Source organism: Erinaceus europaeus, chromosome 4 (assembly GCF_950295315.1).
Source record: "Erinaceus europaeus chromosome 4, mEriEur2.1, whole genome shotgun sequence".
Lineage (NCBI taxonomy): Eukaryota > Metazoa > Chordata > Mammalia > Eulipotyphla > Erinaceidae > Erinaceus > Erinaceus europaeus.
Genome location: NC_080165.1, coordinates 14,770,544 through 14,882,837, shown reverse-complemented (window position 1 = coordinate 14,882,837; position 112,294 = coordinate 14,770,544). Strand labels below are relative to the sequence as shown.

The 112,294-nt window shown below is 54.1% G+C and overlaps 1 protein-coding gene across 2 annotated transcripts; it reads left to right on the top strand.

The window, feature by feature from the left end:
- Positions 1-42,180: 42,180 nt before the first annotated feature.
- WNT7B (Wnt family member 7B) lies at positions 42,181-91,264 on the top strand. Of its 2 annotated transcripts, none has more exons than XM_007531901.3 (4): positions 42,181-42,726; positions 68,991-69,217; positions 82,911-83,182; positions 88,660-91,264. In XM_007531901.3, exons 1-4 carry the CDS (start codon positions 42,656-42,658, stop codon positions 89,137-89,139), a joined length of 1,050 nt encoding a protein of 349 aa, XP_007531963.1. In that variant the 5' UTR covers positions 42,181-42,655; the 3' UTR covers positions 89,140-91,264. The 2 variants fall into 2 exon arrangements, with proteins under 2 accessions (XP_007531963.1, XP_007531962.1); XM_007531900.3 differs by lacking the exon at positions 42,181-42,726 and adding an exon at positions 46,643-47,017.
- Positions 91,265-112,294: the final 21,030 nt, after the last annotated feature.

Here is a 112,294-nt window from a genome sequence, read left to right as displayed (position 1 = left end):
ACCAGGGACTAACTGGGGCTGCCTGGCTCTAGGGCCCTGGCTGGAAACCGATAGAAATGTACCCCAGAGCAGCATGTCCCTCAAACTCAAGAAACTCCACAGGCTGTAGTCAGAGAGTGGTGACTTTTGCCTGGTGGTACCATGGGGAGAGGGACAGGGATGTGCATGCGGGGGTCCTCAGTGAGCCTGTGGGTTTCATATAGGTGCCCTGAAGGCAGCTCACAGCTTAATGCAGGACACCTTCCAAGTCTTCCCAGAGGGACAGAGGTGTGACTTTCCTCAGGGCCAACAGAGCCCTAGGTTTAAGAGAGGCTGCCCCCTCCCCTCTTCCCCAGGAAGGCCTGAAGCCTCTTGCTATGCAATGAAGACCTCAGGCTAGGGGCCCATTGGTGGTGCATCTGATTCTGCGCACACATTACAGTGCCCAAGGACCTGGTTTCAAGCAACGGCCTCCACTTGCAGGGGGAGAGCTTCACAAATGGTGAAGCAGGTCTGCAGGTGTCTCTCTCCCACATTTCCCTCTTCCCTTTAAATCTCTCTCTGCCCTATCAAATAAAATAAATGAATTTTTAAAAATGAATTATTAAAAATGAAAGGCTTCAGTCTACTGGCAGAGCTAGGGGTGGAGTAGGGAGTGGGGTGGCAGGCACTGGGTGGGGGCAGAAAAGGGGCTGGCAGGAGCCTTGGGGGCCTCTTGGCAGCCAGGGAGGCTGGGGGACTCCAGGCAGGGAAGGTGGGGAGCCCAGGCCGCCCTCCCGCCCAGCCGCCTGCCAGGTTGATTAGCATGGGCGAGGGGCGCTGGCGCAGGGGGCGCCGCCGACCAAGCTGGCACGTCTCTCGCGGGCCCAGCTGGCCAGGCCGAGACACAAAGCGCCTCAGACGGCGGACATTCACGCGCAGGGGCGGCCCGGGAGCTGGCGGCGAGGAATTCCCGCCACCCCGCGAAGAATAGCGCCTGGGCCGGGCGGGGCCGGGCCGCCTGGCGCTCTGACCTTGACCCTTTGTGACTGGAGCGCATGCAAATCGCGGCGCGGCCGCGCCAAGCCCCGAGGGCGCTGCGCCGCCCGGGGTGTCCCCGCGAACAATGCGCCACTGTCCCCGCGGTGCGGCGGGCTGGGAACTGCACGGCCACGCACCTCTAGCGCACCTCCCTCGCGGCGGGAATGCCAATGCGGGCTCACCCGAGGGAGGAGGGCCCCGCCTCGCGGTGCACGGCCGGGGGGCACCCGAGACGCACAGCCCCCTCGCGCCCGCACCCGCGCCCGCGCTCCCCGCCCCACCGCCTGGCCTTTATGTCCCACCGCTCTAGGGTTCTTTCTGGTGCCTGTCTGACCCTCTGTTACAACCTTTTTTTTTTTTTTTCCCCAAGGGTCACCTGACCTTTTATTTTTCTCTTTATTGATTTAATAATGATTGACATGACTGTAGGATAAGAAGGGTAGAATTTCACATAATTCCCACCATCAGAGTTCCATATCCCACCCTCTCCATTGGAAGTTTTCCTATTCTTCATCCCTTTGGGAGCATGGACCAAGGATCTTTATGGGATGCAGAAGGTGGAAGGTCTGGCTTCTGTAATTGCTTCTCCACTGGACATGGGCGTTGTTACAACCTTTTAAAATTGTATTTAATTTTTACTTTTAGAAATATTTTATTCATTCATTCATTTATTGGATGAAAGAGAGAAAGTGAGATGGAAGGAGAGATAGAGAAAGGGGAGAAAGAAAGAGAGACATCTGCAGAATTGCTTCATCACACATGTAGTTTCTCCCGTTGCAAGTGGGGACAGAGATCTGGAATCCCGGGCCTGGAAGGCAGATCCTTGAGCATGGTAATATGTGCACACAACCAAGTGCACCATCACCTGGTCCTCACTTGCCAACCTTTTAATTCTTTAGCTCCTCTAAAGGTCACCCACAAGTCCCTTCATCCAGCCAGAGCTTGAACTAAGAGACTCCCATGCCCTCCTTCCCTCCCTGCCCACCATGGTTATCGCTGGGGCTAGATGCCTGCACTATGAATCCTCTGCTCCCAATGGCCTTTTTCCTTTCTATTTTTATTTGACAGGACAGAGAGAAATTGAGAGGGGAGGGGAGACAGAGAGGGAGAGAGGAGAAAGATAGACACCTGCAGACCTGCTTCACCACTAATGGAGAATTCCCCCTGCAGGTGGGAAGCAGGGGCTCGAACTCAGGTCCTTGAGCATGGTGCTATGTGTGCTTAACCCGGTGTGTCCCACAGCCCAGTCCCCAGGCCTCCCCTCTCCTAAGAGGGTGAACTTTCACAGCTCAGCATCTTCCTTTGTCACTGGGGTATAAGCATTTTCTATTATCATTGGCGTCCATCACCTATGTCACTTTTATTACTATTATTTTTATTTATTTATAAAATGGAAGTATTGGCAAGACCATAGGATAAGAGGAGTGCAATTCCACACAATTCCCACCACCAGAACTCCGTATCCCTCCCCCCCCCAAGCTCCTCTGTTCTTTATCCCTCCGGGAGTATGGACCCAAGGTAATTATGGGGTGCAGAAGGTAGAAGGTCTGACTTCTGTAATTGCTTCCCTGCTGAACATGGGCATTGGTAGGTCGATCCATACTCCCAGCCTGTCTCTCTCTTTCCCTAGTGGGGCAGGGCTCTGGGGAGTGGGGGCTCTAGGATGTCTTGGTGGGGTTGTCTGCCCAGGGAAGTCAGGTTGGCATCATGGTAGCTTCTGAAACCTGGTGGAGTGCTCCACGGCTCAGGGTGTGCCGTCCTTTCTGCAGCCCATTCCAGCCTACATGCAATCCATTCCCCTCCTTCCCGGCCTTGTCCTGAGCTCCTCTGTGTGCTCTCTGTCACTGGCCTGTAAATCCTGTTCTCACTCTATAATTCTAGCATCCAAGGCACTGCTTTGCAGAGAGAAAATCAGGAGCTGTAGTCACGTCTCTGTCTTGGCTCCTCCCCCCATTATTTTCTTTGTTTGTTTTGCTCCAGGGCTGTGATGGGACTCCTGCAGCCACTGTTCTTGGTGACCATTTTTTCAAGTTTTTTTTTTCTTTATTTGGTAGAATAGAGAAATTGGGAGGGGAGGAGAGGTAGAGAGGGAGAGAGACAGAGAGACACTTGCAGCACTGCTTTACCACTGCTGAAGTTTCCCCTGCAGGTGAGGAGCAGGGGATTGAACCTGGGTCCTTGTACTTGGTAATGTGCATGCACACAATGACTGAGTCCTAGTACTCTTCCATCCTCACCATAAGGGTGCCTGTCTCTTAAGTAACCACACTAGAGGGAAGCACAGGGAGGGGCATCTCATGAGTGAATAAATTATAAGCTGCTGTTGAGCCCAGAAGGGTGGTGCCCGTCAAAATGTAGGCTCTGCAACCCCTGCCCTTGCAGATTGGGATGTTGCCTTTATCACATGTGTCGTCAACCAGAAGCAGCACCTCAGAAAGTGCCTATGCCACTTAGGAGGCTTAAACTGGTGTAGACACATGTGAGTGGCCAGGGGTATAGCACCTGCTACTTACCTGAAGCTGACACAGTGGAGGCAGAAGACAGAGACCCTGCCCAGAGTCAGACCAATGATTTCCCCCAATGCTCGGTAGTGACCAGCCCCTTGTACTCCTGGGGACCCTGTCTCCTCATCTAGAAAGGGGGAACCGAACCTGGTAACTGCTTGTCTATCCTATGGGATAGTGAGTGTGGGGATTGCTCCTGGGCTGAATCTGTCTGGGGGATGAGGGGGAGTGGGTACAGGAGCTCATTCCAGCCTGAGGAGAGCTCAGCTCTAAGAGGGTCCAGGGCATAGCAAGAGGCTCAGAGGAGCTGTTCTTGGGCAAGACATTTCCTCTCTGGAACACAGTTTCCCTGAGTGTCTGATGAGGGGTCTGTAGAGAAAGTCTCAACACATCTCTTTAGCCTCTTTAAGTATAAATGAATAGTTAAGGCCATTTTTTTTTCAAAAAACAGAGGCAGAGGCAAGGGGCGGAGGGAGGATCCTGAGACCACATCACTGGAGTTTCCTTCAGTGCCATGGGGGCTGAGCTTGGACCTGGGTCATGAGTTATCTCATTGTCCTCGAACAGTTTTGTAAAGGATGGGAATAGAAAAAGAGAGCTTCATCCTCCATGGCCAGGGCTCCTGACCCTGCAGACATGGCTAGTGTCTAGCTGACCATCACCCACCAAGCTCTCCTTTGCGCTGGACACTGGACAGATCTCCCTAAGGGATTGGAATCTTATACTCCTCTGTGAGCTGAGAGCCAGATAGGAGGGAGGGAGAGAGGGAGAGTGGGGAGGGGAAACATAAGCAGATGCTGGGGGGCATAGTATAGATAGCTTATCTGGTCAAGGGCACACTTTACCCTGTTTGCAGACCTAGGTCTGAACCTCCAAACTACCATATGGAAACATCTGTATGGAGGAAGCTTCCTGGGTGGTGGGGAAATCTTTGGACTCTCTCCTTTTTTTTTTTTAAATCTCTTTAAAGATACTTTAATCTTAACTTTTCTTCTTTTCTTTCTTTTATTTTATTTTATTGGACAGAGAGGAATTGAGAGGGAAAGGTGAGGTAGGGAGAGAGAAAGAGAGACACTTGTAGCCCTGTTTCACTATTTGTGAAACTCCTTGCCTCTCTCCATAGGTGGAGACTGGGGGCTTGAACTGGTATCAACTTCTGTCTTAAGTAAATAAATAAATAATTAATTAAAAAAAGAGGAAGCAGATGTTGACTGTGATGAAGGAGGGAGTCTGGGGTAGAGGTCCCTTGTAGTGGAGGTACAGAGGAGTAAGTGGAATGAGGAAAGGACTGGAAGGCTCTGGATATAGCGCTGCCTGAGCTGAGTCTCATCAGGAGAAGAGAGGGCAGAGGGCACCCCAGGGAGCACTGTTCATTTGGGAGCAAACACATATGAGTCCTGAAAGCACATTAGGCCTTCGCCTCAAGTCCAGGGCATCAGGGGCCAGCCCTGTGACTCTGAGATTGGATGTGACTAGGGGTTAGGGGTGGCAGGAGGTCTCCACTTCCCTGGACACATGCTGGGAGGTTCAGTTCATGCTACCAGAGGGTGTCTGGCAAGATACCTGGGCAGAGAGTCAAGAAAGGCTTCCAGGAGGAAGTAAAAGTCAAGGCTTGGTATGATTTGGGCAGGGAAGAGGTGTAGTGGCAGTTTAGCAGTGACAATATATTTCCAAAAGGGCAGTGATAAAGAAAAGGCACAAGGATCCCTGGGGTGGAAGCCATGCCCTCCAGAGACTCCAGTTGGCTGAAGCTCAGGCTGCTCCAGGGACAGGGGCAGGCGGAGTCAGCTTTGCTTTCTCAAGTCCTCGGTGCTCCTAATGGCAAAACACAGTCTCAGCAACAGAGTTGGTGGATTGCAGTTGGTAGTCTTCACGCCAGAGACAAACCAAGTCCAGGAAGGCTGTGACCCTCAGGTGACTGCCCACTGTCCACCGCTGACCATTAGGGCACTTGGGGACTTAGAGCTGGATGGGAGCCCTGGGCGATGTGGTCCCTGGTTCCTGCCTCAGAGAAAGACAGAGGTGCTGGAAGTGCTTGTCTTAACGCCAAGGTGGCCGGGGAAAGAGAAACAGGTCTCCTCCTTCCAGTTCTTTCCACTACTTCACCAGATTCTTCAGAAATTAGCGATGGAAATGTGATCCCATGCTGGGAGGGGGACAGAGTCACATTTTCCAGCCTGCCTCCTCTCTCGAGCACCTGGGATACGCCTGGGGTCCCCTGAAGGCTCTGCAGATTAGCTGGGCTATGTCACGGATGGGGGCACCATCAACGAGGATGCTTGGGTGGCACTGACAGCATGGGTGGGGCTCCCATGTGACATCCACCGGCTGGGTATCCTGCTGACACAGCACCCCCACCCTCTAGGGCTGCCACCCCTTTGAAACTGGATCACAGCACAGAGGGTTGGGGTTGGACCCCAAGGTGCTGGCAAGATCTCTGAGCATCAGGGCCCAGGAGAGGAGGAAGGAGGACAGCAGTATCTCCTGTCAACCAGCACCTTCTGCTATTCTTCTGGGTGGGCAACACTGCAGCAGCCCCTGGCCTTGACCCTGGTTGATACCCACTGGTCCTGAGCTTTTGTGAAAGCTGCCTGGACTCAGTTTCCCCCTCTGTGAAATCAGACAATGACTATAACATGGTGCCTGGAATCTACTAAGTGGTCAGAGAGATATGCTTATATTTCTTTCTTTTTAAAAAAGTATAATTAATTAATTAAATTTTGATAGAACAGAGAGAAATCAAGGGGTCAAGAGAAGACAGAGAGGAAGAGAATAAGATAGACACCCACCTCTAGTGAAGCTTCATCCTCACTAGGGATTTGAACTCTGATCTTTGTACATTGTAACTTGTGTGCTCAACCAGCTGCTCCACCACCCAACCCCAACTTGTTTGTATTTCATTCTCATATCTCTCTCTCTCTCTCTCTCCTATCATTTGTCTCTGTGCTGCTCCCTGAAAGTAGTGAGTGAAACTGAGCAGACACTGCCTTACATACTTACAGATTTGTACAGATCACAGGAACTGCCCAGATAACCCAGGCCCAGAGAACTTTCTGGGATGGCTGTGATGCCCCCTAACTGAACTGTCCCATGCAGTGGCTACATGTGACTGCCAAGTGCTCCAGCTGTGATCCATGCTACGGGGGAGCTGAATTGTACATTTTATTTCATTTTAATTAGTCTGCATTGAAATGTAAATTGGCATATGTGACTCATGGCTACCATATTGAACAGAGGAGACTGGGAGTCACAACCCCAATCCCATGCCACCCTGTGTTACTTCTCCCTAGCACTTAGATTTATGCACAGTTGTGAGCTGATTTTTTATAATCTGTCTCTTCTCAATGGCATGTGCCTTAATCTGGTTTCCTTGAAAGCAGAGCCTGGGACAAAAGCTTGGCTCTAGGCAGCCCCATTGGAATGAGATTCCAGGGGAAACAAATAAAGGCTGCTTTATCAGGCTGATCTCTGGTGCCTGGTTCTGTGGGAACTTCTGGGGTACTTTGAAATACATCTCCGAACTGTCCACCCAGTGGACAAGAACAAGGGAGAATACTGATTAACCAGCTCCTGTTCACCTGGGAAGGGGGATAGCTCCATGGATGATGATGCTGGCTTGAGGGAGTGTGGTGTGACTTCCCCAAGTGTCCTGAGTCATAGCCCTGGGGGTGTGCAGGACAGGAAGTGAGAGATGGCCAGCATGAGCCCAAGGTAAGGCAGTATCAGGCTCCACCTGCCAAGGAGCAGAGGCTCCTGTGAACCTGAGGTAGGGACAGAAGCTGGAGGTTGGTAGGCTGAAAGGACCCTGCATGCTAGAATCCTTTGAATGGGAAATGACCCATGAGAAGTCAATGGTGGAAGCATATGGAAGCGTGGATTCTCAGTATTTGTTTGGCAAAACCTTTAGAACTTACTCTCTACCAGTACACCTGACTTCTACCAGCTTCTTCTATTGCCTACAACCAGTTACCAGTTAAGTAACTTATCTCACTCAATAAATCAATGGATTTTTTTTAAAAAAAAGGATGTGTTCTTGTTCCTTGCACTCTGTTCCTGCATTGTTTATATTTGCTTGTGACTCTGACAAGGTTTGATTTGCCACAGAGTTCCCTTGATAGCTAGTTGACAGCTAGTTACAAGCTCTCTAAGTATTTAGTATTATAATAATTTTTATTGCCACAAGGGGTATCACAGGGGCTGTATGTCTGCATGATAAATCCATTGCTCCAGGTGATCACCTTTTAAATCTCTCTCTCTCTCTCTCTCTCTCTCTCTCTCTCTCTCTCTCTCGGATTGAGTCAGAGAGAAATTGAGAGAAAAGTGGGAGATAGAGAGGGGGAGAGAAAAACTGACACTTGCAGCATTGCTTCACTACTCATGAAGCCAGCCCCCCCCCCACATGTGGGAAGCAGGAGCTTGAACCCCAGTTCCCTTCTCTAAGTATTTAAAAAAGAATTCTTAATGGGGCAAGTAACAGACTGCACTGTTCTGAGTCATAGCCTGGTCTGAGGCCATGGCTAATACTCATCATCTCCTTCCTGACCCACAGTCTAGATGAGCATCAACTAGTTTGGCTGTCTGGTTGGTGAGGGGCCCCAGAGCTTCACTGCTGAGGGACCCAAGTTGTTTGCGGTCTCCCTTGTTGGCCTGTGGCTACTGCCTGGCCTACTCACAGCTGTCACCATCTCCATGGCAACCAGAGGCAGCCAGTGAATTCTCTGCTTTTGAGAAACACTTCCACCTGCCCTCAAGTCTAATTTCTCTTGAAAATTAAGTTCAGTCACTCTGCCAGCAGGGTAACTAATTTTTCTTTTTTATCCTTTTTTTTTTTAATTAGTGATTTCACAGAGTTCTGCAAAATTATGAGATTCCAGGCATATAATTTTGCGACCATACTTGGGCAGTGTAAGTCACAGCCAAAGTTCTGTGTCCTTCCCCAACCCCCACAACCACCATAGTTCTCATAGTCAAGAGACAGTTTGGTTACCGTTGGCTTTGCAAGTCCATTTGTCTTAGTGGAACATACAAGTGGAAATTATTGGTTATCGTCCTTCTCTTTACTCATTTCACTTAGCACAATCATGTCCAGTTCTGTCCATTTTGTTCCACATGATACAGTCTCATCTTTTCTGATGGTTGAGTAGTGTTTCATTGAACATATATCTCATAACTCCTTTATCCAGTCAGCTGTTGCTGGGCATTTAGGTTGCTTCCATATTTTGGCTTTTGTGCTATGATTAATTTTTTACCTGTGGGTACACTGGCAGAGGGAGACCAAAATTACCAAGGTAAACTGAGGTGTCAAGAAAGACCAATGGAATCTTTAGTTTGTCTTCTGGCTTAAAAATGACCCTATGTGAGCGAGGGTCTTGCGTTTAATAAAGCCTAAGGCCATGAGGATAGCAGTTAAGCCAATCTTACTTCTCAAGCCTGTATATTTCTTTCTGGTTCCCAGGCCAATGTATTTTTAAGATAAGGGGCATAAAACCCTGTATCTGAGTTATTTATCTCTCCCCTCACCCCCACATGAAGGTTGATATTCACTGTTCACTGGATTTTTAAGAGCTGAGTAATGAACAGGATGTAAGTTTCACAAAAAGCTCAATTCATTTTTTCTTTTCTTTTTCATTTAATTTTTAAATTAATTTTATTAGCTTTTGAGATAACTTTGGCATTTATAGTGGAGAATAAAACCATAATCATACTGGAAAGCTATTTATATAACTGTGAGGTGGAGGAAAACAATGTTCCTAAGCAATGACATTTTACAGCATGTGCTGTAAATAAAATCCAGGGGTCAGATGGTGGCGCACCTGGTTAAGTGCACACATCACAGTGCACAAGGACCCAGGTTCGAGCCCCTGGTCCCCACCTGCAGGGGGAAAGCTTCATGAGTGGTGAAGTAGTGCTGCAGGTGTCTCTCTTTCTTGCTCCCTCTCTAGCCCCCCTCAATTTCGCTTTGTTCTATCCAATAAGTAAATAACATTTTGAAAAATAAAAGAACTTAAAGAGAGAGAGATAGAGAAAGAGAAGTTCAGGATAGGGCTGGCAAGAGCTCAGTGACTTGGTTAGTCCACTTGTTTTGTCATGTTCAGGACCCAGGTTCAAGCCTAGTCCTCATCCCTCCCCCACCTCATCACTGTATAAAGGGAGTTTCATTGCTGTGGTGACAAAAAAAAAAAAAAGGAAAAAAGAAAAAAAATTGATGAATTTTCTGTATAAAATGTCTTCTGTAGAATAAAGGAAACAGCCTAAGCAGAGTTGATAAGCAAAAGAAAACCAAACTGGGAAAAATATGTGCCAGGTCTAGCAGCTCTGAGTCAATATGCAGCCCCCCCCCTCCTGCAAAGCAGTAAGACAAGATCTTTGCAAAGTATACGGGGGAGACATTTACAGAAGAAAAAATTTCAAGTTGCTGATAGATTTATATGAAAGTTCAATTTTAAAGGATGCAAATTAATCTGAGATAGAAATTTGCAACTATCAGATTGGGGGGAAAAGTCTAAGAGATTTCTGAAAGTTCTTAAAAATACTATAAATATCAATGCATGTGCAGGAAGGTGAACACTTTGGAGTGGGGAACAAAGTAGAGTGTTTCTTGATTCCGACACATGTGTTGCTGGGGCATTGAACCCAGACCCTCTCTCTCTCTCTATCACACACACACACACACACACACACACACACACACACCACACACACACACACATACACACATACATACACACACACCACACACACACATACACACACCACACACACACATACACACACATATACACACCACACACACACATACACACCACACACACACATAGACACATATACACACACATACACAACACACACATACACACATACACAACACACCCACATACACATATACACACATACACATACACACACATACACACACACATATGCACACATACACACATACACACACCACACACACACACACACACACACACGTTCTATACTCTACCCACTAAGCCACCTCCCTAACTACAGAATGAAGACTGTGCCACGTTGCTGGCAAGATAGCAGATTGGGAAAGTGTCCTGGAGGCAAAGTGGGCAACATCCAAATATTTCTGGAGTTTTCTCTGTGTGCCAGGAACGTGGCATCAACATGCTGCTCACCCTTGCACTTGCACCCCTTCCTAGCTAGTGGAGGGGAGACGGATGGGGCAGGAAAGAAGAAAGAACATAAACACTCGGGTAATTACTGCGGTTGTAGGAAGTACTTGTTAATGTGTTTAACAAGGGGTCCTAACCTGGACAGAATGACTTGGGAGACTTCCCTCAGGGGGTGATCCTGGAGCCGAGTCAAAGCTCAGTGAGAAGGACCTAGGAAAACTAAGCTGGTTATGGCCAGAAGAGATGACAATGTGTGCAAATCCTGATGAACTCAGGGCTAAGTCCCCACCTCATCTCCCACTCCTGTGATTGTTGGCATGCTATGACCCCTACTGATCTGATTCCAGAATTGTTACAAAGACTCTTTCTATCCAAGTTCAAATCCCCGGCCCCTGTCTGTAGGGGGCAAGCTTCACATGGTGAAGCAGGGCTGTAGGTGTCTCTCTCTCCCTCCCTCCTCTTCTGTCTCCCCTTCCCTCTGGATTTCTCTCCGTCTCTATCCAATAAAGAAAATAATTTTTAGAAAAACTTAAAAAAAAACCTTTTTCCAATAACTGGCTTTCAACCCAAAAGTATGAGATTATCAAAGAAACAGGAAAGCATGCCACACAAAGGAAGCCAGTGGATATCAGCTCTGATAGGACCCAGATTTCAGCCTTTGCCGTCACATACTTCAAAGCAACTATACAATATGTGCATAGGATTGCATGTTTGGCGGGGGTAGATGGCATAATGATTATGCAAAGAGGTGCGCATACTCTAGGCTCCAAAGTCCCAGGTTCAACCCCACACTCCACTATAAGCCAGAGCTGAGTAATACTCGAGTTAAAAAAAAAAAAAAAAAGTATTGCATGTTCGGAGGAGCTCAGTGAGTAAACAGATCCAGAATACTCACAAAAAAATGGAAACTGGTCCTGGAGATTCTAGAGCTGCAAAGGGTAATGAGACATGTAAAATTCACCAGGTGACTCCAATGCTGTGGAGGGCACCGAGAAATCTGAAGAAAAACCAGCAGAAAATGTTATTGCCAAGGAAAAGAAAGATAAGATTGGAGGGGGGGAAGTATACTTAGAGACTTATGGAGTAATATTGAGTAGTTTGGACTCCTGTCATTAGAAGGAGAGCTGAGAAATATAAAAACAAAAATGCTATTAAATGAGTTAACAAGATAACTTACTTGTGTAATGTGCTGCTCTGTCTTGAGCAAGACCCAGGTTCGGGTCCAGTGCCCACCATGCTGAAAAAAGCTTCAGTGCTGTGGTATCTATCTACCTACCTATCTATCTATCTATCTATCTATCTATCTCTGAATCTCTGTATCTCATAGCCTTTCTATCTGAAAAGTCAGGCTAGAGTGATTAACCCCCGCCCAGTGGTGATTTTAAAAGATTAAGGAAATAATAGCTGAAAACATCTTAAAATTAGTGGAAAGCATTAATTTACAGATCCAAGAAACTCAGCAAACTCTAATCAGGGTAAACAGAAGTAAAATTCTTCTAGGAAAATTGTAGTCAAACTTCTGAAAGTCAAAGCTAGAGTGGAAATACTTTTAATTTAGATTTTTAGATTTAGTTATTTATGAGAGAGAGGAAGAAGAAAGAGAGCCAAAGCCTCACTCTGATGCATGTGATGCTGGGGGTAGAACTTTAGAGCTCTTGATTGAGAGTCTGAACCCTTATCCACTGTTCCATCTCCCAGCTTTCAAAAGGGGACAGACATCTTGAAAGGTTTAGGGGAAAAAGCTAATTGTTTCATAAAAGGGAGTTAGGCAATCAATAGCTGATTTCTCCTCAAGAAGCAAGGAGGCAGGTGACTTTGCCCTTTCTCCAATAAGAATTCTGAGTGTATGGAGTCAGGCAGTAGCACAGTGGGTTAAGCACAGGTAGCACAAAGCGCAGGGACCGGCATAAGGATCCTGGTTCGAGCCCCTGGCTCCCCACCTGCAGGGGAGTCTCTTCACAGGCGGTGAAGCAGGTCTGCAGGTGTCTGTCTTTCTCTCCCCCTCTCTGTCTTCCCCTCCTCTTTCTATTTCTCTCTGTCCTATCCAACAACGACGACATCAATAGCAACAACAATAACTACAAGAATAAAACAACAAAAGTGAAAATAAATAAAATATTTTTTAAAAATTCTGAGTGTGATATATGTGAGAAGGAAAAGGAGTTCGTTTTTAGTCATATACTAAGCAGGACTCCCCTAGAACCAAGGGAAGATACCCGGGCTTAGACTGGAGATGATCAGTGAGCAGGACAGAGGGGAAAAATTAGGCAACATTCCACAAATCACCAAAGTGGCATATATCACAGAAAATGCCTATAAAGTTAACAAACCAGTTTTGACAGAGTAGAATAAGAAAACTGATTATAGGGGACCAGACTGTAGCGCAGTGGGCTAAGTATACACATGGCGTGAAGCGCAGGGACTGGCATAAGGATCCTGGTTTAAGCCCCTGGCTCCCCACCTGCAGGGACTTTGCTTCACAGGCAGTGAAGCAGATCTGCAGGTGTCTGTCTATCTTTCTCTCCCCCTCTCTCTTCCCCTCCTCTATTTCTCTCTGTCCTATCTAACAACAATATCAACAGCAGTGGCAACAATAACAGTAACGACAACAAGGGCAACAAAATGGGAAAAAATGGCCTCCAGGAGCATCAGATTTGTAGTGCAGGCACTGAGCCCCAGAAATAACCCTAGAGGAAAAAAAAAAGAAAATTGATTATAAAACAAATGTTTCTTGTTCTTAGTAAATTAATTAACGCAAATTAATTCTATCCTATAGAGATACAATTGAATTTTGTATGGTAAAAATATCTCCAAAAAGCATACTTTTCTCTCCTATAGGATATTAATCAGTTTTTGGACAATTAGAAAAAGTACATTTCAGGGGCTCTGGGTGGTAGCACAGAGAGTTAAGCGCACATGGCACAAAGCGCAAGGACCAGCCTAATGATCACGGTTTGAGCCCCCGTCTCCCCACCTGCGGGGGGGGGGTCACTTTGCAAGCGGTGAAGCAGGTCTGCAGGTGTCTATCTTCCTCTCCCCCTTCTGTCTTCCTTTGTCTCTCAATTTCTCTCTGTAAAAAAAAAAATGCATCTCAGCATCCCTGATAGCTCCTCAGATTAGCTTTGAACTGGTTAAACCCAATTTTTAACATCTTACTGGTACTTTTATTACCTAATGAATGAAGTAATGTGTTTATTTTCTCTCTACATCAGAATCATGATTTATAGAAAAAATGATTTGCAGGAACTTGAATTCAGGTGTGCACAAAAAGGAGTAGCCACGCATTAAAAAGGAGACAGAAATCCAATTACCCAGGAGGAAAGCTTCTAAATAGAGAAGAAATCACTTCGTGAATCATCAGAGACAGTATAGTGATTTGTTTCCCTGCTTCCTACTGGAATGCTGGTCCCTGCTGAGAAAAGCGGCCTGGGCCTAGGGCCATGCTGGCCAGGGGCAGGCATGTGGAGGAGGTCTGAGGATCTTTAGAAGACTCTCTAGGCCCTGTGACATAGCTCACCTGGGATGGCCTCTGCTTTGCCATGTGCAAGGTCCAGGTTTGAGCCTCGAGCACACCACATAGGACACCACAGCACCAGGGGATGCTTGGGTGTTGTGGTGTCTCTCCCTCTCTGTCTCTTTCAGTCTGACAAAGTCGATTCACAGCAGGGAGGTCCAAGTGACAGAAAAGACCCTCTGAATGCTGGATGTGTAGAGAATGGGTGACAGGGAGCTGATGGCACCAAGATCTGGGTGGTGACAAGATAACAGCCAACAAACAAGTCCAGATGATGTGGGTTGAGGTCTGGGAGTGGCATCCTAGGGGGCAAACATATCCTTCTTCCTGGGACCTGAAGGGGACCTGAGTCAGAGGCCAGCGTCAAGTGTCAAGTGCTGCACCAGATGTGGCTGGTGTCCTGACCCAGCTCTCAGTTTGATCTGGCTTGGACATCTAGGGGCATCGTAGGTTCCAGCAGGGCACTTGGGCTTCCTATGTGCACGGGAAGTGTACGGGGCACAGGAAGAGGAAGGTTAGCACATGAGTGGACACATGGGAATGGGGCTGCCCACGTACATGCTGGGCCTGGAAGGACTTCATAGTCTAGGCACCAAAGCAGCTTACTCGCCCTTTTGAGCCCTCGGAGTCCTCATCCCTCCTTGTCTGCTGGCAGCTGGATGACACTGGAGGGGACTTGGGGTCCAGGGCTAGGCAGGGTTAATATGGACGTGGGAAACCCTGCCTTTGAAGTCTGAGAGTGGTTAAGCTCGCAGTTAGGAACAAAAGCATTGGTCAGGAGACTACCTTGGGTAGTACAGAATGCTCAGGACAAGAAACTTCCAGAAGGAACCAGGTTGGCCATCTCACATCTGCAGGGTGGAATCAGAGGTGCCCTCAGCCTCCTATAGTGGGGCTCCTAGTGACCATAAGGAGAGCCATTTCACAGAGGTTGGGGACACCAGCAGACTGGTCATTGTGGTCCCATCTTAAGAGATCTGGTGGTGGCAGAGAGGGAGGCGGCTGTGTCTGGAGGCGGTTGGGGTGTGGAGGGTGTTTCCCTGCTGAAGCTGCTGGTAGCCGGAGGGGAGGGAGCTGTGGAAGATGCAGAGATAGACAGGGGTTCCCAAGAGGGAGGTGTAGCAGGTTAGGACCTGGGGAGCAGGTGGGGGATGTGTGTGTGTTTGGGGGGGTTGCTCCTACACAGCTGAGTTTGGTGGCAGGAGGCAAGGGAATGCCACCAAGAAGAAGTTGGTGGGCCAGGCAGTGACTTGCCTCAGCTTCCATGACCCCCTCCTCCCACCCCTACCCCAGCACCTGGATGATGACTTATCTGTGTGACAATCTGATGGGTGGCGGCAGCACTGTGGGAAGGACGTCTGAGTTCAGAAGCAGACAAGTCACAACACAGAGCATGGCTGGTGGTGGCACAGACTGCGGGTGCCCAGGACTGCAGGTCTCGGCCAGTGCTGGGACGGGACGGGGCAGGAAGGAGCCCCGGGCAGGTGGCGGGCAATGCTGACTCAGACCCTGACTCAGCAGGGCCCAGGGGTGAGGGTGTAGTGGTGGGATAGCCCAGGTCTTGCATCATAGTGGCAGCCCATCTCTGGCCCTGAGGGTGCTGTACTGGAAAGTCCCAGACTGCCACTCAGTCACTTTGCAAGTGGAAGACGGCTTCTTTCCTGGTCCCTAAGTCCAAGGGCATTCTGGGTAGATCCCATGAGCTCTGAGCTCAGGGTTTACCTGGGACTCCCCATCTTCACTGCAAAGCAGCCCTCACAGCCACCTTGAAGTCACTCACTCATCCCCAGAAGAGCACACTGATCTGCTTGAGGATCTGGGCTGCAGGGGCCAAGGCCAGATAGGTGGGTGGTCCCACATCAAGTTTAGACTCTGTCATGGGGAGGCAGGGAACTAAGAGAGGCCCAGACAAGGGGACAGGTGACGCCTCCCATGCCTGAGAGCCGCCATGAGCAGACACCCTGTTCCCAGCCGGTCCTCCAGGTACAGCTCAGTGTCCCTGGGTTTCTGGTTCTTGGCCCCAGGGGCTCTCTGCAGTGAAGGCCCACCCCACCCTCAGGGTCACCCATCCTACCTCCTCCTCACTAAGCCTTTGAGCTCAGAGAGAGACCTCTCAGTGGGCACGCAGCTCACTCAGAGGATCTCATGAGGGGACCCAGGGGACATGAGGGGGACATGGTGAGTGTGGCAGGGAAGGGGCACAGCCAATACAGCAAGCACATCTGCAACCTCTGAGGGCAGCTGGTACACCCCCTGGACACCAGGGGTGCTGGGTTTCTGTGTAGAGCTGTTCAACTGGGGGGGCTGGAGTCCATCTGTGATGTCCACCTCCACCAGCCTTGTGCGGGAGCCGCTCCAGGGATCAGCACCTAGCCACCTGGGCTGGCCTGCCCACAAAGATGATACACACCCATCACATAGGGCCCAGGCTTGTTTCCCCATAGGGGGGTGCCCCTGAAAAGGCACCCTGAAATGGAGAGAGAAATCCTGCCCCTTAATCCAAGAGATAAGTCTGCAGTCTCTGGAGAGGCTGAGTGAGGGAAGCAGGCATCTGGAGGGCAGAGCGGGGGGCAGTGCCCACCCCAACATTTCCCCCAGGCCCTGGCAACGCAGCCTGACTGGCCCAGGCTAAACCGATGCTCCGCCAGGCAGGCCCAGTTGGCTGCCTCAGGCGCCCAAACAGCTCGGCCTTTGTCCCGGGCTGCCATGGCACACTCGTTCGGCGCCCAGCTTATTTTTCCCAGGCCGGCCGGGCAGGCAGAAGCCCTGCAGCCATGGCAACCACCGGCCACCTGTCCCGCCCGCTCTCCTCTCTGCCCAGTTGCTTTCTCTGTCTCTGCAGACCTCCTGGTGTGCTGGCCCGGCCCCAGCTGGGCCCCAGGCAGGAGGGCACTGCTGCCCTCGCCCCGCCCAGCCCGCCCAGGCCTCTGCAGAAAGAACCCAGGGGCTTCTGCTTCTTGGGGTCCTATCCTGGCACCCATCAGGTGCAGCCCTGCAGACACAAGGGGGCTTTGGGCACCTTCCTTTGCTAAGTCCCTCCTACCTTCCGCAGTCATTCCTGTGGGGTCAGGAAGAGAAAAGCTCAGGGCATGCTCTCTGGGCAGTTGCCTCACTATGAGCTAGGTTATGCTGAGAGGTGGTGAGCTCCCTGTCTATAAGGTATGCAAAAGTAGACTCCTGGGGCTGCATAAAGGAGTCCTTGGGGGCAGGGGGAGGCCGAGGGGAGGTGAACTGAATGCATGAGCACAGGCAGATCATTCCTTCCTGGACACAATGGTTTATCTAGCAAACATCTATGATTGTCATCCTTCAGGCAGCTAAGTGGTGAGAGGACACCGTGTACCTGGCCTTCCTAGGGGGCCAAGCTGCATAGAGAAGCAGATGTGGGGTTTGGGGGTGGGACTGGGGGGTGGAGACACACACACATGCAGCTGAATAACTGTCCCTAGTCAGGGGAATCAGGAACCAGAGGGAACACAGTGATTGTAAGTTCAGAGCCTGATTCTTTGGGTGAGGTGGTGCCCAAGACCTGGATGATGCCTCAGGGATTTGGGGTCCCTTGCTATGCTTGTTGGAAAGGTCTCTGGGAGTTTTTGGGAAAGGAGAGCCTCTTGTAAATTTGTGGAGCTCTTCAGGAAGAGTTCTGGGGGCAGGTAGGCCACCAAGTGATGTTACTAAGTAGGGCATGCACCTTACCATGCACGAAGCCCTGGGTTTTCACCCCAGCATCACCTGGGAGGACCACAGCTTTAATGGAAGCTCCATGGGTGGTGGAGCAGTACTATGGTCTCTCTCTCTCTCTCTCTTTCTTCCTTTCTTCTCTCTCTTTCAAATAAAAGAAATGTTGGGGGTCAGGTGATAGCGCAGTGGGTTAAGTGCATGTGACATGAAGTGCAAGGACTGGCGTAAGGATCCCAGTTAGAGCCTCCAGCTCCCCACCTGAGGGGGTCGCTTCACAAACCATGAAGCAGGTCTGCAGGTGTCTAACTTTCTCTCCCCTCTCTGTCTTCCCTTCCTCTCTCCATTTTTCTCTGTCCTATCCAACACAATGACATCAATAACAACAATAATAATAACCACAACAACAATAAAAAATGTTGATCTTGGAGCAGTGGTACCACACATGCATGAGACCCTGGCACTAAATAAAATAATGATAATGAGAATAATGGTGAGCAGGGGTAGACAGCATAATGGTTATGCAAAGAGACTCTTATGCCTGAGGCCCCAAAGTCCCAGGTTCAATCCCCTGCACCACTATAAGCCAGAGCTAAGCAGTGCTCTGGTAAAAAGATAATAATAATAATAATAATAGTAGTAGTAGTAGTAGTAGCACTGAGTGAGGCTGTGGTAAGGCTGGATATATTTCTCTGTTCAGTGAATATACTGGCATTTGGGAGAGTCTGTGCCTGGTTCAAGACACTTTTGCTCCACAGGACCACGTGACTGACTTTGAAAACCAAAAATTCCCAAGATCCGCACCTGTTTGAGTTAGTGTTGATTCATAAACCACTCCCAAGCAACAACCTGACTCCAGCCATTCTATTCTGAAGTGGAGATCACTCCTGCCTGCTTTGTGATGTCTGGAGCTCCCATACAATGACTGGAGGGGAGGGAAGGGCTAGAAAGGCTGCAATTGCTGGAGTTGTCTCTGAATTGGCTTTCTTATTCCCAGACCCAGGACCCTAGCTGGAGTGACTGCAAAGCTGGAACTGTCGACAGCTTCACTTTATCTTTCCTTCATCTTCCCAGGAAGCTGGGCTTCCTTCTAGCACTCTGGGGGTCTTGGGATAGTTGAACTTCCTTCTGACATGGCAGCTTGGAATTCCAGGGCTGAAACTATGTGACCTTTTTATGACTTAGCCTTGGAAGTTGCCCAGCAGAACTCAGCACACTGTGCTGGGTGAAGGAGTCACAAGTCTGCTCCAACTCAGGAAGGAGATGGTGATGGTGGTGGTGGAGATCCACCTTCCAGAGGAGAAGGACCAAGGAATGGTAGTCATATTTAAAGCTGCTGCATGAAGCCCAGGAGGAGGCATAGGGGATAGTGGTGAAATAATCATGAGGCCCTAAGTTCAACCCCTGGCATTCCATGTACCTGTGATGCTATAATTGCTCTCTCTCTCTCTCTCTCATTAACAAATAAATAAATCTTCAAAATCTTTTTTACCTGCTATACTTCCTGGAGAGTGGCAGAATGGATAAAACTTTGAATTTTCAGGCAGCTTGAAGACAACTCCTGGCTTACTGTTTGCAAAGAGGCTGTTTAAAACCTGGGAATTCCGGGTGAGGGCGGGACTTCCGGGCCAGTGGTAGAGGATGTATATGGGAGGGGTCAAAGTAGAACCAAGGTAGAGAATTACAAGTCATATACAAGGTGGCAATGGGCTGCTGGAAAAAGGACAATGGAGACAGAGCTGCTCCGCCAAGTTGCAGATGCTACCACGACGCCAGCCTGACTTCCCTGGGCAGACGACCTCACCAGCATGTCCTGAAATCCCACCTCTCCAGACCCCTGCCCCACTAGGGAAAGATAAAGACAGGCTAGGAGTATGGAATGACCTACTAATGCTCATGTCCAGTGGAGAAGCAATTACAGAAGTCAGACCTTCCACCCTCTGCACCCCATAATGCTCTCTGAGCCCATACTCCCAGAGGGATAAAGAATAGGAAAGCTTTCAAGGGAGGATGGAATACTGAGCTCTGATGGTAGGAACTGTGTGGAATTGTATCCCTCTTACCCTATGGTCTTGTCGATATTTTCATTTTTTAAATTAAAAAAAAACACTTTGGATTTCCAAGCAATAGGTCCTGAGTTTGATCCCTGGCATTGCATGTGCTAGAGTGGTGCTCTCCTCCTCTCTCTCTCCTTTCCTTTCTTCCTCCCTCTGTCATTAATGAGTAAAACGGCTACAGGACTATGTATTCCATACCTTCAGCTTCTTCCTCTTCTCTTTGAAAATTCTACCACCTGCCCCAAGGTGAGGTTTATGTCCTAACCAGGAAATCTCCCTGGTGATCCCTAGCTCCAGGGGTACTTCCCGTTCACTTGTGTGACCTCTTTATACTTAATATCAAGGACACCCATGCATATGATAGATCTCGCTGCAGTTCACATGCATGTCCCCTTTTGATGGTCAGAGCTAACCCAAAGGAGAGTACATCTCATTTGGGATTTTGTAAGATGAGTAGGAGTTCTCTAGATGGATAAGACTGGAGAAAAGATGTGAATTTGGTTATAGGCATAATTATGTGGGGCTGAAAGACAGTTTCACTTACCCTAGAATGAGGGGGGGATTGTTTGTCTGTTTTTTGTGACAAATGCACCAATCATCTGTGTCTCAGGAGGAACCCTTAGGTAGAAGCTGGATCCTGGAAGAAACACACACACACACAGACACACACAGACACACAGACACACAGATACACACACACACACACACAGACACACACACACAGACACACACACACACAGACACACACACACAGACACACACACACAGACACACACACACAGACACACACACATGCCTGTTTGCAGGAGCTTCTTTCTTTCTTTCTTTTTTTTTTTTTTTTTTTGCCTCCAGGGTTATTGCTGGGGCTCAATGCCTGCACTACAAATCCACTGCTCCTGGAGACCATCTTTTTTCCATTGTTACAGTTATTATTGTTGTTGTTGCTGATGTTGTTGGATAGGACAGAGAGAAACTGAGAGAGGAGGGGAAGACAGAAAGGGGAAGAGAAAGACAGACACCTGCAGACCCACTTCACCTCTCGTGAAGTGACCCCCTTGCAGGTGGGGAGCCGGGGGCCAAACCAGTATCCTTGCGCCAGTCTACTTCGAACTAGGAGCTTCTTTCCCTTTCTTTTTCTTTTTTTCTTCCTCCCTCCCTCCCTCCCTCCCTCCCTCCCTTCCTTCCTCCCTTCCTTTTTTTCTTTTATCTGATAGATACAGAGAGAAACAGAGAAAGGAGAAATGGAGAGAGACCTGCAGCACTGCTTCACCACTTGAGAAATCTCCCCCCCTGTAGGTTGGGACTGGGTTCTTGATCTCAGGTCCTTGTGCACTGTAACATGTGTGTTGTATCAGGTAGCCCACTGCCCCCCCAACTCCTCTTTTTCCAGAGCTTCCTACTTTCTTCCAAGTTGATTCCTTTGACCTGTTCTCTGAGGAGCTTGTGAGTGCTCTCTGGAATCCTGCCTGGGCAGGAGGGCTGGGACCAGGTCTGGGTGCACCCTTTGTCTGCCTCATGCCTGGGGTCCTCCTTGGGGGTGGGTGTCAGGAAGATCCTCCTTGCTACCCAGAACCCTGGCTGCCCCCAGAGCCTCCTGAATGCAGGGCCCAGAGAGGCTGGGCTGAGCCAGCTGCAAGGGTGATGTCAGCAGGCAGCAGGGAGCAGATCACATGCTCCCTCCAGTGCAGGCGTCCTTGCAGCCTCTGGAGAGGAGGGGTTCAGAAACAGGGGGTGTGTGTTGGGGTTGGGGGGAGACCTGGCCTCTCTGTGTGCTTGCTGCCTGCTTCCCTTCTGGGCCACTCCTTGAACGGAGCCCTCTGCCCACCCAGTGGCCCTGTCCTATGTCCTGCCTGTACCGGGCAGCCCAGTCACCCTGAAAACCTGACAGAAGGCAGCTGCCCGCCCAGCCAGCTCGGGGCAGGCAGACCACAGAGGCATGTGGCTGGCCTCATCTGGCAGGGAGTCTGCACCGGGGCCTTGGGAGGCGCCCCCACTCCCACTCCCAGGGGTTCTGCAGCTCCTTCCGGAATGGCTTCCCAATGAGGTCATGCTGGGGGGGGCTGTAGGGGGACGCTGGGAACTTGCTGGCCAGGCTGCTGCTGTGGCCTCCAGACCTGGCTGCCAGAGAGGGGGCTGGGGGGACCCAGACCGGGGGGGGGGGGGGGCGGGCTTGGCAGCTTCATTGAGGTGGGGAGCAGCTGATATGAACTCATCTCCTGACAGGGCCCTCAGGCCCTGGCCACTGCCTGCAGCCTCATGCTGACCCTTCGAGCCCCCTCCCCAGTGTTGCTGCCCCACCGGGACAACAGGCCAGGAGAGGGGTGTTGGCAGCATGATCTGGGAGGCCCTGTGCAAGCCTGTTGGGGAGCCTCACAGTGAGCTTGCTGGGGCCTGCCCGCCCAGAGAGGCCTGTTCCTGGAACAGGAGCCCTTTCCTGCTTTGCTGTGCCAGGGCCCAGTGGGGCAGAGCTGGCCAAGGACACTGTCTGTGTCTCCATGGCCTCCTGGACAGGCAGCAGGCAGCCCCCCTCCACTCCTCCTGGGTGGGATCTGTTCCCCACCCACAAGCAGGTGAAAGACAGGAACAGAGATGGGCAGTGTCTCCCAGCTCCCTTCCTGGGCAGGCACTGGGCAGCCATGGACCCAGCGTGACCCGGTTATTCCCTTGAACTGCCTAGGAAGGGACAGACGACTAGAGCTTTGCTGTGTTCCTCCCCCCACCCTGAGCTGGGTCTGAGGGGGGGGGGTGCTCAGTGACCATTATAGGCCCCCCTTCCCCAGGGCAGGCCCAGGAGACCTGGCTGGACCAGCTCCTGGCTCCTGGCCCCTGGCCCCTGGCTCCTGGCAGGGCCTCGGGTTCCCCATCTGCAGGCTGGAGGAGGCGGGAGAGAGTGGAGGGGAGCCAGGCCCCCAGGCCTGAAGGTCTAGGACTGTAGCAGTGCAGGGGCTGGGGGGAGGTGGTAGTCTCGCTGGACCTCACCTCCAGTTTCCATTTCCTCATTGGAAGAGGCCCAGCAACCACAGAACAACGCCTCCTGCAAAGAGGAGGGCCCGGCAGGCCTCGGCCGACAGAGGGGCAGTGGGAGAGCTGGGATCCGGGCCCAGACTCCTCTGCTGGCCTCGAGTGACCCTGCTGGGCCTCCCAGTTCCTGCTCTCCCTGCACAAAGCACAGGCTGGGGCGGGTCAGGCTCCGCGCCAGGGCGGAAGTGCTGCCCTCTGCTGCCCCCCTGTGGCTTCAGGGACACATGACAGAAAACCCAGAGCCCCAGCGCCCCCTCTGCCAATAAAACACGGGAGTCGGCAGGCCTAGCGCACCCACAGACGGAGGGTGCGCACAGATCAAGTAATACCCACAAATAAGGACACCAGCATCTGCAGAGATACCCACAGACCCTGGGACACAGACACTGAGACATGCTCCCACAGGGGCTGGACACCCCCAAAACAGACACCGTCCCCCCACACACACACACTGGAAGCATCACTTGCCTGGTTCTGATTACCCTTCAGAGATTCCCTGGCGGTGGGGTGATTACTGTCTCTTTATGGATGCGGAATGTTGGGGTGCAGACCAGCAGGCGGGTGGGCAGAGCCTGAGGGAAGTGAGCAGCCCAGGTGGTGGTGCTCAGAGAACTAGACACCCCTGGACAGGAAAGCAGAGGCATCCAAGTCAGCACCTGCTCAAGGTTCAAAGCTGGGGGTATGGGGGGTTATCATTCTGTGGAAATGGGGTGCTGACCCAGCAGAGGGAAAGAAGGGCCCAGTTCATGGACACTGGAAGTGTGTTTGGGACCCCTTCCAGGACCTGGGGGTGGGGGACAAAGGTGCCCCATGCACCTCTATAATCCCCGAGAATTAACCAATTATAACCAGCCCAACAGAGGGGAACTCTGGCCCTCACGCCGTCTTGGGTCCTTCAGAGTTCTCACCACCCTCTCTGCTTTGCAGTCTCTGGGCCTCACTGAGACCCTGTCCCTCTGCTGGGCCACCATAGTTCTGTACTTCACCCTGAGGGGCTTTGACAGGGAGGGGAGGGACTTGGAGAGGACTAGCCTGGCAGCCCCATGGGTAAACTGGATGTCAGCTTGCCTCACCTCCAGCCTGTCTCTCCGGGGACTGGGATCTCTAGTGGCATCCTCCAGTGTGGACAGGGAGGCTGCTGGTCAGTAGCTGAGAATGGGTCACGCCACAAGCATGGTCCAAGTTTGAACCCCAGCAGCACATGGGACGTACTATAGCATCGGAGGAAGCCCAGGGTCCTGTGTGGTCTCTTCTCTCTCTCTCTCTCTCTGCCTGAATGAAGGCATAGCACAGAGTGACTTAAGAACAAAAAGGACAGGGCCGGGTGGTGGCACACTTGTTTGAGTGCACATACTACAGTGCTCAAGGACCCAGGTTTGAACCCCGGGTCCCCCCCACACAGGAGGAAAGCTTTACAAGTAGGGAAGCAGTGCTGCAGGTGTCTCTCTGTCTCTCATCCTCTCTATCCAATCCCTTCCCTCTCGATTTCTGACTGTCTCTATCTGATAAATAAATAAAGATAATTAAAAATTTATATAAAAAAGAAAAGGACAGGCAAAGGCAAGAATTAGTGAAGTCATGGGCCCCTTGGAATAAACCTAAAGTAGACTTCCCAGCTTCTTCCAACATGAAGACCCAAAATCTCATCTGCTATATTCTTACCTTTTGGTTCCTGATTACTAAATAATTTGTTCTGTGTTGGTATGCATGAGACTCCTTCTGTTTCATTTGGTTTAAATCCCCCCTGCTTAACACTATTCTATTTACATAACCACTTCATTCTATTTATATAACCGCTGTTAACAAGTACCACCCTCCCTCCAGGGCATTGGTGGTTCAGTGATAGGATTCTCACCTGCTCCGCCCCCTCTCCTTGTCACACCCTGATCCCCTCCTTGTCACACTCTGATTTTCACCAGTCACTTTTCTCTCCACCCTCTCTATGTCACATCCTGTTTCCACCCTACTTGGCAAGTATATATAAAGACAGCATTGTGAGTTTTAGAGTACTGTACTGTACTTTGAGTTTAACTTAGCTCGTCTTAGATTGTGCTGCGTCCTGCATGAATAAAGAGATACTGCCTATAGCTCAACCATGAGTCCCTGGTCATCTGTTACCCGCCCGTGAAGCTAGCCCGGCGAAAACAACATAACCCGTCGAAAACAACAGTTCTGCTTTATATGTTAATGCTTTTTAGCCACCAAGTTGCAGAGGCTACCATGATGCCAGTCTGACTCCCCTGGGCAGACAACCTCACCAATGAGTCCTGGAACCCCACCTCTTCAGAGCCCTGCCCCAGAACAGGCTGGGCGTATGGATTGACCTGTCAACGTCCATGTCTAGCAGAGAAGCGATTACAGAAGCCAGACCTCCCAACTTCTGCACCCCAAAAAGATCTTTGGTCCTTACTCCCAGAGGGATAAAGAATAGAGAAGCTTCCAATGAAGGGGATGGGATACAGAACTCTGGTGGTGGGATTTGTGTGGAATTGTACCTCTCTTATCTCACAACCCTGTCGATCATTATTAAATTACTAATTAAAAAAATAATATAGGGAGAGTCAGGCAGTAGCGCAGCTGGTTAAGCACATGTGGTGCAAAGCACAAGGACCAGCATAAGGATCCTGGTTCCAGCCCCCGGCTCCCCACCTGCAGGGGAGTCGCTTCATAAGCAGTGAAGCAGGTCTGCAGGTGTCTATCTTTCTCTACCCCTCTCTGTCTTCCCCTCCTCTTTCCATTTCTCTCTGTCCTATCCAACAACAACGACATCAATAATAACAATAATAACTACAACAGTAAAATAACAAGGGAAACAAAAGAGAAAATAAATGTTAAAAATTAAAAAATAATAAAATAAAGGACTCTTCCCACTCCCTGAGGTTATCATGGCATGCCCTCATGCTTCTCTCTTGTGATGCAGGCTATGAATCACAGAGAAGAGGAATGTGGGTGCCCCCACCTCAGTTTTCTATGTGAGATCAAGGACAGCCCACTACACCCCGTGCACACAACCTCTGACCTGCAGCACCTGTCTCTCCATGTTATGAAGGCACTGGAGTCCATGCTACAGGGACACCTGGAGGCCCAGGTTGAGGGCACTTCCCCAGAGGCCCAGGGCAGAGAGGGAGAGCCAGAACCAGGGGGCTGAACTGAAGCCCCATCTGGAGCAGCCAGCCCCCCAATGCCCACTGCCCACAGGCTCTAGGAGTGAGAAGCTGGGGTGGGGGGTGACTGGTTCCACAGAGGCTACAGCTTCACCCTTGGCCTTGAGGCCTGGAGCAGGGTGAACCTATAGGCAGGGTTGGGGAGCAGGGTGCTGGAGCAGCAGGGCTGTTTGTTCAGCTGTCAAGCTGGCACCGGCTCCCCCGCCAGGGCCTGGTCCTCCTGGACTTAAAACACTCAGCCCGTCCCACACTGGGCAGTGGCCTCCCTGTGGGTGTCTCCAGGGGAACAACCTAGTGGGGGGGAGGGGTTTGTTCAGAGCTCCATGGAGACAGGGGTCTAGGGGTACAGGGTTTTCAAAAAGGCATGTCTTCCCCTGTCTGCTACCCCCATGTCAGGCAGAGGCAGGAAAGCACTCCCCTGGGTGGGGGTGGGGTCCTCTGGGGGACACATGTGTGGGCAGAGGAGGGGGGAGAGCTGAGGCTGGTGGCTGGAGGGGCTCAGGACCATGTCTGGGAGCGTGGCCTTGGGATGGGGGTGTGGCCAGGGACCTCATCACCCACGGAGGGAGCCTGTCCTCATGTCTCTAAGGCCCACCTCCAACCAGCAAGAAAGGGGTCCCAAGGAAGCCCAGATCACCCGTCAGGTAGGGATAGGAAGAGCAGGCAGAGGAACTTGGAGCTTCCCAGTCACACAGCACAAAGGGCCAGGGAGACAGAGCACCAGACTTTCATGCCTGGGGCCCAGAGGCCGCAAGTTCAACCCCCAGCACTGACACATGCCAGAGCTGAAGAGTGGTCTGGTCTCTGTCTCTGTCTCTGGAATAAAATAAACACGTCTTTAAGAAAGAAGAATAAAGTGAAAAGGTGGAGGAGGAGAAGGAGGAGATGGAGAGGAAGGAGAAGGAGAAGAGGAAGAAGATGAGAAGAAGAAGGAGGAGGAGGAGGGAAAGGAAGAAAGAGAAGAAGGGAAGGAGGAGGAGAAAAGGAGGAAGAAAAAGAGGAAAAGGAGAATAATAAAAAGAGAAGAAAGAATGGGAAGAGAGGAGGAGAGGAGAGGAGGCGCAGCAGCACAGAGGGAACACATCTGAAGCCAAACACAAGTGTGAAGCCTCTCAAGGTGGTGTTCTGAGCCTTCTGTTCTTACCCATTCTTTCTAGAACATTGTTCTGGGCAAGGGGCTGGGTCTAATTTGGCTCCAGGCTGACCTGGGTGGCCTTGAGTGCCTCAGAACATAGCCGGTGCTGAAACACACTGAGTCTCTTAGACTCCCCCCAAACCCCACCCTGTTGGGGAGACGGCTGGGTACAGGCTCAGCGACTCCCCCCACCACCATGTGTGGGAGGAGGAGGACGTATGAGTCCATGGGGCCTCCAGGCTGCCTGAGACCTTCTCTGCCTTCTCTCTGATGAGATGCCTTTTGGCTTGAATGGCTTAAACAGGTGCCACAGCCCCATTCTGGCAGCTCCATGGGGACCCCAGCATCCCAGGACTCCATATCATCAGTCTCCAGGTGTTTGGCCCATGTGGAGCCCTCACCTGCCCAAGGTGAATGGGTGGGGTCCCGGGGAGATAGGCTGGGGATGGTCAGGAGCAGACACAGAATAGGCCTTGGCTGCCCAGTTACTGGTGGCCATGGATTCCACCCCCCGCCCCCAGACAGACCTGGGGTGGTGGACAGAGCATAGCCACACAGAGAAACTCTCAGTCTTCAGGGAGTGAGCACTGGGCTGGGCAGAGGCCATAGGGCCAGGGGGTGAGGCACAGAACGTTGCTCCTGGGGTCCCCTGCCTGGGGGTGAAACCAGAGTCCCTGGTGAGGAAGAAGGTATTGGAGCTGCCTCAGTTTCCCCTGCTGAGCAGACAGAAGCAGTGTGCTGGAGCCCGAGGGCCAAGCTGTGTAAGTGAATGTAATCTGTGCCCTCCCCACTGTCTGCTGGAGAAGCCCCCTCTCTGTTAGAACATGTGGGGAGAGGTTGCTGGTGAGGGTGGGGTCAGAGGACCAGCCAACACAACTGGGTTCCCAGGTTTGACCTCTGTATCTCGGCCCCCACCCCCAGGTCTAGGGTCTCAGGTTAGGATTCTAGGGTCAGACCTCTGCAGTCCTACTGAGAGATGCAAACCTAAGAGGATTTGGGGTTTTCTTTTTTGGGGGGAGGGGGGAGGGGAGCTGTCCTAGAGTCCTTTCACATGGCTTTCCTCTCCCTGTCCCCACCTCCTCTGTCTTGAATGAGAAATGATCATCATTCACAGTTGGAGAAATGGTGGGTCAGGGACCCCAACCCCCCACTGAGCGACTGGGTGGTCCTGGGTGACTGGGTGGTCTGAGGAGGCTTGGGTGGGCCATAGGGCAGAGGTGGGGACCTTGCCTGGGTGGCCATGCTGGGGGAGGGTCTTGTCCAGCCCACCATGTCCAGTCTCCTTCCTCACTTGAGTTTCTGGGTGGTTTTCAGGGGCGGGGGTGTGTGTGTGTGAGGGGGTGTGGTAGTGGTGGTGAGCCCAGCAGGTTTCTCCCCACTGAGCAGGCCTGGGATTGGGGAGCCAGTACTGAGAAGTGGGGTACAGGCAGCCTCTGCTCAGACATGGAATCCTGCAGCCTTGCAGGGTTCAAGGCCCCGGAGGCCCCACCAGCCCTGGGCAGGAGCTGCTTCCGGCAGCTGGGCAGACAATGAACTTGGCGGGGGAGGGATGGCCCAGGGCCAGACCCCCTCCCCCAGCCCAGCCGCACAGGAAGAAGGGCCTCAGAAGACTGCTGTGTCCCCGGGTGAACCCACTGCCAGGCCCTGAGATTTAGAGCACTGTTTTCTCAGAGGAGTTTCCAGTTTGCTCAAAGTGATCTCTTTCAGCCTGCAAGTGATGAGGGGGGCAGAGCACAGGACAGGGTAGTGGGGAGAGTGGGGTGAGAAAATGCCTCTCCTCTGGGCCTCTCCACAGTTACTTGCCCTTGGTCTGTGCCAAGCTTCATGCTACCACTGGGCCTTTGCACGTGAAGGTGCTCTTGTTCCCATGGTGACTGCCCCTCTGAGCCACCCTGAGGGAACGGTTCCCACAGCACACACTGAACCTCATGTGCTTCCTGCTGGTTGGTGTCTGCTGACCTCGGCTTCCTTCCCCCACCACACATCACCCACTGAATAGTGAGAACACCCAGAACTGAGGACGGAGCACCCAGTGACCCACTGGGGTCTAGGCTCACACTGCTCCTTCCATTGTGACCTTAGAGCCGGTCTCTGCAGAAGGAGCGCTGGCCCAGCCACAAGGCCTGTGGAGCAGGAACCCCCGTGAGCAACGTGTGTGGGGGAGGCGGTGTCCAGAGGAGGAGACAGAGGGGAGTCCCTTCCCCAGGCAGGAAGGCTGAGCCCCTCCCCGCCCCCCACTACCCACACTCCTGCCCCCAGCCTGCTCTGAAAGCTCATCAGACTCACCCAGCTATCCCAGTTCCGGGTCCGAGCACAGAGAGCAGGGATTCTAGTCATACCTGACCCTCGCATTGCAGGCAGCACCATTCACAGCCCCGGGAGGTGGAAGCACCCCAGTCTCTCCCCCGACACACACACCCCAGCCCTCACAGCAGATGAAGACACGGGAGCTGTGGTCCATCCATGCAGCCCTCCCCTGGATGCCCCTTCAACATCTTCAACCTCGAGCTGGGGACCCTGGAGCCTACAAACCCTTATTTGTCCCTGGGGGGCCCTAGTAATTTGCCCTTGGGAACCACAAGCAGGGGTCCAGCAGTCTGCACTCCAGGCCTTTTTGGCGGGGGTGGGGGTGGGAGGAATCCTCTAGCTGCCACACGCATTCCTGGCTGCGGAGCGCCCTCTGGTGGACATATCGGGAGCCGCCGTTGGTGATGTGCAAGAGGAACTGGGCGCTGGGCCCACCCCTAGATTAAGGGCCAGACTCAAGTCTGCCACAGTGTGTTGGGGAGCAGGGACAGAAAGCACATCCGGTGGGGTGGCGCGGCAAGCGTGGGTGGATAAGGGGCTCTGATTTCTCCGGAGTGAGTGACGTGACCATCTTAATGATGTGAATGCCACCTCATGGCGGGGAGGTGGGGGGGGGGGGGTTCGTCACCGCAACTCTCACCCTCTTCCGCATCCTCAATTTACAGGGGACACACTTGCCCCTGCCCCCCAGTTTGGCCACGTCTTCCAGGTCTAGGGGAGATTCCAGGTCTTGTCAAGTCTGCATCCATTTCTCCAAGCTCATAAAGCTCATTCAGAACTGGCCCTTCTGGTCACAGAAAGATGCATCTGTTGGGGCAGGGTAAAGGGATCCTCTACGTCCCTTGGGGTCCGTGGGCCATGCCCAGGGGGTCACAACGTGTCCAACAGCAGCACGCTGTGCTGCGCAAGACTGAAGACCAGGCACAATTCATCCACACGCCCATCCCGCGCCCCCTGCTGGCCTTCTCTGATCCTGCATCCTCGACCCAGCCAGGAAACTGGATAGCCCCGCTTGATGGAGGCTCTGACCCTCACCCCCCTGTAATCTATCCCATGCTGTCTCCAGCATCTGGGGGAAGAATGTGAAGATCCCAGATCCCCCACAAAAAGAAGGAAGAAGGAGAGAAAGAAAGAGAGAGATGGAGGCAGAACCATGGTCAAACAGAAGTGAGTCCAAATTATTGCCAGTGACCACCAGGCAGGAGGAGAGGGACTGTGAAGGGCTTGGGGGCTCAAGGAGCAGGAGGTAAAATGCAGCAGGGAGTGGAGGAGCCGCTGTCCCCCGCAGTCACTGGCTACACCAGTGGGAACACTTGTCCAGACCCTTGGTCTGCATCTCCTCTGTCCCTCCACTGGGGTTTCAGCTGCAGGTACAACTGTTCCTGTTCTCACCCTGGGACACAGCTCAGGGGACCCAGCAGAGCAGTGTGCATGCTGAGATGCTGTGTCTTCAGTGACTGTCACTGATGGGCAGATGCTGCTCACCTATTGGGGGTGTGTGAGTCCCACCTAAGGCAGCCTGATCCCGACACTGAGCGGCCAGTGTGTCTCCTACGCGGAGACTGAGGCTGAGAGTCAGACCCTCAGGGGTCCACTGTCCTCTAAACCCTACTTTGCACTTGACTGCTATGACTCCAGGTGCTCACTGTAATGGGCCCCAGGCTCCCAACTTGGCTGTCACTCCAGGCACAGCTGGATGGTACCTGTGGGTCCCTTAAGCCTTGAAGTGACCTCCCAACTATATGGGAGTCCCTTGGGGCTAGGAGTCTTAGAGAGGAGCAGCTTCCCCAAATCTGCTAGGGTGTGTGTGGGGGGTGAGAGCAGGGGCCCCACATCCCCTGGGCACCCAGTTGTACCAAGGCTCTGTTGCCCTAGGCTAAGCTGGAGTGGGGGTGGGTGGGGAGGGTCCCCTATGATTCTGGGAGGCAACAGTGGTTTCACAGGTCTCTGTGGGTTCATCGCCTCTCTTATGCATTCACTTCACTCATTCATTCATTCACTCACTCGCTTATTCATCATAGGCTATCACCAAGGGGATGATACCAGGTGACAGAGTTACAGGCCACCAGGGCCAGTGCCCAATACTGGTGCCACCCTCCCAGTTGACAGATAAGCAAACTGGAGCCTGAACTCTGGAGATGCTGAGGAGTTTCTGTGCCACCTTCCTGTCTCCCCGTGGCCCATGTGCCTCTCAAACCAGGACAAGGAGCCCCTGGAGAGTAGGGGTCCCTACTTCCACCACTCTGGACCCCTGGGGATTAAGATGGACAAGGAAGCATGTGGCTGGACTGGGGGCCCCTCTCTGTGAGGTACAGAGGTGAATCTGCTTGCTATGGCTGTGGGGGGTGGCTTACAAGTCCCCCTCCAGGACCCCTGTTGACAGAGCTCAGAAGTTGGGGGGTTCTGGGGCAGTGTGCTGGGGTCTGCATTTTTGTTTGGTCACTGGGTGACCCTGATAGTCCCTCCCTGCCCACCCTTAAAGCAACAGGCTCCCACCAGCTACCAGGACATGAATCTCTGCTTCTGGGTTGAGTGCCTAAAAGTTCTGGGATGTTTGCTCTTTGCTTTGGGCTCCAGGGCTGCTGCCTGGCAATCTGTATTCTTGCCCTGCGCCTCCTCGTGCCGCCCCCCATAAGATTATGGTTCCAGGGGCAGGGCAGTGGCACAACCAGTTCAACGCACACATTACCATGCTGGGTTTGAAGGACCTGGGTTTGAACCCTGCTCCCCACCTGCAGTGGGGAATCTTCACGTGCTGCAGATGTCTATCTCTCTCCTTTTCCTTCTCCATCTCCTCTCTCAATTTCTCTGTCTTATCAAATAAAATAGGAAGAGGAAAGAAAGAAAAGAAAGGGGGAAAGGGAGAAAGGAAAGAACTAAAAAAACAGCCACTGGGAAAGGTGGATTCGTCCTGTAGATACCAAGGAACAGTGATAACCCTGGTGGCAATAAAAAAAAATATGAAATTAAATACAAATGCATTAGGGTTCCAGATGCTGTCATGGGTGCCTCTCCAGCTTAAGGTAAGAAATCAGGGTTCCAAAGTGAATGAGGGTGGGCCACCCTCCAGAGCATCTGGGTGACGCAGTGATTCACTGTTTTCTAAAGGACACACTTAGCTTGTGTGGGGGTAGGGGGTGGGGGAGGTTGTGCATGGAAGCTGCATGGAGCTTTTTTGACAGGTGCAGTGAAGATGAAGAATGACAGCTTGCCAGAAACGGGGACCCCCATGTCGCTCACACTTCTCCAGCCCCATGTCAGAGGCTCTGACCTGGGTCTTACTTGACTCTCTTGTTGGGAACAGGAAAGCCCAGGGCCAGTGCATTTGCAACTTGAGTCCTTAACGCAGACTTTCTGCATCTGGGTCTGAATTTATGAGAACAGATCCCTTTCTCAGCCATAGATTTTCTCCTGATGTGTGTTACTAGTGCTTTGGAGTATCCCATCTATGGTTGAATTGTTTTGTCTCTTAAATCAAATGTGCTATGAATCTTTGTTTTTGTCTTTCTTTTCTTTTCTTTTCTTCCTTCCTTCCTTCCTTCCTTCCTTCCTTCCTTTCTTTCTTTCTTTTTGTTCTGAGAAGTGACCAATGGTAGAGTATGTTTTTCTCAAATCAGGATGAGTCTTCCACTTTGCTCAGTGTCCTTTGAGATGACCCTCTGGTTTTTCTTTTTTCACTTAGCAGAGTCAGAGTACGCTCTACTTCTAGAGTGTGTGGCCACCCTCAGGTCTCTGGGCCAGGGTCTTCTCCTCTCTGTGCCGGTTTCCTTGTCTTTAACATGGAGGCAGTAACGTGCCCTTCACAGGGCCACGCTGAGGGGGAAACAAGTTAGTTGTTGTTTTTGCCAGGTTGGCTTCACGGGCGGGTAACAGACGACCAGGGACTCATGGTTGAGCTGTAGGCAGTATCTCTTTATTCATGCAGGACGCAGCACAATCTAAGACGAGCTAAGCTAAACTCAAGGTAAAGTAATACTCACAATGCTGTCTTTATATATACTTGCCAAGTAGGGTGGAAACAGGATGTGACATAGAGAGGGTGGAGAGAAAAGTGACTGGTGAAAATCAGAGTGTGACAAGGAGGGGGCGGAGCAGGTGAGAATCCTATCACTGAACCACCAATGCCCTGGAGTGCTTTATGTAAATATAAAAGTGATTTATGTAAATAGACCAAAGCTTTGAATGGGATTAAATCTATCCCTATATAGGCATATGGTTAAGCAGAAGCCAGGGGGAGCTGGCATACTATCCAACAGTCAGTGACTGAAGCCTGGTGCACAGAGCTCCAAAGTCTGCACTAAAGACAAAGTGTGAAATGCATCCTGGACATGGATTCTTTTCTTTTTTATATATATTTTTATTAGAGAGAGTAATGGTTTACAATCAATACAGTTGTTGATACGTGTGTAAAATTTCTCAATTTTCTGCCAAACACTCCCACCCCCAGTCTAGGTCCCCTTCCACCATCCTGCACCAGGACCTGAAAGTACTCTCCCCCCAGAGTCCTTTACTTTGGTGCAATATATCAAACCCAGTTCAAGTTCTGCTTTATGTTTCTCTTTCTGTTCTTCCTTCTCAACTTGTTTATGAGTGGGATCATCCCATACTTGTCTTTCTCTTTCTGGCTTATTTCACTCAACATAGTTCCTTCTAGTTCCATCCATGATGCATAGGAGAAAGTGGGTTCATTGTTGTTAATAGCTGAGTAGTATTCCATTGCATATATAGACCACAACTTGCTCAGCCACTCATCTGCTGTTGGGTATCTGGGTTGCTTCCAGGTTTGGGCTATTAAGAATTGTGCTGCTATGAACATAGGTGTACACAGATCTTTTGGGATGGGTGTACGGATCCTTTTCTTCCCTGGCTTTCACTCTGCTTCTCTTGGTAAGAGCACCCTAATTTGAGCACTTCAAATCAGCCTCATGGAGCATGGCTCCCCCCTTCCTTCATAGATTGCATCTGCATGGGAATGATCTCAATCTGGGCTCCAGGACTCTGGAGGGGGGCCAGGCCAGTGTTCCCCTCTGAGAGACTGTCTCAGAGAGGAACATGCAGCTCCAGCCTGACCAACCAAAGGTAACAGCTCTCTGTCCTAGAATTCTGTTGGAATCTGGCAGGAGGATGCTCTTTCTTTCCATGGTAATCAAGCTGCAAGACAGAAGCCTAGAGCTTCTGTCTACAGGGCCACTGCTCAGAGGAGAGAAAGTGTCAAAGAGTGAGGCTAATTCTAGGTGTGTAGGACTTGCAGAAGGAGAGACAGATCATCCGTAATTGTATTTGAGTACTGAATCCAGCAGTGCCTAAAGCTGAGCTACACTGAGACTCTTCAGTGGTGTGAACCAATAGTCCCTTCTTGTCATTGCTCCTAGCTTGTCGTCTGCCTTCTGCAACAGGAAAGACCCAGGAGAGTTCAGGGGTCAGCAAGCTACGGTCAGGGTTAAATCCCCCAAGTAAGAGCAGATTTTTACATGGCTGGAGAATTATTGCAGCCTGGGGAAGGGGGCTCAGCAGAGTACAAAACTCACTTGACTTGGGGTCCTGGGTTCAGTACCTGGCACTACATAAATGAGAGTAGTACTCTAATCTCCCTCTCATAAAATAGATAGATTTGAAAAAAATGTAGAATTGGGCGTTAGTATGCCAGTTAGAGTGCAGACATCGCTATGCATAAGGACCAGGGTTCAAGTCCCCAGTTCCCACCAAGGGGGTGAGGGCCTGTGAAGCTGTGCTGCATGTGTTTCTCTTTCTCTTTCTCTCTCCCTCCACCACTTCTCTCTGTTTCTACTAAAAAAGAAAGAGAGGGGGGCCAGGTGGTAGCACAGCGGGTTAAGTGCATGTGGCGCAAAGCGCAATGACCGGCATAAAGATCCTGGTTTGAGCCCTCGGCTCCCCACCTGCAGGGGAGTCGCTTCATAGGCGGTGAAGCAGGTCTGCAGGTGTCTGTCTTTCTCTCCTCCTCTCTGTCTTCCCCTCCTCTCTCCATTTCTCTCTGTCCTATCCAACAACAACGACAGAAATAACAACAACAACAATGATAAACAACAAGGGCAACAAAAGCAGAAAAATTAGCCTCCAGGAGCAGAAAGAAAGAAAGACAGAAAGAAAGAAAGAAAGAAAGAAAGAAAGAAAGAAAGAAAGAAAGAAAGAAAAGGAAGGAAGCAAGGAAGGAAGAAAGGGGGCGCCAGGAGCAATGGAGCCATTGTGCAGGCCTCAAACCCCAGTGATAACCTTGATTAACCTTGATTGGTGGGGGGGGGGTGTAAATAGAAAAAGTGATCTAATAGACCACAGGAAATATTTATTAGTCACTCTTTACAGAAGGAGTTGCCAAATTGTAGACTATTAAATTACATATTGAAATTCTTAATCTTTTAAAAATTTAAGCCTTTTTCTTTTTCACTGCCAAAGTTATCTTTAGGGCTCAATGCCTGCACAGTGAATCCACCACTTCTGGTGACCACTCTTTCTCCTTTTATTTCATAGGACAGAGAGAGATGAAAGGGAAAGGGTAGATAGAGAAGGAGAAAGAATTAGAGATGCCTGCAGTATTGCTTGTGAAGCTTTTACCCAGCAGGTAGGGATAGGGTCTTGAACATAGGTTCTTACATATGGTATTTCAACTGGGTGTGTCACCACCCATCCTGAAAATTCTTAATCTTAACCCTTGAGATTCACTGATTTTAATCTTTCCTTTCAGTGATTATAGCAATGTATTTGCCTCTAGATGCGGCTTTGGCTGCCTTCCGCAGTGTGGCATGCAATCTTTGGAGGAGGTTTTTCACATGGGCCTTTTCCTGCTCTGGGACTGAGATGGGGGCTGTTTTTGTTTACACTCACTGTCTATCACCATCCATCCACTCCCACACCATGCTCTGTTTGTCTGGGTGTCTGCAAAAAGGCAGGAGAGATGTTTTCAGAGGGGAATTCGGATGGGGAATGAAAGGCCCTCAGTGCCAGGCAGAGAACCTCCCACTGGGAAGTTCAGGAACAACACTCTGGCAGCTGTTCTCCTTCATGGCAATGAAAAGAAGCTGCTGTCACTGGGGCAACCAGCCTGCCCTGGTTTGCCTGTGACTTCTGGGTCTGAGAAAGCCTCTCACCCTGGCTCCCCACTCTGTCCTGCACAAACCAGGAAAATCAGTTACCCTAACTGCAGTGTCCCCACTTTGGCATGCTATGACATTCTCCCAAATAGAAACTGTCTTCAGATAGCTGTTGAAGACCTCTCCAAGGGCTGTCCCCATGGACCCAGTCCAACCCCCACTCCTTCTTCCTCTCTCTTCCCCTCTGTCCTCAAGCCCCTAAGATCACAGCTTATTTCCTCCTTCACCTCCCTCAGCCCAGGTGGACTTCATCCAGTAAGGGGAGTCTGTTCTCTCCCATCTCTTCTCTTTCCCCTCTGACTGTAACAGTCCTACTTCCCTTGCAGGCAAGGTGATGCCCCTGACCAATCAAAAGGAAATAGTCTGCATGGTCCACGGAAATCACCCCCCCCCCCCATGATGTGCATTTCATGGAGATGCCTTACTTTGAGCAATCCTTTGATTTTTTTGTTTCCAGAGGGTGTGGTAATGGCCAGCAACACATCAGAAAGTATCAGCAGCTAAGAAGTTTGAACATATGCTGCTGGTTAGGCCACATATCCCTCCATGAGCTTGGGCTGTGGCTCTCTGGGTTCAGGTCCTTTCTGGGAGGAATCAGCTGCCAGTCCAGACAAGGTGAGTTCTGAGTGAGTCATCAGCTGTAACAACTATCCCCTCATCTCATCTCAGTGTGTTGAGATGACAAAGGTCAATTCTCTTTCTCTGAAAGTGCAGTTGAATAGCGGCAGTGTGTGTGTGTGTGTGTGTGTGTGTGTGTGTGTGTGTGTGTGTGTGTGTGTGTTTTGGGGGAGGGGGTCTCCTATCTCCTGTTTCTTGATCTCAGAGCAGCTGTGAGTGGAGTTGATGACAACACCCTGAGTTTTGGAAACCAGAGCACATGGTAGTCCAATCACAAAGGTGACCACTGCTATTCTTCCCCGACACATTTTTTTTTTCATAGAGACAGAGAGAAATTGAGGGGAGGAAGGGGAGGTAGAAAGAAGAGCGGCTTGGGAGATGGTCCAGTAGATAAAGCCTTAGACTCTCAGGGGCCAGTAGGTGGGGCACTAGGTTAAGTGCACATAGTTCGAAGTACAAGGACCCATGCAAGGATTGTGGTTTGAGCCCCCAGCTCCCCACCTGCAGGGGGATCACTTCAAAGCAGTGAAACAGGTCAGCAGGTGTCTATCTTTCTCTCTCCCTATCTCCCCCCCCCTCTCAATTTCTCTCTGTTCTAGTCAATAAAGTGGAAAAAATGGCTGCTAGGAGCAGTGGATTCATAGTGCCAGCACTGAGCCCCAGCAATAGCCTTGAAGGCCAAAAAAAAAAAAAAAAAAAAGCCTTGGATTCTGAAGCATGAGGTCTTGAATTAAATCCCTGGTAGCACATGTATCAAAGTGATGTCTGATTCTTTCTTCTCTCCTCCTACCCCTCACATTAATAAATAAGATATTTTTTAAAAAGAAAGAGGGGGTGAAGACAGAGACCTACAGCCCTGCTTCACTGCTTGTGAAGCTTCCCCCTGCAGGTGGGGAGAGGGGGCTTGAACCCAGACCCTTGTGCATGGTACTGTGTATGTCCAACCAGCTGCATCACTGCCTGGCCACTCCCTGGCACTTTTGAGTCCCATCACGTTTCTCCTAGATGTATGACCCTCATGGAGGGAGGTCAGAGGTCAGAGGGCAATGTGCACATTCTAGTTTGGGTGATATTTTACACTTGATGAAGTGAAGTGAATTCTAGGATATTGCGGACTCCTGTCAAGCTCTGGAACTTGCCCTTTGGGGGGGGGGGGTATTCCTTCTCCCTGGGGACAACCAGAGTTTTCTCTGGCATTCCAAGGAGACCTCAGCAGCACGGAGGGGAGGCTTGGAAGAACTCCCTGGAACTGCTTTCAGGCTTATGCTGGAACCTGTCTGCCTCCCATGACCTGCTCCCCAACATGGGTTCCTCTGAGGTGCTGTGCCCTCCTCCATGTGCCCCCTACCTTGACAGGGGCCTCCAGAAAGCCTTGTACTGTACACAGAGAAACTCTGGGATGTCAACTTGGGCCTCTCGACCATTTATATATCTCAAAGGAGCTTGTTGCAAATGGCGTCTCACCAGATGTAGTGGGGTGTTTCCTGAACATGCCCATTCCCAGCCCCTTCCCTGAGACCCCATGGAAAACAAGGCCTGCAGTGATCCTAGGTGACTGGACAGGCAAGCTTGGGACACTCCCTTCAGGGCTTTCTCCCCCTCCAAAGCTGTGAATAACTGCCAAGTGCCCATAAAGTCAAGTCCAGTGTTCCTTGGCATTCAGGCCTCTTTTGGTCTGAGACCTGCCCCTTCCAGTGCCTTCTCTTATTCTGCTTTACTTTTCACACCCAAGACCCTAAAAACAGCCCTTGTTTACTGCCCCACTTTTTGGGTTCCTGCTTCCCTGTCTCTGTATGCTATACTCACAAAGTCCATTTTATATTGCTTCATTTATCACAACACAAACTTAGCTCAGAGCTCAGCACTTGGAGTGGGTGTTCTGCTCAGGGTCTCCATGATGGAAAGCCAGGTGGAGTCCGGGCTGGGTCTCACCTGCAGGCTCTAGGGAAAAGTTCTCTCCCAGGTGGAGCTCAGGTCCTGGTGACTGTAGGACTGAGGTCCCCTAACCCCTCACCGCTTTTAGTTGGGGTCTTCTCTCGATCCACAGATGTCACCTGAATTTTCCTCCACCTGCAAAACCCACAATGACACTTCAAATCTCTCTCTCACTCTCCCTCCCTCAGTCCCTCTCTCTCTCTCTCTCTCTCTCTGCTTCTTTCGCACAAGCCATAGAAACGTCTCTGCTTGTAAAGGTCTCCTGGGCACTCCATCTGCCCTTACACTCCCTATCGACAATCTGCCTATTCACCATCCACCCACCTCCCCATTCATTTCTGCAGCCACTCGTTCGCCCACCCATAGATTCATTCAGCCGTGTGTCCACGTAGCATCTGTCACTCACCCGCCCATCTGTCCACTCAAATCTTGCCCCCGATACATCCTTTCCCAGCTTTCCACTGAACCCAGAATTGAGTCAAATGTGACCCCCCAGCCTGGAGAATCCAGCTAGAGAAGTGTCCTGGTCAAGGGCCGTCCGAACTGGAAATCCGAGGCCTACTGCTTCCCTGCACGGGACCTGCCTGTGACTCCCATGGCCTTCAAGGGCAAATCCAGGATCCTCGTGTGGGAACTCCAGGTTCTGTCCTCACTCATCCTCCACTAAGTCACAGGTGTCTATTCCCATAGATCCATGCTCTCCCAGATCTCAACTTGGGGCAGGTCCTCGCCTCCAGGAAGGCCTCCGTGTTTGGAGAAGGAAAATCCCGATGGAGTCAGCTGTTGTAGAGGAGAAAGAGAAGGTCCTGAATCATTCTTGTCTAAGAAATCTAAGAAAGAGAAAAAGGCTCCAGGGAGTGGGCAGTAGGCCCAGTGTTGTCCTCCTGTGGTGTGGGGAAAGTATTACAGGTACCACCACTGAGTCTCTTCATGTAGGGACAGACAAAGCCTTCCAGACGTGGATGAGACAGCATGCCTGGTCCATGGGAACACAGGTGGTCCTCCTACCTGGCCCAGGCACGCTGGCTCCTCCAACCTTTTCCCTCTGCGCCACCTCCTGTAGCCGGCAGGGGGCAGCAGGGCACCTCACCGCAGTCCCAACCAGAGCAGTGTTGACCTTACATCCTTGCTCCCAAGGCGGGAAACTGAGGCACAGAGCAGCTGGATGAGCCAGTGGGAGAAACCAGACATCCCACCCGCACCCCCACCCCATGTCCAAATCCCTGGTAGAGGTAACCTTCCCCCTTGCCCGCCTCCCATTCCACCCAACGGATCCAAGCGCCACTCTGATCTAGGGCGCACGAAGGGACCTGGAGGGAGGGGTGCAGTGTGTGGGGTGGGGTGGGATGGGGTAGGGTAGGGTGGGAGGTGGAGCCCACCATTACTATAGTCACCTGAGTTTTAGCCCCGCGCCTGAAGACTCGCCCCTTACTGGACGTTAGAACGCGAGTAGGGCTGGTGGAGGTGGGGAGGCAGGGCGTCCACAGATTCTCTGTGTCATTGTCTGGGACACTGCTTGTTGCGCAGTCTTGAGCCCGGCAAGGCCCAGGTCCGGGTGCACCAGTCCTTGGCCTCATGCAATTTCCTGCTGTCACCGCAGGGTGGCAGTATTGGCCCGCTCTCCCCAGCTCCGGCCGCAACCCCATGGCCCATATCCCGGGCTGCGGCTGCCTGCTGACCCTCCAGTTCCCAGGGCTTGGCAGTCCGTTCTGCGAAACAGTGACACAGGAGACACTGTGCGTGGGTGGGTGGCCACCTCTATGTTTTCCGTCTCTTTTCTCCCTGCCCATGATGCTCTCCAGGGCTGTTCCTTTCACCTGGGCAGCCTCGGAATGACCTTCCTCAGCTCAGCACATACCTGCCTCTGATGTGGTCAGGGCTGCAGGGTCGTGGCAAAGGTCCCTGGGATTTTTGGAAACATTAAGGCAGGGGCAGGGTGTGTAGGGGTGGGGGTGGGGGAACCCCTGAGCTTGAGGGCCTTGATTAAATGGGACCAATGGTATTCAGGCCCCCCCACCCCACCCCCACCCCCATCCCAGCAAGTCCCAGCTCTCACCTGGCCCTCAGGAACAGAACTACTCCCCCAAGAGTGACAAGCTAGAAGGCATCCAGGCTGGGGACCCTGACCAGGGCAGCAGCCAGGCCACCGGTCACTCTCTGGCCACACAGGAGCTTCAGGACAAGGGGGTCTTAGAAGTGGGATTGTCCCTCCCCAGGGAACTGAATCAAGCACACAGAGTTGTGACCTGGCTCTGGACGTCACATGTGGATGCTGGACCAGATGCTGCAAAGTTGACCCTGCAGACTGCAGTGAACAAAGGAGAAAGGAAGGGAGTCAGGATGCCTTCTCCAGCCAGGGGAGCACTCCAATCTCCCCAACCTCCGGCTAGCTCTCCTCACCGTGCCCACCCCGCTGCTTCACTGCAGGTCATTGGTGTCACTCCCAGTGACTCTCTCCCTTCCCTGGACCCACCCTGAATGAGTGTGGCGGGCAGCCCGGTTGTCAGATGGTGTGAACTTGACTAGGAGAAGGGGTGCCGGCCAAGGTCTGGGGGAGCCAGAGATTCCTGGGTTAAGTTAAAAGTGTGAGCACGTCCCCTTGGACGACCTCTGGGAGAGGGGGAGAGTGCCCAGAGCGGTAGCGGGGGTGCTTAGTCCGCCCCCAAGCCTAGAGGCCCGCAGACTCGTACCTGTCCCCCCTGTCCCCCCCCCCTCTTCGCGGGCGCAGAGGAGAGGCCAAGCTTCCGCAGGTGTTTCCCGCGAGCTGCAACTTTCCCTCGCACCCCCTCCAGCACACAGCTCCCTTCCTCCCCCCGCCCCGTCCAGGGAGGGCAATGCGAAGGGAGCGGGCGAGGGGAGAGGGCCCAGGTACTGGATGCGTTTGTATGTGACGGGTGGGGTGGGGGGAGAGAGAGGGAGGGGAAAAGGGAGGGGCAGCCGGGGAACGAGAGAGAGAGAGAGAGAGAGAGAGAGAGAGAAAGAGAGAGAGGCGCGCAGGCGAGCGGGGAGGGCGGGCGGGAGGCGGATCCTTCTACCTGGGACGCGCTCGCTCGCAGCTTGCTCTCCGGGGCCGCGAGTCACCTGGGGAGGCCGGCAAGTGCGGACACATTGGCCGCCGCGGCGCTCGGCAAGGCGCGCACGGCCCCAGGCGGCTGCGCCCAGTGCAGGCAGCGCCCGCCCGCCCGCCGCGCTCGGCTCCGGCCCCCGGCCCCCGCTCCCAGGGTCCCGCGCTCGCCCAGCCCGGCTCCGAGGTCGCAGCCCCGCCGGGGTCGGTCCCCAGGCGCACGCGGAGGCGGGGGCGCCCCAGACTCACCATGGTGGCTGCGCGCGCTGGGTGCCCGCGGGTCGCCGGCCGCCGGAGCCGCAGCGCGGGCTGAGAACACCCGCTGCCGACACCCCCGCACCCTGCCCGCCCCCGCCCGGCCTGAGCGTCCCCGTCGGTCGCCGCTGTCTATGGCGTGGCACCCCTCCCTGGATCATGCACAGAAACTTTCGCAAGTGGATTTTCTACGTGTTTCTCTGCTTTGGCGTCCTCTACGTGAAGCTCGGGTGAGTCTCCCCTGGGGTCGAGCTAGGTGTGGGGGGCACCTTGGAGGAGCAACCTGCATGGGGGGGCCCCCACAGGGACACAGAGGCCAGAGGCGGGGTGGGGGTGACTGGCAGCCCCGCGAGGATCTGTGGCTGGCCTGTGTGGGAACCCACTCCAGGGCCGGGCAGGGGCGCAGCCTGGGCCCCCAGAGCGCGGGTGTTCCGGGGGCCTGGAGCCCGGGGCTGGGGGAGGGAGAGCGGGGCTCGGGAGGCCGACAAGGCCGGCGGGTAGCGGCGAGCGTGCCCGGCGCGTACTTTCACCTGTTTGGGCTCCAGGCCCCGGGGTGGGACGCGCCTTCCCTCCCCCGGGCTGCGCTGGGCGCTGAGCCCGGGCCGAGCGCTCGCCGCAGGGAGGAAGGCCAGGGTGGGGGTGGGGTGGGGGCGTGGGGCAGTTGGGCATCCGGGGAGGCTTGGCGGGCAGGCGGGTGCGCACCCCGGCAGCGAGCGCACCGGCCGGGTCACCCGCCGAGGCCCTAGGTCTCTATCCATCACCCGGACGTGTTGAAATTAGCTTGACAACTCGTCGGTCTGGCTGGGGATGGGCCGCGCCGCTCGGTCTCCAGCCGCCCGGGCCGCCCCGGGCTCCCCGCGCCTCCTCCCGCCGGGATCCCCGGGCCGGGCCCCTCTCTCCGCGCTCCCCCTGGCGCGGGCCGGCGGGCGCCCCGCGGGCCGCGCTCGTTGATCGCTGCAGTAGCTGCTCCGAGTCGTATTTCCACATTCCTGAACCCAGCCGATCTCCTTTAGACAGAATCTGTCTCGGCCTCGCTGGAGGGGGCGGGGGGTGGCCGTGTGACCGTGAGGGATGCGTGCACCTCGCCTGGGGCCCCAGCCCTGCGCTCCTACTGTGCGCCACCGGCTGCCCCGGCCGCGGCAGGCAGACTTGCCAGAGGGCCCGGCCGGGTCCGCCCGCAGGACAGCCCCGGCTTTCCGGGCCAGGCCCAAAGGCAGAAACCCCGCCAGAGAGCCGTCTGGGCCGACGCCACTCAGTCCATCGGCCCCTTGGCCCCTTTCAGAGGCGGGGAAGGCGAGGAGGGAGGCGCCGGGCTGTAAGCCCCCATCCCAGCCCAGCTCTGCAGGTCCCAGCGGGTGTGTGGCGGCGGCCTGTGGCTCTGCTGTTTATTGTGGGTCTGAGCGAAGGCTGTGTCCCTGGGTGTTTGTTTATGGCAGGCGAGGGTGCTGCCTGGCTGAGTCCCTTGGGGTGGGGGTGGGGTGGGGGGAGCTGTTTTCTGGACTCTGGCTGCACCTGTGGCTCATTCCCTATCCTCAGAGGAACGGGGAGACCCCTCAGAAGGATCCCTCAGAAGGCACGTTCTGTGTCATCCTGTTCTTAGGGTGCCCACACACACACACACCCAAGCCCTGGAGTTGGGCGCTGGGGGCTGGGGCTTCCCTGCTTTTCTGCTCTAAGGATTAGGAGCCTGAACGGGGCAGGAGCCTGCCCAGTGAGTGGCTGGTCTAGGGCTGGGGCTGGGGTTGGCTGATCTAGGGCTGGGGCTGGGTCCCTCACCTCTCTTCCTAACATCCCTAGCTCCTGGGGGGTAGGATGGGGGTGGACCACCCTGTGGGCAGAGCTTGGGGAGCCCTCCCTCAACCCCTCTTCCTAGAGGGGACAGCAGGTGGTGTTGAAGGCTGGGACCCCTGGAGCTGGCTTGAGACTTGAGATCTGAGCCGCCACAGGGAGGCTAACCCTTCAGTGCTCTTTCCTCCCATGAATGGAGCTCAGCCCTCACCGTTCTTAGCAGAGAGAGCCCAGCGAGTGACCCAGCCTATGTGCCCAGGCTCTGGCTCTGCACCTGGGCCTCCACCCAGGACCCCTGGTGGGGACTCCTCTCACTGGTGTGTTCCCTAAAGCTCATACTCTCCAGATTGGGGGGGGGCATTGTCTCCATACACCTCTAGTCACCAAACACCACCGACCTCCCCAGAAACCCAGAGCCACCATGGAGTTTGCTGAGGTGAGAAATGCGCGCTCAGTCCCTGGCACCTCCAACTCCCTTTCTTCCAGGATTTCAGTTGTCTAGGGTTAGGCAAGGAGGAGGAGATGGGACTACCATGCGACCTGAGGGACTAAGTGATTGGGAGCCCAATGTATTAAGGGCTCTGTTTGGGTGTCTGGAGCTCCTGTGGTGTGTCTAGATCAGTCTTTCCCCTTGAGGAGACTCCTGAACTTCCTTTATGGGAAAATGAGAGTGGGGGGGGGGCAGTAACAACACTAAGCAGTGGGCTGGTCTTTCAAGTGTTAATGACCACGATAGTGAAGTTGGTGTGGGCACTCTGGGGACTTCTTCAGGTAGTGTGGTGCTGGGCTTCAGGAGCCCAGAGCTCTTGGTTTTAGGGATATGATGCCCCAACCAAATAGCAGAGACTGGGCTGGGAGATAGGTCCTGGGGGGGGGGGCACTCACCTTCCCTTGCATGCGGGGCACTGGGGAGGGGGTGAGGTGCAGCCTCCCAATGCTCGATCTGAAATAGCAAGAATGGAAAAGTCACCCCCACAGGTAGTGGTATTGTGCACACAAACAAGTCAGCATTAAGTGCGGGGGGTGGGGTGGGTGGGGGAGGGAGCTTCTGTGATCACAACCCCTGCCCCCACCTGTAGATGTCTGTGGATGTACCTGGGGAGTCTCTCTCTTTTTCTCTCTCTCCCACTTGGGTACATACAACCTCTTAAAACGGGGTGTGAGTGTAGCCCTGAAGTCCCCGAGGGAGTTTCCAAACCAGCGGGAAGACCTCAACCCAAGAAATCCCTCCAGTGACCAGGACCTCAAGAGAAGATGTGCCTGGTATTTAAGTTCAAACCAAATTGCTTTGGGGAGCTAACACCCTCCCTCCCCCACACACCTTTGCTCAATGCAAGCCCCAACTCTAGAGTAGCCAGGCCAGCGTTGGGAGTGTGGGCTCTCTCTGCACACTGGGAAGGGGGGCGGGGTATGCTGTCCCAGGACCAGCCCTGCTCCATGCCAGGAGGGGCTCACAGAGCAACCAGTGGGACCTGAAAACTTCACATCCAAAACCTGCTCTCCTTGGGACCAGCGGTGACGCCACACCTGTCACTCCTTTTTTTTTTTTTTTTTCTCTTTGCCTTGTACACTGCCCATCTAACTGATGGGGTGGAGGGAGAGTTCACTCTGAGAGATACGCATATACACTTAGTCTCGGCAGACAGTAGGAGGTAGGACTAAAACGCCATGTTTCTGGGATATATATATATATATATATATATATATATATATATGCAGATTCCTGGAAGAAGGAAGATAGTTTAGCAAAACGTGTCCTTGTGAATCTGCTCCTAATCACACTTATCCCAACCAGCCCCCTCAGAGGGGAACCACCAAGCGAATGGGAAAGCCAGATTTGGGAGGCCTTTTTGCACCTGTTGGGGCTGCCCTCCCGGTGCTGGATTTTTTCAAAGACACAGACATGTCTCCGCGCTCGCCCGATCCAGGGTTCCTGCAGAGAGACGCTGCACGCTGGGCGGACGAGAGATATGTGCGCACACACCTGCGCCCGCACTGGCACGCCCACGCCGCCGCGGGCACACACGAACACACGCTGCCCGATGGAGCGGAACACGCACACCGGAGGGTCACCCCACGGTGCCTCCCACCGGGTCCCTTCCAGGACAGGACAGGCTGTGAAACTGGGCTCGCCCGCGTTCTCTGGGCTGTGCGCGCGCACACATGGAGGGGGTGCGGGCCAAGATGGTGTGGGCAAGCCTTGGGGGCGGCTCCCGCAGCACGCTCCCTCCGGTCAGCCTCCCCTTTAAAAAACCCGCCCGCAGAGGAGGCGGATGCAGGGCCGCCCGTCCAATGGTAGCAGGGCGCCTAGGGAGACTTGGAGACGTGAGCCAGAGCGAGCGACAGAGCCGGTTCGGATCGATCAACAGACGGACTAAGCCCGGCTAAGGAGGCTTCGCCATTGCCCCTAGCCCGCGCCTGGGGGCCGCACCGATCCCTGCCCCCGCGCCCACCCGCTGCCCCTGTGCTGGCGCGATGCGCGGCCCTGGTGGCGGGGTACGGGCGACCACCGCGCCTGCGCCCGCGCCCCCGGGTCCCTAGCGCCGGGTGCTGCCGCCCCACCTAAGCCAGGGCCGCGGGGATCCCCGGTCTCAGCTGGCCCCGCACCCAGCCCGAGGGTCTGCCCTCCCCCCAGGCGCGCGGGCCCACCATGCTCCCGCTATCGCCGCGCCGCGCGCTCCTCTCCGTCTATTGCCCGCAGATCTTTCTCATCCTGACGAGCGGCAGCTACCTGTGAGTGCGGCGCCGGCGGGCGGACAGGCGGGCGGGGCCCCCCTCATCCCCAGTGCAGCAGCTGGGCGCAGAGGGGGTGCCTCAGGGAGGTCCTAGCAGGGGCACGGAAGCCAGGGTCTCTGGTCACCTTGCTGGTCCAGGCTACCCAAGTGGAGCTCGGGGAGTGGGGGGGGGGGGCTGTGTAACAGTGAGAAATCGGCGTTTGGGGTGTCCAGAATGAAGGTGAGCCCAGGCTGTGTGAGCCGAGCGCCAAGGCCGAGCGTGCGGGCGGCGCCGAGAAGCCCAACGCGCCCCGGTGGGAACCATGTGAAACGCACGCCCCCCGCACTGCACTGCCGAGCCCCGCGCAGAGCCCCGCTCGCACTCACTCACCCGCTCCCCGCGTGCACCGTGACGTGCACACGCGGCCCAGCACTGCGCGCCCGGGGCACCAAGCCTCCTTGCTCCTGGGCCGCGCCCGGCGCTCACTTCTCACCTGGGGGCGCCCCGCGCCCGGCAGAGGTGCGCTCAGGTGTCCCGGCTTCGGGGAGCCCCCGGGAGGGCCGGGTCCACGCGGCCCAGCGAGCCGAGGGGGAGCGCCGGTCGGCTCAGCGGTGGCTTCGCCCGATTCCTAATGGGACGCATATGCTCTGGTCTCCGATTTAAAAAAAAAAAAAAGTTTGATTTATGGAACCGCCGTTAGAGGGAATTTAAGCTGGATGCTACTGATTAAACCTCAGAGCCAGCTCTCCCTCCTAGTGCTTCCTCCCCTCCCCCGCCCTCTCCTTTACACGCCGGCCACGTCCAGGGTCGCCTACGGCGGCCAGAGGGGGCAGCCGCCACCTCCCCGCCGGCCGGCCGCCCCTCCCCCTTGTGGCCGCAGCCCTAATAAATCGCCGCTCTCCCACTACCCCCCCTTTAATAGAGATGCAGCCAATTTCTCCTCCAGCTCCTAGGAAATTACTATCCTACAAGTTTGCCTTCTATAAATAGTCGCGCATCTTGAAACAAAAGTTCGCAACCGCAGCCAGATGCTGCGAGGCCGGCGGTTTCCCGGGCTGTGGGACATAATTACAAGGTCCGGCGCGGAGAGAGCGCTCCAGGCCCCGCGGCAGCCCCGGCTGCGGAGGCATCGCCTGGAGGTGGAGGGGGGGCAACCCCGGGCAGGGCGCAGGGCCCAAGGCGACCGCCTGGTCTTGGGGACGCAAATGCCAGGCCAGAGAGCCCAGCCTCTGAGGTCCCTTCAGGGAGATGGCTGGACACGGACCGCAGAGGCCCCAACCTCCAAGGGGTCTATGAGGTCGGTCCCAGAGCTTCCTCTCCTGGGAAACAGCCACTCTGCTTAAGAACTCATTTTGGGGGCCAGCTGGCTGAGGTTTGGGGTTAATGGGGAGGTGCCCAGGGGTGGGAAACGAGGAGTCTTCTGGGCCGATTTGAAGAGTCTGGGGGGGGGGGAAGGCAAGGGCTGAGAGGTGGTGAGAGTGAGGGTGCCAGGCAACAGTGAGGGGTTCTGAGGCAGATGGTGGCCAGCATCTCTCTACAGACCCCAGTTTTCTTGTGTGCCCCTCCCTCCATACCCGGGCCTGTAGTGACTGCCATCTGTGCCCACACAGGCCTGCGCCCTGAGTGTGTGCTGCCAGCTTGGTTGGCAGAAGCTTTTCCCAAGGCCCCTGAGCCAGTGCTGGGGTCCTGAGCTACCCCACTCAGGGTGGGGTGGTAATCTCAGACAGAGGTGCCCCCTCCCTGCTGTCAGGAACCCCCATCCCAGAGTCTGGCCAGTCTGCCAGAGACTAAGTCAGATGTTCCAAGGAAGGCCCCTGGCATCTCTGGGGTTTCCCCTGCCTGGTTTGGGTGGGCAGAGGGCTGGCTGGATGTGAGATATGTTTTTGGTTGCACAAGGGACCCTTCAGGGATGGGAATGGATGTATGAGTGCTAAGTAAACTCCCCTCCTTGGGGGGTTGTGTGACGCAGCCTTTGAAGCAGGTGAGATGGCCAGTACCAGAGCACTTTTAGAGAGGCTGAGGCAGCACAGCAGCCCCCCTGCAGGCCCCCAGGAATGCTCCAGAAGCTTGGCCCTGGGGATCCCAGGGGCAGGAGGGGCCCTGAGCAGAGAGAGGCTTCTTTCTGCTCCAGAGAACTTTGCAGAAGGCATCCATTCCTTTGGTAGGATCACAGGCCTTGGTGGACAGTTGATCCTGCCCCTTTTATCTGGGCTGCTCTCCCAGTTCCCTGTCCCAGACTGTGGTCCGTGCACATAGAATCCCAGATGCATGCCTGGGTCCCTGCCACTGATGGGTTCGGACGGGTGTGCTGGCCCGGAAGGGCCTCAAGCCCCTACCGGATGTGGGGCTGGCCAGTCAGCCAAGCCCTCCTCTGTGCCCCTGTGGTCAGAGCAGGAGTTCCCAGAGCTCCAGGGAGGGCAGGTGGGGGATAGTGCACACCAAGAGCAGAGCCTAGGGTGCTGGGTCAGTCCATGGGGGTCCTGGTCAAGGCCTCATGCCAGGGTAAGACTGGGTGACTGCCTCACGCAGGGCCCTTCCGGTCATGGCCTCCCTCTCATATGTGTGTGTGTGTGGGGGGGGGGGTTGACAGCAGCAGTCCCCCTGGTCTTCCGGTCTGAGCCTCTCATGGTGACTGCCCGCTCTGGGGATCTGGGTGAGTCATGGGTGACAGGGTGGTTACTCACCGACCACCTGGCTGGGGAGGGGTGGGGGGTGCTCACCACTGCCCTGTCAAGACTGGGCCTTTTCCCGGTTCTGCCTCTGTGGCTTTATTGATGGTGCCAACCGCAGTCCCAGAAGTCCCGTGGAAATGACCCTGTGTCTGTGTGTGAGGGGGTGGTTGCTGAATCAATCCATTCCTATGGCATCACAGTCCACAGGGGTACAAAATGGGGTCTCCCCCTTGGGCGTGGAGAGGACTCATCAGTTCAGGTGTGGGAGGGGCCCCTGCTGTGTAACCCCTCTGGGCCTCTGTCTCCTCATCATCCTTGGGGATGGATATTTTCCTCAGTGGGATCAGGCCTACAATTCAACAAGATGTTACATATGCAGGGTGGGGGGTGCAGTGAAGATGGCAGTGGAGACCTTCAACAGAGCCATCCCATCACAGAGAGCCCAGGGAAATCATTGACATGGTGGGCGTGGCGTTCAGCAACAGTCTTTGGACAGCTGTGGGGGAGGGACAGGAGCCAAGGTGAGTTGGAAGACTGAGAGACTAGTCTGGCTTTTAACTGGGGTTTCCTTAGTCCTCATGAGGCCAGACCTCAGGGTTCTATGCCTGTGCCTTTTCTCCCTACTTTTGTCCCTATTGGGGGTGGGATCTGGGCTTTCTAGACTGTGAAGGGCAGGCTGATGAAGGGTAGGGAGCTCTCAGGAGAGTGACTGGGCACTCATGACACTGAGGGCAGTCTGGTGGCTTTGCTTTAGGGGGAAAATGAGGAACTATCTAGGCAGTCTGAGGGCTTCCTGAAAAAGATGAGGAGATGGGGTTTTGAAGGATGGATATGAGTTGCCTGGGCTCAACAGGACATGAGAGAGAGATGGGGCCTCTTAGAAGCTGTGTATCAACACAGAACCTCAGGTATTCTCTCCAGAGACCTCACAACATTTTGCTGAGATGGGCAGAGAGGGGGTCCCTTTTCTGAAGTCACCTTGAGATGGTCCCAGGGCTCTGGAGTCAGCTCTGGTGTTTCTGTCAGGAAGATTCTATCTAGTTCCTCAGGGAGACAGTCTTTGGGCTTGGGAGCTCTGGGGCTCCAGGGGGAAGAAACAGGAGGTTGTTGAGGATGCCCTGTGTGTATGTGTGTGTGTGGGGGGGAACCTTCTTAAAGTGAGGTGACCTTTGTGCATAATTTGCCTCTGCATTAGGTCTTCTGGAGACCTCGTGGCCACAGACCCATCAACTGACAATTCTTGCTCCTACCCTTCCACCCCCACCATTGCCCCAAACTGCTTTCTACAGACTGTGGGGAGGGGCTTCTAACAGCCTGTGGGGAGAAGCAAATCCCTGCTGGGGTCTGGACCACTGCCCTGTGGCCAGCCTGCCCATAAATCTGAGGGGGGAGTGTGTGTGTGTGTGTGTGTGTGTGTGCGCGCGCGCGCATGCGCGCGCACATTGGGGTGGTCTTGATTATAGAGACCTCAGTCAGCTCAGGTCTGTGGAGGACCCACTATTGACTGTTCCATACAACCTGTGACCCATCCGTAGAACCCCAGAATGGATAGAGGGACTCCAATGGATTCCCTTGAGGTCCCCTTTCTGTGCTGCCCTGGGTCTGGCTCAGGGCTCACTACCCACCCCCTCACCCAAGCAAGGGGACAGGAGGCTGGACGCCCAACCTTGTCAAATGAAACCCCGGCCCAGGGCTCCCTCAGCTCGATGAAAGGGTCATTGTGTGGTGTGGGCCGCCCGCCGGCCAAGGACAAAACCACCGTTTGTCCGCCTTCCCTGGCGCGGGGCTGGGGCCTCCCCGTGGGCAGCCGGCGGGTGGGGGTGGGCACAGGTGCGCACCCTCCTCCCTTCTCTACTGTCCCTGCTCCATCACACAGCCCCTCCACCTGCCTAGCCATCTCTGTCCTGCCTCCCACCCAGGGCGTCCCTGTGCTCTGAGAGGAAGGAAGCCTGAGGCTTTGATCAACCCCACCATTAGTCGGGAGGGAGGCAGTGAGCTCCCCGATATCCTGGAGGCATCCAAGCACATGGAGTAGTGAGAACACCTCTGCCCTGCAGGCAGCCCCTGGGATCAGGTGCGGTGTGAAAAGGCAGAGCCAGCACCCCCAGTGGTCCCAGCCCAATGAACCCACAGGACTTTGTAGTTTCCCTGATGTTCCCTTTCATCTGCTCTGCACCCTTCTCACCTGTGTCCCAGACCAGGCATCTTCTTTGGGCTGGCAAGGTCTGTGCAATGCCTGGCCAAAGTTCTGGGATAGCCAGCCCCCCCCCCCCCCAGGAGTGAATGGGGAGCCAGCGTGAGGATGGGTGGTATCACTGACCCCTCCTACACCAGGCACTGCCAGAGTGCTCGGGAAGGCAAGACTGTGTGCAGAGGGTCAGGGTGGTAGGCCCAATCCTGGGGTTACATCCCCCCAAAGCTGGTGGTGGGTGGGCCTGAGAAGCTTATCCAGGTTGAGAAACCAACTAGTCCAGCTGCTTAGAACTGTCCCTGGACCAGAAGTTAGGAGGCGGCAAGTGAGGGCTCTCTGAAGGGCTCAGGGCTGCCTCCAAGGTTAGGCTTCAGGTCCTGGGTCAGAGAGGCAGCTTGCCCAGTGGGTATTGGCAGGGTGGGGGGAGAGGACAGACGTAAACAGAGTCCTGCCCCAGGGTCCTTTCCTGTCTGTATCACTGATTTGAACACAGAGAAGGTTCCTTGCAGTCTGCATGTGACCTCTGGATTCCCATGAGCGTGGAGACACCAGTGCATTCCCCTCTCCTTGCCCCCCCCAACCCAGTCTCTGCTTTGCCAATGGGACAAAGATGTGACACACAAGGTGTGACCAGGAAGCCCCACCTCTGCATCATCTACACAGAGCTCTGTGGTACTCACAGCAAGAGCCTCTCAGTGAGGGTGGGCCAGGGAAGGTGTGGTGCTCTAGAATATTCTGGAGAAACAAAAGAATGGCATTCCCAGTGGAGAGACTATTATAGGCAAAAGGGTCAAGTCTGAAGAGAACGTGGTGTGCTTCGAGGATAGGGAGGGTGGTACAGTGGCAGGAGGAGGCACAGGACGTTCAAGCAGAGGGTCTGCATGGGAGCTCAGGACCCTCTGGGTCTGGGGTAGAGAATGGAGGCAGGGGGCCAGGACGTGGTGGCATATGTGGTTAAGCACTCACACTACAATGTGCAAAGATCCAGGCTCAAGACCCTGGTCCCCATCTGCAGGGGGAAAGCTTCATAAGTGGTGACACAGGCTGCAGGTGTCTCTCTCTCTCCCTATCTCCCCCTACTCTCTCAATTTCTCTCTGTTATTATCCAATAAATTAAAAAATAAATAGTAAAAGAGTGAGAGAGAGAATGGGGGGCAGGGTTCTGCGTGTCTTTGGCTGGAGGCCATCTTCTGGGCTGTTTGGGGTCAGAGTGTTGGGGTGGGGGGTTCACAGCATGCAAAGCACCTGCCAAGAGGCCAGGCTGTGGAACTGACAGATCCCCAACACCTATCCAAACCCTGTAGTGGGAGCTCAGCTGGTACCCTCTTAATTCATGCCTTTGGGGAGGTGTCTAGGCCCCTTCAGGCTCTAGGCTTGCCAGCCCCGAGGGCGCACTCAGGGCTTCCCAGAGTGGCCTCACCTCTGGCAGGGGGAGCCAGGAATTTCCAGGTGCTGCCTACCAGCAGTGCTCCAAGAGTCTCCATTGTCCCAGGTTCTCCGCACTGCTGGCCACACTAGCCCTATGACCAGGAGGTGCTCATTTGGCTCCCCCAACCCCACCTTGGATTAAGCCCCTAGTCCCTCCTAGCAGGACCTTACTGGGGCGGGGGGGGGGGCAGAGCCCAGTGTTGAGCCAGGCCAGGGTCCAGGGCTCATGAATTAGGCTGGGCTGCCAGGATGCCAGGCTGGAGAGGGAGTGGGCATAGGACTGACAAGGCCAGGAAGCCCAGGGCTGGCTGGGTAGGTGGGTGCCCCTGGGTCACTGGCCCTGGTCGTGGTAGCTTAAAATACAGTGGGACACGGTCACAGGTGTGGGCGACCCTGGGGACACACAGGAATGACCATCTCAAGGTATCTGACTGGCACTGAAGGTCCCCAGCTTCCAGAGGACCCCCGATGCCCTACCTGACCAGTGGGGTGTGGGTGTGGGGGCCTCTACTCCAGGATCTCCCCCACCAGGGGGGTGTTGGGTCCATCTACCAGGGAGTCCTCTTCACTATCCACCCCTGCAGGTGGAATTCAGTGTTCACAGCTGCCTGGGGAAGGTCATTCCACCCCGCGCTTGATCTCCCAGCCTGCCCTGAGGAGGGCGGAGTGAGGGGGTCCAGAGTGCTTCCTTCAAGGTCCCTTGGGGCAGATATCTTAGCCACTGGAAGAAATATGGGGAAACAGACAGGGCCTGGGATGGGCTAGAGCCTAGGAATGGGGAGAAAGGACCAAAGACTGGTGTTCTCTTGTCTCTGATACAGAGTGCTTGCCAGTTGGTTGTGTGGTTTTGGATAAAGTATCTGCCTCGACTGTGAAATGGGGAAAATGAACCATCGCAGTGGAGGGCTGGTGCTCCGGACCCTGGCTTTCTCTGTGCAGGCTCAGGGACCCCTGGCCTCGGGGCGTTCTGCAGGTGGTAGCCCCAGAACACCCCCACTCCATGTCATTCATGGCTGCTGCTGGGTAATGTGGCTGCCCCCAGATGCATGGCGTCCAAGCAGAAGCAGTTGGCTGGGGGCACCCAGTGGTCAGGGAGTCTCAGAAGGAGCACAACAGGTATTCTGCTTAAATGCCAGGTAGGAGGTGAAGCATCTGTGTCCTGGGGTTCTGGCCCAGATAGGGGTCCCAGCTTTGATGGGAGCAGAAGACAAGATGGGGGTGGGGACAAGGGAGCACACTGGCCTTGGCCTTAAAGTCTGCTGTGATGTGCTAAGTGGCCCCAACCTTCTCTGGACCACGGCTTCTATTGACTCTGGAAAGAGGACCCCCTCAAGGTTTCAGCCTGAGCTCCCATTCCTAGCCCAGAACCTGGCCCCATCCTGAGCCTGCAGAGAGACTCAGTGTCTACTGCCTGAGTACCTCTGCCACTGAGTCCCCCCCACACACACACACTTAGAGCTGTGGAGTGACCAGGGAGGCTGGTGCTGGCAGACCCATGAGTCTGGCCAGAGGCCAATGGGGCCTGCCAGCTTCCTCCCACCTGTTCCTCCTGCCTTTCCGTCTGTCTGTCTTTCCTGTGGTTTCAGCCTGGCATCCTGATCACCCAGGCCGGGGGCTTCTTCCTAGTGTTGGTGCTGTGGGAAGGAGGAGAGGCATCAGAAGCCCTCGAGACTTTCTGGAGCACAGCAGAAGTGTGTGTGGCCCCAACTGGTTTGGCTTTGCTGAATCTCAGCATTCAGTTACTTGCTCAGGCATCTGACAGATTGTAACAGCGTCAGGAGGGAGAACAGAGAAAAGACTCTCGTGGACTTATTGGAGGAAAAGGTCCAGCTGGGCCTGAAATCTTGCTTGACTGCTGCTAGGGGCAGGGCTTTCCTGGATGGCAAACTGCTGGCCCAATGAACTAGGATCCAGGAGAGTCATGTTGGGTGCTCAATGCCCAACGGATGTCTAAAAGTTTATTCTGAGGTCAGAGGTCCATGCCTTGGGATTTGAGCTCACAATGACAGGAGAAGATTCAATAGGTATAGGAGCTATGCCCCCTCAGCCCTGAGCTTCCCATGCCAGAGAATGGCACAGAGGTCCCTGGCTTTGGCCCTTGTGGGGGCCCTACCCAGACCCCTACTTGCCACCTGCTCCCCCAAGGCTTCCTGCTTTCTCTCCTGGGTGGGGTCCCAGGATGCCAGGCCAGGTATGCCAGCTATGTGGGGAGGGCGGTGGATGGGTGCCCGCCGGGCTGCAAGGGAGCCTGCGGACGCTCTGCTCTCTTCTCTGGGAACACTGCGGACAGCAGGCAGGGCAGAGCAGTGGCCTGGAAAGATGCAGTGGGCAGGCCCTGGGTAGAGGAGGCCCAAGGGCAAGCCTGCCTGCCACAGGGGATGCTCTGCCCATGAAACAGATGGATGCACTGAGGCAGGGAGCCAGGCAGGGCCAGGCACAGGACCCCAAGCCTGGAAAAGACCTTCAAGATGCTGCCACAGGGGCCTACATGGGAGTCTCATAGTTCTTCGCGAAAATAGGAAACTGAGGCCTAGGAACAGCAGGATGGAGAGAAGCAGGGCCTTGCTGGCCAGCTTCCTGCCTTGGACTTCTCCCTGAATTTCCTCTTGAGACATTGTCTCCATACCCGCCACCCATAGAGCTTCTTCTTGGGGTCCTCCAGATGCTTCAGGGTGCGAGTGGCACTAAATATGGCTTGTCCTACCTTAGCAGTTGAAGGTGCTACCATCTGGGAGGAAGACAGCATGACTCAGGTGGCCAGGGGTGTTGTTGCTCTGGGGCTTGATCTCTGCATACAAGCCCCACTGGGCCCAGGCTCTTCTTCTTTGCGTCACCTTCCATTCTATCTATCTTTCTTTCTTTCTTCCTTCCTTCCTTCCTTCCTTCCTTCCTTCCTTTCTTTCTCTCTCTCTCTCTCTCTCTCTCTTTCTTTCTTTCTTTCTTTCTTTCTTTCTTTCTTTCTTTCTTCCTACCAGGGTTGAGATTGGGTCTTAGTACCTGAATGACAAATCTACCACTCCTGGCAGCCATTTTTACTTTTTTCCTCTTCTCTTTCTTTCTTTTTTTCTTTCATGTATTTATTCCTTTTTGTTGCCTTGTTGTTTTATTGTTGTAGTTATTATTGTTGTTATTTATGTCATCATTGTTGGATAGGACAGAGAGAAATGAAGGGAGGAAGGGAAGATAGAGATGGGGAAAGACAGACACCTGCAGACTCCCCTACAGGTGGGGAGCCGGGGACTCGAACCAGAATCCTTACTCCAGTCCTTGCGCTTTGTGCCACGTGCACTTAACCCAGTGCGCTACCACCCAACTCCCCTTTCTTTCTTTCTTTCTTTTCTTTTCTTTTTATTGGATAAGACAGAGAGACATTGAGAGGGGGAGAGGGAAAGACAGAAAGGGAGAAAGAAAGATGGACACCCGCAGACCTGCTTCCCCATTCATGAAGCCCCCCCCACCCCGCAAATGGGGGTCAGGGGCTTGGAGCTGAGTCCTTTTGTACAACAGTGTGTGTGCTTCACCTGCTGCACCACTGCTTGATTTTAGGGTCAGACTCTTCCCACTCAGCTTAGTAGCCAGAAAAACTATTTGCCAAATAGTTCAGACCCAGGGTGGCCTTTCCTGGGTTTGGGTTGATGTGGGCTCCATATTTCCCCACCCTCTTCCACCTCCCCTCCTGCCTCCATCCTGGGCTAGAGCCTTAGCAAATTCAAAGAAGACTAGAACTGGGTCGGAGGATCTCAGTGTCTCTGGGCCTTTGTACCAACTCTGATGTGTTCTCCTCCATTCTATCCAGCATACTTACGAGAAGGGTTATAAGTCCCCTGCTGGCACTATGCTTTGATTCTGTGACAGTGACCCCGACAGTCAGCAGAGTGACCCCAGACCTTATTCCCTTTTGACAGAGAGGGTCTGAGGCCTCCATGGACCTTAGGCCCACACCATCCCTCATGGGGACCCTACTGGGTTTTGGGACTGGAGAAGAATTTCTCCTTGGGCTGCAGAGCCCCAGACTGGCCACCTCTGCCCACCTGAGGGACAGGTTGGTGGGGCCTTGGACATGGGGGCCAGGGACTGAACCCCCACCCAGGTATTTGCCCAGCTATTTCCTGCACAAGTGGACCTGGGGCCCGCCTTCCTGGCTGATCACAGATAATTAGAACATTCTTCAAATATTTTGCCGGAGGATGCCCAAGAAGGAAGAATTACAAAGTGCCGCAGGCGGGAGCAGGGGTTGGAGGAGCTGGCCGCTGGGCCAGGCTGGGCAGGGCTGGGGGAGCCTGTGCCCACCTCCCAGGGGCTGAAGCTCATATCCACGGGCAGTCTAGGGTGCTGGGCAGTGTTGAGGTCTCTGCCTTAAGGGGCTCACTGCTGGTGTGAGTGGACAGACCCTGCCTGCCCCACTGGCATTAGGAGAACCCTGGGGAGGCTCAACCACAGTATGAGCACCCAAGGCCACTAGGTGGGGGGGGAGAGCCTTCCAGGGGGGGCACATTGAGGAGAGGGGGGGAACTGTGATGCCAAGGGGCCTGATACAAGGAAGATGTGGAAAGCCTAGGGCCCACTATGTGGCTGACACCAGAGGCCATGGCCTGCTGGTGTGTGTGTGTGTGGGGGGGGGGAAGCCTGACAGGCACAGACAGAGACGGGTTGGGGTGGGTGACCCCAGATAATAGATGCAGTAGAGAGGATCAGCCTGTTGAGGGTACCACCTGGGGAGGGAAGCAGGTGCTCCTGTGGCCCTAGAAAGGAGGGACCTGGAATCTGACATCCTGGGGGTCCAGGCATGAATTCTGGGTGTTAACAACCTCTCCTTCCATCACCCCATGCTGGGCTGCTCTGGTTTGAACTTGGGGAACTATTTTCCAGCTGGTTCTGGGCAGGGATGGGGGGCTGGGAGGCAGGGGGAGTTGGGGTCCATACCATGGGGACCAATTTGTGCTCTATTGGGCTTCTTTGTCCTGGGCTGTCATGTGGGGAGTCTGTTGCTGAGAGAAGTGTAGGAGAAACAGGACACTAAGGTGGCAGTGGCTGGCTTCAGCGACCACCCCAAGACACAAGGCAATACCAGATGGTTTCAGGCTTTCTCTGGCCCTTGGGTCTTTTCTGAAGGTCTTTAAATAGAAGACACACTGGTATGGTCATCTGGGGAATCAGTGGCCTGGGGAATCACCCCACAGTCCCTGCCTTCCTGACGTCCTCCCAATGGATGGTCATACAGACAGATGCCATTTCTCAAACCCGTGTGGCATAGGAATGAAATTAACTTGAGCAGCCTGGGTGGTGACTCACCCGACTGAACACATGTTGCCCAGAGACCTTGGTTTAAATCCCCTGGTTCCTCTCCTGCAGGGGAGGAAGCTTCACAAGTGGTGGAGCAGGGCTGCAGGTCTCTCTCTCCCTCTCTCTCTCTCTCTCTCTCTCTCTCTCTTTCTCTCTTTCTCTGGGAAATAAACAGGTGGGGGGAGATAGCCTAATGGCTGTGCAAACATACTTTTATGTCTGAGGCTCCTGGGTCCTTCTATACCACCATAAACCAAAGCTGAGCAGTACTCTGATAAATAAATAAATAAATATTGTTTGGACTGGAAGACAAGAGTAGTATAAATAATGATACATACAATAAAGTGCATATTTAAAAAAAAAAAAAGGCCACCAGGAAGGTGTCCTTGACATGCAGAGCCCCAGGGAGGCAAGAAAAACTTTTTTTTTAAATTTGAAATAGTGGCAATAGCAGCAAGGGGTTCCACCCACCCCACCACGATGGCCCTATTGCTGTGTCCTGCAGGAGACACCTCCACCCCTGAAGGTGTGTCTGAGCTGAGCTGTCCCTACCCATCTCGCTCGGCAATCCATCCATCACTCTCACTACAAAGTGGCCACTGGTGACTGTCCCTATGCCCGGGTCCCTGCCCCCTAGAGCCTGTGTGGACTCACCTCCTGTTCTGTGGGACTCCCCCTTTTTAAAAAATATTTATTTATTTCCTTTTGTTGCCCTTGTTTTATTGTTATAGTAATTGTTGTTGTTATTGATGTCATCGTTGTTGGATAGGACAGAGAGAAATGGAGAGAGGAAGGGAAGACAGAGACGGGGAGAGAAAGACAGACACCTGCAGACTTGCTTCACCGCCTGTGAAGCGACTCCCCTGCAGGTGGGGAGCCGGGGGGCTTGAACCGGGATCCTTATACCAATCCTTGTGCTTTGCACCACGTGTGCTGAACCCACTGTGCCACCGCCTGGCTCCCTGTGGGACTACCCTTAACCTAGCCCAAGTCAGGGAGCCTGATTCAGGAACCCCAGGGAAGACCCCAAATGCTGATGGACTCCCCCAGTGCAGTCTCCTTGCCCTAGGGGTGAGTATTTCTGCAGGGGTGACGTGTCCCCTACTCCAGCTGTTTCTGAGGTTGGGCAGGGGCGATGAGGCCATGGCCTGTGTAGGAACCCCAGCTGTGGCTGCAACCCTGTCTCCCTGACTGCCTGGCAAGAGCCTGCACCCTTTTGGGTCACTGGCTCCTGCTTGGAGGAAATGATGATCCAGTAAGTGTGTTTACTGATTTATTTTTGTTGGATATGACAGAGAGAAATTTAAAGAGGAGGGGAAGACAAAGAGAGAGGGGGCTACCCCTGTAGCCCTGATTCTCTGCTAGTGGAGTGTCCCCCAACAGATGGGGAGCTGAGGCCTGAACCCAGGATCTCGTGCATGGTGATGTGTGCACCTAACTCGGTGTGCCACTAACTGGCCCCTTTTTCTTTTTCTTTTTTTCTTTTATTTGATAGGAAAAATAGAAATCAAGAGGGGAAGACAGAGAGAAGTAAGGGTATTTCTTTTATCTCCTATTATCCTAATTGTTGATTCACATTATGCATTTATTTATTTATCTATCTATTTATTATCTTATTTATTGCATAGAGACAGTCATAAATCTAGAGAAAAGGATAGTAGAAACACAGAGACACCTGCAGCCCTACCTCACCACTTGTAGAGCTTTTCCCCTGTAAGTAGAGACCCAGAGCTTGAACCCAGGTCCTTGCGCACTGTAACATGTGTGTTCAACCAGATGCACCACCACCCGCCCCCCAGCACAGTATGCACATCCATTCTAACACTTGCTCCCCACCAAGAGGATACCTTGGCCCAGGGTCCAGCACTTGAACCAAGAGTGGCACCTGCCCCAGGGCTTTAGGTGGGACTCCTGACTGCTGGGAGCCTTTGGAGAGACACTATCTCCCAAAGGAGTCAGGGTGTTCTGTGCAAACTGGGAGGACAGAGAGCTGCTAGTCCTGGGCACAGGGAGGCCCCAGCTGTCCTGACGACTGCACCCCATGCCCCAGGGCTGCTGGGTGTGAGCTGACCAGAGGGTTTCCCGCAAGGACACTGCAAAAGGGAGGCATTGCCAAGGAACCCCTCCCCACCCTACCCCACCCTAGGCAGGGAAAAGACTGGTATCTCCCATGACCTGGAGCTCCGGCCCCTCCAGCCTCAGCAGCTCGTGACCCTGCTCCTCTTCAGTGGCTGTGCCCACTGCACCCAGTGCTGGGGTGGGCACAGGCTAAGAACAGGAGTGCACCACCTGGCATAGTCCCATAAGAGTTCTCTCACCCACAGTCCCCAGGGTCCCATCCTCTTCACTGGCTTGACAGCCCCAAAACAACTTGTATCCATCCTTTAGGGTTGAGGGAAGCCGGAGACCCTGGAGACAGAGTGGCAGCCTTTGTATGTGGGGGACAAACTGGGCCAGTCCTCAGAGAATGCAGGCTGGAGCTGCCTTCTCTCCCTGGCCAGCTCGAGCTGAAGGGTAGTTGATGCAACCCATCATGACCCCCTGCAGTCTGGGAACATACAGAAAACACACAGGATGAAGTGCTTAAACAGATTTCTTTATTTGTTCTATTTAAAATGTTAAAATCTTTATTACGATAGAGACCGAGAGAAATAGGACAAGGGAGGGAGAGAGAGAAGGAAAGAGAAAGAGAAGGGGAGAGAAAGAGAGGTACCTGTAGCACTGCTGCTCTGCTCCACTGCTCCAGAAGAGTAACTGAGCCCCCACCACCGCAGATAGGGACTGAGGACTTGACCCCAGGCTGCGAGCATGGTAACTTGTGTGCTTTACCAGTTGCATCCTCCTGGCCACCAACAGGAAGGATTTCTGACACCTACACTGCATTTCTTTGCTTTCCTGAATGTTTGGACCTGGGCCCTTGAACATGCACTTTTGAGCACTTCCACTATATATCTTCCCAGCCCCTACACCTTATTAGTTTTTGCAGTGCACTTTTTGTTTATTTATTGTATGAAAACTTGGGAGTGTTGAGTTGGGGGAAGAGCATAAAGGTTAAACAAAGAGATTCTCATGTCTGACACTCCAAAGTTCCAGGTTTAATCCCTCCAGTTTTAAGCCCAGCCAGAGCTAAGCAGTGCTGTGGTTAAAAAATAATAATAACAATAGCAACAAAACAAAACACTTGGCACTTCCATTCATGCCTGGTTCTGCCAGTCTTAGAAAGTTTCAGGTAGGGGCCGGGTGGTGGCACACCTGGTTGAGCACACGTATTACAATGCGTAAGGACCCAGGTTTGAGCCCCCGGTACCCACCTGCAGGGGGAAAGCTTTGCAAGTGGGGAAGCAGTGCTGCAGGTGTCTCTCTGTCTCTCCCCCTCTTGATTTCTGGTTGTCTCCATCCAATAAATAAAGATGATAAAAAAAGAAAGTTTCAGGTCGACACATCGAACTTTTCTGTTTAGTAAGTGTAGCACACATCACTCAGAGACAGAGATCTCAGTGGTGGTGTGGTGGATTTTGACACCTGTGCACACCTGTGGTCTCTTGTCTGATGGAACAGAGAATAATCTGCAGCTGGGGCCCCACCTCTCACCGCAGGGTGACTCCTGTCCCTTCTGTCTTCAAGTGGGTTTTGCTCTGTCCTCCGCTGTTCATGTACATGCAAGGGGGACAAGCTGTTGCTTCCAAGCTGTTGCTTCCCATTGTGTGAACCAGGAGGCACCGTGCATCATTTTCTGTCTTCCTGTCAGGTTCTGCTCCCAGTTTGTGCTGGAGACACGACACCTGCTCTCTGGTCAACTTGATGTGCCTTTCTTTGCCTTGGATGGTGAGCCCCGGAGAGGGACAGCCCATCTGGGGCACAGTGGTGAGGGGACATCCACTAGGGGAGGCAGCTACTGCTGCTTCCTATTCTCCTCTTCCTCTTTCTTTTTCTTTTTTTGGGTCAAATATCTTTTTAAATTTTTATTATCGGATAGAGGCAAAGGGAGATTGAGAGGGGAAGGAGAGACCTGCAGCCCTCCTTCACCACTCGTGAAACTTGTCTGCGGCCATCTGATTGTCTACGGACCACCTCGTCCCTACAAGATGCTGACTCAAACCCAGTGCCAAGAGCCAGGAAGGAAGGGACTCTCCCTGGAAGGACTCCTTGGGGTGCTGAACCTGAAGACCTGTCCCCAGTCTTGGCCATAGGCCTCTGGAGTGTCCCCAGAGCCTTCTCCTCTAAGCCCCTTTCAAGGCATCCTGCCTGTGTCCAGGCACAAGGGGATGAGCCCAGAGCAGAATTTTCCATGGAAAAAGTCAGGGATGAAACCTGAGACGTGGCCTGGCCAGCTCCTGAGAGCTCAAGGCTGCCAGGGCTCCTACCAGCCCCTCCCAGGCACCTGGACAGGCAGCAGAGCCCGAGAAGCCACCAAGAGGGTTTTTCCCACTTTGGGGTGAGAGGCGGGCGCACCCTGCAGGGCAGTGTGCTGAGTGCCCACAGCATGCCCTCATCCAACATGCCAATTATCCCAGGATGCCGCCACCGGCCGCCCACCTCCCTCCTGCAGCACTTAGTTATTATGTTTTTCCCTCCTGCCCCGTCTGCTGAGGGTCACTGCCAGTTGTCCATCTCTGCAGCCTCCCAACTCTACTCCTGGAACAGAGAAATTGTCCGGAAGCCTCAAATGAATGAATGAATGAATAAATGAATGAATGAATGAATGAATGAATGGCCTGGGGATTTTCATCCAGGGAAGTTTGGAAGAAAAGCAGGCATGGTTTTCTGCACTGTATGTCTCTAATATTCATTATGTGTGGTGCTTTGATGGTGGTGAGCCACTCCCCCCACTGCCCCCCACGCCCAGCTGGTCTGTGTGGCTTCAGGCAGGCCCCCGAGGCTCTCTGAGCTTTAGCTTGCACAGCTTTGAGAGGGGGTGGCCACTTCATCCTGCCTGGGAGAGGACTGACATCCAGCAGAGCTTGACACTTTTTTGGTTTGCTTGTATTTGTTGCTTTTAGGGATTTAATAATTATCAACAAGATTATGGGATAAGAGGGGTACAAGTCCACACAATTCCCACCACCAGAGTTCCACTTTCTCTCCCCTCCATTGAAATCTTCCCTATTCTTTATCCCTCTGGGAGTATGGACCAAAGATCTTTTTGGGGTGCAGAAGGTGGAAGGTCTGGCTTCTGTAATTGCTTCTCTACTGGACATGGGTGTTGTGTTGGCAGGTCAATCCATACTCCCAGCCTGTTGATATATTTCCCTAGTAGGGTAGTGGTCTGGAAAGGTGAGGTTCTAGGACACAATGGTGAGGTCGTCTGCCCAGGGAAGTCAGGCTGGCATCATGGTAGCATCTGCAACTTGGTGGTTGAAAAGCATTAAGATACAAAACAGAACAAAATGTTTAATAATTAGGAACCTGAAGGCAAGAATATGGCAGATGAGATTTGAGGTCTTCATGTTGGAAGAAGGTAGGAAGTCTATTTTATGCATATTCCAAGAGGCCCATAACTTTGCTATTTTTTTGCCTGAGCTCGACAGCTAACATGCAGTTGAGCTAAAAGTATTGTCTGGGAAGATGGTGTCAGAGTTGGGAATAGGATTAGACAGCTGGATCAGGGCAGAGACCAGCTCCCAAATATGGGAAAAGCATATAAATACTGTTAACTGTAAACGCATCAATCTGATCTAGAACCCATGTCTATCCATACTTAGCAAAGGAACCTGTGCAACCTCTGAATCCCTGTTCGTCTGAACTTGCATTCCATGGTCACAGCTAGGAACATTTCAGCTGCACTCGTTTCAGGACCAGTCTTCTTTGAGCAGAGTATGTTGACCCAGCTTCCCTTTGGAGAGTGGAGCAGTCCCTGCCATTGTTACACTGAGGGCAATGTCCTGTAGGGGCCCACAAGAGGGTTTGTGATGTTGTTCCTGATGGAGATGAGCATTGATGGTGAAGAGAGGGATTTGTTAGAGGTCTAGGCTCATCATATCTGTGTGGGAACCCCAGGCTTCCCAGAGTAGGGTCCAGGAAGAGGGGGTGGCCTGGTAGTGACCAAAAGGGCCATCATTGGAGTGTGTCAGTCTCCTGCCCTTATCTGAGCTCCACATTGTTGAGACAGCTACAGCATGGCTCCACCGTTCATGGAGCTTCCCCAGTGCCATGGTGCCTCCATGTGGTGCTGGGAACTGAACTCAGAACTTTGCACATGATTGAGTACACCCTATAGGGTTATGATATCTCATCTCCCCTCCATCTCCATAGGAAAAAAAAAAAAGACTGGGTGGTGGCACACTTGGTTGAGCACACATGTTACAATGTGCAAGGACCTGGGTTCAAGCCCCAGTCCCCACCTATAGGGGGAAAGCTTTGTGAGTGGTGAAGCAGTGCTTCAGGGGTCTCTGTCTATCACCCCCTTCCCTCTCCATTTCTATCTGTCTCTATCAAATAAATAAATAAAATGATTTAAAAAAGAGAAGAAATTAAAAATACTTAATGTGTGGTTAAAACACAGAAGGTCAAATTTTGCCACTTGAACCATTTCAGAAGGAACAAGGCAGGGTGGGGGCTAGTGCATTAGCCATGTTATGTAACCACCACCTCTCTCGTTCTGAAACTTTTCCACCACACCAGTGGAAATTCCACACCATTTGAGCAGGCACCCACATACACACACACCCCAGTCTACTTTGCACCTTATTTGGTTTGCCTTTGCTTGGCATGTCTTGTGTGTGGAGGCAGAGAGTATTTGGTCTTTCACAGGTGTAGGTTTTTCATTTAGTCTGACATCCACTCACACCATCACCTGTAGCTACTCCATTTGTTTTTTTACGGCCAAGTACTAGTCCATAGCATGGAAAAATGACATTCAGGTTGAACACTTGGGTCATTTCATTCTTTAGTTGTTATAAATAGAGTTGCCATGAATCTTGGTGAACACATGTTTTTTTATTAGTGATTTAATAGTGATCAATAAGATACAGTTCCCACCACCAGAATTCCACATCTCATTCCCTCCATTAAAAGGTTCCTTACTATTTATCCTTTGGGAGTATGGACCAAAGATTTTATGGGGTGCAGAAGGTGGAAGGTCTGGCTTCTGTAATTGCTTCTCTACTGGACGTGGGTGTTGGCAGGTCAATCCATACCCCCAGCCTGTTGCTATATTTCCCTAGTAGGGTAGTGGTCTGGAAAGGTGAGGTTCCAGGACACAGTGGTGAGGTCGTCTGCCCAGGGAAGTCAGGCTGGCATCATGGTAGCATCTGCAACTTGGTGGTTGAAAAGCATTAAGATACAAAACAGAACAAATTGTTTAATAATCAGGAACCTGAAGGCAAGAATATGGCAGATGAGATTTGAGGTCTTCATGTTGGAAGAAGCTAGAAAATTATTTTAAGTCTATTCCAGCAAACCCATTTCTTAAACATCTTTTTTTAATGTTTATTTATTTATGAGAGAAATGAAAAAGAACCAGCACATGATTTCGATATGTTTAATGTTAAAGACTGAACTCATGGTTGGGGTCTCAGCACTTTACCCGTTATGCCACCTCCCAGGTCACAAGTTGAACACAGTTCTGCTTGAATACTTGCCTTTGGTCCTTGGGAGAAGATGCTCCGAAATGGGATGGCAGTTCCTGAAGCCATTCAGGATTTAACTTTTGCACAGACTTCCTAGCTGCATTAGCACAGTTTAATATCCCCACCAAGGGCACAAAGAGGGTCCGCCACATCCCATCCACACAGAGGGCTCCATGATGCCTGGGCAGTAGTCCTCATAGTGGGCAGGAGGGGTCCTGTGTGTGTTTCCCTAATGGTAAGTGATGGTCACAACCTCTTCCCATGCCTGGGGTCCTTGGTAGAGCTTTGCAAAAAGGTGTGTTTAGATCACTTTTTTTAAAAAAAAAAATATCATTTTACTGGAAGATTAATGGTTTTTAGTACGGTTGTTGACAGATGGGTACAACTTCTCTTCTCCCTGTGATAGATGTCTGCAAAAGTCTCTCACTCCCAACATAGGTCCTTTTCCATCATCAATCACAGGACCCCCCAGCCCATTTATTTTTATTTTTATGTATTTATTTGCTAGGACAGAGAGACATTGAGAGAAGAAAGGGAGGTTGAGAGACACAGAGAGAGATACGTACACATCTGTAGCATTGCTTTAGCACTCGCAAAGCTCCCCTGTACAGGTAGCTACCAGGGGCCTGGGCCCAGGCCTTTGTGCACTGTGACATGTGTGCTCCATCAGGTGCACCGCTGCCAGTCCCTCAAGGCCATCTTTAATGGCCTGTCCTTTTGGTATTCATTTGTAGAAATTCCTTTAGGTAGGATCCTGAAGTGCTTGCTCATTTTCTCATTCATCCTTCCCCTAATCACAGGGATGGCTACAGCTCCCCCCCCCCCCCCCCCCGCACTGTACAACCCAGACTCCCCTCTGTCTCCTCTGTGCTTTGGGCTGGGGGCTAAGGTTGCAGGAGTCTTGCACTGGGGCCTGGGAGACAAGTGGAGAGGAGGAGAATGTCCCAGCAGAAGGACCTATAGGAACGAAAGTGGCCTCTGAGACCAGGTGCTGGGGGCGCCTTGAGGGCTCCAGTGGTATTGGACAGGAGGAGGTGGCATGGTGTTCTGGGGTGCTGGAGGGCATTGGGGGGCTGCTGAGAGTGGGACATGGGGGCTTCAGCATGTTTCTGTCATGGGGTTGATTCCTAGTCCCTCCAGGGCCCCCCAGTGAGATCCCATTGTTTTCAGGTGTGAGAGGGGGCGGGCACTGTCACAGCTTAGCCAAGTCTGTTGAAAAACCCAGGACCAGGCAGAGTGTGATCAGTGTCCAGGATCCCAAGTGCCCTGGCTGGGCCTGGAGGCCAGTGCCCGGCAGGGTTCCCATCCATCTCATTTCCCCAGCTCAGTTTTCCGAGGCTCTACAATTACTTTGGGCTAAATTCTCCAGATTCCAGCCCGCTCCCAACCCAGACACTCTTCCTGCACGCCAGCCTGGGGCATTCTCTGCCCATTGTGCCCGTGGGAGACCCAGGGGGGTCTTGGCCAGATTAGCCAGCAGTCCGGGCGGGCGGGGGATTGGGTGTCAGTCGGGGTGTCCTGGTCACAGCGGCACGTGCAGCAGGCTCACACCACATGGGAGCTTTCCCAGCAGCTGTAGGTGCCAGGCTGTCCTGGAAAAGCACCACCTTGTGCCTGTGCAGAAAGAGAAAGAGGGCTGGCAGGGGCAGGTAGAAAGAAGGTGTCAGCCATGCCAGAGACCGGGGACCATGGCACCAGCTTTGGGCATCATCTGTTGGTCTCCTCAGGCTGCCCCTCCAGAAGCTGAATACAGTTTTGAAACCCAGCTGTTGCCCAGTGGTTTGCTGATGCCAATGCCCAGCTAGCTCCAATATTGTGCTTGTCCCCTCCTAAAAAAATAAAAAAACTGAAACAAGCTACCAGAAGACCCAGCAACTCCAATCCAAAGAGCTGAAAACAAGGGCCCAAACAAAGACCTGTGCACACATGTTCACAGCGGCAGAGGGCTGCAGGTACTCTGTGCAGCCAGCAGCACTCAGCCACCAACCCAGGAAGCAGTACTGAAGTGGTGCAGAAGGCTTGCATCTTTATCAGATGTCCCAAATAGGCAAATCCTGAGTCTAGCAGTGGCTAGGTCAGGGGTGGAGAAAACAGGGGTTTGTGCTAAGGGGTTTCTTTTTGTGGGTGGTATGTCTCACAAGTCTAGGAACCTGGCAGACATGCTGGAAACACGAACCTGTTCAGACTTCCAAATGTTCCTTTTGTGGAAATGAGCATAGAAATAACCAGGTTGTGCTCCCAATGTACAATGATATAAAAGGGCTTCAGTTGGGGGAGACAGTGTCCTGCAGATTTCTGCCCCAGGATGATGAGAAATCATCCCTCCTTGGAGATGGGCGCTGCCAGTGTCTTGCAACACCCCCCATCACATGGATGTGAAAACTGAAGCCCGGAGAGACAGAGGATATTCCCAGAGTCAAGCTCAGGTAGCTGATGGGCTCAGGACTTGGTGGGCTTGGTCCTCAGCAACCTGGCTGACCCAGGCACTCCAGAAGGCTGGGAGCTGGTGAGCCAAAGTCTGGAAGCAGCTGAGACCATCCAACATCAGTGATGGCCAATCCCAAGTGGTTCATCCGTTTAGGGAAGGATCTGGGCGTATGATTCTGAGCTCCAAGGAGTCTGGGAAGGTACACCCAGAGGACTATCAATTAGTGGAACTGTGATTCTGTGGTTCTTACAGATCTGATGCTGCTAAGCTGGGCTTATGCTTGGGGGTGGTGGAGAGTGGTCCCAGAGCAGACCCTGAACTTGGCTCACCAGTGGGCAGAGTAGGGGTGGGGGTGACAGGTGAAACAGGGTAGGGCCTGCCCACCCAACTTCTTATCCCCTTTCTGCTCTCCCCATCACAGAGCGCTGTCATCTGTCGTGGCCCTGGGAGCCAACATCATCTGCAACAAGATTCCTGGCTTGGCCCCGAGGCAGCGTGCCATCTGCCAGAGCCGGCCGGATGCCATCATCGTGATTGGGGAGGGGGCACAGATGGGCATCAACGAGTGCCAGTACCAGTTCCGCTTTGGGCGCTGGAACTGTTCGGCCCTCGGAGAGAAGACCGTCTTCGGGCAAGAGCTCCGAGTAGGTAAGGGCACTTCTGGGCTCCCAAGGTCGGGCCAGTGGCCACTGGGGGCTTCAGGAAGGGGCGGAGCCACCCCCACCCACCCAGAGGCCACGTGGGCTGACTGTGCCCTCTGCTCTGCCTACCTCCTGTGGGTCTGGGACCCCAGGGAGCTCTGTCCAGGGTGGGGGAGCAGAGCATCCCCAGGAACCAGCTGTGTAAGTGGGAGAGGGTCCATACTCTGGGCTGTGGGATTGAGGGGAGCCATTCAGGTGTGGATGTGCAGAGGCAGGGCGATGCAGTGGTTAGAGCACTCCTGGCAGCACATGTGCTCCTAGTCTCGTCTGTACCTGGGGAGAGGGTAGTGGTGTCTGCTTGTCGGGGGAGAGGGAATGTTGGGCGGGAGGCTGACAGAAAGGGACTGGCCCTCAGGAGTGTTCTGTCGTGTGACGGTAGCTGGAAAATGGAAGAGTCTTTTGGCAGAAAGAATAGCACGAGGAGACCTGCACAGCTGGGTGGGATTGAATGTGTGGGTGGAATTGGGTCAGAGAGAAGGCAACCCTCTAAGTCTAAGGACCAAAGCCCATGAGGCTGGGGTGTGCAGTGCCCAGCCCCCCCACCCCCCGTCTCCCTGTCTTTGCGGCACCCTCAGACTCATTCAAGCCCATTTTACAGGGAAGAGCAACTGAGGCCCAGAGGAGGGTTATCAGGGGGAAAGCATGGCCTGTGGAGTGTGCCCTGGTCTAGTTCCAGCCATGTGACTTTGGGCATGGCACCCAGGCTGTCTGGACCCTGTGTGTCCTCATTTGCAGTTTGAGATCTGAGTGTGTGAACCTTCTGGGGTCCCCAGTGCCCATCCTCCCAAACACAGAGGGTGGTGATGGTGCTGGGACATGCCCCTCCCTGCCAAGGTGAGGGTCAGATGGGCAGAGCGATAACTGGGGGTGCAGCATCGGGCTTGCAGTGACCCCACACCACGGCACAGGGTGCAGGTGGGCCTCCCAACGTGTGGGCACAGCTGGTCCTTCCGATCCCTCTGGGCTGCCGCAGCTGCTGGGCCCCAGGCCAGAGTCGAGCTCTGCATGGCTAGGAACGCCTGCTGGGGGGTGGGGGGGCCCCCAGGGGCCGCTTTGCGGTGAGCAGCCTGTGGGTGGCACCTGGCACATCCAGGCGGGTGTCACCGCCCCCTCCCTGGGGCCCCACCACCCAAGCGCAGCTCCCTTCTTCCAGGTGCCAGCAGGAATAGGTGGGGCTGCCCGCCCCATCCATTTCGGGGCGGGGGGAGACACCAGCCCCTGAGCTTCCTGCCAGGTGCCCACCGGCCTGCCAGGACCCTCCCCCCTGGGGATTCAGGGCTCTGAGAAGCATTGAGCACCTTGGCTGAACTGCTGAGGAAGCAGAATCCTATGAGAAGGGGTTCCTGACCACACAGGAACCCTGGTGGGATGGCTACAGACACAGGGCCCAGCCACCCTCTCCAGAAATCCTACTGCCTTGCAGAGAGGGGCGGCAGGTATGTTCCGTGCTTGACAGAGGGACAGGAGTGTGGAATTTTATCTGTCAGTGAGGGTCACAGGCAGGGAAGGAGATGGAGGCACTGGAAGACCCACTTGGGTCCAGGGATCAAGGTCAGGCCCCAAGAAAGGCCTCTGCCAGTAGTGCTCAGTGGACACAGCCTGGAGGAGGGGTATGGAGCCCCAGAGCGGACTCTGTGGGTATCCACTCTTCACCGTACGCCCCTGGAGCTGGGGTGGTGTTGTTTAATAGCTCATCACCAGAGACTCTTGGCCCCAAGGATCCAGGGGAGAGGGGTGCAGGGTGGGAAGGGGGAACTGTCGGGATCAGAGCAAGGGCTGCTGAGGGCAGGAGAGCTGCTTCCTCTTCCAGGCGGGGCTCAGGTACCCCAACTTCCCTTGGACTCAGGTCTCGGAGACACTTGTCAGCTGAGCTTTCCACCCCTGCTGTCCCCACCTGTCACCTTGTCTGGCCCCATTACCCTTGTCCAGCCCTCTAGGGACGTTTTCATGGCCACCTGGTTTTGTGGCCTTCTGGCCTGAACTTCTGTTGTCTCTGGTCACCCCTTTCTTGTCGCCTCTTCAAAACAACCCACTCCCAGTGGGAACCATGGGAAGGGATTCCCCCCACGGGGCCCCATGTCCATGGGCACCTGCTCTGGAAGGGGTCCCCCACCTGATGGATGAGTCTCCTGTCCCCCAGGCCTATGAATCCTGTCTCAACAAGAGACTGCTGTTATTTCCCCAGTCACCACTCCTCCCCTCTGCTCCATGGCCTCTGCTGGATCTGTCTCTCTCACCCACCCCACCTCCCTGCCATGATCGGAGCTCCTCTCCCCCAGCCCCTCAGCCCTTCTTCTTCTAGCGTTTGCCCTTCTTCCGTAGCCAGTCAACAGGTCAGGTTGAAAGCTGTCAGGAGCTGCTTGTTGCTGGCTTTGAAAGTGACTGGGATCCATGTGGATTCAGTCGCCTAGGAAGGATCGTGAGTTTTCCCAATGAATGGGTACTCACGGGATGCACCATGAGAAGGTCGATCCAATGCATCCCTCAGCCCTGAGCTCTGGCCAGTCTTAGCACTCCATCATCCAGAACCTGCAGTAGTTCCCTACATCCAGATCCCCACAGTAGGATCAGCTTCTCTGCAGGAACTTGAGGGGTCCAGCTGCACCCCCACTCTCTGCCCCTCCCCTCCTTCCTGACTTCCTTCCTGAATGTGTGAAGCCTTTCCTGCTCTAGAACTTTGTCCCCCACACTGGGCCCCTGGAGGCCCTGCCCCTCTGCTCTGCTACCCAATGACACCTTCTATATGTCCCTGGCACTTCCTTGCACAGGACTTGGGGAAAAGGCCATGTCTGGCCATGAGCTACACTGACTTCTGCAGTCTGAGAAGCCACCTAGGTTCTTCCTGGGCTCAGCAGCTGCGAGTCATAAGCAGGAAGTGGGGCCAGCCCCTCTCGGGCAGGAGGGTGCCCCGGGCACGGGATGGGCGCCGGGCCATGAGCTGGCAAGGAGCCGGGGGCACTTGTGGGAGCAGCCACTCAAGCGGTGCCAATTAATGATTGGCCCTGAGAGGGGGAAGGTCTGGGTGGGTGGGTGGGACGGTCCCCTTCAGGCTTTGACAGTGACCTTGGGCCATGGATGGGGAAGCCCTTTAAAGGGGTATGTCAAAATCTGTGCAGCGTCCCAGTGCTTTTCCCAGAACCCAGTGCTGTGGCCTGTATGCCTCTAGGGATGGGGAGCTCACTACTGCACAGTAGATCTTTCTGGTGATGACCCTGCCTTGACTCTGCCCAGGTGTCCACTGCTCTGCTCCTTGCAGGTGATGGAGGCACACCTGAGCTCTCTCTGGCCACCTGGGCCAGCTCCAGGCCTCTTTCTTCCTCTGTCCAGAGATGTGCAGATCCTGCCTCTCCTGTTATTGCAGATGACCTCTGGGATGTGGGTGGTGAATGTGCCCCCATCTCTTCTGTCATGTGTGGTGGGGTGCCTGGGAATTGGGGCTGAACCTTGTGTCCCAGGGCATCTCTTAGAAAGGCAAGCCCCCGTGGGACCCCTGTGCAAGGTGGGATGTCTTCTCTACCTGGGCTGTAGGCAAGGGTCTCCCTACAGGCGATGTGAGCACTGATACCTGAGTGTATACAGGGAAGGGTTCTGGGAGGAGGGAACAGCAGGTACAAAGACCCAGAGGCCGGACCTTGGAGGGCATTTCCTGGAAGCACTGAGGGCAAACCCAAGGGTGGTCAGAGAGAGAATGCAGAGGCCTGTGGAGCCCTGGAGGGAGCAGGGCCATAACCCCAAGGGCCCGGAAGGCATGGAAGGTTTGGAGCAGGAAAGGGCTTTTTCTCTCCTTCCTTCCTGCCACTGTCCCAGCCCCACCTGAGCTCAGAGCTCCTGGGGCCCCTCCAGCCTGGGGAGCAGGAGGGGTGCTGTGGCATGCATGGGGCCCCCAGCCCCCACCCCATGCTGCATGGAACACTGAGTCCCACCCATCATGTGCCGCTGCGGACATGAGCAGGCATAGGGGAAGCCCTAATCCTGCCTCACATGGCTGCCCGGCCTCCTGTCTCTGTCCCATGTGCTCTGCAGGGGACATTTGCATTGGGAGCTCTCCCTGAACCCGCTGGTCACTTGGGACTCAGCAGAGGCCATAAGGCCTGGGTGCACTGGCGGGCTGACCTCTGGGTGTCTTTGGCCATGGAGGTGGGAGTCTGGCCCTGGGTCATACTCCGCTCCAGGGTTCTGAAGACCAGGAAGGACGAGAGCTCAAGGGACCTCGGGCCACCTTGGGCAGCAGCACCACTCACATGCTGAGACGAGTCAGGCCAAAGGCACATGGATCATTTCCCAGACGTGGAACAGACAGATTTCCCTAGAGCAAGACAGCTCTCTAGCAATCCTTACATCCTTGGCCTTGTTGTCATGGGCTGTGTGTGCTTCATAAAATAGCTTACAGGAACTCAGTCCCTTGCTGTTTCTACATTTCCTCCTGTGCCTGTGGCCTGATGAGAGCAGTTCCAAGAGGTCTGCTGGGCTACGGGACTCTTGGAGGGGACAGTAGTGCCCTCCCCCCGGCCTGGAAGCTCAGATCTAGAACTTTCTCCTTCCCAGACATGGTGCTCCCACCAGGGGTGGCCAGAGAGGGGTGTTCTCTGCCTGGGTCAGTTGGGGCGGGGGAGGCTCCCTCTGGCAGCTCTGTTATTGTTCAGCCAGTTTACATGGAGTGTCCCGGGATGAGGTGTGTATGTGTGTTTTGGGAGGGAGGTGCGGGGGAGAGGTGGAGGTCAGCTACCCGTTCTGGGAAGCTATAGGGTTCAGGGCTGGTCAGCCTTGCTTTGGCTGCCCTGGCCACTCCCTGCCAGGGACCAGCCAACTAGGATGGCAGGACAATGGGAGTTTCAGAAGTCAGGATCACAATGACTTGGGAGTGGGGGCAGAGGCACTGTAGAGCTCCCAGCTCAGGCTGTGAAGGGGCCCAAGGCTGCTCCAGGTAGCCTGCTCTCAGTCCCCTCTGCTGGGAGGTTGGCTGGCAGCTGGGAGGGGTGCTTTCTGAGATGACCAGGTTGGTATGGACACCTCTGACTAGCCACTCTGGAGGCTACATGGCCATCATTGCTGACTTTACAAGGGCAGGCTGTCTGGGGCTGACCTCCTGAACAGGAGGGACTGTCAGAAGTGGGGCGGGAGTGGGTTGCAGGAGTGGCCTCCTCAGCTTCCCCCAGAAAGAAAAGCAGCGAGCGTGGTGGCGGGGAGCCCCTGGGAGGTCAGTACAGCTTGCAACACAGAGCCCGGGGTTTCTGCCATATTGCCTCTTCGCCACGGGGCAGGACCCACCTGCAGGGCTGCTGCGCGGCGTGTGAGGGCCTCGCTGGGTCAGAACAAAGGCCTGGGGCGCGTGGGCGTGCCGGCGTGTTCGGACCTGGCAGGACTTTTTCCAACGCTCTGTTTATGACAACGGCAGGGAAGAGCTTAGTGTGGAGTCACTGACTCAGCCAGAGCAAGGGTGGGGGCTGGGTGCGGTGGGCGGGAGACAGGCCTGAGAGGGACAGACAGAGTGACAGAGAAAGCAACACACACATGGACTTACACACAGTTGCATACACAGTCACATACAGAAGCACCAAGAAGACCAACATGGGCCTTTACCCTCCGCTCACCTACCAGGCCAGGGTTCTGAGCTGCTTTGCAGTGGGTAAAACTCCCCACCCCCAGCCCACAGTCAGCCCTCAGGTGTCAGTCAACCCCAGCCCATCCCCCCTGTGCCCAGCTAGCCTGCACTGGTGTTGCTCTCACACCCTCTGTGCCACTGTGAAGTGGTGCCATTACCATCTCCCATCCATGGGTGACAGGTGTGTGTTGGATCCAGGTGGTCTAGGGCCAAGGCCCTGCCTTGAACACCCAGGTTGGCAGAGGCCTGTTGGGTAGAGCTTTGAATTTCCTCCCTTACTTGCAGTCCACTGTTTCTGGAACAGTCCACTGTTCCTGCCTCTCCCAGCCTGGGCCTGTGGGTATTGGGATGCCATACCAGCTGAGGGTGGCAGGCACAGGTCCTGGAACTGAGCCCAGCCTGGGGTATGGGCATCCTCAAGGGGCCACTGGCCTTGCCTGAGGTCCCTGGGCTTCTCTGCCAGACCTGGACATGGGGACCGGGCCACCTTGGAAAGTGACCCCAGGTCTGCCAGTGTTCCTCCTTGGGCCTCAGCCTCTCTGCCTAGAGCCCTGGAGGGGCCATCTTCCCCTGTCCCCTCTTCTAGGATCATAGGAATCCTGGAGGATGGCCAGGGAGGGTGTGGGGCCTCACCAGGCAGCAGAGTCCCACTGGCCAAGCCACTAGAAGACTCAGGGACCCCTGCCCTGTCCCATGTCCCCCGAGACCCCAGCAAGAGTTGCCTTGATTTACCTGCACCATGGCAGTCACCTCAGGTGAAAATGTCCAGAGAGGACATTCACCACATTGTGCCTCACCCATGGTCCATGCAGAAACTGAGGCCCAGAGCAGCAAAGGACTAGGGTGGGGTCAGAGTCCCAGTACCATTCAGGCTGATACTTGTTGATGGGGACAGAGTGGACTGGAGGTGCCTCTGGCCAGACCTGAGTTCTCAGATGCCCCTCCTATTGTCCACGGGGACCCCAACCTGCCTGAGACCAAGTTAGATCCCTCAAAACTATCCTGCGTCCCCACCCTCCACCCTATGGCCCTCACTCACCTAGACCCTGCATCTGGAGGCTTCTGGATTTTTCTTTCCTTAACTCCCTGCCCCCCAGTCCACCCACCAGCCTCCTTGACCCACCCTCACCCTGTGTCCCAAGCCAGGCCACATGGGCCCTCTGACCCCTCACCTAGCAAGCTGCCAGTGCTTCTCACCCGGTGAGTCTACCTGCATTCACTACCTTCTCTGTTGTCAGTTTGATAGCCCTTTGCAATGCAAGCCTAGGAGTGCCCTAAGATCCAAATCCTCCTCCCCACTTCCTCTTCACATTCCCTCCTCAGCACTTCCACGCTCCCCTCCCACCCCCCAGCACTGTTCCCAGTGCTTTTTCATCAGTCTCCACCTTCTATGGGTCCTCTCACAGCCAGCAGCCCCCACAACAGCCTTGTCTTGCTGTATACTTGACCTTGGGCTTCAGGATTGAGCAGGGCTGGGCACTTTGGGCCTTACCCTAGGACTCTGGGGTCCAGGGCCAGGCCCCATCTCTGTGCTATGACTGGGCCATTCACCTGCCTCCTTGAGTCAAGTATCCTATGAAGTGGGAATCCCTATGAGGGTTTAAATTGAGTAAATGGGTGGTATGCTACCCCCTAAAACCCACCAAATGCCACCTACTTTTATAACAGCTTGACTGACATGTAATCCACATGCAATTTACACATTAGACAATTCCTCAGTTTTAGTGGCCAATTTTTAGGGTTTGAGTGGAACTGTGAGACCATCAGGGAAATCTCATCACTCCAAGAGAAGCCCTTCAGCTATGATCTGCCAGCCACTCCCCAGTCACATTGGTTTGCTCTCTCTGTGGACTTGAGTATTCTAGATACTTTCTATAATGACATGTCACAATGTCCTGCCTTTTGTGGATGGCAGTTTTTGATTTTTTTGGGGAGGGCACAATGTTTGCAGGGGTCATCGATGCTGTAGCAATGATCAGTTCCTCATTCTTTTGCAAGACTGAGTAATATTCCATTGTCTGGATGGGCCACTTTTTTTTTTTTTTTACTCATCTGTCTGTTGATGGACATTTGGGTTGTTCCCACTTTGAGGTATTACAAATAATTCCACTGTGAGTATTCATGCACAAGTCTTTGTGTTCATTTCTCTTGGGAAAAAACCTGGGAGGGAGATTACTGGGTCACATAATGATTTTTTGTTTCACATCTAGAGGAACTGCTAGACTCTTCCCTTGGTGGCTAGTCCATTGGACTTAATTCCAGTAATGTGTGAAGTTTCCAACATTTTCATGTCCTTGTTGTACTTGTTACTATCTGCCTATTTATTTCAGCCATCCTATCTCATTAGGGTCATTTGTTTCTTATGCAGCACTGACGAACAAACCCAAGGCCTTCCGTGTGGTGATACCCCACTGAGCAGCTTCTTTGGCTCAGCTGTATCTATCATTCACTACTTCTTAGAGGGAGAGAGACAGGCAGAGAGAAAAGAGATAGCACAGCACCACTCGGCCATCCATGGCACACTCCAGGGACCATCATCCGTGGTGTCTCCACAAAGTTGGATCCCAAGGCCGTGTGCATGGAAGGTGTGTGCTCTGTGGGGTGAGCTCTCTCCTGGCCCCTCCTTGAGGTTCTGATGTGCACTTCTTTGATAGTTAATGATGTCAGGCATCTCTTCACTTGTTTCTTGGTCACTTTTACATATTCTTTACAGAGGTGTTTATGGGGATCCTTTGCCATTTAAAAATATTTTTATTTATTTATTCATTTATTGGATAGATACAGAGAAACTGAAGAGAAAGAGGAAGATAAAGAGGGAGAGGGAGAGAGAGAGAGACAGAGAGATTTGAAGCACTGCTATCCCCTTGGGAAGCTTTTCCTTAGCAGTTGGGGACCAGGGGCTTGAACCCAGGTCTTTGTGCATGGTAGCGTGTGTATGCAACCCAGTGTGTCACCCCGTTGCCATTTTTGAAGGTGGTGTTTGGGGATGGTTCCAGGCCCCAAACCTGAGTCACCTCCCTGGCTGAATTTTTCTACTGTGTAGTTGTGTGTGTGTGTGTAGTTGTGTGTGTGTGTGTGTGTGTGTGTGTGTGTGGTGGGGATGGGGAGATAGACGCGGGGAGTAAGAGAGTCCAAGACACTGCCCACCATGCACAGAGCTCCTCTGTCCTTGGTGCTTTCCTGTGGTGCCAGGCATGGAATGCAGGGCTTCATGCATGGGAGAATGCACTTTATTCTCTGAGCCCCTTTTGTGCCTCCCCCCCGCCATTACTCAGTGGCATTTCCATGAACAGCTGCATCCTGGATGAGGCTTCAACGGGCTGTGCCATATAGCCTAGTGTGTCATGGGATCCAGACTCATGTAACTACTCAATCACACATTCACCGAGTGGGCCTGTCTCAGGATGGTACTGTCCGGCCTCTATGCCTGCACTACAAATCCACTGCTCCTGGAGGCCATTTTCCCCATTTTTTGTTGTCCTTGGTGTTGTTGTTATTGCTGTTGTTGTTGTGGGATAGGACAAAGAGAAATTGAGAGAGGAGGGGAAGACAGAGGGGGAGAGAAAGATGAAAGATAGACATTTGCAGACCTGCTTCACTGACTGTGAAGCAACCCCCCTGCAGGTGGGGAGCCGGGAGCTCGAACCAGGATCTTTATGCTGGTCCTTGAGCTTCACTTCGCACCATGTGTGCTTAACCTGCTGCGCTACTACCCGGCCTCCCCTCCCCCCGGCCCCATTCTTAAGGGTGATGTGGGGCTGTATGACTTGTAGAAAAATGTCACTTTCTTTAAGAGAGGCCAAGCAGGCTGACAGAAAGGGAGTCAGGCTGTGCTGGCCACAAGCATAGGTGCGCACACACCCTGAACACGCATGCTCACACTCACAGGGTTACGAGCACACACGTGAGGCTCACACACCCCAGTGTGCAGATGCTGTGTGTGGTGCATGTCTCCTTAAACTCCATCCCTGTGGCCCTCATTCTAGCTGGTGACTCATCCACAGCGGATGGGGTGGGGACTAAGAAACAAAATGGCCTCTTGACTGGCCCAACATCACCCCACAGGCCTGAATTCCAAGTGGCAGACTCTGAGACCCACTCAGGGCAGTGAGCAGCGCCAGACCTCTAGGCTCACCCCTGAGCTTTCAGAACCTGGAGCCTGGGTCCCCTCATTTCTGGAGCTGCTGTGTGGCCTTGAGCAGGATGCTACCCTTCTCTGGGCCTCACCCGTTACTTGCTGGAGACAAGGAGACGGCAAAAGTTGGCCCCAGACCCTTCCCAGCACCAAGGCTCTGGATTCCTGGTGCTTATCTGAAGGGAACTGAATGAAGTCTCATCCTCACCTGCTTCTCCAGGCCTACAGTTATGAGCCCAGGCATGGCTTTCTGAAAACCGAGTGCCAGGCCCCGTGGACACCAGGAAGTGGCAGGTCACTTCCGGGACATCGGGATAGTATAGTCTTGGGAGGTGGGGGAGGTGTTCTGCCACCTACCCGGCGGGAGGTTCTCTGCTCCTGGAGCCTTGGGAAGGCTCAAGTTCTAACAACCTAGGAGGAAGAGAATGGCCTGGACAGTCCCCATAGTGGATCCCCACTGGTGGCCTTAGTCTCTCCACCAGAAGTCGTTTCTGAGGGCGGTGGATTTGCCCTGAATGTAAGTGGAGGGATCAGCTGGGCAGGGCTGACTTGGCCCCTCTCCCAAGGAGGAAGCTTTAGACCAGGGCAGGGTGGGCTGGACAGGCAGGGATGGCCCTGGGCTTAAGATCATCTTAGAGGTCTGGGGAGCCGGATGTGACCATCTGCCATATTTCCTTTCTCAGTCCTGAAAGCACAGGGTAGGGGAAAGTTGTTTTTTTTTTAAAGACTATGAATTTTATTTTATTTATTTTCCTTTCATGGGGGGGATTAATGGTTTACAGGCAACAATAAAATACAGAAGTTGGTACATGTGTAACATTTCTCAGTTTTCCACATAATGCTCTAACCCCCCACCTAGGTCCAGGGGAAGGATTTTAGGCCTCCCTTGGCAAATGGGCACACAGGTTCAGAGAGGGTGTGTGACTTGCCTGGGGCCACACAGCAGTATTTCCTGCTGCTCAACCCAATGTCCCTGGACACTTGACTCTGCCTTTCTCTGAACCCCTGGCCAGGCCCCGCAGAGCTCATAGTGTCAACTGAACCAGCTGCACCCACAGTAGGAAGTGCTCGGGAAGTAGCGGTCTGCACTCTTGGCCCTACCCAAGTTGGGGGTGGTAGTGGTGGAGGAAGTCAGTGTGTGTGGCCTGCCCCATTTAGGTGGTGGTGATGGTAGGGAATCCCACTGAATGCTGCAGCTGACTTGGTGTCTGTTCAGGGTGGGCTCTGGATCCCTAGAAGGGCCTTTGCCTTCAGAGGTCAGGGTGTGCCCCTGCCCAGGACAGCTTCTAGCCTCAAATGGACCTTCAGTGCCGCCATCACCTGTCGGCCCACCCCCGTGACCCGACACATCTGAACAGGCACCGAGCTCATATGGCTGGACCCCCCTGCCTTTGGGGCTCAGTGTTCCCATCTCTGAGATGGGTCTAATCCAGAGGCTTTATTTCATGGGGTTGTCATGGAGACAGAAAGCAACCAGGAGGGGAAGCACGCAGCCTGCCTTACCCACTTGTGTGAGGTCTCTGGATACAAATGTGTATTTGTGGGGGTGGGGGGAGGCCCATGGATAACCAGGCAGCAGCTGAGGGCTGGAAGAGCTGTGCCTGCCCATACTTGAGGTGCTGAGCCCCAGCTCTACATGGCAGCACCACACGTGATAGAGCAGAGCTGTGGCGTCTCTTCCCACCTACCCCCTCTTCCTTTCTCTGGAACAGAAAAGGGTTGGGGGGGGGGGGAAAGCCAGCCAAGGAATGGTGGAGTCACACATGCATGAGGCTCTGTTAAAACACACACACACACACACACACACACACACACACACACACACCAGAGAAGGGTGGCTGACTATGCCGGGGCCTCCGTGGCTGACCTTGCCAGGGCCTCCAGGAGTCAAGGTGGGGAGAGTGTATCCTCACGGTGTCCAGAGGCTGGGGTGAGCTTTGGACACATGGGCAAGCATCCCCAGAGCAAGGCTGGTGTGCACCAGGGCAGGTGAGAGGACCAGTGACTTAGAAACTGGGGGAAGTAGGGGCTGGGGAGGTGGGGAGGGGCTGTACCTGAGTAAAGGCCAGGCTGCAGGGAGTGGTGGTGGGTATAACAGACAGGACAGGTGCCCAGGACTGGGGAGTCACCGAGGGTTGCTGAGCAAGGCCCCTGTTCACTGGAAAAACCTATTTGTAAGCCTGTGCCTCTGCTCCCCCATATTCTGGTGGGGCCTGCAGGCCATGCAAAGTGGCCCAAGGAGGATCTGGGAGGGTACTGTCTTCCCTCCACTCCCCAGGTAAGCTGGGGCCTGGGATATGCCTTCAGAGCTAGCTCCAGGCCTATAAATTGTGGTCACAGGGCCCCCTGTCCCATGGGGCTGTCTCAGGTGAGACACACAGAATGCCAGTATATGGTGACCCTCTGCGCCCAGGACCCTGCATCTTCCTCATCAAGTCTCCTCAGGCTGCCACTTCTCTGCAGGCCATCTCCCTTTGTCTCCATGGTGAGATGGGAGGGCTTGGTTCCTTAACACAAGAAGAGGCGAGAGTGGTAGAGGGTGAGTAACAGCTGAGAAACTGAGTCTGAGCTGGAGGCTGGGGAGCTGGGGTGGCAGATACAGGGCAGGGTTCTGGGGAAGTCTGTCCAGAGGCACAGCACATGGGAGAGCCCACCTGTTTCCTTTCAGGGACAATGGTGGCTTTCTGGGGACAGGAGGGTCCCCGGAAAAGTGACAAGTTCTGGGGCCTCCAGGGAAATGCTCACTCCACAGGGCTGGGCTGTGGGACTTTTCTTTCCCTAGACCAGCTTCATGGTGTGACTGCATGATCAGCTAAGTTTTCCAGAGCCCTAGCTGCTCACCACACTGTGACATGCCCTCAGCTTACCTCCCCAGAGTCCCCACTCAGGACTCACATGTCAGGCAGCCGTCCCTTCTGCCCCAGGTCCACAGAGGCTCAAACAGGGCATCTTCTCCCAAGGGTGGTTCTTGGGACTCCACGGCTGTCTTCTGCCCACATGCATGTGCATATGCACTACCTAGGGGCCTGTGGGTTTGGTGCGCAGAGCCAGCGGTCTCCTGAGTGGGCTGGGGCTGCCATGCTAACATAACTTAGCCAAGGACCAGCTAGGCCAACTGTCGCTCTCAGGGAGCCCGTGCTCACAGAACAGGCAAGACGGGCTCAAAAGATCAGGGCAGGTGGTGGTGGTGCTGGGGTCTCCCAGCAGAGACTGTGGTGAATGAAGCCCTGGAGCTGAACCCGCCCACAGAAGGGGCTACAGACTCATGTGCAGCCTGGAAGTCTCAGCTGCTGGACTGAACAAGGAGACAGTTTCCCTTCTGGTTGGCAGTTTAGAAAGGCAGGCGGCAGCATTAGAACTAGAATTGGAAAGTGGTTAGAATTTGGCCATGAGCGGGAAAGAATTCTCCCCCAATGAACCTGTTCACTTGTTCCTTTTCACCCTCAAGGGACCTTTCCATTGGTGGCGCCTGAGTGATTTGGGACCTAGGACACACTGGGACCTGGGGTTGTGCCCACTTGAGAGGGAAGAAAGAATCGTGGTTCAGGGGAGGAGGGGGAGAGAGAGCAGCGGGCACAGCACTGCCAGCTTGGGGAGTGCAGTGATTTGGTGGGTGAGGAGGAGGGGGTTGGTGAGGGAGGGTCTTCTGAGCCAAGCCAGGGGATTCCAGGAGAGGGGAGACTCAGAGCTTGGCCAGGGGCCAGCATGGATGACCAGAGAGGGAGGCAGCAGCAGAGTCAGCCTTTCTCCTGGGGGAACCTACCACCCTGCAGCTCCCAGGCTCTGGGCACAGGCAGAGAACTTGACAACAGCGATGATGCCCTTGCATGCCTGGCTGGTGCTGGGGCACCTGCTGCGTCTCACCCAGCACCCTCCGCCTCCTCTACCCCCCAACCCCCGCAGGGAGCCGTGAGGCCGCCTTCACCTACGCCATCACTGCAGCTGGGGTGGCCCACGCCGTGACGGCGGCCTGCAGCCAGGGCAACCTCAGCAACTGCGGCTGTGACCGAGAGAAGCAGGGCTACTACAACCAGGCGGAGGGCTGGAAGTGGGGCGGCTGCTCGGCCGACGTGCGCTATGGCATCGACTTCTCACGGCGCTTTGTGGATGCCCGTGAGATCAAGAAGAACGCGCGGAGGCTCATGAACCTGCACAATAACGAAGCCGGCAGGAAGGTCGGTGCTCCCGGGGTGCTCACCTCCCCACCCTGGGGTGGGAGGTGCTGTTCTAGCTAAGGAAGTCTGGGGCACCCCGAGAGGACCAGAGCAGAGCCCTGGGCAGAGGGCAGCCACCCTGTGCCCATTGTGGATGGGAGGTGGGGTGCCCTCTGCTCCCTCATGCATAGGAGGGGAGGGGTGATGCCCTCTGGCCCCCTATGGTGAGATAGAAGGTGGGGTGCCCCTTGCTCCCCCCTTGGGTAAGATGAGAGGAGGCGTGCCTTCTGGTCCCCTATGGATAGGATGGGAGGAGGGGTGCCCTCTGGCCCCATCATAGGTGGGATGGGAACCTCAAAGTCCTTGTCCTCTCCCTGGTTAATACACCCAGAGACACTTCCTGGAGGAGGTGGCCTTTGGCTCAGGCTGCCATGAGGATAGGCTGTCCCTGGATGGATGGAAGGGAGGGCACAGGGTGGGGGGCAGTCAGTGTCACGCAAAGGGTGGGCTGTGGTGCGGGGGCTGCCTGTGGAGGATGTTCAGACAGCTGGGGCAGAAGTCAGGGTGAGCCCAGCCCGGCCCTGCCTGTGGGGAGATGAGGCCCCAGATACGGAGCTGGGAGGAGTAGCCTCCATGGCGGCAAGATGATCCAAGATAGGGCAGCCGGCCGAGTGGAACCTTACTCCAGGCCTTGCTCCCTGGCCTGGCTCCCCGGCCTTGTTTCAGGGACCAAGCTGGGAGGCTCTGCAGCCTGCCCCTCCAACACAGAGAAGCTGGGATGACCCTCCCACAGCCCCTGCTCCTTCTCCGTGACAGGTGCTGAGCAGAGCATGGGGGCCAAGAGGGAGTCAGATGCCATCCTTAGTGGACTGAGTAGGGAGCTGGGGGTCATGGGCAACCCTACGGGAGGCAGCAGAGATTTCCTGGAGGAGGTGACATCTGAGCAGAGCCTTGAAGGCCATGCCAGAGCTGAGAAGCGAGAAAGCAGAGAAGTAGCACTGGGGTGGGGGCTGCAGATGGTGGGAACATAGCAGGTGCACCCAGGTGACACAGGGCTGGAGAGGCAAGTGGAGACTGGCTTAGAGCAGGCCTTGAGTGTCACGCTGAAGTTGGCCATCATCTGGACTGTGTGGAGGGCACGTGCAGCAGGTGGCATAAGCTTAATTCTGGGGGTGGGGGGAGGAGAGGGATGAGTGGTAGCATGGAGACAGGAATGAGAGGCACCTTCTTCACTTCCAGGGTGCTCACAGATGGCTCCTAACTACTGCTCTCCAGGTGGAGATCAAGCTGGGCTATGGGGGGGGGGGGATGAGGAAAGCTTGGTTCATTCACCTGGAGGAATCTGGAGGACTCCCTGGAGGAGGAGGAGGAGGAGGAGGAGGAGGAGGAGGAGGAAGCATGACTGGGCACCTCATGGAACCACCTGAGCCTGGGCAGTAGCTTGGGACCTGAGTGGCAGCTCCGCCGTCCCTGCAGTTAGGAAGGGTTCAACATCCCCATTGAAGTTCAGAGTGAGCAACAGAATCAATCCCTAAAGCTACTGGGGAAGAAGTCAGGCCCTGCAGGGAGATGAGGGTCCTGGGTGCTTCTGAGGTGGGACTTGAGCCACTGCTCCATGGAGACACGGCCAAGCGAAAGCAGCGTTAGAAGAATGGGCACATGGGGTGGAGGGGCAGCCCGGCTCAGAGCGTGGAGGTGGGCTCGCTGGCACCTGGGACCAGTCTGCTAGTACAAGGCTCTGACTGCCAGCCCCACTGGGGTTTGACCTGTGAGCCACAGATGCCACTGTGGGAAGTAAAAGGACACCAGGGGTGGAGCTGGATGGGGGCACACCTGGCTGATTGCACACATAACCACACACAAGGACCTGGGTTCAAGGCCCTGCTCCCCACCTACAGGGGAAGCTTCACAAACAGTAAAGCAGGGTGGCAGGTGTCTTTCCTGTTTCCTTCTCTATCTCCCTTTCATCTCAGCTTCACTCTGTCCTATCAAGAACCAAAGAAAGAACGAAAGAGAGAAGAGAGGAGAAGAGAAAAAAGAAGAAAAGAAAAGAAAAGATTAAACCACCAGGGAGGAGGCAGGGTTGGATTCTGGGTCTGTGGAAGGGATAGGAGGAGGCTGGAGAACACAGAGGCTACATGGAACTCCAGTCTGGGTGGGGAGGGTTTGGAACGGAGACAGGGACTGGAGGTGGAGGGACAGTAGGTCACAGCAGGGCCAGGGAAATGCCAGAAAGTGGTCAGCACTTGTCTCAGGTCACCTAGAAGGTCCTGTTCTGACCCATCCTTGTTTTTTGCTTCTTTGTTTTTTATTTTTTACTGGCTAGGATTTTCACTGGGGCTTGGTGCCTGCTCTACAAATCCACCATGCTTGGCATTCTTTTTCCTTTTCCCTCATATTTTTATTTGATAGGACAAAGAAAAAATTTAGAGGGGAAAGGAAGAGAGAGAGAGAGAGAGAGAGAGCTGCATCCCTGCTTGACTGCTTGAGAAGCTTCCTCTCTGCAGGTGGGGAGCGGGGTCTCAAACCCAGGTCCTTGTGTGTGGTGACATGTGTGCTCAACTGGGTGCTCTACCACCTGCCCCCCACTCCCACCCCTCTTTGAACCTCAGTCTCCTCCCCTGTACAAATAGGCAGAGTATTCCTGACTTCCTGTCCCCCCTGGCCAGGCCCCTCATGCTGTGAGGCTGTAGAAGCCAGCCACCTTCAAGGCTTTCAGCAGCCTAGGCCACCAGCCACCTTGACCCTCATGATGGAGTGTCCAGGCTTACACCTCCCTGCGCTATGTCTCCCGTGAGAAGCTGAGCAGCCCTGGCCACAGCGAGGCCCCACAGGCTGGGCTGAACAAGCAGCCATGTCCCGGCTTCTCCAGTCTCACAGTGCTGTGTTTCCTCCCTCTAAATCCTCTGGGGTCTGGGGCCTTCTTGCCTCTTCCAACTCCAGGGGGCTTCTTGGTCTGAGATAACCTCCTCTTTAATTAATTAATTAATTAATTAATTAATCGATTTATCTATTTACTTATTCTACTGTCATCAGGGTTATTGAAGGGGCTCAATACCTACATGATGAATCCAACACTCTGTTGGACACTTTTTGTTTGTTTGTTTGACTCTCTTTTATTTCATAGGACAGAGAGAAACTGAGAGGGGAGTGGGAAATAGAGAGGGAGAGAGATAGAGAGACACCTGCAGACCTGCTTCACCACTCATGAAGCTTCTCCCTACAGGTGAAGAGTGGGGGGAGTTGAACCCTGGTCTTTGTGCGTGGTAATGTGTACATTCAATCTTTGGTTCTTATCAGAATCCTTGTCTTTGTCTTTAGGTCAGATCCCTGATCCAGATTGATTATACTGTCACTTTAATCACAGCCACAGGAACCTAGTGCCTCGTAAGGCCACACTGACCTTCTGAGTGGATGTGACTGGGAGACACCATTCACCCCACCCCAGGCTGGCACTCATCACCCTTTGCATCCCTGGCATTGGGGGTCAAGGTTAGGGGGAGAAGCACACAGGGGCCAGGAAAGGTCTAGCCAGCCCCCAGGACCATACTGAGTGTTGTTCTTAGTGCCAGGTGCCCCCTCTTCCACACAGAGCCCTAGCCAGCCTTTTCCTCAAGCCCCCAGCTCCTTTGGGCCAGCCCAGGACATGCTGCTGCTTCTGAGTAGTCGCCAGAGTCCCTGGTGCTGGTGCCTCAGATGCTGTGACTCTTACAGAGAAGGTGCTGGAGAAAAGAACTGCCCATTCTAGAAGGCTGTGATCACGGCCCAGGGGAGGCCCATGCCCAGGGGACCCAGCCAAGTGGAGATGCAGCCCCTTCATCTGCAAGCAGCGGCCTGGTTGCTTTAACTGCTGTCTAACCCAATCCCCCAAACACCCTGGCAGAAAGGGGTTCAAGGGGGTTCGGCTATTTGGCTGAAGGTGGAGGACAGTAGAGTAGGTGGGAGAGCAGTTGTCCAAGGCTAGCCCACCTGGCCTGCATAACCTCTCACCTGGACACCCCCTGCCAAGGTCAGAAGTCCCTTGAGTCCATAGCTTCAGGTGGTAAGCCTCTCCCTGGGCTTGGACTGCGAGGGTCTGTATGTGGTCCAGCCTGGCCTGAGGGTCATGGCAGGTTAGTGGAGAGTGAGGCTCTGGAGTGAGGGGAGGGTTCTCACCAAGATGAGCACAGGGCAGCACTGGGTGGGGGTGGAACTAAAAAGGAGAGGAGTGGGAAGAAGAGGGATGGCAGGATCAGAAGTCCTTGGCCCTGGGACCCCATGGTGGGCTCTGGGATCCTCTAGACCATACTTTGACCCAGACACCCCACAGTCCAGCCTCACAACTCTAGCTCTTAATAGCCACCAGACTGGCTCTCACAGTTCATTAGCACTAGGGGAGGGGTATCTGCCTGCCCTCCTTCCCCTCCATCCCTTCCTCTCTTCCCTCCACCCCTGCTAGTAGGTTATCTGCATGGCTACAGAGAAGCCCATACACCCCCCCCCCCCCAGACTCCAGCCTCCATCACCTGCCCCCGCCCCCACACCCAGGAACCCACCAGGCAGTGTAGGGCTGCCTGCTTCCTCTAGGGTTCAGGCCTGATGTGTCCTGGCCTGGAAGGTGACACGACAGTGACCCGTCATGTAGGCTGGACCCCTTGGACTTTCACTGATTCATTTCTTCATTCTTTGAGGGTCTCCTCATGGGGCCAGTGATGGGGCTTGGGCCCAGGGATCAGAGGCTGGCCAGGTCCTTGCTGGGCTACTGAAATGAGGCCAGAGGGAGCCCAGACAGCTGACAAATGGCTTTCTCTGCCTCCGCAGCCACAAGGCATCAGCTAATGATTCCCCATCTGTAATCAGGCCCGACTGGCAGGGGCTTTCGATCCGGGTAAATGAGTACCTGGGGTCAGGGCTGGCTCTGGGAATCAGCCTTCCAGGGCGTGGAGGGAGGCCCAAGGAAAACACACAGTGGTGCCCACCCAAGGCCCTCACGGATCCGGGGAGAAAGAACAACAGGCAGGGGGCTGACTTCCCAGCAGCTGGCACGTCCCAGCTCACCTGCACCGGCTCCTTCCGGCACCCACCGCACATGGACCCCCATGTGCCCGGCCAGGCAGGAGGGTGGGGAGTGGGCCAAACAGAGTACATTTATTAAGCACCTGCTGTTGTCGGGCCTGGTGCCACTAGGAGACGCTGCCTCCACTGGCTGGGTGCCAGCCCTAGCTTTGCCGCCTGCTACTCCGTGGTTTGTGGCCAGTCCCCCAGCTCCAAGCCACAGTTTCCTCACGGGTACATTCATTTCCTACAGGTTGTAGCAAAACCCACTGGCTTCATGCCTGTCAGGTTCTGGAAGTTGCTGACCCTCCTAGGCACACTGGGGACTGGTCCCTTTCACAGATGATGGGGCGGAGGCTCAGGGAGGCAGAGACACTCAGCTGTGGTCGCACAGCAGCGAGTGGAGGGAGGGAGCCCCAAATGCGAGGGGCGGGGGCAGACCACCCTGAGCCGCTGTCCCGCAGGTCCTGGAGGAGCGCATGAAGCTGGAATGCAAGTGCCACGGCGTGTCGGGCTCCTGCACCACCAAGACGTGCTGGACCACGCTGCCCAAGTTCCGGGAGGTGGGGCACCTGCTTAAGGAGAAGTACAACGCAGCCGTGCAGGTGGAGGTGGTGCGGGCCAGCCGCCTGCGTCAGCCTACCTTCCTGCGCATCAAGCAGCTGCGCAGCTACCAGAAGCCCATGGAGACGGACCTGGTGTACATCGAGAAGTCTCCCAACTACTGCGAGGAGGACGCAGCCACCGGTAGCGTGGGCACGCAGGGCCGCCTGTGCAACCGCACGTCCCCTGGTGCGGACGGCTGTGACACTATGTGCTGTGGCCGGGGCTACAACACCCACCAGTACACCAAGGTCTGGCAGTGCAACTGCAAGTTCCACTGGTGCTGCTTTGTCAAGTGCAACACCTGCAGCGAGCGCACCGAGGTCTTCACCTGCAAGTGAGCACCGCGCCCTGTCTGCACGCTCCCTCCCAGCCTGCCAGTGCCGCCCAGTGGAGGCCAGGACTGGCTAGAGAACACGGCAGGAGGGGGACTCCCCCAGGCTTGGCATGCACTCCCCGCTCCCCCTTCCCTCCTGGGAGCTGAGCTGCTGGTGCCCGCCACCAGGCCTGTGCCTTTTTTTGTTGTTGTTGTTGCTCTGGGCCAGCAACCCTCCTGGACTTACTGGCCAGATTTGGGATGTCTCCCAACACCCTCTCCTGCTGGCCTGGAAACAGTATGTGTATGGGGGAGAGCATGAAAGACTGTGGGCCAGGCCACCCTGCTGCCGAGCCTGGTGTTGACAGAATTATTTATGTGTTCTTAGTCTCAGAAGAGGATGCTTAGCACTAAGGTGTAGCTGGTCCTAACTCCAGACTCTGAGGTGGCACCTGCACCCTCCCTGTCTTCCCTTCTGCTTTCTGTCCTAGCTCCCTTGTGCCCCTTAACCCCCCCCCCCCGAAGTGTATCCCTGTGTATCCTGCCCTCCTGGCCTGCCTCAAGGCTCTCTGGGGCCTGGGTGTCTCAGGAGGACCCCCGAGAGAAGCACAGACAAGACCTTCAAGTTTCCAGCTCCTTCCTCCCCGAGTCACACTCCATAAACCCAGATGCCACCTGCGCCAGCTGCCAGGAGGGCTGTGTCTCCTTCCCGGTGCTTTCACCCTTCCAGCCTCCCGCCCACTCCCCACCCTTGTTTACAGAGCCCCTCTTGCCTGGGCTGGACAATCTTCCCCCGACAGTGCTTTGGGGTTGGCATTCAGGGACACTTGCCTTGTTAGACAGATGGGGAAGCTGAGGCCCAGAATGGCTCAGAACTTGTCAGAGACCCCCATGGCCATGAGCAAGGCTCCTGCCTTGACCAGGGCTTTCTGACTTCCAGCTCAGGGCCTTGACCCTGAGGTCCTCAGGCCTTGAGAAATCCAGCTGTGCTGTGGGGGGACTCACCCCCAGAGGAGTCTGTGAGATTTCTCTGTGGTTTCCTGGGCCCTTTGCCCTGACCGTGATGCTGAGAAAATGTGGATCCAGGGCTCAGGTGTCATTTGCCCAGGCCACCTGCAATACACAGATACACACACAGACACACACACAGACACACACACAGACACACACACAGACACACACACAGACACACACACACACACACACACACACACACACACACACACAATGGAGAGCCTCCCAACTCACCCCACACAGAAGCCTGGGAGGCAGGAACAAGAAAGGACTCAGCTGGGTTCCAAGCCTCCTACAGGGTGGGGAGAGATGGGAGCCTGGGGCTTGGGGCTGGAAGTGTTCTCTGCAGATGCTCCCACCCCCTCCCCTTGGAAACTGAGACACAGGATAGGCACCTGCCCAGGGCTGGAGAGGATGATGCTATCAACTTCTGGCACCCCCTCCACTGCCCACATATGCCACACACAGAGGATGCTTTTTCCCAGAAACCCTTGGAAACGTGTCCTCAGGTGGCTGACCCTCCCAGTGGGCTGGGCCTTAGCCAGGGCAGGCGACAACGTTTCGGCCCTATCCTTGGCATACACCACGAGTGTCCCCAGTCATGCTGGGACACTCCATCGGCTACTGTCCTGGGAGCTTCCAGGGCCTTGTGAATGCACACCCCGGCCCTGTCCCCTGTCCCCTACCCGGGTCCCAGGATGTCCTGAGTCCACCGGCCCAGCATCCTCTGCCAAGGAACCTGGTTAACTTATATTGTTATATAGCGTCAAAATGTCTATAGTGTCTTTTAAATTATTGTGACCTACACTGGGTACTAGAAGGGGGGGTGGCCGCACACTGTCCCCCGAGACAGGCTCCTCCTTCTGCTTGAACTGGACCCTTGGGGCTCCCGATACCACCAAGTCACAAGCACTGTCTTGGATAAGAACCTCCCCCCTCCACAAGTAGTCTGTCAGCAAAGGGTCCTTCTGGGGTGGGGAGGGGGGCCTGTGTGACCAGGCAGGAGTGCTGGAGGCTGAGGCATTGTGAGTGCCTGTAGTGCCACCTCCCCTTAGGGACATGGTGGGCTTCTGGAGGACTGCGTCTGGCCTCTCCTGGAGGGGAACACCGCCCCAATAAAGCTGGAATCAGAGTGGTGTATGCATGTGTGTGGAAATCATATCCCTGCAATGGTTGCCCTGGGGGTCGAACAGTGTCCCTCGAAGACACTCCCCCAGCCCTCCCCACCCTTCTGTGGCCCCCCTCCTCTGGCCTATGTGGCCCTCTCTGAGCCGCACTGATGTCCCCTTCCTCTGGTCCTAAGACACCTTTATCCCCTCCCCCCCTTTCCCAGGAAGGGACACAGACCCTGAGTGCTCCCTGTTCCAACTCAGGACACAAGGAAAGGCAGGCTGAGGGCCCAGTGACAGTGGATCCATGAACTTAGGTGGGGCTGGTCTCAGGGAGGGGAAACCAAGCACAGGGACCCACAGTCAGAGAACCCCCTCCCCCTCTCTGTCTCTTCCCTCTATGAGCGCATAAGGACTCCAATCTCAGGGACCTGAGGGGGTCTGTCTGCCTGAGCCTGGGGGCTTCGGGGTGTTCTGTGACGCCCCCCCCTCATCCCCAGCAATTCTTGCTGCTTCTCCCAGAGGCCTAGCTGCCGGCCTCCTCGCCTGCAGTAAAGCTCCCGAGGATGAATGGCATTCCTGCCCAAGGCCGCAAGGCATGTGGCGGGGCCGGTTTGGCCACTGCCCGCTGTCCCGGCAGCCTGGCATCGGGCGGAACCACTGATCAAACAGCCCCTGTCCCTGCTGTGCCCGCCTGGGCACCCACAGAACCTGGCCCCAGACCCAGGGCTCCATTCAGGGGGGCCCATGGGGAGTTCTCCAAGGGGGGTGGGGTGTGGCTCAACCCTCCAGGCTGAGCAGAGGAAGAGATGGGCAGGAAAGAGGCCCTGAATTTGAAGGGGTCTGTCCTTTTCTGATGCCCAGCCTCTAGGGAAGATGGCCTCTGTTTCCCCATCTGGGAGCAGGAGGTGTCCTCGGCCAAGATCTGGTGGCCAGCGGGGCCTATGGGGTCAAGGTCTGGGCCAGGTCATTTGGCAGGAAGCCCTGGTTCCCTATGAGACGGTAAGCAAATCCGAAGTGGTAACTGCGCAGGATGGCGGGGTCCGGCGACTCCCACAGGCCCAGGAATGAGGAAAGAGCCGCCAGAGTGCCCGGCCCCACTGCCCAGACTGTACTTATTTCTTGGCCATGGTTCAATCCCAGCCTTGGCCTCCCGGGGCCGCCCAGCACATCCTCTGAGAGGCCCTGCCCAAGGTGTGCACCTCCATTGCCAGGGTCTATCAGCAGCCGCCCCACTCCCCAAGACTCCAGCCCCAGCTTCTGCCTCTGAAGTTGACCTTTCAGATTTCTCCAGGTGTTTGGGTCCCCCTTCCCCTGTGGACGCCCCTGTGACACCGCTGCATCTTACCTCTGTGCCTGCTGGATTTTGTCACATTTAGCCCTGCTGGGTGTCCGGCTGCCTCTCTGCCCTTCCTGCTACATTCTCAGAAAGCACAGGGTCTCCAAAGATGAGGCAGTGGTGAGGCATGTGGGCTTTACTGAGGAAAACTTGGGGACACTGGCCAGGAGAGCCAAGGGTCCTAGGAGCACATCTCTGTCACTCACTCACTCACTCACTCACACTCACTCACACTCACTCACTCACACACTCACTCACTCACACACTCACTCACTCACACACTCACTCACTCACATACTCACTCACTCACACACTCACTCACACACTCACTCACACACTCACACACTCACTCACACACTCACTCACACACTCACTCACTCACACACTCACTCACACACTCACTCACACACTCACACACTCACTCACTCACACACTCACTCACACACTCACTCACTCACTCACTCACACACTCACACACTCACTCACACACTCAGTCACTCACTCACTCACACACTCACTCACACACTCACTCACTCACTCACACACTCACTCACACACTCACTCACACACTCACTCACTCACTCACACACTCACTCACACACACTCACTCACACACTCACTCATTCTCACATTAACACACACTCACACATACTCATACTCATTTACTCACTGCACACTCACACACATTCACTCACACATACACTCATTCACACACACACACACACACACACACACACACACACACACACACACACTACCTAATACATACACATACACTCATTCACACACTCACATTCCCATATTCACCTGCTCCTTCAGTTCTGCTGAAGGCCTGGGCATGGGATTGGGGGTAAGGGTGGCTCATGCCTGGTTTTCACTTCCGGGAGTCTAGATCTTCACCCCACCGTCTGCCCTGAGTAGGCAGCCCACTGGGTGCAAGGGAAGGCAGGACAGGACTTTGGGGTAGCTCCTCCACAGCCCTGAGCATTGTCTGTGGAGCCAGCATAGAAGAGTGGCTGGCTTGGCAAAGCCCAGCCTTCTCCTTGCCTGGAGGGTGCCCCTACCCAGACTGCAGGGGCTGGGCTCCAGTCCTGGGCTCTCTTATGCTGCACCCCAATACCAGGGCTCCCGAGGAGGTCGCTCAGTTACTTACCTATGACTGTGGTCATCCCTCCTGACCCTCAATCTCATCTTTTCTCACTCTCCTCTCCCAAACATGCCCCTGCCCTGCCAACTAGACATCTCTAGCTAATGAGTGTGTGGGTGGGTGAGGGGTAGGTTCACCATTCCTAACTGGGGGAGCTGTCCATTATAGACACCCTCCCTGCCCCCTGCCTCTGCCTGGGATGTTCCTTTCATCTGTCTCCCCTTATCCATACCCTTCCTTCTCAGAATGCAGTCTCCCCAGAAAGTTCGAAGGGATTCTCACCCTGATGGGTGGCATCCATGCTGCTGTTACCCCTGGTATCCCAAGCTGGATAGGTGTGCATGGGATACCGAACACTCCCTCCCCATGCCTGTCCCTTAGCCTTTACAACACCCCCAAATATCCCTCAAAGAGGCAGCAAGGCATGGGGAGGAAAGGGTCTTCTCTGGAGGGTAGGCATACAACCATGGCAGCCAGAGCAGAACTTGAACCCTTGTCTTCATCCTCTAGCCAGACTCCTGTCCCCTCCTGCATGGGAAGGCTGGTGGGGGGGTGGGGGGTATTCCCAGGCCATGCAGGGGTGAGTGGGAAGGGCTAGTGAAGACCAGACTCAGGGAGGGGTGACAGCAAAGTCTGTCTCCACACCAAACAGAACAGGGGAGACTGGGAGGCACAGCAGCAAGCAGGATTGGGGTTCCACATTGAACTGAATTCTGTGTCTCCCTGAGCTGGGAGGTGGGGACAGGGAGCTATGGTCTGGGAGCCCCAGGGCTGGGAGTGGGTGGAGGCTGAGCTAGGGCAAGTGGAGCTGGTGTGCACACCCTTGGGCAGAGCTTCAGGCTGCTCTTGCAGACTTGAGGCCACCCAGAGCTGGGAAGTCCCACCAGACACCAGTTTGGGTCTCTCCTGCTTTGTTCTGGCCCCTCTACCCCATCTGCAACTGAACACTCCTCCCTCCTCATCCTCTGAGGGCCCCCCTGCCTGCCCACTAGCTTCTGGGTCCTGCAGGACACAGGGACACAGAGTTGCCTGGCCAGGATGGCCCAGGACCCTTGGGGATTAGAACTCGGGGGTCTTGGGGGAACCCAGGGAATACAGGTCTTGTCCCTGCCCCTGCAGTGCCCAGCAAAGGTTTGGAGAGGGCAGGCACACAGCCAGATGCACCAGTGAGGGGGGGCTGCTGCTGACTGCCCCTGGGGGACATTCCCTCAGGTTCTGAAGCCCTCTGGTCAGCTCCCCACAGTCTGCTCTACTCTCTGTGGTCTCAGGTGAAGGGAAACCCTCCCAGCTTGGTGGGGAAGCAGCCAGATGCCAGATCAGGAGGCCTCTAACTCCACCTGCAGGCAGAGCCCAGTGGCCTGCAGGGCTGGGCTGGGTGACTCTCACCTGGGAACACAGGCAGCCCTGCCTGGCTGACCCACTGTGAAGTGTGAGGCCCAAGGGTGGTCTAGACCTTTTCAGAGATAGTCCAGTGGACTTCTGAGGAGGGAGCTCTCCTTAGATTCTTGGAAGCCCCCTGCCCAGACTGGGACCATTCTGCCAGCTGGACCTGAGTTCTCCAACCTCACTGTCCCAGAGGAAGCTGGGAGAGGATGTGTGTGTGTGTGTGTGTGTGTGTGTGTGTGTGTGTGTGTGTGTGTGTGTGTGTGTGTGAGTGTTCCTGCTTCCTCCCTTGGTTTCTCCCTCCAGCTATCACTACTGACTCCCGGGCCCTGCTTTTCTCACCAAAAAGACAGGATAACATTCATCTACTTGCACATTTTTATTCTATTTATTTTGCCAGAGCACTGCTCAGTTCTATCATACAGTGGTCTAGGGATTGAACCTGGACCCTTGGAGCCTCAGGCATTTGAGTTTTTTTGCATAACCACCATGCTACCCAACCACCACCCCTCTATCCCATTTACACTTTCCTTTATTCACTGGTTTTCGTGGCTAACTTCTTTTGTGCCTCCATGGAGCTTGGTGCTCCATGGCATTGGAGATCCCAGAGCTGAGATGTAAATGATATAACCCCAGATCAGAATAGGGGTGATGGAAAGATATATAAACAAATCCTCTTAGCACCTGCCTGGACCCCCCTTTTACACACACACACACACACACACACACACACACATACACACACGTAACCGCAGTATGGGGAATCTGGGTCTGGGAGCACAGAGAAGCATGGGACCGGCCTTGGCTCCATGGATGAGAAAGTTGAGCAGTAAGGACAGGCTTCCTGGAGGAGACACTGATGTCCAGGCTGAGGACCAAAGGGAAAAATGAGGGAGATAGGAGCTGAGAGGCAGTAGGAAAGGAGATGCTTCAGGCCAGGGTCTGGGGTGGTACTGGGTTAACTGAAGGGACAATGGACCATGGAATTTGTAGGGAGAGTGGAGCCTGGACAGCTGCCCACTAGCTTACAAGGTCTCAAAAGGTTCAAACAGGTTCTGAAAGGACAGAGGGCAACCTTGCACTTGAGCCTTGTGGTTTCCAGTATTTGGCAAGAGGTCTGCTGCCCACCCCCTGTCTCATGCCTTCTGGGCAGAGGCCCGGCATGCCAGCCAGCTACCTTGGCATCCAGGCTGCATCTAAAGCCCTCGTTTTCCAGAAGAAAAGTGTCTCAGATAGGAGTCATGGGACTTTGAGGGGTGATGGGGTCCCTCCTGAGGCCACTCCTACCCTTACCCATCCCCTACCCTTGACGACCCCTCCAACCACAGTCTGGGGATGGGGCTCTGGTTTCCAGGCCTTTTGAGGGATATTTGATGAGGCCCCAGAAGCCTAAACGTTTGAGGAGGGGCCCCCATAGGCTGGGTTGGACCTCTGTTTCCCTATTTGGAATGCCTGATGTCCAGGCTGCCATTGGACTCTAGGGTGGTCCTAGTCCGGTTCCCATTCACACAGCCTCTGGGCTTACCTGTACCTCTGAGCTAGCTAGTCTGTCACCAGGACTTGAGCTGCCCCTTGTCTGTTGGTCTGGGGAGGGGGGTGGCCTTCTCCCTCAGTGCTGACAAAGTCTGGATGACTAACGTCCCCTCCTGAGTTCCCAGGGAAGAAGAATCGATTAAATCTCAACAACAAACACTTGGGGGAGGGAGGGCACAGCAGAGCTGAGTCACCAGGACAGTCTCCAGGAGCTGGGGAGTGTCCAGCTCAGGGAGTGGCTTGTCCATGCCCCAAAGGGCCTACGCTGGTGCAGATGGACTGATGGCCTGTTCCTCCTGTGAGAAGAGAGCTGGGAGGCAGTTTCCACCCCGAGGAGGCCCAGAGGGATCAGGTCTTAGGATACAACTGAAGAACTTTGTCACACCTGCACCTTGGAAGGAGGGAGTGCCCTGGCCCTGGAGGAATTCAAGTATGGTTTGATCTCCACATGATGGAAAGTGAGGTGTGAGGCCCCATGCTGTCTTTGATGCTTGAAGCCCAGATGCTGCAATTCTGCTTGACACCAGGCATGCTGGGAGACCTGGTTTTGTGACTGGGCTCGGATCAGCAAGGGAACAGAGAGAGGAAGGAGAGTGAGGACAGGTGGCTGCTTTCATGACTGATAGACACCCTGTCTGCTGCGCAGAGCAAAGAAAGGGATGGCCCTGGAAGCAAGGACACAGAAGTTTACTGGAAGCGCCCAGGTGCAGGGAAGTGGAGGATTCTGCATGGAAGTGCAGGCAGAGAGAGCATGTGCCTTAAAATGGAACCAGAGGAGACTAGTGGTGTGCCCAGCCCAGATGAGCACTGAGCTGGGACTTGGGGGTTGGGAGTGGGCGTCAAGACCAGGAAGGAATCAGGGCACAAGTGTCTCTCTTGCTGGTGGAGGGACCGCTCCTTCATTCACCTATAAACAGAGAGAAGGGAGCATGTGGAGGGCAAGGGATCTGTCTTCTCCCTCAGTTTCCCCTCTAAGACAGACCTAGGATGCCAGTCTAGGGGCCTGTGTTGGCCTGTGCTAAATGCTGGTCAGTTGAGTAGTGAGTGCGGACATGCTTCCAAGAGGCCAGGCAATCCATGATTCTGGGGAATCCTTTCTGCACCTGCCCTGCTCACCCCACTTCCTTTGATGAGCATGACCATTGGGGGAGAGACTGACCCCTTGACCCTTGCCCAGCCTGACTAGGGCAGACACAACAGATAAGAGCTGCCGGGAACCCAGGGCTCACTCAGTCTTTATCCCAGCCTTGCCATCTGTGGGTGTCTTCCTCCATTTTCTTTCTGAGGAGCTATGTACTCTTGACTGGGTCTTAAGGTCCTCCAAGGGCCCCCTCAAACTGTACTCAATCCCCTCACGAGACTCCTGTGATTATTTGTGGTCTCCATTTTGTCCCCTGGCAGGTGTCACCAGTTACCTCCTGGTTGCCCTGCTCCAGAGAGTGGCACCCAAACATTCTTCACACCCACGATCCTCCTCTGGGGACACTCCTTGGACTCTTCCCCAAAGCCTAGCTGCCCCCCACCCACCCCAAGGAATCCCAGTCACAGCCCGGGGTGCAGGCCTGTGCAGCCTGGCCTGAGGTGTGCCCCCATCTTCTCAGATGCCTCTAGCTGCCCAATCACATTTCTGCTTCACCCCACCCCAGCCCATATGGGGTTCCCCCAACTGTTTCCAGGGGCCCTCCAGCCTTTTGCACTCTGCTCACCCACCCCCACTCACCCCTTCTCCCTGATACCCGCCTGTGTCTCCCTTATTGGGCTAGGCAGGGCTAGGCAGGGTATTAGTCTTGCTTCCAGACAGAGGGGGAGGGGGCGGGCTCAGGGGGAGGGTCCACCACCACCCCAGTCTGTGTCCCTTCACCCCACCCCGCCCCTATGTGGGGTGTGGCCATGCCAGCGCTGGGTGCCTCCGCATGGCCTCTGCACTGCCACAGTGGGCACCTTAATCCCATAATCATTTTCTGATACCTTCATACTCCTGTCACTCGCGGTTCAGCCCCTACTTGGCACTGGCCCCAGAGCTCAGACTAGCCTTGCACAACACAGGGCGGGGCACGGCGGGGGTGGGCTGGGGGCGAGGAATCCCTGCGGGGACCCGAGATGCACCTATTTTTAGACCGGAGAAGAAAACTAAGCCACAGCATACACAACAGGCAGCACCAATATTTATTTTTATTCTTCCAAGGGCTGAGGTGGTGGGACAGGGGCCTGAAGCTCACTGGGGCTGAGCTGAGCCGGCTCCCAGGAAGCCTCACCTTCCCCCGCGCCCCACCCAGGACTCCTTCCCAGCGGCCCCCACCCTGCCACTCGGGGAGCCTCCCAGGGTCCCCACCCAGCGCAGCCAGCACCGGCCTTCAGGAACTGGCCAGGCAGCTTAGACACCTGGCCCCTCAGGAGGCCTCCCGGGAACCCCTCCTCTTTGGAAGCTTTCCCGGATCACACAGCCCCTCGGCAGCCTGCAGGGTGGGTGCCTGCTGTTGAGGGTGCCACTCTGACTGCTGGCGTCTGCCCCAGACATCTGCCCATGTCTCCCACACTGCTTAGGAGACCAGTGAAATAGCTCACTGGGGTAGTGCGCTGCTTTGCCAAGTGCAGACGCATCTGGGCTCCAGCCCCCACCACTTGGGAGGAAAATTTGATGCTGTAGTCAGTCTGTCTCTCTCTCTCTCTCTCTCTCTCTCCTCTTTCTATCTCTTTGTGTCTACCTAAAAAAGACAAAACGGGGCTGGACAGTAGTGCACATGGCACAAAGCCAGCGTAAGCATCCCAGTTGGAGGCCCTACTCTCCACCTGCAGGAGATCTCTTTGCAAGCAGTGAAGCAGGTCTGCAGATGTCTTTCTCTCCTCTTCTCTGTCTTCCCCTCCTCTCTCGATTTCTCTCTGTCCTATCCAACAACAACAGCTATAACATCAATAATAATAACAACTACAACAAGGGCAACAATAAAGGCAACAAAATGGGAAAAATGGCCTCCAGGAGCAGTGGAGGCACAGAGCCCCAGCAATAACCCTGGAGTCAAAACAAAATAAAACAACAACAACAAAGATAAAACAGAGGAATGCAGGATTGGAGCTGAGCTGCCTTGAAGATATTGTACTGCTATTTGTGCTGGGAAGTTGCGATGCAGGTACCCAGTAGGAAATCTCATTCTTGAAGCCCTTGTAAACAATGACCACACTAGGGGTGGGAGGGTTAACAGAAGGCATTTATTCTCTAGATCTTCTGAAGCTGGATGTTCAAAGTCAAAGTGAGCAGGGCCCACTGCCTTCAGAGAATAGAAGAAGAAATTCTTTCAATTTGGAGGAGCAGGGAGGCTGCTGGAGTCACTGGTTCATGACTATGTCACCTCAGCCTTTAAGGTCAGCTCTCTCTGTCCTCTCTTGCTACGGCTGCTCCCATGGTTTCATTCAAGGCCCCTCTGCTCCCTTTTGGGACTCTGGTGCCAGCATGGTGACATGGATGATCCAGGATAAGATCCTGTTTGGTTGAACAACCACTATTACTGCTGCTGTCATCAGGGTTATCAAGTTGCTCCTTGCCTGCGCACTTCCAGTAGACTTTTTTTTTTTTTTTTTGGTAGAGGATGAGGGGAAAAAGGGAGAAGGGGCAGGGAGATGGAGAGAGAGAGAGAGATGACAGCAAGCAAGGTCCCACCACTCATGGCAGAGTGCTCAGCTGGATGAGCTACCAACCAGCCCCCTCAAGCCCTTAGCACTGTCACTTGTATGTTACCCAGAATCACTAAGGGAGTCCAGATTAGGACCTGGCCATCCCTGAGGCTGGCATCACATGCCAGTCCACTGAAGAGTCCACTTGCCTTTTGTCCCGGTGCCACCAGTGTTTCTACTTCCCGCAAAGGGTTTCTCACCATTGCCACTTTTGCCATGTCCACTGCCCAGGGGTGGGGGGAGCACACAAAGCAATGTACAGCACACACAGGCAGCTCCATCTGAGAAGAGGGTGACCAGGTGGGACCAGCACAGAAGGCAATTGCTCATGGCCGCTCACAGCCCCCTGGATTGACTACTGGCTGGGTGGAGGCCAGCTGGGACACAACTGAGCAGCCATCACCAGCATTGGCTGTTCCCGTGGGCCTGAGAAGACACCCCTATGCCGGGTCACAGGGCCCAAGGCTCTAAAAATCCACCCTGGAGACTGGAATGAACATCTGATATATGTTGTCTCTACAACTTTGGGAGACTTGCTCTATTCCCACCCATTTCCTGTTGTCTAGGGACTATCTGCATACCTCCAGGTTCAGGTACCCATGGCCCTGAGATTCCTCCTGCCCCTCCCAAAATAAATCCCCCCAAATCTGCTGTGGTATACCTCCTTGAAGACCTTCCTGCAGCCATCACCTCTTCAGAGATGCCTTCCTGGGTTCCAGCTGAAAAAGCCTCCTGACCACTGCAGCCCCTCTCCTGAGCAGGTTGTTACTCTGCGGGTCCCCTGCCCCTAGCTTCCAGCTGCTTCCCTGCCCCCCCCCCCCAAAGAGGTCTCTGCTGGCTTCTTACCACTGCAGCTCTGTGACAACCTGGGGCAGGATCACAGTCATATTTTTGTTCACCCAAATGATGGCGATTTTCAGACATTTGGCTCAGTAATTAAAAGAAAGAGAAAGAAAGAAAGAAAGAAAGAAAGAAAGAAAGAAAGATTGCAGAAATAATACCTAACTACAGTTGGAGAAAGTTCACTGGGTAGCGTGCATGCCTGCCATGCTGCAGCCCTGGTTTGAGCCCGGGCATTGCATGGAAGGTATTATGGCGCTTTGGGGGGGGGGGGCAGGCTCTGCTGTTGTGACACCTTTTCTCTCTATCTAAATGAAAAGGCATCCCATGATTCCACTCATAAACAGAAGTTGAGAAAGAAGAACAGAAAGGGAAACTCAAAGCAGGATTTGACTGAATTTGGAGTAGGACACCAAAGTAAAAATCCTGGGTTGAGGGTGAGGGTGGATGTTCAGCGTCATGGGGCAGGGGATGGGGTGGAGGGGATGGGACACAGTCTTTTTGTGATGGGAATGGTGTTTATGTACACTCCTATTAATTTGTAGTCATATAAATCACTATTTAATTAATATGAAAGGGGAAAAATTGAATGTCTCAAACTTCTTAATGCACAGACCATAGGCTGAGTCTTTGATATGTTGATTTCCTTAGACCAAGAAGAACAGAAGCAACCAGTGGCACATATAAACAAATAATGTCAAAGGACATAAATTAGGATGATATCGTGTATGATACAGCAAATCCTAACAAAGGGATTGATTAAAGTTAACCCAACTACCAAATAATATGATTATAGCAATAACTATCTATTGCCTTCTTAAAGCAGGAACCTCCCACTTCCTCTATAGAGCCTATATTTCCCCCAGTCCTGGAATCTCTAAGGTGGGGCTCACTTTCCTACATGCTTTTCTCAATTCATACCAAATGATATTACATCTGCCGACCCCAACCTAATCAACGCAATGAGTACCACCTCAGCATGCCTCACTTCAGACTGTGTCCAGAGACATCAGCCCTTCAGCCTCATTACTTGGGTGAGACCTTTCCTTTCATAGGATTGTCTAATTCTATTCTAGGTGGTTCACTTCCTAATAAAATCCCAAATCCTTGATATATACCAGGTCCCATGAGATAGAGCATATGTTCACATGTATCCATAAATTAGGGCAAAATATATACCTGAAAGCAAAAGTACACAATAGTCTGCAGTGGGTCAGTATCAAGTTCATAATGAAATAGTGTCTATTTAGACTTAGATACCCTCCTCACCTACTTCCTATTACACTTCCCTCACTCACTCCAAAGTCAACCTGATCAAAGCAAGGACTGCAAAAGCTGAATAAGGGCAAGAGACTGGCATACTCTTTAGTCACTATCAGGCCCCATTATCAGCTGGGGCCCTAGTCGTGGAGTCCTGAGATTCCCAAACAGATATGATGGGCCTATACCTGGAATAAATCCCTCTCCCCAATATTACCAGTCATCTCTATCAGGAACAACAAAAAAAGACCCTTTGTGGGCCCCCACAGGACCTTGCCCTCAACTTGGATCAACAACGGTAGAGAATGTTCCATCCTCTAAAGGAGGATGGACAACATACTCTATGCTACACCTGAGGAAGATGGATCCTGATACTGGGGCATCTTGGAACATTCCTACTCATGACCACAGAATGTGAGCTCAGATCTAGAGGGATGCAGAGGTCACATAGGCTCCTAAGCTGAATATGGGCCCAGACCAGATCAAATCAATGGGGTTTACAGGTGATATTATATATACACTTTCCCCATATTTGGGAGCTACTCTCTTCCCTGATCCAGCTTTCTGGTCCTTTTTCCAGCCATGACATCCTCTCCCCAGACAATAACTAGGATCCACTTGCATATCAGATTTCAGACTTAGGGAAGGAAAAAAAAAAACTAATACAGTCATGGCCTTTTGGAATATAAAATAGGCCTACTAGCTATCTACAAAATATAGATTCCCCCAACTCTTCATCTGCACGATTCCAGCCTTTAGGTTCATAAAGTCAACAACTTGTTTGACTTTATATGCTAGCTCTCTTTTCAGCCACCAGGTTCCAGATGTTACCATGATGCCAACCAGACTTTGCTGGACAGACAACCCCACCAATGTGCCCCAGAGCCCGGCTTCCCCAGAGCCCTACCCCACTTGGGAAAGAGAGAGAAAGGCTGGGAGTATGGATCGACCAGCCAATGTCCATGTTCAGCAGGGAAGCAATTACAGAAGCCAGACCTTCCACCTTCTGCACACTATAATGTCCCTTGCTCCATGCTCCCAGAGGGATAAAGAATAAGAAAGCTATCGGGGAGGGATGGGATATGAGGCTCTGGTGGTGGGAATTGTATGGAGTTGTACCCCTCTTATCCTATGGTTTTGTCAATGTTTCCTTTTTTTAATTTTATTTATTTATTTTCCCTTTTGTTGCCCTTGTTTTTTACTGTTGTTGTAGTTATTATTGTTGTTATTGATGTCATCATTGTTGGATAGGACAGAGAGAAAGAGAGAGAAGAGGGGAAGACAGAGAGGGGGAGAGACAGACAGACACCTGCAGACCTGCTTCACCGCTTGTGAAGTGACTCCCCTGCAGGTGGGGAGCCGGGGTCTTGAACCGGGATCCTTACGCCGGTCCTTGCGCTTTGTGCAGCCTGCACTTAACCAGCTGCACCACCACCCGACTCCCTGTTTCCTTTTTATAAATTAAAAAAAAAAGAAAGAAAGAAAAGGCATCCCAGGTATGATGAAACCCGTGCCTGTTCAAGGCCCCGGATCATCTAAGAATAAATAAGCAAATGAAATAGAAAGGAATGAAATTGAAACAAAATTTAAAAGACCAAACCCAAACAACAGGATGTGTGCAGGAGGGAACCAGGCTGCTCCTGCCACCCATCTGGGGGTTAGCTCACTGGCTGAGTTCCGACTGCTGTGAGGAGGCTTCAGTGGGGTCCAGGACCAAGCACCCTCTGTGCACCCAGTCTGCCCTGTGAAGACAGTACTGGGTGCCAGTGCCAGGCCAGGCCAGCCTGGGGCTGCAGAAGAGACACGGAGTTCACTTCCTGGTGTCAGGGTTCTCTCTGCAAGCAAGTGGGGGTCGCAGAAGCCCTCTTCCTTCCTTCCTTCCTTTTTTTCTTTATGGGGGAGTTAATGGTCTACAGTCAACAGTAAAATGTGGTGGTTTGTACATGTGCAACACTTCTTAGATGTCTTTCTTTCTTTTTTTGCCTCCAGGGTTATCACTGGGGCTCGGTGCCAGCACTACAAATCCACTGCTCCTGGAGGCTATTTTTTCCCATTTTGTTGCCCTTGTTGTGGTTGTTATTATTATTGTTGTTATAGCTGTTGTTGTTGGATAGGACAGAGAGAAATGGAGAGAGGAGGGGAAGACAGAGGGGGAGAGAAAGACACCTGTAGACCTGCTTCACTGCTTGTGAAGCGACTCCCCTGCAGGTGGGGAGCCAGGAGCTCGAACCAGGATCCTTACGCCGGTCCTTGCGCTTGTTAGATTTCTACACAACTCACCCCCGACTAGGGCCTCTGCCTCCATTATGCCACAGGACCTGAACCCCCCCCCTCAGAGTCTTTTACTTAGATGCAATACACTAAATCCAATCTTAGTTCTGCCTTGTGTTTCCTTATTTTTCAACTTTTCTCTCTCTCCTCTCTCTCTCTCTCTCTCTCTCTCTCTCTCTCTCTCTCTCAGTGAGAAATTGAGAGGGGGGAGATAAAGAGGAAGAGAGAGTGGTCTGGGAGATGGCACAGTGGACAGAGCACTGGATTCTCAGTTCAATCCCCGGCAGCAGATGTACCAGAGTGATGTCTGGTTTTTTTCTCTCTCTCCTCCTATCTTTCTCATAAATAAATAAATAAATAAATAAATAAATAAATAAATGAGGGAGAGAGAAAGATAGACACCTGCAGACTTGCTTTGCCACTAGTGCAGCGTCCCCCTTGCATTTGGGGAATAGGGGCTCAAACATGGATCTTTGCGCAGGTTCTTACACTTAATACTATGTGTGCTTAACCAGGCGCACCACCACCTGGTCCCCCAGAAGCAGACTTTCCATCCTTGTGGTGCCCCATGCCTGGATGTCCTAAAGGGCTCAACTTTTGTTCCCAATAGAACAGAATCTTCAAGCTAGAGGATGTTCACACTCACGATGAGGCTGAACCCCAAGTGTTCTCAGGACTGGAGTCCTAGAATCCTCTTCTTTTCTTTTCTTTCTTTTTTCTTTTTTCTTCTTTTTCTTCTGCCTCTCCTCCTGCTCTTCCTCTTCCTCCTTCTTCTTCATTTTCTTCTATTCTTTCCCCCCACCAGGGTTATTGCTGAGGCTCCTTATGTGCAAGATGCCACCATTCCTGCTGGCCATTTCCCCCCTCTCTTTGTTTTTGACAGAGGATGAAAGACAGAAAGAGGTAGAGAAGGCAGAGGGAGGGAAAGAGAGACAGAGAGGAGAGAGCCCTGCAGCACTGCTCTGCCAATTGCAAAGCTTCTCACAACTTCTGCAGATGGAGACCAAAGGCTTGAACTCAGGTCCTGGTGCATGGCAGTGCGTGTACTCTACCAGGGGCACCCTCCCCAGGCCCTCATCTACCTACAAGAAGTATGTTTGGAGAGAAGGGGCTTTGAGGCTTCACTGGTGTGGCGGGCCCTGGAGTTCTTTAACTGCTCAGACATCATTTTCAAGTGGGCTCAGGATGGTGCTGGGGGTGGGGGAGTGACATCAGGGTGTCCTATGTGGCTGCTTGGGGGTCTTGTGCTGCTAAAGACTAGGGCTTAGCTGTGATAGATTCTGCAAGTTGGGGGTTCCACAGAAGTAGTTTGACAAAGGGGCTCTGCTAGTATAAATGTCTGAAACCACACAGGGAGCCCCAAAGTTTTGTAGGTGGTGCCACAGGCCTTGCCTGTCACTGGCCACAGAGGATGTATGGAGGGTCTCACAGATCCCTGCTGCTCAAACCCCATAAAGCCCCCTGAATGGGCTCTGAGCCCTGCAAACCTTTGGAGCCCCTGGGACAGATGATCCCAGCACCCTGCATTTGACCAGGGGACCTGGAGGGAAGTGGAAGCCAGGGGACTCCACATGAGTGATCCTCAGTGAAGCCTTCCTGTGAAAGGCCAATTCCAGAAAGGCTTTTAGAGAGCTTTCAGGCAGGCTAATTAGCCACCGGGTCACAGGGCAGGGCATGCAGCACAAGGGAGCCTTGTTCCTGGGCAGGTTGGTTTACCTGAGGCTGCAGGGAACTGGCCCACCTACTGTTCTCAGGAGGTTTGGTTGATGCTGTCCCCTTGCAGTGTCTCCAATGTCCCACCATCAACCAGAGGTTCTCTGCAAATGTCACGAGGCAACCACCCACACCACCCAAACCCAGGCTTCCTGGGGTCCCCATGGCGTGAGAAAGTCATGAGCTCAGACAGGAGAGTGGCCAACTAGCAGGGAGATGGGGAGGAAGGCAATGGACAAAGGCCCAGCCCACAGAGATGCTGCAGGGAAGGTGGGCTGTGGGCATGGAGGGGCAGGGCCCTCCCTGGGCTGCCAAGGTCAGTTCCACTTTCTGATCTGATGGGCACTATAGAAACAGTGTGCAGGAGAGCCAGGCAGTGGCACAACTGGTTAAGTGCTCATGTTACATTGCTCAAGGACCCAGGTTCAAGCCCCGGTCCCCACCTGCAGGGTTGAAGCTTCACAAATGGTGAAGCAAGGATGCCGGTGTCTCTCTGTCTCTCTCCCTCTCTATCTCTCATTCCCATCTCAATTTCTCTGGCTCTATCCAATAATACATAAAAATATTTTAAAGTAATATTAAAATATTAAAAAATACACTGACAATGTGCAGGGCAAGATGGTCCTGGGAGTTCGTGGGGTGTCTTTGGACCCCCCCCACTAGGGAGTAAAAGGAAGCCCAAAGTTCCCCAGGCCAGCAGAGACATGACTCCAGGGTTTGCAGGGAGGGTCTGGAATTACAAGTTATGGTAATGCCCTGACACTGGCCTGATGAGTTCTGGGGTGACATGGGGGGGGGTGCTGTAAGTGACTATGTATGTGAAACGTTGCTGGGAAGTTTGCTTCTCTCGGACCCCACACTGGTCCCCACCTCCCTGCCTCCCAAAGGTGACAAGATAATGAATGGAAGAAATAAAGGGCAGGTGAGTGGGAGGTGGGTTCCCCAGAGAGAAGGCCCCTCAGTGAGGGCAGGAGCAAGACTCTCTACTCCACCAAGCTGCCACAAGGCCCTCACATGCAGCTGAAGTGGCCCACCCTCACATCCAGAGGACCTCAACACCCCTTCCTCCCTCAATGTCCAGCTGCCCTGGACCTCCAGGCTCACTGCCCCCATCCAGGGTGACCTGCCAGTCCTCTGCTGGATAAAGCCCTGAACATCTCTTAATACCAGTACACATGTCACCTCCTCCAGGAAACCCTAAGCTGTGCAAGTAATAGCAGTAATGGAGCTCCAGGAGCAGTCTGGCCAACCCATTCCAGGGGCTTTAGATTAGAAATGCCGAGTGCTTGCAGCTGGTGGCTGTTAATGGGGACTTGTCCTCTGGGACCTTGTGTGGCCTCCTTGAAGCAATGGGGCTCTCTGGGTGCCCAGTAGGCAGGGGACCACTGTAGGCCTCCCAGGCAGGGCCATCCTGCCCGGCCTTGTGGTCTGCTAGGGCCCCAAGATTCTTTGGGTTCTCACATTGGTCAGAGCCACAGCTCCACTGTCAGCTGATGGGATCTCCTGCCTTTCCCGTAGGTCCTCCCCAACTCAGAGGGGCTGGTGGGTCACAGTCCAGCAGGTAGTGGAGCCAGTGTCAGGGGCCTTTGGCTTGGGGACAGAACCCCCCAGCCCCCTCCAGGGCCTCAGCATCCTTGTCTGGGGGGATAATCCCCACCTGCTCTGGGAAGCTGAAGTCTGGCCTGGGAAGATGCCTCAGACCCTCAGCCTGGGCCTGGAGGTCCACCCCTGGGCTCCCCCCCATCACCCCACCCTTGGGGTAATGGAGAAAGCGGCTTCCTTTTAATTAAAGCTCCAGCAAAAGGCCTGAGTTCTCTGAGGAAAGGAAAAGTGTAGATGCAGGATAATTAGCTGGACAAAAGGCAAATCCTCTTAGCATCTCCCCAGGCGATTGCAGGTTAATTGGTTGATGCTCCCACACCCCAGCTTTGCCAGCTTCCTGCAGCTCACTGACCCCAAGGCCACACCTGCCCCGCTGTCCATCGTGGGAACACAGCGGGAGCCCCAGCTGCCCTCTGATCCCCCTGCCTGCTGGCCCTCAACTCAGTCACCCCTCCCCGGCCCCCCTCATCAGCTTCCAGAGTGGGGGGGGGGGGCTAGGAGCAGTCCTGTTCACTCCCTGGAGCTCTGGGGCCCTGTGTCATGTCCTGGTCTCCCCCCACATCCTGTGGCCCCCATCCCAGCCATAGTATAGTTCTGACCTTTTCCTAGGGTGACCCCACTGCCTGGCATCGGCTCTCCCCCCCAGGGACAGGACTAGCCGCCCCTGCTCTTGTACATAGGTCTCCTCCCCAGAGGACTCTGCCAGACTCTGCCTCTCACATGTCCCTGTCCTTCTCCTCTGTCCCCAGCAGGGCTGGGGTCACCTCCAGGGGTCCTGGGTCAAGCACACAATGGGCACCCGAGGCTGCCAGCCACCTGGCCAGTGATAAGGATGGAACTGTGAGGGCAGGCTGCCTGGTCCTGTTCTAGGAGAGAGCCAGGAGGGAGTGAAGGAGGAAGGGAGGGAGGAAGGAAGGAAGGAAGGGAGGGAGGGAGGAAGAAAGGGAGGGAGGAAGGGAAGAAGGGAGGGAGGAAGGGAAGAAGGGAGGGAGGGAAGAAGGGAGGAAGGAAGATGGGAGGGAGGGAAGAAGGGAGGAAGGGAGGGAAGATGGGAGGGAGGAAGGAACAGAGGGAGGGAGGAAGGGAGGGAGAAAGAAGGAGGAAGGGCTGGTGGGAGGAGAAGGAGAGGAGCTGGGCACAGGACAGGAGGTACTCAATGAAAGGAAAGGAGGAGGGAGGGTGAGAGGGGACACCTTATGGTCAAAGGTTCTGGAGCTTGAGACACCCCCAACCAGGCTCAGCAGGACCCCACTTCCATTTGCACCCCTGTGAACATCACTCTGTCCTGCTATGAGAAGCCTGCCATGGGCTGTGGCACTCGAGTGACCCCAGGTGGTCCCCAGGTGACCTCTGGCCTGTGACTTCATAGGGGCACATGTGGTGGCAGAGTGGGGGGTGCCTCAGTTGGGCGGCTCCGTCCCCCTTGCCCCAGGTCCAATGTGGGGTTCTAGGAAGGATGAGGTCCCTGCTGTTGAGGCTCTCAGGGCAGCCCCAGGTCCCCATTCTGCCCCCACCTGGTGGAGGCTGAGTCAGCCTGAGATGGGCCCAAGGCCTGGGGCTGTGGTGGGGTTTCCAGTCTGGAGAGGGGAGGACTGGCTGTTTATTATTCTTTCAGTTGAGGGGGGTGGGAGGGGCCGGACGAGGGCTGGGGGGGGGGGAGCTGACCCTGCTGGTTCTCACACTGGCACAGTCTCCCTGGGAGCCCTTGAAGGGAAGGGGGGGTGCTCAGGGACAGGCCACTGGGGGGAGGGTGTGGGGCCTCCCTGCCACACTGCCCGGGCCAGCGGCCAAAGCCAATTCCACAGGACAGTTCCTGGAGCGGGATGTTGGGGTTTCCGAGGTTGGGAAGGAGCTGGCACAAGTCAAGTCATGATGTCACCAGACCAGCCCCGGCCCTGGCCCAGGTCCCAGCTCTGCCACCACTTCTCCAAGAAGCAGGGCACCCTGGGGTCTGTGCTGAGCCTTCTTGATGGGGTGACCAGCCCTGGGTGGTCCCAGACACCCCGTTCCTCCATGTTCAATTCCTAGTCACTAAAGCCATCGACATGAGAGCTCCTCAGAGATGGGGACCTGGTGTCCTAGCTTCTAGGCCTAGTGATGTCTAGGGGAAGTTTCATGAATCAAGCAAATATCCTTCCAGGATGCTGAGACTCCTATCCTGGAAGGACCTCCCTGGACCCTCCTCCCAGAGACCCAAAGTTTGGGCCACAGTGAGGATAGAGCCCCCTGCTGGGCCCAGTGTTCAAGGTGCAGGGTATGGGGTACAGGATGGGGTCACCCATTGCCTGGACACCCCTTCTGTACCCTCCCCAGGCCCAAGATCGTGGCAGCAAGGAGAATGTGGAGAGAAGAGGCATCCTCCTGCTTTTCTGGGTTAACCAGTTGTCTGCCACGGACAGAACCCACTAGAAAGTAGACACAGGTGAGGGGACAGCTCCAGGAGTTTTCACAAACCAAACCCTGCATGAGAAGCAGAAGGTGATGAGGATTCCTCCCAGCATGCTCCCCCCAACTCCTGCTGTCCACCATCCACCTCACCCTCCAACTCCATCCATGCCATACACACATGGTCACCTGGCCTGCCGCTCAGCTCTTGAGCATCTTTGCTCACATCATGTCCTTACAACATGGTCAAAAAGGTGACTGTGAGGTGCCAGGTGGTTAGCCTGGTCCTGGCGGGCATTGCAGGCCACATATATGCATGAAATGTCACCCTGTGCCTGTCAAGTACTTGTGCACGGACCACAACGAGCCAGAGGAAATAAAAGTATGTGTGTGTTTATGTGATGCATAGGGTTCACCTGTAGATTTGCAAATGGTTGTAACTCACATACCAATATATATATATATATATATATATATATATATATATATATATATATATATAGCCTCTAGAGTTATCTCTGGGGTTCAGTGCCTGCTGGAAACTATTCCACTGCTACTGGAAACCATTTTTTCCCATTTTGTTGTCCCTGTTGTTGCTCTTGTTGTTATTATTATTGTTGCTATAGCTGTTGTTGTTGGATAGGACAGAGAGAAATGGAGAGAGGAGGGGAAGACAGAGAGGGGGAGAGAAAGATAGACACCTGCAGACCTGCTTCACCGCTTGTGAAGCACGCCCCTGCAGGTGGGTCAAACTGCAGGTGGATCCAGGAGCTCAAACCAGGATCCTTAAGCCAGTCCGTGCACTTCATTCCATGTGCACTTAACCTACTGTTCTTCTAGCGTTTGCCTTAACCTACTGTGCTACTGCCCAGCCCCCTATAATATTTCTTTTTAGCTATTATTATTATTATTATTATTATTGTTATTGAAAAGCTGAGGTCTCATGCTGTTCGCCCCTTTCTCCCTGCTAACCACTGATCTTCCCACCCACATAGATTTCCCTTTCACCAAGTGACACGCAGTCAAGTCTACTCCATGTCTTTTCGTGGCTTGGTAGTGCCTGTCTCTGTGCTGCCTGGAAGGGCCAGCTTATGGTGAGCGCTCATCTGGATCAGGACGATGTGCAAGCTTCCCGGGTCTGCAGTTACGAGTAAAGCTGTTGTCAACATCTGGGAGTGCGCGCACGTGTGTGTGTGTGTGTGTGTGTGTGTGTGTGTGTGTGTGTGTGTGTGTGCATGTGTGTGCGCGCGTGTGTGTGCGTGTGTGTGTGTGTGTGTGTGTGTGTGTGTGTGTGTGTGTGCACGTGCGCGTGTGCAGCACTGCGTGGCAGCAGAGGGCTTCTGGGGTGAGAACAGGGACCATCGAGGGGTCTTCTCTCATCCACAGGTGAAGGAACAGAGTTCCCAGGGGACAGTACTTGTAGGCAAACTGGGAGGCAGCAAGTTCCCCTCAACTGGTTTTCATTTATGTATGTGTAGAGGACGGGAGAACTGGAGCATCACTTTGGTCTGTGTGGTACCAGGGATCGAATCCAGGACTCACACAAGCAGGTCCTGTGCTCTATCATTGAGTCACCTCTCTGGCACCAGACTTTTGGTTCTTTGGCCTCCGGACCCCATATATTTATTTATTTTATTTTTATTTGTTTGTTTGTTTACTCATTTATTGGCTTGAGACAGACTGAGAGAAATCAGTAGGAAAGGGGGAGATAGAGAGGGTGCAAGAGAGGAACATCTGCAGCACTGCTTTATCACTCTTGAAGCTTTTCCTCCACAAGAGGGGACCACGGGCTTGAACCCAGGTCCTTGTGCATTGGTGCATGGTTGCTTGGCTAGGTGTACCACCACTTGGCCCTAGAAAAGAAGTATTTTCTGTTTATTTTTATTTTTATTTTATCAGAGCATAGCTCAGCTCT

What these genes read in the sequence shown, in the direction of transcription:
- WNT7B (XM_007531900.3), top strand. Translation starts at nt 46,935, where the DNA reads ATGCTCCCGCTATCGCCGCGCCGCGCGCTCCTCTCCGTCTATTGCCCG. An exon ending in CTGACGAGCGGCAGCTACCT is followed by an intron (nt 47,018 to 68,990) that starts GTGAGTGCGGCG and finishes TCCCCATCACAG; the next exon opens with AGCGCTGTCATCTGTCGTGG. An exon ending in CGGGCAAGAGCTCCGAGTAG is followed by an intron (nt 69,218 to 82,910) that starts GTAAGGGCACTT and finishes CAACCCCCGCAG; the next exon opens with GGAGCCGTGAGGCCGCCTTC.